The sequence below is a fragment of the Nelumbo nucifera genome, chromosome 7 (genome assembly GCF_055504915.1).
Source record: "Nelumbo nucifera cultivar China Antique chromosome 7, China Antique-T2T, whole genome shotgun sequence".
NCBI lineage: Eukaryota > Viridiplantae > Streptophyta > Magnoliopsida > Proteales > Nelumbonaceae > Nelumbo > Nelumbo nucifera.
The window spans coordinates 47,595,584-47,739,762 of record NC_142655.1 but is presented as its reverse complement, the minus strand read 5'-3'; the positions used below and the strand labels follow the sequence as shown (position 1 = coordinate 47,739,762).

At 37.3% G+C, this 144,179-nt stretch overlaps 3 protein-coding genes, 1 long non-coding RNA gene and 1 pseudogene across 11 annotated transcripts; 2 read left to right on the top strand and 3 right to left on the bottom strand.

Moving 5' to 3' along the window:
* Nucleotides 1–32,710: 32,710 nt before the first annotated feature.
* Nucleotides 32,711–88,818, top strand: LOC104608078 (ARM repeat superfamily protein). 6 transcript variants are annotated; one of them, XM_010273943.3, is made up of 19 exons: nt 32,711–32,887; nt 33,059–33,145; nt 33,496–33,788; nt 34,334–34,452; nt 43,084–43,129; nt 50,115–50,187; nt 50,271–50,328; nt 57,109–57,204; nt 58,634–58,751; nt 58,825–59,091; nt 65,681–65,782; nt 66,243–66,600; nt 66,676–66,789; nt 74,341–74,975; nt 75,066–75,256; nt 83,165–83,387; nt 84,104–84,223; nt 84,515–85,288; nt 85,477–88,818. In XM_010273943.3, exons 3-19 carry the CDS (start codon nt 33,693–33,695, stop codon nt 88,549–88,551), a joined length of 6,465 nt encoding a protein of 2,154 aa, XP_010272245.1. In that variant the 5' UTR covers nt 32,711–32,887; nt 33,059–33,145; nt 33,496–33,692; the 3' UTR covers nt 88,552–88,818. The 6 variants fall into 6 exon arrangements, with proteins under 6 accessions (XP_010272245.1, XP_010272248.1, XP_088747358.1 ...); XM_010273946.3 differs by having other exon boundaries at nt 32,755–32,887; nt 33,088–33,145; XM_088891232.1 differs by having other exon boundaries at nt 32,759–32,887; nt 43,065–43,129.
* A 4,710-nt stretch (nt 88,819–93,528) lies between these two features.
* On the bottom strand, nt 93,529–95,617 carry LOC104608129 (putative UDP-glucuronate:xylan alpha-glucuronosyltransferase 4 pseudogene; annotated as a pseudogene).
* A 4,671-nt stretch (nt 95,618–100,288) lies between these two features.
* On the bottom strand, nt 100,289–127,523 carry LOC104608077 (mitochondrial import inner membrane translocase subunit TIM14-3-like). Of its 3 annotated transcripts, none has more exons than XM_088891230.1 (4): nt 127,418–127,523; nt 114,120–114,155; nt 100,998–101,176; nt 100,289–100,743 (listed from the first exon to the last, which is right to left on the bottom strand). In XM_088891230.1, the coding sequence occupies exons 2-4, from the start codon at nt 114,120–114,122 to the stop codon at nt 100,587–100,589; spliced, it is 339 nt and encodes a 112-aa protein (XP_088747356.1). In that variant the 5' UTR covers nt 114,123–114,155; nt 127,418–127,523; the 3' UTR covers nt 100,289–100,586. The 3 variants fall into 3 exon arrangements, with proteins under 3 accessions (XP_088747356.1, XP_010272243.1, XP_010272242.1); XM_010273941.3 differs by lacking the exon at nt 127,418–127,523 and adding an exon at nt 114,571–114,741 and having other exon boundaries at nt 114,120–114,177; XM_010273940.3 differs by lacking the exon at nt 127,418–127,523 and adding an exon at nt 114,532–114,738 and having other exon boundaries at nt 114,120–114,177.
* On the top strand, nt 101,183–112,401 carry LOC148790465 (uncharacterized). The gene is made up of 2 exons (XR_016078487.1): nt 101,183–104,528; nt 104,566–112,401. It is a non-coding gene; the product is annotated as an uncharacterized LOC148790465 (long non-coding RNA).
* A 4,861-nt stretch (nt 127,524–132,384) lies between the features above and the next one.
* Nucleotides 132,385–134,921, bottom strand: LOC104608075 (large ribosomal subunit protein eL14y-like). The gene is made up of 5 exons (XM_010273939.3): nt 134,764–134,921; nt 134,566–134,667; nt 133,041–133,170; nt 132,833–132,945; nt 132,385–132,661 (listed from the first exon to the last, which is right to left on the bottom strand). The coding sequence occupies exons 1-5, from the start codon at nt 134,764–134,766 to the stop codon at nt 132,608–132,610; spliced, it is 402 nt and encodes a 133-aa protein (XP_010272241.1). The 5' UTR covers nt 134,767–134,921; the 3' UTR covers nt 132,385–132,607.
* Between the last annotated feature and the right edge of the window lie 9,258 nt (nt 134,922–144,179).

Below are 144,179 nucleotides of genomic sequence, written 5' to 3'. Positions count from 1 at the left end.
TTTATTTAATACTAGATTTCAATTTTTAATGATATTAATGATCTTTTATTTTGAATGGATATGACAAACATATAGGTGGATATAAGATTTTGTTGAAAATGAATGTATATAATTGATTTCAAAGAGGTTACCATTAGCTCTATACTAGGTATGACAAATATACAGGTGGAGTTGGTTCCAGCCACCAAGGTTTCTGGTGACGTTTAAACAGGTTTTTGTGATGTTTTAGAAAATAGGTGGATGTGTCACCAAAACAGGTTTTGTGACGTTTTAGAAAATGTCACTAAAATAAATATTTTTTGTGACGTTTGGAAAATGTCACCAAAATTAAACATGGGTGACTCTTGGAATCTTTTAGTGACACCTGCCAAACGTCACTAAAATTTATTTTCCGTGACGTTTCCTAAACGTCACAAAAATAACAAATAAATGTCACCAAAGTTATGCATGGGCGACTCTTGAAATCGTTTAGTGACGTTTTGCAAAACGTCACAAAAACTTTTGTCAACACTACATTTAGTGACGAGGGAGCAAACGTCACAAAAAAGTGTTTGTGACGTTTGTGCCATTTTTGGTGGTGTTTGGATAACGTCACAAATATAAATTTTTTTCGTAGTGCGGAAAGATTTCGATGACATGCACAAACGTCGCAATCATTGTGATGCGGAAACTTTCTGTGACGTTTACAAAAAATTGGCAACGTTTGATAAATGTCGTGAATCAAATGTTTAGATGTAGAAGGATGAAGATTCAGCGACACAAGCAATGAGTTTTCACGACATTTAGCAAACGTCACCAAAAGAAAAACATTTGGTGACATTTGGCGATGTTTATAAACGTCACCAAAAGCAATACATTTGGTGACATTTAGCAAACGTTGCCAAAACTCACTTTCGGTGACATTTGTATGAAATGTTAGTATATTGTGAATTTTGATTTCGGTGATGTTTAATTAAACGTCGTGAAAAGTTTTATAGATGGTTTAATAACCATCCATCACCTATTTGTGCAATTTTCACAATAAGGCTTTTATCAACCTGTAAGCCTAATAAGACTTTTATTAACCTATAATTTGAATAAAGTCATACGTAAAGCAAAATTTAAAAAAAAAAAAACTTAAATATTAAATCTTCAATAATCTTTAAGTCCAATAATCTTATTTACAAGAAAATATTTGATAGTTGTATGTTCAAAACCAAAAAAGAAAGATACATAATCTAAAAGGAACTTTCTTCTTCCCCTTCACATTCCCCTCTCCCTCTCTCGACTTGTTTGATGTGCAAAAAATGCTCCTTCCCTCTCCCAAATTCTTTCACATGCATGAGATACTCCTAATCCAAGTAGTTGGGTCTTCTGTAAAAGACAATAAAAATAGAATATTATTTTCATGTCAAAAATTATAAATGCATGAAAAATAAAAATAAAGTTGAGATGGCTTATAAGGTTTGCTGGCAAAGCATCAAGAGAGGTATGGAGATAATCTCCACCTAAAGTAGGACGTTTGTACTAAACATTGTATTAGTCATGAATATATTATCATTTAATGATGTTTATATTAAATGTTGTTAATCAAATGTCACCAAAAAAACATTTTTTTTGTAGTGAGGGTTTTGGGTAGTAAAAATGATTCTAGGCATTAATGTTTTGGTATAGTGCTTTTGAATTTGGGGCGCATGAGCATTAGAGATGTCAGAAGCATTGAAACTTGGAAGAGAAAGTAGAAAATGGGTTAATAAGTCTATAGTCAAAGTGGTCAATTGTCATTTGTGACTTGGCTAGGTTAGGTTAACTTATGTGTAATAAAAGTTTATTTTCAAAATTTATTTGATTTGTAATTTAGGTTTTAACTTTAACCACGGTTTGGAAGGAGTACAAATACAATGTATTGTACATATCCATACAAAATACAAAGTTTTCCACTCTACAAATTTACATTTGTACTCCTTCCAAACTGAGCCTTAAGGTTAAATTACATGAACCTATATAAGAAATAAAAGTAATCAATAGGCATAAGTGTCTATATAAATATGATATATAAAATATATAAGTAAAAACTAATGAATCGGATTGGATTTTTTTTTCGCATTGAACCAAGGGATATTCAAATTTAATCCAATTCCAATAAGCAAATAGATCACATTTTCCAATCTAGTTTGAAAATCTGCTACAGAATATCCAAATTTAGAAATATTGGATTGGATTTGAATTTAAATCAGATCAGGATCCAACTTATTTGCACCCTACCCCTAGATGGGATGGGTATGTGTAATTCAAGAGGATCATATACTAAATTTATATAGAAAAAAAATAAATGGAATTTCAATGTGATGCTACCTTAGGGCAAAGAAGCAATTATAGGAGTAAGTTGGAGAAATATGATAAAAGGTTCCTAGAAATAAGAGAAAATCATTCCAACATAAGAGCATCCTTCTATAGTGGTTCATGTTTTCTACAAAAAATATAAATTCTAACTACTAGTAAATTTACAAAGTTATTAGCGGGGACCCATGCGATACATGGATTTTGTTAAAAGAAAGCTAAACAATAGAAACATATAAGAGTAGAAAATTGTTTTATATTTAAAATTTTAAATAATTAATAATTATTTATATTTTATATATTATTTTTAATAAATTTTTTATAATACAAAAATAACAATAATTATTTTCATCTAGGATTATTCATCAAAACAATGAAACCAACCAACCAAATGAATTACTAGTATTTCTAGTCGGCTTCAGTTTAGCAATTTCCCAACCCGACCAAGTTGGGTTAGTTTTGGTTTGGCCATTTGTAAACCAACCTGACTATAGATATTATATTAATATTTTATATTTTAAATATAACTTTTTAATACAAGAAAATAGGAAAATTCTAATATTTCTTAGTCTAAAATATTTATATTATATATTTAAACTTTTTAAATATATTGTCATAATTTTTTGATTTGTAAGTTTAAATCTTTTGAATCGACCAACCAAGATGAAAACCGACCCAAATCAGTACCAGTGTTTTCAACCCGGCATTGACCCAGCCGGTTGAACCATTCGAACTATCACTCGACCTTGATTTTGGGTCCAGATCTATTGAAACCTGCCCTTTGCTCAAACACCATTAACTTGGGCAAAAATTGTTTAACCTGGATGGTTCAACCATTGACCCATTCGACCTAGTCACCGGGTTGCGGTTGCACATATAATGTATTTGCAAACTTTCGTGGGTAGCTTGCCCCACTATTTTCCTAAAAAAGCCTTTTTTGGCCTTAAATTGCAATTTTTAATATTTCTATAAATAAAAAAATAAAAACTGAATTAAAATATAAATTAAATATATAATAATATATAATATATGTAAAACATAATTATACATTATTTATTGATAAAATATGTATTTGCACACTTATATACATATATACACATTTATATATGTATATAAATATATGTTTACTTAAATATATAGAGTGATGACATGGAATTGTTTGACCCGTTCGACCTAAATGGTCAAACCGATGACATGTGACCCAGAGGCAAAAGTGGTTCAGCCATTGGATTGGTTTTTAAAACATTAACTGATACAAATCAAGTTGGTCGATTTTCACAAATAGTCGATTAATTTCATGTGACAAACTCCCCAACCTGACCAAATCAGTTTTGTTTGTCAAACAATCTGCAACATAATTGAACTGAACTAACCATTGAACACTCCTAATTATAACTATTTTAATTTTTAACAAATAGCAATACTTTAATCTCCAATAATTATTGAAATTTTATACCGAAAATACACAATTATTAAAAAAAATTATAATGAAAATACAATAATTATAAAAAAATGCAATAAATATTAAAAATATAATGCATGAGACAATAAATAGTGTAATCTCGAATAGTAGTTTAATCTCTAATAAACATTAATCAATAAATTATAACAAAAATACATAATTACTAAAAATAAATTCATAACAAAAACACAATAAATCCAACAAGTATAGTAAATGAAATTTAAAAAATAAATAAATAACAATAGTTTAATCTCCCATAGTTATCGAAAACTTTCTGCAAAATAACAAAAAAACAGGTTTGTACATAATTATTAAAAATATACTTTTAATAAAAATACAATAAACCTAATAAGTAGAATAAATTAAACTTAAAAAGTTAAATAAGAATAGTTTAATGTCCAATAATTATTCAAAACTCTTTGTTAAATAACAAAACAAAAATAAATTTATATATAATTATTGAAAATATATTTTTCACTAAAATACAATAATTATAAATCTTAGGGTATATAAATAAATAATAAATATAGATAAAGATTTTACAATTATTATTAATAAACATGGATTTTTCTAAAAGTTATTTTCTAGAATTATTAATTGATATAAGTGACATAATATTTTATTTACTACAATAATATATAATTTTTTTAATTACTTATATCTTATATTATTATTATTGAATATTATTAAATATATTGTCACTAATTTTGTGTTTTTCATAAATTTCTTAAAGTTATTACAAAATTTTGTTACTTAATCTATTTTTTGTTTTTAAATCATATATAAAATATGATTTAGTCATTAAATTTTTTATATTTAAAATACTTACAAATTAATTACTTACAATTTTAATTATTTATAATTATATTCTTATAATTAAATATTATTAGATTTATTATAACTATTTACTGTTTTTGATCATTTTTAAAGTTATTAAATAATTTCGTTATTGAATCTATTTTTTTTCTAAATAATATTTAAAATATGATTTAGTTATTAAATTTTTTTATATTTCAAATATTTAAGAACTATTTATTTAAAATATTGCTTAGTTATTTAAATAATATCATTAATTAAATTATTATAATATTTATTATTTATTAAATTTAATAACCATAAAACATAAAATGATTATTAATTTGCATATTATGAAATCTATTATAATTATTTTTATACTTATAAGAAATATTTTAAATTTACTACACAATTTTGATATTTTTAACAATTTAAATTTTTGTTACATTAAATACTTTATTTTTTAAAATATTGAATTATTTAAATGTTTAAATAATATGTAAAATATTTAAATTTTTTTGTTTAAATTTTATTTAATTCATAGTTATTACATAATATTAAATATTTTGTTATATAATTATTTAGCTAGTTTTAATATTTTGTTATTTAAATATTCTAAAGGGAATTTTGCATCCCGTCTAGAATTGCTCAGTTGGGGTAAGGGAGCAAGGAGAGGCTACCTAATGTTGCCAACCTTGTTTTAATATATAGTAATAGATTCTACTAATTCACCATACCATAAACTAGATTAAAATGATCATTGAAATTATTAATGAATGCAATGCTTTTTTCTCTCCTTTTTCCTTTCTCTATGTTTTTTCCCTTCTCCTCTTGAACTAGGAACAAGGATCAAAATATTGATACACCTACCCAAAGTAATCAGTGAGTATCACTACAACTAATGCTCATATTTTATTTATTTTTCTTTTTCTTATAAGAATTTGCTAGGTTGATGTTATCATGTCCTGGGCTCAACCAACGACTTCGCACCATGTCAGCAAATTTGCACACAACACACTAGGGTCGGCGGACCAACAAGCGAAAACCTCAAAAGAGGATGTAATGCATGATCCACTTCATCGATAAGCATCCCCACTGGGGATGTGTCCAAATACACCACAACACTTGATTATTAAAAGGCATCTCCTATCAAGGTATACTATCTATAATTTCTCGAACTCTCTCCCACTCTCTATCCTTCTTGCTTCCTTACCTTCCTTGGCCCAGACTAGTTTGTCTTCAACAGCTTGGCCCATCTACACTTTGCTTACACCTTACTGACTTGAGCATTAGAGTGTTTTTCCCGAGGACCTCATCCTTGGAACCTCTCACCACACTTTGATTATAGGTCTGCTTGTTGCATCACATCATCCTTTCACCTCAGCTCATCCAAGTTGTAGGGATTTATTTGTTGCACATCCACCACAGTTTGGACAACAACAAATTGACATTGTCTATTAGAACTGAAACAAAAATCCTCTAGTTGGCGCTCAATTCCCATCCCAAGGATCCCATCCCAAATGTCCCCTCTACAAGGTTCTGTAGCCGAAGCCTATGACCCACGAAGAATCCAATGCCCTATAGAGAATTGTCAATCAATTTGTCACAATGATTGAAGCGATGGGGCAGCCTAAGCGTGCCCCAGCAACTGTCCCACCCATTCACCAAGTGCCCCTTCAGGCTGATCCTCCAGTCGAGGATCCAAAGGGTACCTAGAAGACCCCGCCAAGGCAAAAGTCAAATGTGAGCGACCTCATCCATCTCGGAGGTCCAGCTCTCAAACCTAGAGTTGAGCCCTCAATGCTCACTCACGGGGATCTGAACACTCCGGCACACACATCTCCACCAAAGAATGCCTTGGACCCTAGGTGCAGTAACAACAATACTAGTGCTCACATGTCGAATCAAGCTCGGTCAAGGACTACCATGCACCACCAAAGTCGCCCAAGCGTGTTGATATAGGTAGTGAGATCAAAGACATGCTTGAACACATGAAGGAGCTCAAGAGCAATCACCTTGACTGCCATGTAATATCCCCTAGAACTTACCCTAGTAAGGAGCCAGTCTTTACTTTCACCTAGAACTTACCCTAGTAAGGAGCCGGTCTTCACACAAGAAATCATGGACGAGCTCCCCCCTGCAGGACGGTGACCATGTCAGTTTGAGATGTACAATGGCACTTCAAACCCTACAGATCACTTGGAAGGATTCAAGGCCACAATTCTCTTACCTGGTATCTCAAAAGTCTTAATTTGTAAAGCCTTTGCGTCCACCCGATAAGAAGATGCCTAACAATGGTATTCAACACTACCACCGCACTCCATAGCTACATGGGACCAGTTTAAAGAAAGGTTTCTAGCAAAATTCACCAACAACTAGCAACACTAGAAGACAATGGCCAACCTTATGTCAATCAAGCAAAAAGATAGGGAATCACTAAGAAAGTACTTGACGAGGTTCAACGCCAAGTCGAATCAGATACAAAACCTAAATTAGTTCATAGCAGTAGTTGCCCCGATGAACAACCTGCACTCCTCACGCTTTAGCTTTTCGCTATAGAATAAGGCCCCTATCAACATGACTAAACTCTTGGCATGGGCACAAAATTACATCAATGCTAAAGAGGCACAAACACAATGTAAATAAGATGAGGAAGTCTGACATGACCTGAAATGCAAAGACAAAGATGATAGCCTATTAGATAGTGTATGCCCTTAGCTCCAATCAGATTGATGTACATATACATTTATTGTAAAGGAATAAAAGTACATTATTGTTTCATATTGACTTTGGTATGTTTCTGTGAAATTACCCCTTAAACTGGACACTTATGAGACTTGTGTTAGTTTAGAATGTTCTCAGCCATTGGATAGACTTGGGGAGTTTATCCTGCCAAGGTTGACAGTAATGTGCTACCAAAGAAGTTGGAGCAACTTTTCTCAGCTGCTAGGGTTAGACCCGATGCACATGTAGTGTGTGTTTGATTGAAACGCTGAACCCGGACCATTTTCCAGTTATGCCCTGGACCATGGAGACTGGTAGGAAAAACTGGAAAGTTACACATAATCCCTAGACTTGATTATGGTACTACACTAGGTGTCGGATCGGGCTATCTTTTGATATGCCAATCAATGAGATCCTTTAGGGGTCAAAACCTGGGTATGTTGGGGCAGTCTGAGAATTCACTTGAGTGGGTGATCATAGTGATAGGATCAGCCCCTTTTTCAGACAAAGTGAATGATCAGGACTGCACTCTCTTTGATGGAAACCTAAACTGCCGGTAATGGATTTCAACCGTGTTTGAGATTTGTTTTGCAATATATATATTATGTTTCAAGAAAAATGTTTACAAAAAGGTTTTAATTCCCGAGACTCATCCCAGCAGAGAGTGTGACACTGCATCTTGCAATCGAGGGAGAGGTCCTTCCCTGTCGAGTAGTGTTTACTTATTGTGGGCTGAGAGGTTAAGTATAAGAGACCATTAAGGGCTAATTACCTAATGGGATATATCTTCCTTAAGTCCATTATCTTTGGATCTTCATATAATGGCTGCCTTCAAGATCATTTAACTATAAATGTTGGGCCCATTTTGAGCCCATAGTGATGAGCTTAGGGGTTCACTTCATTTCGTAGTGAATTTGACCGGGCCTTTTCACAAAGATTGGGCCGAACACATGTGGACTTAAGTGAGGTCATTGTTGGGGTCCCATGCCATACAAATCAAACCTAAATGAGCTAGCAACATTCTTGGGTCGTGAACCACTTAAATAATGGGCCTAAAGCCCATGATTAATATGATTAATCAAGATGTCACATGATTACTTAAGCTGTCATTTGACCTGGGCGAATATGGTTATGGAGCACCCATTCTATTAAGAGGATAAGACCTATCTTATCATAGAGTCAAGATCCAAATAAAGATTTGGATAAAACCTCCTAATTCGATTAGGAGAGGTGATCATTAAAGGTTAAAAAGAAGAAGAAATCAAATTGCTCCAGATCACTCTGCATTTCAGCTCTCTTTCTTCTCCTCTTGCTGCCCAAGAAACCCTAGTTAGATCTCGGTATTTGGGACTGATCTTGATCAGTTCTATCTCAGATTTTTGCAAGAAAAATACAGAGAAAAATTGTGTTCACCTCCCCAGTTCGACCCAAGGTGTTTGATTGCAGTTTTACTAAAAACTGCGTTGTTGAACCAACTTCACTTTAAGCTACGCTATCTTCAGTGGAACCTAGTTTTGGGATCTGATTTGGGCGTAAACTACCACCTTGGGAGCTACATTTGTGGATCCGTATCAGGTATACATCTCCCTCTTGTTTGGTTTCAAATCTAGTCCAGTTTTAGTCAAAGTTGATACTAGAAAAATGTTGTTTTTTCTAAAATAAGAAATGTGATTCCCGAAAGGTTAAAGAAAAATTTTTGAAATTTTGCCCAGCCATCTAGAATGGTTCGGCCATCCATTTGATGGATTCTCACCTTCCTTCAAGCCAAACTGACCTTTAGAAATTCCACACCCGTCAATGCTACATGGACCAAAGTGTTAATGCAAATCCGTAACTAACACATTGTCCAATGGCTAACGAATATGAAGTCCCAAGGCAATAAGAGGAAATGAGGCAAATACTAAAAATTCCATAAATACCATGGCCACAACACAGAGAGTTGTAGAGATCTCTACAACCACATAGAAGACCTTGTATGATGAGGATACCTCAGCAAGTTTGTAGTTGACCCCCTAATACCCTATAAAGATAACCCTAGCCGCGCTGATGTGCTCGATGACCGAGACCCTCCTTTGGCTAGAGTCATCTCTTTCATCTCTAACAGAACAACATCGGGGGGGGAGCACTCCTCGGCATGGAAGGCCTATGCTCACGTCAACTAGGTAGAAGATCATATGCTGAAGAATCCCAAGGTCGACATGCCCATATCATTCATCGAGGATGATCTCAAAGGAATTCAAACCCCCACATGATGATGCCCTGGTGATAATAACAAACATTGCTAACTTTAAAGTGCATTAAGTGTTCGCCGACATAGGAAGCTCAGCCAATATCATCTTTGAACATGGCTTCTTAAAAATGAAAATTGGATATAACCAGTTATGGGCAATGAACACCCCCCTAGTCGGATCATCCAGGGACTCATTGATACTAGAGGGAAAGATTACCCTACCAAAGATGTTAGGAAATGGTCTCCAGAAGAGCACACTTATGGTAGACTTCCTAGAGGTAAAGGTTTGATCACTATACAATTTCATCCTCAGTGACCTACACTAAACGCACTTTGTGCCTCGGTCTCCACCTACCACCTACCAATAAAGTTCCCTATCGACTACAGCACTGGAGTCACCCAAGGAGATCAATACACTGTGCTACAAAGAAAATCCGCCTCTTGAGAAGCTCTTGATGCTGATGACCTAGACCTCCAGGCCGGACAAGCTCCAAATACAATGTGGTCAACCCAATGAGGGTTAAACTTAGGTACCTCTCTTCGATGGTGACTCAGAGAAGACTATACAAGTGGGCTCCCTAGTTGAGGAAGGTCTCTAAGATAACATCATCCAGTTTCTAGAAGCTAATGTCAATGTCTATGCCTACTTCATAGTAGACATGTTGGGATTAACCCCCAGGTCATAACTGTTTGGCTCAACACTGACCCCTGTTACTAACCTGTATGGAAAAAGAAGAAGAGCTTCACCCCTGAATGGTGGAAGGCGATAAGCAAGGAGGTGAACAAACTCCTCAACGCGGGCTTCATCAGAGAAGTAACCTACCTGAACTAGCTCAAGAACGTTGTGATGGTAAAGAAGACCAATGTGAAATGGAGGGTTTGCATCGATTTCATTGACCTTAACCTAGCCTACCCTAAGGATAGTTTCTCCCTGCTGAGGATAGATCAGCTCATCAACGCAACAGCAACCATGAATTCCTTAGGTTCATAGACACCTTTTACAGGCTATAACCAAATAAAGATGTACCTTGACAATGAAGAAAAGATTACTTTCATCAGTAAGGTTGTGTTTTGAATCGGTGTAAAAGTACACCAATGATGTTTTACACTGAACCGTGAGAAGAAGTGGCCATTGCATTTTGAAAAGCTTATGTGAAAAGTGTAAAGTTTTGCATCGATTTTATCGATGTATACATCGATAATTGATGTAAAACTTTACGTTTGGTAAGATTGTACATCAATTCACGACATAAAACCCACTCCATCCAAATGTACACAAAACTGAACCGGAGTAGAGTTTTACGTCGATCATGATTACACACTCCTTCCAAACGTTGACAAAATTGAACCAACATAAACTTTTACATCGTTCTTGATTTACATTGATTCCAAATGCAGCCTAACTAAGGCCTTCATTGATATAAGGTCATACCCTTCAGCCTCAACAACGCTGGCACAACCTACCAAAGGCTGTTGAATCAGATCTTTTGAGAGCATCTTAGCCAGAATATGGATGTAGATAACATGCTGGTAAAGAGAAAAAAAAATCCAAATAGTACCTGGCTGACCTTGAAGAAGTCTTTGGTCTCCGTTTATAGTACAAGATGAAATTGAATCCAACCAAATGTGCCTATAGCATCAATTTGATCAAGTTCCTAGGATTTATGGTAACCTAAATTGGGATTAAGTCCAATTTAGAGAAAATCTAGGCCATCCTGGTTATGCAATCTCAACGAATGCACAATGAAGTGCAATGCCTTACAGAATGGATTATTATGCTCAATATATTAATGTCAAAGTTTGTAGACCGCTGCCTTCCCTTTTTCAAGGTGCTAAAGCAAGTGAAAGACTTCTAATTGACTAAGGAATGTGAATAGGGCTTCTAGTAGTTTAAGCAGCACTTAAGCTCGCCTCCCTTGTTGACAAAGCCAAACCCAACAAACAAACTACTACTGTACCTATCCACCAATGACGTGGTGATCAACTCAGCCCTTATGAAAGAAGATGGAATTCAGAGGCCCATCTACTATACCAATAAGGTGCTCACCAACATGGAAACCAAATACCTGAACCTAGAGAAGGTTGCCTTAGCTCTAGGATTACAACATCTACATCCTCATAGATCAGCCCCTCAAGTAGTTGTTTCACCCTCGACCCTACTCCTTGGACCACCATCAAATCTCAAGCCTTAGCTGGCCTCATCATCAAGTTTGCCTTCTTAGCTATCAAGCCAGGCGAAGAGCGTCTAGCATGGACACTTCACATCGATAAATCTCCCAACCAGTAGGAGAGCAACACTAGTCTCCTACTCCTCGAACCAATGACAATGTTCTCGAATACGCTCTCATATTCAATTTCAAGGCCTCCAACAATGAAACTAAGTATGAAGCCCCAATAGTCAGACTATGCAATGCGCAGGAGTATAGTGCGAGATGCATTAAAGCTTTTAATGACTCCTAGCTGGTCGAAAATCAATTCAATAGTATATTTGAAGCTCAAGAACCTAGCATGTTCAACTACCTAAAGAAGGTCCAATAACTTGTCACCCTATTTGAGAACTTCTCGATATAGTAAATACCATGAGCCAAGAACCTCCAAGTTAACACCTTATCTAAACTTGCCAATTCATCCCAGATCGACCTCGAAGAGACTATATGAGTTGACACCTTAGTTTACCTAAGCAACACCGAAGTAACTCTAGCCACCTTTCTAATACAGCCACAGTCATCCTAGAAGTGTCTTCCACAATACCTATAGGATGGCACTCTCCCACAAGACCAAAACTAGGCCAAGAAGCTAGCAAACAAGGCAGCTTAGTATTGCATCACCAGGGGACACCTTTATCGTAGATCTCACCTTGCCCTATCAAAAGTGTCTCTCCTCAAATAAAGCCAACTATGTACTCAAGGAGATACACGGAGGAATCTGTAGTGATTGTCCTAACACCTTGACCCTAGCTCACAAAACTCTTTGGCAAGGGTACTTTAGGCTAACCATGAAGCAAGATGCTGCATATCTAGTACAAAAGTGTAAACGCTGTCAAAAACACTCCAACCTACTCCACTAGCCTACAGTCCCCTTAACATTGGTCACCAGTACTTGGCCTTTTGCTTAGTGGGGCATGGATATCCTCGATGCCTTCCCTTTAGTGATTAAGCAAAAGAAATTCCTCCATGTGGCCATTGACTACTTCACAAAGTGGGTCAAAACTGAATCCCTGTCACTTATTACAATTCAAAACGCCCAAGACTTCTTGTGGAGAACCATTACCCATCACTTCGGAATTCCCCAAGTGTTGATCACCAACAACACATAGTTTATAGATAAGAGGTTCGAAGAGTGCTATGTTAAGCTCAGAATAAAACATCGCACCACCATAGTGCATTGACCACAGAGCGATGGCCAGACTGAGGTCACTAACTATACTCTGTTGTACAGCTTGAAGACAAAACTTGATAGAGCCAAAGGCAGGTGGGTGGAAGAGCTTCTGAGCATCCTCTGGGCTTATTGGACTACACCAAGGACAACAACTAGAGAAACCCCGTTCAACATGGCATTTAGAGTAGAAGCAATGGTCCTTGCAGAAATTGGATCCCTTATACTCCATATCGAGCTCTACAATGAGGAACCAACAATGTAGACCTCTACACTGAACTAGACCTCCTAGACAAACTAGAGATTGAGCATAGATAAGGATGGCTACATATCAATAAAGAATGGCCAAGTACTATAACGTTTGAGTCCACCATAGAAAATTAAAAGTAGGTGACCCCGTACTCTACAAGGTTATTGTACCGGAACCTATGTAGGGAAGCTCAGACCAAATTGGGAAGGACCATACAAAGTGAGCAAAGTGTTGGGACTGAGCTCCTACAAACTAGAAGACCTCGACAGCAATCCTATATTGAGGAGTTGAAACTCTAGTAATTTGAGAATGTACTATCAATGAACGATGTCAAGTAGAATGGCAATCGAGCTCTCTATAACTCCTTGACCAAGTAATGAAGTTATTTTTACATAAGAAAGCGAGAAACTGCAGAACTACACACACATACACACAGTACAGCATAGTACGCCCAGACCTGGCCAACCACCAATGGTCAAGGCCTAGCACTTAGCCTAGCTTGGATTAGTCATGGTGGGAACGATATCATTGCTACCCATGGCAAGAGAATGGTAACTGAACACCACCCCATGGTATCCTCATGACCCCACAGGACCAAGGACTCATGATGATTTCTCTGACTTGGCGCTGGGGCAAAGACGGCAAAGGACTATAGGAGATCTATTAAGGAACCCCTGGTTCTTATGTGACCAAGTGTCACCGAGCTCCCCAAGAATAAAATTTCAATGAACTAAGTTGAAGGCCTCAGTCATCCAAAGCACACTCTAAAATTAATCATAACAACAAAAGTTGTTAACCTTGGCCATCCAAAGGTTGAGGCCACATTGGAAGCATATAGCTAAAGCAAGTCATGGAAAAGGCCAAAGTATTAAAACAAAGTAACTTTCATTACAAAAGGTGGATTTATACAAGTATTTGAGCTTGGCATACCGAGTTGTACAAGAAGAACAAAAGGTAGAGAACAAGGAAGCCAATGCAAAGATGGACAAAGCAATCGCCCGAAGACTCTAGTCAATGTCACTCCTTGACAGGGGGATCATCAGAGGGCTCTTGGGTATCTACCCAATCACTGACCTCAGTCCTTCCTCCCTCCTCAGCTCGCTCCTCTAGGTCCCAAGGGTCAAACTCTTCTACCACGGGGGCAATCTCTGGGAACAGGTGTATGACCTTCCTCGTACAGCATGCAAAGCCCATTTGCCAAGAGTCAGTGGGATAGTCATCCAACTCAGTCTAGGAGTCATCAAAGTGCTTGTACTTGGTCATAGCCTCTTGCCTCGCCCAATCAACCCTCGCCTTAGCCTCCTCCTTTTCCTTCTTCTCCTTCTCTTTTACATCATAAAGGTGATTCTTCAATTTCTTTAGGCCGTCCTTCTTCGCCCCTACGGCCTTCTACGCCTTGGCCAGCTCGGCCTTTAATAAGGTGTTCTCTATCCTTCTCTACTTGGTGAGCCTTCGAAGACCACACATGGTTGACTAGACTAACGACTGCATAAATAACCTACAAAGCACAGAAAGGCGTAGCTCTGGGTTCTTTAAGTTAGGAAAAAGGAGTGCACAAATAAAAAGACATTGGGCTTATTACCATGGTCTCATGGATGGCCGAGCTCTCTAGTGCCCTACTTGTGTGACTCATGAGTCACGGCATCCCTCCAAATCATGGGAAATAAAATGGCCTAGACAAGCTATTGGTTAAGCCTTTGGTCTCCAGCGTGTCCCAAGGCAACACACCCATTTGGCTGGTAAACTTTGGCCTCCTCCCCCTCTTCGGAAGCCGAGGTCTACCCTTTAAGACTCCTCTAGAGAGTTTCCTGTGAGAGGTCGCATGATGAAAGTGCCTCCTCAGCATCTACTTCAATTACCTCATCTTCTGAAGTCCTCAGCCTCTTTAATGGTCGAGGAGTAACCTCCTCAAGTCAACGTTGCAGAGGGGTTGCACCCGACGACGAAGTTGTAACCTTCTTCTTTGTCATAGCCTAGAGATGATGCATGAGTGCCTCTTTGTTGGAGCTCATCTTTGTGTCTACACAATACAGAAAGATAGTCAGTACTTGGAAAAATCAAGGGTAAAGGGACTACTACAAACTCATAAGGAATAAGAACCGACCAGCTAAGGGCTATATCAACCTAGCTCAGATCAACATGGCGAATAATGTGTACTATTTAATATGCACCCTCAAGATTTGCCTTAAAACCACTATCTCTTCCTTCATTACCTCAGACTTCGTTAGGGTCTTCACCTTCGTCCTCGAGACAGCCAGGTCGGGAGCGAAGGGCCACCCATCATTGTGCTTTACAAAGAAAAACCCCTCCTTCTAGTGCTTAATCAAGGAAGGGGCTCCAATGAGCACCTTGGCATTTGGTCAGGTTGAGAAATAATAAAAACCTTATTGGAGCTTCTTCAAATGGAGGAAGTACTTAAACATAAGCAGGGTGACTAGGATGTCATGGATGGTGCAAAAGCAAAGGAGCCCGACTAGGTATTAGAAGGAGTTAGGCATTAATTGAACAAGCAAAATGTGATGCCACCTCAACATGGTTACCAAGCTACTATCTAGGGGGAACGTCAAGCCCGCGACCATTCTTTCTTCATACACACAAAGCTTGTTGGGTCAAGCTGAGTCTGCCCTCTTGCCTATTCGATGGTACCTTAGCATGAACCCAAGAGGGATGCTATATGCTTCCCTTGAGGGAACTTCGGATTCCTCACCCAATATTTCCACTTTGGCCTCCTCTGTCTCCTCGGCCTCAGCCCCCTCAACCTTCTCCTCAACATTGAACATAACATGCTGACTTCTAGAATCCTCTTCGACCTCAGCCACATTCAGTCTCAAAGACAACTATATTCAGGCTAAGGTCTTGACTCATGCTCACCTTCGAGCTAGAGCTACCCTAACCGGAAGAAGAAGGGAAGAAAAAGAAGTAATTGAAGAAGATGAGGATGAGGAGATCTTATCAAAGAGGAGAAAGGAAGAAACACCAGATGAGGACAAACACCAATTGAACTCAACATTGCTGTTGTGAGCTCTAGAAAACTCATAGTTAACTCAAAAAGATGGACTCGCCACCCATTTTTGGAGGAAATGGACCCTCTTTCAGATTTGAAAATTGATCTATCTTCTTTAATAGTGACTCCCTTCTCCACTTGGAAAGGCACCTAACCAAGAGATTTCGGGTTCCCAAGGATTTGGAGAGGAAAGGTGTTATAGCAGACCAATAAGAGAATGGTATAGGCTCAATTTCTAATGAAAATTTAGTAAAATAGTTACAAGATTTTTTGAAATCAAAAGAAAAATGCTTTCAACTTGTCCTAAGACTGATTTTGAGGTGATGTTATCAGCCTTAGGTACTAATTTCCCTAAGATCCTCGCCTCTCTACCTCTATTCTCAATTTAAAAAAAGTTGAGAACATCCTCCAAGGTTTCAAAACTTCAAGCAACCTAGAATTGAACTAAAAAAGTAGAGATTTTGAATATAAGAAAATGAGAGAGTAAGGCAAAACTCTTGTGTGTGTGACCTTAACAAAGATTTTCAATAGCTAGAATGAGTTAGAATGAAGCTTGAATGGGTTCTTGAGCTGAGGAGTGTTTCTGGTTAAAAAATATTGAATCTGAAAAAGAGGTAGATTTGAAGTCTAAGGTTCAAAATGTTTGGGGATTTCTCACAAATAGGAACCTTATAAAGGTTCGAAATGCTTCTGAGGTCTCTCATCTATTTCTCTTCTTTCTAACCTCTATCTATAAGGTCAGCCATAGAGATTGAGTTAAGCCTCTATTTATAGAGAAAATAAGGGAAAAATCTTTGAATCTCATCCAATCAAAGATTTTGGGCTTTAAACCAACTTTTTTCGAAAAAATAGGTTAAGATTTTCAAAGAGAAGAGGTATCCAATCAAGTTTCCCCTTTTAGTAAAAGATTTTTCTCAATTTTGGGTTGATTTTCAGGGGTTTTGTGCATCCAATAGGAGCTTGGGGCATGCTTGTAATTGCAGTCTTGTATTTGATATTGTTAATGGCATAAAATGTAAATTTGACTTAACTATAAATGTCATTTTGTCTTTTCATGACTTCAAGATGGGTACCATTGGGTTTTTGGGCTTTTTAAGTCTAGTAGGCCTAATTTTATTAGTTTAAGTGTTTTGACAGGTCAAGTAAGGGGATGATGTTAGCTCTCATCCTTTTAAGGTCCCAACTAATGTGGAAATTTAATATGGTGCATCGAAATTGAATTTCTCTAGCTTAACAATCAAACAGGTGAATTAGACTAAGAAATTTGGTGAATAGGGGTTTTTTGGGTCTCTAAACATGGTAGTGGTATCTGAATGGTCAAATAAGGCTTGGATTGTAAAGTTCTATGGCTGGCAAGTTCAGATTAACGAGATATACTAAAGTAGAATCTTTGCTTGATGAATGGTCAAACAGAGGGATTTTGGGATGAAATTTGGTGGATAGGAATTTTTGAAAACCCCAAATCTAATGAAAATGATGGATTTGTGATCAAAGTGGTGGATTGAAGGATTTGGTTCAGATCAAGGTTTAGGCTTATGAACCACTAGTTAATCAAAAGGTCCAAAATGAAATCTTACTTTGTTTAGGAGAAAATTGAGGAATTTAAGGCTAAATTTGATGGGTAGTTTGTTTTGAGGATTTTGGACTTGGGATATGACCTTTTGTGTAGTTTAATCGTAAATGTCAAATTGAAATCTTTGTTGATCAAACCATTAAATAAGGGAATTTTAAGATGAAATTTGGCATGTGGGCACGGATTAAGGGGACAGTCAAGTAAATGGTTCCAATCTAAGAAAGAAGTGGTTGATCTTGGTTTCTTTTATCTCTAGTCATTTAGGGCCGTCAAAATGGAATTTTGGTATTTTCGAGGCTAATAGTCAAGGATTCGAGGTAAGACTTGGGGGTGAGCGCATTTTAGTGTCCTTGGGGCATTAAATGTATTAGATTTATATTTATGGAGTCGATGTTTGAACATCACATAGATCGGGACCGTTAGAGGGAAGGTTAACGTGATGAAGTGCAACTAAGATTTAGTTTCCTAAGTCTAGGAGTAATGTCTAACTGGATGTTCGATGTTAAGTTCAATGTGTAGATTGCCTCAAAAGAGGGAATTTTGGGTTTTATCAAGTGTTAAGTTGGTTTGATTTTGTTTTCAAGTTTTGGGTCCGACAAGGAGGGGCTGAGCAAAAATTGGGTGTTGATAGCTGCTAATCTTTGTTGAAGGTAGCAAGCTACTAAATTACAAAGAAAAAAAAGCACATGGAGATTTTTGTGGGGGATAAGAGGTTAAAGGAAGAAATTTTGCTATTGGAATTTCAATAAAGGATGAAGTTGGTGTAGTGTAATGCCTTTTCTTGGAAAGTGTAGTATGATTCCAAGTCTTTTGACAAAAAAAAATGCAACTATTAGGCAATCATGCAAAAAAACAAAGTGGTGTCATCCCAAAAATAGCTAGTATTAATTGATGTTTGATTTTGCCTTTTGATTAATGCTTGGATTACTGATTAATCTGTCGATTTGAAAGATTTGATACTTTAATGGGGTTGGCTACTTGATAAAGCTTTTAATGTTTAATGAAAGTTGATGTTAAAAGAAATTTTATGGGTGTTTGATTTAAAAACCTTTTAGAAACCATTTTTGAAAACTTGACAGAGGTCATGTGATTGCTATAGTGCATGTCACCATTCTAGTAGGTAACAAGAGTCCTTCAAATGAGAGTAGCTTGCACATTAAAACCTCGATGAATCGAATGATGAAAATTGTGTTGTGCAAAGCGTCATAGTGTGGAAATAAGTCTAATACACCTAATGATGATCTAGGCTTCATAAGGATGGTCTAATTATCAAGCTTTTTGTGCTTTTGGACAGCAGCTATGTATTGAGATTGAATTTAATGCCCAAAGGTGACTTTTGAATTTTATGATTATGCATGAATGGAAAAACTTTTGAAAGATTTTTTTTTTGCATTTCTATATTAGAATGCAAAGTAATTGATTTTTCTTCTTTTTTTATCGGCTTTAGGATTATGCCCGAAGGTGAGTCACTCAAAGCAAAGGATTTTGATTGATTTTGTGCTATGCCCAAAGACGAGTCATACAAAAAAAGATTTTGATGGATTTTGCATTATGCTTGAAGGCGGGTTGCATAAAACGAGAGATTCCAATGGATTTTGCATTATACCCAAAGACAGGTCACATGAAGCAAGAAATTTTTATGGATTTCTTTGAATTTTGCATTATGCTCGAAGGCGGATTGAACAAAGCAAGAGATTTTGATGGATTTTGCATTATACCTAAAGGTGTGTTATACGGAGCAAGAGATTTTGATGATTTTGCATTATGCCCAAAGGCGGGTCGTACGAAGTGAGAGATTTCAATGATTTTGAATTATACCCGAAGGTGGATCGTATAAAGCGAAAGATTTCAATGGTTTTTACATTATACCCGAAGATGAGTCATACAAAGTGAGAGATTTTTGTGGATTTTGCATTATTCCCAAAGGTAGGTCATAGAAAGTGAATGATTTTGGATGTATTTTGCATTATGTCTAAAGGTAGGTCACTCAAAGTGAGAAATTTTGATGGATTTTGCATTATGCCCGAAGGTGGGTAACACTAAGTGAGATATCTCAATGGATTTTGCATTATGCCCAAAGGCAGGTCAAATAAAGCAAGAGATTTCAATGGATTTTGATGGACTTTGCATTACGCCCGAAGGCAGGTTGCACGAAGCAAGAGATCTCAATGGATTTTGGTGGACTTTTTTGTATTTAAGATTTAAATGATTTTTGTATTTTGATGACTTGCATAATTTTTGGATGAATTTTGATCATTAAAGATTTTTATATTTAAACAAATTAGATGAAAATAATTTAATGAATTTGTATGGCAGAAAACTTGATGAAAAGATTTTTAGATAATTTTGGATTTGGACGAAAGAATTTTAGATGGATGATGTATAGAACTTTGGATGAGGTGTATGCTAAAATTTTGGATGAAAAACTTTTGAATAATTTTAGATTCGGATGAAAGAAACTTATATGAAAACATTTTAAATGATTTGGGTGAAAGACTTTTGGATGATTTTGGATTTAAATGATGGGACTTGTATGAATACATTTTAGATGATTTGGATGAAAGACTTTTGGGTAATTTTAGATGTGATTGAGCTTTAAATGAGCTTTTATGTTTTTTTTCTCTTTTTTGAATTTAGTAAACAAAGATTAATTAAATGATCAAAGTTGAATCCCGACAAAACAATGGCATTCAAAAGGGGCCCATCTATCCTTGATGGGGTGTGAGATCTAACAATTAAAACACTAATGGTACTTCCTTTCCTTGTAATAAGGCAATCAATTTGAACGTTGAGTCAAACTTATTGTGCTTTGAGATGCTTGCTCCAAGTTTGGAATTATTTTTTTATTTTCCTCTTTTGCCCCTAATTTACTGCTTCTAAGTTCGACTTCTTTTTCTTTTTTTTTAAACCTTTAGGGTGTCTACACTTAATTCCACTATTGCTAGAGAAAAAAGTCTATCCAAGGTCAACTTATGTTTTAAAGATCAATGAGGTCCTATTAGACATGACAAAATATGGCTTAGGACAAGGTTTAGAATGGAAGTATATCAAGCTTAAACACTTTTTTTATATTAGTTTTGCATGCTTGAGTTGTCAAATAGGGCGATTAGCACATTCTTCCTTTTCTTCCCTTTTTTTCTTTTTTTTTTTTACTTCCCTTTGAATGTATGGATTAAGAAATGCTTTCCATGTCTTTTGATGCCAAGAGTCATACATCTTTCTTGCTACACGAGGACTTTATGTTGGGATGAATAATGATGTGGGCTTAAAGTGAAATCAGAGAACGGATGTTCAACCATACTAGCTTAATTGCCCCAAATTTTTCTTTTTTACTTTTGTTTTTTTGTTTTTTTTTTTGCTTTCAAAATCGTACTTTGTTGCCCCAATTTTTTTCCTTTTGACTTTATATCCTTTTTTATTTAGGTGAGGGCATTCGAACATCATCAATCTCTTTAGCAAAGGGGTGTGATTGAAGAAAGTGGTTAGAATAAAGTCTCAAAAGTTAGTTGATAGATCAAATAAAAGAGATTGGAGTGGACAAGGTAAAGCAATTGATAGATGGCCTCCTTTCATCTCTTGATTGTATGCATACATGATTCATGAAATGAAATAAATGTTAAAATTGTCCCCAATTAACCACTCAAGGGGGGAATTATTACACTTGAAAATGTTGGGGTCTTTAATGAACTTCTTAGTTTCTCTTTGCTTTTTCACTCTCTTTTTCAAGCCTTTCTTCTCTTTTCCTTTTTTTCTTTTGCCCTTTGATATATGCATCCTTAGAAACTTGTGGGTTTTGTCAACGGAAGGTTTTGACAAAAGGCTTAAATTAGCTAACTATTGTCTGAATGAATGATGAGGGACCAAGGGGAAGTGATCAGCTAAAAATAGCTTCCAATCCTTTCTTTGATTTATCAACAATTGACACTAGTACTATAAAGATGCCTATATTCTATGTTGACTCAAGAGGAGTTGTTGTAAGTAGATTTCGCCTTGTATCTTTAGTGCCTATGCTACTTGAATTGTCCCCTTATTCGAATAATTCATTCTTTAAATTTCTAATCAACAACCAACTTTTCTCAAGAACACATCCATGGGACTTGTCGAGAATATTGGAAGGGTAAATAAGAACCAGTTGAATTTATTGTTTTGTCGAGAATAAGCAGTGGAACACAAAAATAAATTAATAAAAGATACAAAGAAAAAATAACTTTTATTAAATAAAAACTTAGTATAATGAGCTTTAAGGTGCAAAGACTAACAAAACAAAGTTTAATACAAAGGTGCTTTAGGGGACAACATATCTACAAGCTCGAGCTCAGGGTTATGCCAGCCATCATTAATGAGGGATTAGATAGCATACTTCAATTGATAGCATTCATTAGTCCCATGTCCCGGTCCTTGATGGCAGGTACATTAAGCCTTTCAAATAAAATTCTTTAGATCTGTAAGAGGTTTCTAAGACAACAAATGAAGGTATTCTTTCTTAACCAAGATGGGCAAAAGTTGGGAAGGTCGACAAGGTAACAAGGTAAAATTTCTCACTTCTTTCTTGGACAGTTGAGGTGGTGGTGTAAGATTTGAGACAAAGGATGGTGTAAAAACTAGTGGTGTTGCTCTTGTTTGAGAGATTAGTTAATCAACTTTGAAGGTTAATAAATTCACTACTTTTTAAAGTTCTTCGATTTCTTATTGGATTTTAAATTGATTTCTAGTAGGTGTGGCCATCTTTCCTATTAAGAGCATTAGACTTTAGATGGAATGCAAACATGTATGGAATGAATGTTGGTGAATTTTGTGTATAATGCAAAGATGATACAAGCAATGCCTAGACTATATAGGTTGGTACCTAGAGGGTGTTTAGATAGAAAGACCAAGGTTTTAGGAGAGGATACTAAAAGGTGTTTATTTAAGAGTCCTAAGGTTTAATTTTTATTTGATTATCTGAGTCACACCTAGGTGTTATTGCCTAAGTTGCCTATGGACCTTTTGTAGGGGATCAGACAGGTCAAAATTTTTGAAAGGATTACAAATTTGATTACATATTTTAGTGATGCTTTAAGGGATACTATTTGATGTCAATAAGATCTTGGATGTCAACTTTAAGAACTGTGCAATCGTCCATTGAGTGCTCCAATCCTAGGTGGTATGCACAATACTCATCTAACTTGAAGCTCTTTGGTAGAGGATTTGGAATTGGTTTTGGTGACAAAGGTATTAGATATCCTTTCTCGTTAGTTGAGGAAGTAATTGAGACTGATGAGGAAAGGAAGTGAATCGTCTCTTGACTCTTCTTTTGAAAGGATCATTTAGAATTCGACATTTTAATGTTGAAGAGGAAGGTTAATGTACAATGGAAATGATAATAGGTTCTTTGATTTCGTTTAATGGATTTGTGGATGCCAAGTGGATTTTCTCATGCTTGATTCCCCATTTGATGTGAACACCATTCTCTGGCAATTGATGAAAATTTTGGCATTCTCGTCTTATCATTAAGGAGTAGAAGGGTTCTCTAAGTGACTTGATAAAAATCCTAATCACTTCTTCTTGTGGCAAGGGTTCCTTTATTTTGACATACATAATCTTCCATTGTTTCAAATACTTAGCAAAGCTTTCATCTAATCCTTAAGTAAGGTGTTCTAGATCACTCAATGTTGACAATGGGTGAAAATTAAAGCTCTTAATAAATTGTTTTGTCGATTTACTCCACATCTTCCTGATGTATAGGTTGAGCTGGGTATACTAATTCAAAGCCACTCCTTTTAGGCTCTTGGAGAATAGTTGGGCTAATAATCTTTTATAAAATTCAAGTTGAAACATATCTATGCAATAAATGAGGGTGTGTGCTCTAGGATTACTAGATCCATCATACTTGTGAAAGTTTGGGATTTTAATTTTTTTAGGAAGGTTAAGGTTGGAGTGAGGGCACAAAGTATTAAACTCGTTATCCCTCGTGGTTGGGATCCTTGTAAATCCTTCATGTCTTCCTTCAAGAATACCTAGCAAAGATGTACAAGATCTAAGAGAAACTAGACTAGCTTATGCAATGGGAACACCTTAGATTAGTGGACCCTTGTCAAAAATCGAGTAAAGCATTTAGAAAGTGGAAACCAAGGTTAAGCTTTGAAGTTGGAAAACAAGTCTATTATTCAAAGAAACTTTGATAAATCTTTTGATCAAACTTGATTAACTTTGTTGATTTTAATAAGATTAAAAGTGTATTCATAGATTTTAATGTTTTTTCTTTGATAAATTTTAATGGAAGGTTGATTTTAGGGAATTTTGAGATAGGTGACTATACACGACTTAAGATTTTCACTATCCTAGCTATAAGTTGAGGATTGATTATTTTTCTTGGTAAAGAGGTTTTATTTAATTATCTTTACAACATAGCTTGATGGTGGCTTGGTGGACTCATTAAATATTGGTATTTGATTATCGATGATTTCTTTATTGTGCTTTTATTGATATATTTTGATATTGGACCATATATTTTTTTACTGTTTGGGTTTGATGTTGTTTTCTTTTTTACAAATTCTAAATCCAAACAACTAGTGGTGTAATTAGAAAAGGAGGGATGCTCTTGGCTCCAAGAAGATCATGGTTCTGGGTTAAGAAGGGAGTGTCATTTAATACTGGTTGAGGGTGATTATCCCTTCACCGTGTCTATTTACTAGACACCCTTAGATGATGGAATGCCAACCTTTTGATGTTGCTTCCTAAGAGTAAATTCATTGGGTAAGCATCTACTCAACATGGACTGGGGAAGAGAAAGAAAGATATCTAAGTTTGGAAGTTTATAAAGCGACATATGAATGTCATTTTGATACTGGCCAAGGGAGTATTAACCCCTACATCATATATGTATCTACTTGACATCCTAGAGTTTGGAATGTATTAATGTCAAAGTGGTCTCTTGATGTTGCTTCTTAAGAGTGAGCTCATAAAGCTAGGCATCTACTTGGCCTAAGTTCAACTTAAGGAATAAAGTATCCTTTGATATTTGTTAAGGGACAATTAGACCCTTTATCATATATATCTACTAGACATTCTAAAGGTTTATAAACTTAGAATGGGTTAAGATGGACTTTTAATGTTGTTTTTCAAAAGCTAACGTAACTCATAGAGTCATGCATCCACTTAGCCTCAAGTCTAACTAAATGATCAAAGGAGGAAGTACCTTTTGGTACTGGTTAAGAGAGGGTTAGACCCTTGCCATACATGTACCTACTAGAAACTCCAGGCAAGTAAGGGATCAAGATGACCTTTTTTATGTTACCTCTCAAGAGATAAACGCATAAAGTCACACATCTACGTAGCCAAGGTAGGGGATGATAACCTTGAGTAAAAAGATGGGCTCTTTAAACATTTTAGACGAGAATATTAAATTTTGAGAGTTTTAGGCTTGATTTTGATCTTGATTCTTAAATTGAATTTATTATTATTATTATTATTATATTCTTTTTGCATTTTGATTTTAGATGAAGGTTATATAATCAATTTGGATTTTAAATTTGATTAGAAATCCCTTTTTATCTTAGATTATTATTGTTTGACTTTGATTTAGGAGTTTGATGTTTTGAAGCTTACTTGAAAAACCTAGCTTAAATGTATGTTAATATTAATATTTGGTAATTTGGGCTTGAATGTAGCCTTTGTCAACTTTTAATGGAAAACCAAATTTCTTTCTCTTTTTTATGGATTAATAAAAATATTTGAAACTTATTTTAATCCTACTTCTAAGGATGGCAACCACTTTGTGTCTTAGTCCTAAATATGCTATAGTTCTTCTATTTAACTTCCATCTAAGGTTGCTATATATGGGTATTGTAAATGCAATGCATAAGGTAGTTATAAGAGTTCTAGACTCAAAAGTTCCATGAAGGTTGTTAGCCTTCAAACCTCTACCAATGGACAAATGGGCTTTTTTGGTTGATAGCTAGTTTGAAGGGTTTTTGTGAAGCTTTTAAGGACTAAAGTCTAGAGGCACACACATACTATCATTCCTATAATAGGTATAATGTGATTCTAATTCTATTTCTATGAGAGTGTGTGGTTACGAGTGTTCAAGCATTCATGAGAAAAAAAAATGAAATAAAAAGAAAAATAGAAAATTTGGGAGAATGTAGCCACATGTTGAAATTTACAAACAATCCTACAAGTTTCTAAGTGACCATTTTTGGGGAGCTAAGAGAAGTTAAGTTCTTTTATGCTTACTAGAGGAAATTAAAGATGTAAAAGAGATAAAAACAAATATCTACAAATTAAAACTACTCAAAGAGAAGGTTAATCAAAGCTATTCACTTAGTAAAAAAAAAAGAATATTGCAATTTTTCTCAAAGGAAACACTATACTATGTTTGGTTTGAAGGAAAAGGTAGGGAAAGGAAGGGAAAGGTAGGGAAACATATACAAGGTTTATAAAGGTTTCCCTACCTTTCCTTTCCTTTCTCTACTTTTTCCTTCAAACCAAATACAACCTAAAGGGAAAAGGGGGGAGGAACCTAAAAAAAACAAAAAAAGAAAAAAAACAAGGTGCAATGGGTGATATTTTGAGGTGCGATTGATATGCTCTAAGGTATGGTTTAGCTAACTGAGGTGTGGAGTAGGAATGAGGTGTAATTACAGGTGCAATTTCTGGGTTGTGATGGTGATGGAGAATGTGATTTTGATAATTGGGGTGCAATGAGACTAAATGGCGTGCTGTCGTAGGCACCCAAAAATAAAACCTATACTCGTAAGAATAAAATGCAGTAGTGCAAGTAAGGATCGTTCCCACAGGGAGTATCTAATCTAAATTATGTGCTACGTGGATCAAAGATGGAGGGGGGTTGTACGTAACAAAACCAGAATTGAAAGAAAAAAAATCAGAATTAAAAAGAACAAAATTTAAATGGAAAGCAAGGCAATTTAGAGTGCTGAAATTAACCAAAAGAACAAATCTTGATCTAGGATAGCATCCACCATCATAATTTCACTACTGCTCATCGATGCAAAGATAAATCAATTCAGACTTTGAATATTCATCGTAGGAATTATTTTCCTACATCTTCCTAATATCAATTAATCGGAAAACAAGCGATCATCTTAACCCTTACTACTGAACAACCCCTAAACAAGCATTAAAAATTTAATCCAACAATAGCATTAAGCATTAGAGATCGATGAAGCTAAACAATACAAGCACAAGCGATTGCATTTAATTCAGTCGAATGTTCTTCCTAAGATCTAACAATTTTTGACGCAGCAAATCATTAAACCCTAGTTGCTTCGTAGATTAGAATGATCAAACAATTACGGATTTAATATCTAATCCAGCAATAGATTGTAACAAATAATAAACTACTAGGCCTTTCTAGCAATCAAGCGAAACAATCATAGACATAAACATAGAAGAACATTCGATATCCAAAGCATGAATCAACAATAAAAATCAAATTAGATCTCACAGTTTGGTAGATTCTGAGGCTTCTGCTTCCTTTGACCAAGTACAAGAGTTTAGCCACGCATGGTCATGGTGAAAACTCCAAGAAAATCAGAGAATAGAGAAGAGGGGCGGAGAGAAGAGAAGAGAAGAGAAGAGAAGAGATTTGGCTGCTCCCAATCTGCTTCCTTCTCTCTAGGTTTTTCTCCTCTTATCTACTTCCCCCAAGAGAAGCCTACAAAATCTCCTAAAATTTCTCTAGATAATACTCTACAAGTCTGAATTATCAAGAAAAGACTCAAAAATAAGATAAAACAAAGTTCTTATGTGAGTGGGAGAGTGGTGAAATCGCAGATAAAAGCTTCAAGGCTAAGGAATGTCTTCAACACGTCACCAATGCAGTGCAGAGAATTCGGGCCCGATTGTGACGTCGATGCAGTCTGAATCTATCAAAACTCAAAATAGAAAAGTTGTAGAAATTTTCCTTATCTTTCCAACACATCTTGAATTATCTCAATCGGAGTCCGGATGAGAGAGTTATGCTCAATCTACCACACAGTGCCGAAATTGTGTAAAATGACCCGATTAGCCTTGTTTCTCATTTAACGCCTCCATTCGTGCCTTAAACCAAAATATAAGAATAATGAGTACATTTGGGCATAAAATAAATATAAAAGACTAAATATTAAGGGAGAAAATTATGATATTTTTCATTCTCATCACTAAACAACAGTGTGATAAGGCTAAGTAAATGTGTGATTTCGACAACTAGGGTGCAATGAAAGTATTCTAAGGTGTGGCCTTGAACTTCTGGACAATGAAGGAACTGAACCAAGTTGTGGTTTAAACTTCAGGGCTACAATGGGATTGAACCAAGTTATGATTTAAACTTCTAGGTTGTGATAGGACTAAACTAGGTTGTGATTTAAACTTTTGGGTTGTAATGGGACTAAACCAAGTCACAATTTGACCTTTTGGGTTGTAATGAGACTAAACCAAGTTACAATTTTGAACAATGTCAGGAAGGTCTATCATGCCAAGCCTCTCTGAGATGCAATTTCGAATTATTTGGAGGATTTGAGATGCAATTTCAAATTGTACTCAAGCAACTTTTAACCTTTTAAGCATACAATAAAAAGGTGCGGAATTGAGCCCAAATGACTCCCGATAAAGGTCCCAATATCCCTAGTAGAATCGCCAATTGTGTGCTCTAGGAAGCTTGTGGTTAGCTCAAAAAGATGGAGTCATCACCCATTTTTAGAAAAAAATGGGCCCTCTTTTTTAGCTTAAAAAATTGATCTATTTTCTTTGATAATGACTCCCTTTTCCACCTAAAAAGGCACCTAACCAAGAGATTTTGGGTTCCCAAGGATTGGGAGAGGGAAGGTGTTAAACAACCCTATTTACAAGTTGCTTTAGTAGGCCAATATGAGAATGATCTAGGCTCAATTTCTAACAAAAATCTAGTAAAATGGTTGTGAAAATTTCTAAAATCTGGAGAAAAATGCTTTCAACTTTTCTTGAGAACAATTTTGGAGTGATGTTATTGAACCTTAAGTACTAATTTCCCTAAGACCCTTGCCTCTCTACCTCTATTTTCAATTTAGAAGAAGTTGAGAACGTTCTCCAAGGTTTCAAAACTTCAAGCAACCCAAAGCTAAACAAAAATAACAATGATTTCAAATCTAGGCAAATGAGAGAGTGAGGCATACCTCTCGTGTGCGTGTATGTGTGTATGTGACCTTAACAAAGGATTTTCAATAACTAAAATGAGTTAGAGTGAAGCTTGAATAGGTCCTCGAGCTGGGGAGTGTTTTTGGTTGCAAAATCTTCGGTCTAAGAACAAAAGGAGTGGATTTGGAGTCTAAGGTTTGAAATGCTTGGGGATTTCTCATGAATAGGTCCACGGGGCATGCCTATTATTTTAATCTTGTATTTGTGGTTGTCAGTGGAATAAAATGTAAATTTAACCATAAAGTCATTTTGTCTTTTCATGACTTTAAGTGGGGTACTTTTGGGTTTTGGGGCTTTTAAGTCTACTAGGCCTAATTTTCTTAGTTTAAGTGTTTGATAGGTCAAGTAAGGGGCTGATGTTAGATCTCACCCTTTTGAGGTATGAGTTAATGTGCAATTTAATCTGATAAATCGAGATTGAATCTCTCTAGTTTAACGATCAAATGAGTGAATTAAACTAAGAAATTTGATGTGCAAGGGTTTTTTGGGTCTCTAAACATGGTAGTGGTATCTAAATGGTCGAATAATGCTTGGATGATGGAGATCTATGGTTGGAAAATTTGGATTAATGAGATTTACTAAAATAGAATCTTTTCTTGATGAAGGGTCAATCAAGAGAATTTTGGGATGAAATTTGGTGGATAAGCATTTTTAAACACCGTAAATCTAATGGAAATGATAAATTTGTGATCAAAGTTGTGGATTGAAGGATTTGGTTCAGATCAAGGTTTAGGCTTTTGAATAATTAAACAATGAGAAGGTCCAAAATGAAATCTTACTTTGTTTGGGAGGAAATGGAGGAATTTAAGGCTAAATCCGATGGGTGGTTTGTTTTGAGGATTTCGTACTTGGGATATGACCTTTTATGTAGTTTAATTGTAAATGTTAAATTGAAATTTTTGTTGATCAAACGATTAAATAAGGGAATTTTGAGATGAAATTTGGTCTGTGGGAATGGATTAATGTGAGAAGTCAAGTAGATGGTTCCGATATAAGAAAGAAGTGGTTGATCATGGTTTTTTTAGCTCTAGTCATTTAAGGCCATCAAAATGGGATCTTGGTATTTTCAAAGTTAATCATCATGGATTTGAGGTGGGACTTGAGGGGTGAGCATATTTTAGTGTCTTTAGGCGGTGGATGTGCCAAATTTGGATTTGTGGAGTGTAAGTTTGAACACCGCATAAATCAGGGTTGTGTTTAATCAGATGTTTGATATTGATTTCAATGTGTGGATTGCATCAAAAGAGGGCATTTTGGGTTTTTTCAAGTCTTCGATTGGTTTGATTTTGTTTTCAAATTTTGGATCTTAGAAGATGGGTTTAAGGAGGTAAAGGGAAGGGGTAGATAAAAAATTTGGTGCTAATAGTCATGTCCCAGTCTCAGCCAACCTCTTTGGGCCATGTTAGTGGACTAGTACACCGCACACTAGAGTCAGTGGACTAACAAGCGAGAACCTCAGAAGAGGACATGACATGTGATCCACTTCACCAAAAGCATGTCTGCTGGGGTACACGGAGATATCTAAAGACCTCAACGGGTGGTCTCCTCCCTTAGACCCTACAAGGGTTGTGCCCGAGTTACACTCAGCTATTTAAAGGCATCTCCCCTCAAGGTATACTTTCTATAATCTCTTGAACTCTCTCCCCTCTCTAGCTTTGTTGTTTCCTTACCTTCCTCGACTCGGACTAGCTTATCTTCAACAGCTTAGCCTTGTCACCCTTTGCTTACACCTTACTAACTTGAGCATCGGAGTGCCTTCCCCGGGGACCTCATCCTTAGGACCTTTGGCCTTGCTTTGATTACCAATCTATTTAGTTTATCACATCATCCTTCCACCTCAACTCATTCAAGTTGGTTGGATTTATCTGTTGCATGTCCACCTCGGTTTAGGATCTATCATTCCAAAAATTTAAAACTTTTAAAACATGTGTATATCAATGTATCCATGCATATCTATATACATTGATATGGATACAATATAGGTGTATTGATATTTTATTCCTTGCCTAGGAAAATTTTGGTTGTTTGGAAAAAAAAATTGTTGGGATACTTTGAAGCTTCATGCACATGATGCATTACCCCACTTAGGGCCCATTTGGTTCATGGAAAGAGGGGTCTAGAATTTGGTTGGGAGGAATGGGAATCCCATTTCCATTCTTGGTGGAATGGCATTCCTCCATCTAAGGGAATGACCATTCCCTCTTGTCCCTTGGAAATGGAATCTCGTTTCATCTAATTCAAATTCCCATTCTGATTCTTGTCTAACCTAAACAAACTATGGGAGTGGACCATTCCTATTCTAATTCGGAAGGATTCTGACTACGAACCAAAAAGACCCTTATTTATTTATCTTTTTAATTAAATGAATATTGATTTCAAATTAAAGGTTGCTTAAATAGATAATGTTGATGGCTTATATAAGCTTTTACTTAATTAACATGAAAGCTATTCATAAAGGGCAAGTTATTGATTCCCCCATCTTACAAATTTGTCATTGTTTGTAACACAGGTGGGGGAATTTGACACAATTTAAGGGGGGCATGTGCGCCATGGGTGGGGGGTTTTGCAAAATAAAATAAAAATTTATGAGATGGGGTAAACCATAATTTTTACTTGTGTATTAGAAATAATTTTCATATGAAGCTTAAACTAATTTATAATTGTTTTGTAGATATAGGCCACCCATATGGACTCAACTTACTTGAACACTGTATTTACCAAAAAGAAAAAAAAAAAAGCTCACTAAACATTGTTGGTCTACAATAAATTCGTAGGGGTTGTGCCTACCAAACTTCAGCTGTTATGTGGTAATTGGAAATAGTATATATCCTATCACTTTCCAGCATTTACTAAACAAATCTTTAAATCTACTTTTTTCCACTTATTATTTCTCCTTTGCTCAACTTGTTCACTTTATGTGCATAAACAAGCAAAGTCATCAACAAAATTACAAATAAATAAGTTCATACTCCAAAAAGGCAATAGAGGAATCCAAGGATTAACAGCTCAGAGGACAAACAATTAAGAGCCTTCCATTGTTTCTACACCCTTAGGGCTCTCATTTAACGGTTTTGTGTTTGGTTAGGGGCAATCATGATAGATTACCCAAGTCTCATTATGGCATGCCTATGCCTTTCATAGTTGTTCTTCCCTCATTAACCCTAATATTACATTATTATGAACCCCATTTTCTTTTGTGCATAAAATAAGAGAAAAATAAAACAAATATAAAATTATGATACAAAATATTTCAAAGTTCAAAGTTGGGAATCGTAATCATGGTTTTGAGTTCATTAAAAGAAAGGGTAAATTAGAGATTATGATCTTGTATATTGAGTATTAATACTTAGCCCCCAAATTTTTATTTGTGACAAAGATCTCCCTAAAATATAAATATTTAGATTCAAACACTTTGGTCCCTGTTAATTCGATTGAATGAGGAAAGTTAATTTATCAAACGCTTTGCCCTTATAGAGTTACAAGATTCATTTGAGTGAGAGAGAATGGCATTTCAAAATAACGAAAATTGTCTACTTTGCTTCTTAAATCCTATTTGAACAAATGGATAAAGAAGAAGAAAGAGACATAACTAGGAAGTTTATTCAAATATATATGTAAGAAAAACAGCAGAAGTGTCCAACTAGTTAAAGAAATGATAGTTTGGAAATTTAAAAATGCTTATCTAGTACATGACAGGGAGGAGAATCTTATGGAGGGGCCAAGTATTAAAGTATAAAAAATTAAGGGTCTTCGCTATAAATAAAAGTTCGGGGGTAAGTGTCACTACACCAAATTACTGGGTGGTAATCTGTAATTTACGTTAGAAATAATCACAATTTGTTTTTGGTAAATGGTAAAGTCATGATTTACTTAAAAGGAAGGAAAAACACTGCATTAGAATTATTATTTTGCAGACCGAAAGTTAGGGCTCGAATCTGCTACTGCTACTGCAACCAGCCTCCAAAGTCGAGTTTGAAGTCTCTCGGTCGAGCTGCTTACGGGTATGTTATTATTAGTTTCTTCATGTTTCCATCTTCTTTTTATTCTATTCAATCTCGAGCCTTGTTACTGTTCTTTTTTTCTTCTTCTTGGTAGTCTATACTGGTTCTATTCTTGGACTGATGGCATAGCTTGAACAGCAGCTCGTCTGATCTTCTTCTTATTCTTCTTAGTTCTTCCTGCCCCTGTTCTATTTTGCAAGACTGAAGACCCTGTTATACCTTGGAAGACCAAATACAGCGCAGCAGCTTCAACTTCAAGTAACTTCATTTATTCCCTGTATTTTTAACATTTTTTTCCCTTCTTTCCTCGATTTTGGCTGAAGAATTCTTTCTTGTGGAACACTGCACACGCAACTTAAAAGAGGAAACATTAATTTGGTTTAAGGTGGAATTTAAACATTTGCAAATTGCTGAACCTTAGACGTTGACGTGTCAATAAACATTTTGGTCTTTTCTGTTAATTATTGATATAATTGCTATTTTTTTAAAAAAATCTAGCGACTGTTTGATTTTTCTTCTTGAGGTTAAGATTTAACTTATTTCAGTTTAATTTATGTTATGATGCTTTCAATATCTGATTTTGTTTGAATTTGATGTTTTATTATTAGAAATTCCAACAATAACTATAAAAAACACATGGTCGAGGCTTGTGTCTCCTTGTGCTCCGGAGGCCGACGCCTCTTGTGTTCTGAACTTCGCCTCATGCCTCTGGGTAGTGGAACACTTCACATCACGACTCCATGTTTTAAAACACAATAGAGCCACTTCAATCGAATTGAAGAGTGTAGAGATTTGACTTAAAGAAATGAAGCCCGGTGGTGCTGCAAAGTTGATCGTTGATGCACTGCTCCAGCGGTTTCTTCCTCTTGCCAGGCGCCGCATTGAAACAGCCCAAGCACAGGTACCTACCTACCACACTATCAATTTGCATTGGTATTTATATCAGTGAATTGGTGTTTTGGTAATGTTTATCTTTGCTGTTAGAGGGGAGATGGAATGGAGAAAGGGTTTTATTGTATTTGCGTGATTGTGAAGCTTATCAATTTTATGCATTTCATTGGACAAAGAAAAAGTTATGAAATGAGAGGACGAATGACCTCTCTTTGGCAATGGACAGCATTTGGGTAGGAACGCAAAACTATTGTTGGGCTCATCATACCCTTCAGTGGGCAGAAGAATATGATAAATTGGTAAGGGTAAATGCTGCTCTAACGGCTGCAATGTTACACATGACATGGACAAAATGTTGCATGGGGAATTGACATTAAAAGTGATGTGTCAGACATGGGCACAGTACCCATTTCCATAGTGGGTGAAATTTCTTGATATTATTCTTATAAATAGATAATTGCTCACAGGCTGTAAGTGCTGAATATTTGTTGGTATAAATGGGTACTCATAAGTTGTTTCTTTTTCATAACTCTGCATTGTATGGAAAATATTCAGGATGGACAGTATCTTCGGCCATCGGACCCAGCTTATGAGCAAGTGTTAGATTCATTAGCAATGGTGGCTCGGCATACACCTATTCCTCTCCTAGAAGCTCTTCTCAGGTGGAGAGAAAGGTGAGCTTATTTTATAATCTTTCAACTTTATCAGAGTCATTTCATTTATGGAAACCTTTGTAATTCATTGTGGAGAACTTCTTATAGGATGATAAGTTCCTCCGCATATCAGTGATTTAATTAAAAGGTGTGCCTAGTGCACAGGTGAGGCACATTTCAAGGTATGCACCTTGCCTAGGCAGCACCTGGTGCACCTCAGCCCAGGTGTGTGCCTTAGTTAAGTGTTGCACTTTTTTTTTCTTTTTTTTTTTTTAAAGTTTGGTGACTGGGTAAGGGGCTCTGAGAATCCCATTTTTGTTAATATTGTACATTCATCCTTATACAAATCAGTTTTAGAAGATAAGGAATTATAATTAAAATCACAAAAGCAAACTTTTGTGCAGGAATTACGGATTTAGGACTCTAACATGGATTTGTTTGGCCATGCCTCAAGGGGATTGGTATAAAGTGGCTCCTAGAATATACTATATCTTCAAAAAAAAAGAATAAACTATATGTTACATTTTCACTTTGAATATGCACCATATGTTACACTTATATAGTTAAATTTGAGCTAATATGCTTTTTAAATATGTATTTTTTAAAATAATACTATTTTTAATATATATATATATACACGTTATTTCTTTACAGTTTTTTTTCTGATTTTTTGCATTTTTGGTTTTTTTACAAATTTTGAGCCTTGTTTCAAAAAGGCGTGTGCCTTGCCTTGCGCTTTTAAAACACTGTCATATATAGGAAATTTCATCTATTATATGCTTTGCATTAACAATAAGAATTATAAAAAAGACAACATTATTAAGAATAGTAATTTACTAATTTTTTTCTCATTTAGATGCCTACATATAAACATGGATACAGGGAGCAGGGATATGACTCATTATTACATGGATTAGAATACAAGCTTCTCATTCAATACACTGATTTTCTTTTTCTATTTTTATAAGCCAAGCATCCAGTCCATCCCTCCCGAAAACCCTCGTAGTTGGTACCGACATTAGTAATGGTCCTTCTATTTTTTAACAAGTGTAACCTGGCAAACCTGGTGAAACTTACGTCACTTAAGACATTTCTTATGGTGTGATCTCTTAATATATGCTATGCGTATAATTTAGATGTATCCATGCAATAAAGCTTATTCCACAAGGCTTTCATTTTTGTGTTGTGTTTCATTATTGGGATCATAGTGTTTAGACCATGGTTCACAATTTTGATCGTAGTGGATATTAGTGGACATTTTTCCATGTAGTGATGGGAAAAATTTAAGGATATTTTGCTAATTTCACTGAGATATTTAGAAAATTTAAAAAATAGTGAAATTTTCTGTAAACATGGACTTAGTTAATAAACCTTCAAGGAATTGTTAGAAGTTTAATCGCACATATGGGGTTGACTACATGAATCCCAACATAGTCTATCAATATTGGCAAGATTTGGGGAAACATTGGTAAAATATCGGAGATTTTGGAAAATAAAGATTCTTGTAAATTTTCAGATCACCACTTAGCAAAAGGGAAAATTTTGCCAAATCTTGTCGATATTTCAAACCATGGTTTAGACATGTACAAACATGTTAAGGTACCTTGGTGTTTTTAGTTGTATAGAACAATGTTTACAACCCGCCATTGACCTGGCTGGTTGAACTGTTGAAACCATCACCTGGTCAAGATTCTGGGTCCGGTTTACATGAAACCCGACATTTGGTTAAAAGCCGTTGGCCTGGTCAAAAACTGTCTGATCCAGGTGGTTGAACCATTCACTTGTTGACCTGTTCAACCTGGTCACTGGGCCACGGGTTGCACACTCAATGTATATGCAAACTTCTAGAGGCTATAACTTTGCACTTAGATGTCCGATTGTGGTGATTTTTCTTTTTTGATTGTGGGTAACTTTTTGAGATCTATGCATCCCAAGGCGCTGAAGGCGTGTTGCCCCACTATTTTTGCGAAAAAGCCCTTTTTTGGGTTAGTTGCTTTGGTGTTGTCAATTTACTCAACCACAAAAACGAGATAAAAGCATGGGATGACAAGTATGAAAATGGAGCTTTAAGTTAATGTTTTCAACCCATGGTTGACATGGAGGGGGAAGGGCAGGTTCAAATGATGGTAGATTGGTGGAGTGGTCTAGCTTTGTCTACCTTAAAGACTGAGCCTTTAGCTTTATGGTAGTGTGGTTCAATGAGAGAAAGGAGGACAAAGGATAGAGTCAAGTTTTGTTAATGGAAGAAAGGCTGTTAAATTTGAAAAACATTTCTTCAGGAAGCATGAAGGTTTGGGTAAGAAGAGTTGTGAAGTTTGGAATTGGGTGACAACAAGTTTCTTTCACAAGGATGGATTGAGCTTCTTGAGTAACATCTTGAAGATTAAGAGCTCAAGGGATAAGACCTCAGGTCTTATTCAGACTCAGGTTGGAGTGGAGAAAGTTTGTTTGAAGTTTAGGGGGGATGTTGTCTTTCTTTGATTGTGCAGCCTTTTCAAGATTGTTTTCAGATGCTTGGGTTTTTGTTGTTGTAATTTTGGTTTCTTATCTTGGGTTTTCGGTTTTGATGGTGTGTTGAGGTTGTCTGGTCTAGGGGTTGTTCTGTTTCTCTTTTCCCTCTTGAGTGACTCCTGGTCACTCTCCCTTGTATTCTATTTTTTTTTTGTTTTAATAAATTCTAATTTTATTACAAAAAAAAAGAGTAGATTATAGAAGAAGTTTTGCAGGGCTCAGTAGTGGATGATAATGATGCTTCAACCCCATGGGGACTGTTTTCTAGAAGAATGGGTGTTTTTAGATAATGGAAAAAAGGATGGAAAGGGTGATGCACTTTTAGATAGGGAGAAGGTTGAAGAGTCTGGTTCTGAGAAGGAGTTTTTACATTCAGGAATGGAGGAAAGAAGGAATGAACAACTGGGGGAAGAAGCAATTGAGCTTCTGAAGGGTTCTGAAAGCTCTTGTTGTTTTTGAGGAGGGGAACAACTGATCTTTTTCAAATGTTTTTATTGGAAAGTTGGGGTGGAACTAGGGAGGAAAAAGGTTATTAGCATGGGTGAAGAAATACAAAAAAGATGGTGATTCTTTGGTCAACTTGAAAAAGCCCAAGGAATCTAATGTTGGTCAGTTGATTCATGTCACAAAAGTGTTTCATCGTTTGAAGGAAGGACTAATTGGAATTGGTCCTTGTAGCAACTAGCAAGTATAAGTAAGTTTACAGAAGGAAAAGGATGAAGGATAGAACTAGAACACAAAGCAATGCAGTAAATAAAACTGGTATGAAGCCGTTGTAGAAAGTGATGGAAAAGAAGAAAAATTAGATCCATGTTCAGGTGGTCAAAAGGAAGATGCTTCTTTAGAGGAAGAGGAAAATATAGGAGAGGAGGGAAATGAGAAGAAGGAGGAGGTAGCTTTTGATTGAGTGCGGAAAACAGCTCAAAAGGTGGACTTGGAAAATAGTGGAAACTGAAGTCCAAGTAAGCAATATATTAGGGCTATCTTTCATACGTGGGGAAGAATTTGCGAGAAATTTTTTTTTTTTGAAATTGGAACACAGACAAAATCCAAATGGAGAAAATCCTTAAGGGAAATCTGAGTGGTGAGGTTTGGTAGGGTTAGTTTTGGTTTGGAGATATTAAGGGGAGTTGTTTTGGGATGTTTTATAAGGCTTGGGAAGGTTTTTTTTTTTGTGTGTAATTTTTTGGGGCGGTGGGTTTGGTGGTTTATGTTTGGGTTTTGGCTTTTTGTGGGTGATTGCTTTATTACTCTGTTGTTCTCTCTTGCTCATTAGTAAATTTTCATTTTTATTTATTTTCAAAAAAGTTCATGGTTGACCTGGCAGTTGGATCAATTGTGTTGTAAGATGGGGTTGGGGTCATACAAATTTCAGACCTGGCAGTGGGCTTTGTGGGGTGATAAATGGGCTTTGGGTGATTAAGGATGAAGAATAGGGATGGAAAAGCAAGTAGACAGCTTACTGTCCACCAAAGAATGAATAAGAAATTAAGAAGAGAGATAATAGCTTTTGCTGTTACGGTAAACAGGAAAGATATTGATCATTTAGAAGAAGAAATAAGTGAGAAAAAAGGAAAAAGGACAAAAGTTTCCTGGCAATAACCATATTTCACCAAACCAAATTTTATTTGATCTAATAAACTCTTCTTATATTGCAATCACCATCTCTATTGACAGCATATGAACTTGGATGTCCCCTTATAGGCTCCAATTTGGATTTGGAAATTGACCCAAATCAACTTCCATTTGCTATAAGGAAACTTGAATAACGCCTCCTACCAAACTAACTTAATGTAAAGACACCAGAAATCACCAAAAGTATAAATCATAATTTTGTTATCAATAGTAATTTAGAATTTCTATGTCAAAAAGTTATCATTAATAGTAATTTTGAAATACCAGAAAATTTTGAGAAAAATTAAACCATATTTCTAAGACACCTATAGCTAGAAAATAATTTTTTAAATCTCAAATCATAGCAATATTCTACCATCCACTTTCCAAATGGTTTAATCATTAAGCTGTTTGTCCCGGTATGTGGGTCGTGGGCTGGACATTAATCATCATTTTTCCTTTTTTTTTTATTTTCAACCATTTCCATCATTTATTACAACAATTCTCATTTATCATACTTATTTTTGTTTAATATAATGAACATATTATTATTAGACAAATGCTCTTATTTTGCAAATTTTCTGATTTTTTATCTGTTTTCTATATTCTTATTCATGGGTTGACCCATTTGACCCAGACGGCTGAGCTGCTGGCCCACGACCTGGAGTGAAAAGCAGTTCTTTTTCCTGATCCTTTCTTTCCTTTTTTTTTTTTATATTGGTTTAAGTTCGAGAGCCAGCTGCTCTGAGCATCATTGGCTCCCCAGCCATTGTTCTTCAAGTTCAAGCATATGGTTCAATGTGGAATTTGTGTCACTTTTGGTTTATTCTTACAATAAAATGTTCCTCTGAGGTACTTATGTTGAGATAGCTTGATGCACAACTGCTATTGTGTATTGGGTATCCTTTTTACTGCAAAGAGTCCTTTAGTAATGCTAAACAGTTAAGAAATGTCAGTCTTCAATCCCCAATTCATCTAGTGTAATTGGGGATTGCAAGGTTATGGATTCATGTATAATGTTCTATAATCTGTTCCATTTCGGAGCATATTAGTTTATTATTTTTTGGTAATAAATAAAAAATAAATTTCATTAAAATTAGAAAGAGAGATTTACAAAAGGGGTGATAAGGACTCACCCACAAAACAGAACATAAAAAATGAGCCCCAAAAGCTTATGATATGGTGGATTGGTCATTCCTATTTGTGGATCAAATTTTAGTGGCAAATGAGTGTGTGACAGCTAAGAGAAAACAAGGTGACAAAGGTTTGATTTGTAAATTGGACCTTGAAAAAGCTTATGATATGGTGGATTGGTCCTTACTGTTGAATTTAATGGAAAAGATGAGGCTAGGTGAAAGATTGAGGATGTGGATTAAAGAATGTATTAGCTCAACACATTTTTCTATTCTGATGAATGGGGTTGCAAAGGATTTCTTCCAGGCTAAAAGAGGACTAAGACAGAGGGTGACCCCTTATCTCCATTCTTATTCACCTTTGTGGCTGAGATTTTGATTAGACAAATCACCAAAACTGATCAAGAAAACCAGTTTAAAGGTTGGAGAATGGGTAGATTAGAAGTTGTGGTGTCTCATTTGCAATTTGTTGATGACATAATTTTTTTCTGTGAAAGCTGTGATGAAACCAGTTTAAGGAATCTAAAAAGATTGGTGGATGAATTTCAGCAGACCTCCAAATTGAAAGTCAATTGGGGAAAAAGCTGTGTAGCCGGAATCAACATTGAAGGGGGGGGGGATATCCAAGCCATGGCAAATCTGCTAGGTTGTGAAGTGAAAAATTGGCCTCTGGAATACTTAGGAATGCCCTTGGGTGGGAATCCGAAAGCTGAAAGCTTTTGGAAACTGGTGGTAGAGAGGTTCATGAAGAAGTTGGCAATGTGGAAGAGAAATTATATTTCCTTGGGGGGAAGAATCACCTTGATAAAATCAACCCTTGCAAACTTTCCCACTAACTTCCTTTCCACCTTTAAGATCCCAATGAAAATAGCTAGGAAATTGGAGAAGATTATGAGGGACTTTTTGTGGGAGCCAGGTGAAGAAAAGAAAGATCATTTCGTGAAATGGTAGAAAGTTTGTTACCCCAAGGACCAGGGTGGGTTAGGTATAAGGAACCTAATAAAGAAAAACAAGGCCCTCCTAGGGAAATGGCTATGGAGATTCCCTTGTGAGGAAGAAAAGGTTGTGGCACAGGGTCATTAAAAGCTTACATGGTGATGCAGATAACGGCTGGGATGCAAAATTAGCCCCCAATGCAGCTCCTTCCTCTCCTTGGAAGGCAATCTTTGAGGTATATCCAACTTTTCTTCAATTTATCAGGTTTGATGTTGGTTGTGGCAACAAAGTTTTATTCTGGGAAGACCTTTGGGTTGGGGATGTGCCTCTTATGTTCAATTTCCCAGACCTCTACTCTTTATCAAACTATAAAAACAAACCTGTTGCTAGGTTTGGTGTGCTTTTAGAATTAGGGATCTCTTGGGATTTTGTCTTTAGAAGAGGGTTGAGGGAAAATGAGTGTGAGTCTCTAGTGCTGTTGATTTCAACACTTGAGAGGGTCTACTTGGACCAATCTATAGCTGATTGTAGAGTGTGATCCCCAACTTCTGATGGTTTATTTTCCTGTGCATCTTTCTTTGATTTTCTCAGTCATATTAACCCTATGGGGGTCAACTTCCCAGTGAGAGAAATTTGGACTAAACCGATCCCTCCAAAAGTACAAGCTTTTTGTTGCGAAGTGTTCCTAGGGAAGGTAAACACTTGTGATGTGCTACAGAAAAGGAGGCCAAACAATTGCCTCTCTCCTCATGTGTGTGTCCTTTGTTTGGGATGTGGTGAAACTCTAACCCACTTACTATTATCTTGCTCTTTTGCTTCTAGTATTTGGAATGTTGTTTGTTCTCTCTTTGGATGCAGATGGGCTCCCCCATAGGATGTGGTAAATCTATTCAGCCCCTCTTTCCTGTATCAATGGAAGAAATGGGGAAAATGTATATGGAAGGCAGTGAGAGCAGCTACAGTATGGACTATTTGGGAGGAAAGAAACCTAAGAATCTTTTCAGGAAAAAGCAAAACAATGGAGGAAGTTATTGAAGCCATAAAAATCAGAACTGCACATTGGGTGAAGACCATGGAGATTTTTAGAAACTACTCCACGAATGAGATACTAAGGAATTGGGCTGAAATAGCACAAACAGATGTACCCATCAGCACAGAACAAACTAAAACTGAATTTCGATGGGAGTTCTCTTGGCAACCCTGGAAGGGCAGGCATAGGGGGTGTGTTTAGAAATTATCTGGGTGTGGTGGTGGCACTCTACTCTGGACCAATAGGTTATGGTGACTCAATGCAGGCTGAATCTCTAGCCCTACTTCAAGGTCTAAAGATGGCTGAGCAGATAGGAACAACAGACTTAGAAATTGAAGGAGACTCTCTATTGGTCATCTCTTGGGCCAAAAACATCACATCAGCACCTTGGAAGCTCAAGTTTATTTTCAGAGAAATTGACACACTTGCAAGGAAGTTCAACTCTCAGTTTGGGTGGGTTAAAAGGGATGCAAATGGGATGGTGGATACCCTAGCAAAACAAGGGGCAAATAGATCTTCATTGTATTGGGCAGAATTGTAACTGATTGCTGGAGATTGCATTTTCCTATGCAATCTTTAGCTATTGTATCTTAATCTCTCTGTTATTAATGAAAGATTTTTACTGCTCAAAAAAAAAAAAAAAAAACAGCCCCAAAAGCCTGCCTTACCCTTTTAAGTTTTAATTTCCCAATATTATCTCCCCAAAGCCAAAATAGAACAGAATCCCCCAATCCCGAACAGCATATAACCCAAAATTACAAGCAAATGAATCTCAACCCCTAATCAACCTGAAAAAAAATCTAACAGACTGACCCAGAAGAATCAATCCTCTGTCCAACGACAACAGCCCTACACTCAACAAGCAAAAAACCCTTCAAAGAGTTGCCCAATCAATTGCCCAGCTATTCACCAGCTTCATAGCTACAGCCTAGAGCAAGAGCCTCTTTGCTTCTTTTAATCATCCTCTCTGTCTTCTTTACCCTCTTATTGGGTCCAACCCCAAATAATCCCCCTTTCAATCTAGTGGATACTTTTGATATGTGAATAGTCTGAGTACTTTTCTGACTTCTGAACCTTCTAACTGCATAGGGAAATAACTTATAGCCATTATTATTATGGCTTAGCATGAGTTAAATTTTTGGCACTTCTGTTTCACACATACATTCTTGTTACAGTTAAGTTGCTTTCATTCTGTTCTAAGCACATTGCCTCTTGTAGGTGTAATTGGGAATCTCCTAAAAACACCCACTTATATTATTTTAAAAAGATACCTTCAAGTATGTCATTTTCTAGATATATTATAAATAAGGTACTTCCATTATAAAAGGTTTAAAGTAGATAAAGGTATTATTGCTAATTGAAAATTTGGAATGGCTCAACTTGTGACATGTTTCTAATTTTTTGTGGAGTTTATTGGATGTGTTGCAGTGAATCTCCAAAGGGTGCAAATGATGCCTCTACATTTCAGCGTAAGGTACTGGATCATGGTCAAGTAATACTCACCTTGATAAAACTGAAAAACTTTGCACAATATAACATGGATTTATCTGGAAAGGCATATGTTTGTAAAAAAAATGGTTAGTGGATCTTTTTTTACAGTTTTGGATTACTATGTTTCACTGCATGTTATTGTTAACATTTCTCCAAAATTCTAGGGGAAAATGCTTGGTGAGTGTTGGTTGAAAATTTTATGGATTGGAGAATGGACATGACTCTAGATTCTTTATACATATTAGGCTAATTTTGTTTTTTGAAACAGGTGAAGTAAGAATTTCATTAGGACAAAAACATGTACAACAAGGAGCTGTACACAGGGATTTACAAAAACTGCACCAGAAAAGCTACAAAAAGACTCCCAACCGCAAAAAAGGAATTAAAACTTCTTTCCTTGAAAACATCGTTTACTGCCAACCAGGAAAACATTTTTCCCAAAACTTTCTGAAATACTGTATCTGAGGAGCTATGTGGGTTCTTGAAAATCCTTGTGTTCCTCTCCTGCCATATGCACCAGAAAACTGCAGCAGGAGTCAGATTCCAAACCATGCCCTCTTTAGTTAGACCTTTGACTCTCCAACTCTTCACAAGATCTGTCACTGATTCAGGGCAGCAACTGTTCACCTCATATAAATTCTCAACTTTGTTCCAGACCTCACAGGAGAAAACACGGTGGAGTAGCAGGTGGTTTACTGACTCGGTATGATTCTGACAAAGCACACAGACAGTTTGTTTAACAGCATACCCTTCTTTTCCAGATTATCCCTAGTTAAAATCCTGTTAAAGTAGGCTGTCCATACAAAAAACGCCACCTTTGTGGGCACACCCTTACACCATACAGACTTAACTGGGATTGGCTCATCCTCTGATCTGGAAAAATAGTTGTAAAAGGACCTAACTGAGAATTCCCGACTTCTCTCACTCCCAAACTTTTCTATCCTCTCTCCCTAATTCCACTGGGGTGCTATACAACAAATGCAGCAATTCCACTAGACACTCCACTTCCCAATCATTCAGATTTCGCCTGAAGATAGGAGCCCAAACAATATTTCCACTCATTCATAAAAAAAAACAATATTTCCACTCTGCACCTGCAAATAGTCTGAAACCAGAGCATCTTTGTCCACTGCTACTTCAAAGAGGGTAGGGTAAGAGGCCCTCAAGGGTCTATTATCACACCACAAGTCTTTCCAGAAAAGAACTTGCCTCCCATTCCCAACCCTAAATTTAATTCCATTTGAGAATGGACCATAAGTTTTCCCAATCCCTTTCCAGACAGAGCATCCATAGAATTGTTTCAGCTCACCCGGGACCCAATCAGAGATCCCATAACCATACTTGGCTGCTATCACCCTTCTCCACAAACCACCTTGATTCTCCTCAAATCTCCAAAGCCACTTCCCCAGTAAAGCGGAATTGAGATCCTTTATTCTTCTCACACCCAGGCCCCCCTGAGATTTGGGTTTTGCAGATCTTGGACCAGCTAACCAACATGAATTTTTTCTTCTCATCCCTCCATCCGTTCCACAAAAACTCCTGCATCTTCCTCTCCAAAGACTTAGCCACCCCACTAGGAATTGGATATAAAGAGAGCAAATACAAGGAAAGGGAAGATAGAACACTTTTCAGCATAGTTAATTTACCTCCATAAGTAAGTACTTGTACTTCCAAGAAGCCAAACACTTGTCTAATCTCTCTACAATGGGCTCCCATATTGATTTGGAGTTGCACCTAGTGCCTAGAGGCATCTCCAGATATTCAAAGGAAGTTTACCTCTTTTACATCCCCACTCCTCCGCCCACCTCTCTATTTCTGGTACATCTCCCACTGCAACCAGTTCAGTTTTATGCCTGTTTACATAGATGCCTGACACAATCTCAAACCACTGCAGCACGGCCATTACATAACCAAGCTGATGAACTGAAGCTTCACAAAATATGAGAGTGCCATCTGCAAACTGCAACAAAGAAATCTCCACCCTTTTATCTCCCACCTGAAAACCTTCTATGAACCCCCCTGCTGTGGCCCTTTTCATCATTCTGCTTAGAGCTTCAGTCACACATAAAAAGGAAGGGGGAAAAAGGATCCCCTTGCCTTAGGCCCCTAGAACTCCTAAAGTGACCACAGGACACCCCATTTACTAGGACTGAGAATGAGGGAGTAGTCACACATACTTTCATCCAATCCCACCATTTAGAGCCAAAATCCATTCTTCTTAGGATGTAGTCTAAGAATTGCCAGTTGATATGATCATAAGCCTTCTCAAAATCGATTTTACAGAGCAGCCCAGCCCTCCCACTTCTCAGTCTTGTATCTATCATCTCATTTGCTACTAACACTCCATCTACCATGAGTCTACCCTCCACAAAGCACCTTGACTTTCTGAGATTAGGGTTCCCATGACTAGTTTGAGCCTCTTAGAAAGAACCTTGGAAATTAATTTGTATATACTACCAACCAGACTAATTGGTCTGAAGTCTCCCACTTCCTCTACCCCTTTTTTCTTTGGAGCTAGAGTTATAAAAGTGGAATTTAAACTCCTTTCCTGAGCTGCTGAGTTACGGAATTCTTTCAACACCCTTTAAACATCATTCTTTAGAAAACCCCAACAGTGTTTGTAGAATGCCATGGTAAACCCATCCGGACCCGGAGCCTTATCTCCTTCCATCTCTTTTAAAGCCTCCCAAATCTCCCTTTCTTCAAATTCTCTCTCCAAATCTGCAGCTTGCTCCTCTGAGAGGCCATCAAACTCCAGGCGATCAAGTTTTGGCCTGTTATCCCACTCTTCCTTGTAAAGATTCTCATAAAACTCCACAATATGGCTTTTCATTCTGTCTACCTCCAACAACACACCGTCCACAACCTACTTTTTCAGAATATTTTCCCTTCTCCTAGCACTAGCTAATTTATGAAAAAACTTTGTGTTGTTATCACCCTTTTTTAACCAGAAATATTTGGAACACTGCATTTTGTCTCCTCTTGATAGGCTGTTCTGTCGAAATCCAGCTTGGCTCCTTGTCTCTTCCTTTTTTCTTCCTGAGTTAACTGCCTCTCCTCTTTAGCTCTGTTGATTTCGACTATTGTATCTAAACAACTTTTCAGTTTCTGTTCCACCCCTTTAAAAGAATCCTTCCAGATTTTAATTTGCTCCTTTAAGGCCTTCAACTTCTTGCCAAACACATGACTAGCTGTTCCTTCCACAGAAACACCTTCCCACCAATTTCTCAACTGCTCCACAAAACCTTCCTCTTCAAGCCACAAGTTATCGAATCTGAAAAGCACTGGCTTGAATTGAATGCCACCGCAATCCAGGCAAATGGGAATATGATCTGTTAAAGGTTTAGGAAGGGCCTCTTGGGACAGATTAGGGAACTTCTCTTCCCACTCAGTAGACACCACAAAACGGTCTACTTCATAAGAGTTGCATCCTCCTGATTGTTTGTCCAAGTGAATTTGTCTCCAATCAAAGGAAGATCCACTAACTCCCATCTCTCCATAAAGCTGGCAAAACCCCTCATGGCTCTCCTGGATCTCACTTCCCCTTTTTTCTCATTCTCAAAACGAGTAGTGTTGAAATCCCCCCCTACCACCCAAGGCATATTCCACTCTTCTCTTACTTCAACAAGTTCCTGCCAGAAAAAATCACTTTAGGAGTTCACATTTGGACCATATATTGCAGTTAAAACAAAATCCCAACCATCTTTGAGCAACTGGAACCAAATTGAAATAGAAAAAAGACCCACCTTCCTACCCTTTACTTCTACCACATTTGAATCCCAGATAACTATTATCCCACCTGCAGTCCCCACTGCATGGGAAGCTTCCCAATTACAATCACGTTCTCCCCAAACGCTTCTTATTTTCTGGGCATCCAAAGTATCCATTTTGGTTTCCTGGAGACAAAGGATATCCGCCTTCCACTTGCTTATATGTGCCCCTGCCACCACCATTCTCCTGCCTGAGTTCAGACCTCTGATATTCCAAGAGACAATCTTCATTTGAAAGAAGAGACAGTTTAGTTTGGTGGTCCATTCCCATCCCCGCCCTCCCCTTAAGCCTTACCCCTTAATCCCTCCTTTCCTCCCCTCGCTACACCCCTAGCAACTTCGTTAAGGCCCCAAGACAATCTAAACAGCTCCCTTTCTGTCCTCCTCCCTTTCTTCCCTTTTTCTTCGAGCACTCTTCTCTCCACCACTACAAGATACGACTTCGTCAGCTCCTCCATGTCCTTAAGAGACACCCCCAAGAAGGCACCAAACTCCATGAACTTGGATAACACCCAAGTGGAAGGTTCTTGAATCATATTAGGTTAATTATTTTTTTTTTTGAAGAATAAAGATAAATTCATTAAAAGAAAAAGAGAATACAAGAGAAAGGTGATAAGAAATCACCCAAGAGAAAGCAATAGACGCAAACACAAACTCACTACCTTTGACACCGGATTACAGCCAAACAAGACAAAAACAAAAAGCACATGTCCGACTCCGATCACCTTCACCCAGCTCCTTGAATCGCATAACCCTGACATCATCTCCCTACTCACCTTTGAACACTCCATCCTGCCTATTGACATCCTCATCCTACTTCTTTCTTCCCTCCCCAATTACTGCTATCTTCAAACTCTCTTCCTTCCTATTTCTCTCGAACTCCTCAAAGGCCTTCATAGCAAATTCCTAACCTCCCCAAAAAAATAAGCCAAGGCTTTTGCCAATCTCAACTTCTTTCTCCACTAACTTCTAAAGAGGCAAAGCTTCATTCTTTTTCGCCATTGAATTCTTGTCAACTTTAGAACCTTCAAAACTCTCTTTCTCATCTTGATGCACCTTACCCAGATGGGGATCCAGTGGTTGGGATTAAATCATTGCTCCACAAAGACCAGATTCTGATGGAGAAACGCCTCTCAATCCTTTTCTTTTGTAAATCCATTTAAAACCTTTTGTAGGTCCTGCCCCCACTAGACCAAGCTTCAACTAGGAAAAATTTTGGTCACAAACAACATGAGGATTTCTTGAAACCCGTGCTTTCTTGCTAGTTAACCCATTATACTTCACTCTTCTCATCAACCTTGCTCCTCCGACCAAGATCGATGCCCAATCTTCCAACCTTCACCTCTTCAAAACACAAGTTGTCACCGGTTAGATTCTTGTCCTAGAAACCATTGCAGCCGTGAGCTGCCTGCCTTGACAGCCCTCCCTTCTACAACTTCATCTTTGATCTTGTTTTTAGCACCGACAGAGACACTTTCTACCTCGATCTCCTCCTCCCCCTCTCCCAACTTTATCAGCTTGGCTGAAGGAACCTCTCGAGGTGCAATAAGATCAGGCTTTTCTGGAACATCCGTGTTTTCCTAAGGCTTTGTTGCATTTTCCTCGACCCGAACAGGGGCCAAGGAATCTCCAACATCTTTAGAACTGAGGCCTGAAGCACTATCAACTGGAGGAAGACAACGATCGTCATGCTCCATCCCAACTCCTTTAACTAACCTCTTTGCACCATTCCTATTGTACTTGGTGATCGCCCAGACCCAAGCTTCTCCCTTTTCCCTTGGAAAACTTTTACCGAAAGTTCTGAACCATTTAAACTTTGGCTGCTTGAAACCCAAAGACCAATTTTTGTTCACTTTATCTTTTGTACGCCAATTGGCCTTCCTTCATAACAATCAACTTTTAGGATCTAGGTCCGACTCGGCCCTCCACTTGACCTAGTGGTCCTAAGTGTCTCTTCGGAATCCACCGCTTTCTTCTCAATTAAACCTTCCTCATACCCCTCGACCTTTTCCACATCAGAACCACAACCCACTAAAGTAAGCAGGCCTGAATTAGCAGTTAAGTTGGCCAGGTTCAGCTGGGCCCCACTTACTTCACAACTCTTCAATTTCCTCCAACCTCGATCTTCACAATGACTCCTTGGGCCAGCCTCACTCAACTTTCCTAAAATACCAAAATTGCTCTCATCGTCAACCTCAGTTCTTCCTTCCACCTCCTGACTGTTCGGCTTCTTACCTACAACAACAAAGGTCTGATCACTTTCGCTGGTAGGTCCCTTGCATTGAAGAAAATCATCCACCCACCTTGGTAGGAACCTTTAACTACTAGTCTCAGTTCATAACTTTTCCCCACAAAATGAAGGGAAAGCAGAGAAGGCACCAACTGAATTTCTGACACCTCCATCAATATGCGCACAGCATTTAAATTCCGCAAAAAGTTCGTCTTTGCATTGCCTCCTTGGGCCAGAGCCTCACTCAACCTTAATTATGCTTGTGTATACTTATCAAGTAGTCCATATATTAATTTTCAGGCATTTTCTTTTCCCATTTTAATGTTTTTCTGCTAAATAAACCTAACCTAATACATAATGCACATGCATGTGTCTATGGATACATAATTCACAATGTTGAATAAAATTTTAAGAGAAATATATCTTGATTTATATCTTATAAATGGCTGGAGTTATATCTGCAGTGGCAGATAAATATGTATACATTTGTGTACATATATGAACAGTACAAGTATGTTTGTCTATCTATCTACCTACCTACCTATATATATATATATATATATATATATATATGTACCAGCATTTTTGCATTTTTTAATCATTAACAAGATTAAAAGAGCTCAAAAGCTGGAAGAAAAATACAATCACCTAGGTTACAACGAAGGCACTAGATATCTAGCATCTTGAAATGAAAAGGTCAAACTGAAATGTACATATCATATCAAAAGAAAAAGAAATAGCTAACATGGGATGGAGTGTCTCCTATATAACTTCACCTTTCCAACTCCTTCCACTATCAGCTAGGGAGTAGGGAGGGTATAGGATTTCTAGCATTAACTTTCTGTCCTATGTTGAATGTGACTTAATCCTATGACAAGTTGCCTTCTTTTAATACATATCATATCTTTGTTAAGAAATGTTTACCTTATTTATATTCAAGTTCAATGATGTATCTTTGTTTGCTTCAGCTGGCAGTGGAGTGCATATTTTGCTCGGCATGTATTCGCTTCGTTGAGTGTTGCCCACAAGAGGGGCTTACAGGTTTGTTTGTTTTATTGATATTAGCCTCTTTGACCATATCTGGACACCTTAGTCAAAAAATCATGGTTTTCTCCTCATTGCAGAGAAGCTTTGGTCTGGACTTGAAAACTTCGTTTTCGACTGGCTAATCAATGCTGACAGGTGGGGCTGTTTGAGATGGGTTTATTATTTTATGTGTATAATTTGCATGTTTATTCTACACATTCAACTCTTTTTCCTTCATTTGCACATTATCTTTCAATGGTACTTGTTGATAAAAAAAATTAGGTTATCTTTGTACAGTGGCTTATGAATTACTTGGGGATGCCTTTAGGGGATAATTCGAGGAATGACAGTTTTTGGAGCCCGGTAATTGATAGGTTCATGAAAAGTTTAGCCTCTTGGAAGAAGAATTATTTTTCTCTGGGTGGCAGAATCACTTTGATCAAGTCTACATTTTCTAGCTTGCTAGCATATTATCTATTTGTTTTTAGGATCCCAAAAAGAATAAGTAGAGTGTTTGAAAAACCAATGAGAGATTTCTTGTGGGAGCTAGGGGAGGATAGGAAAGATCATAGGGTGAATTGGGGAAATGGCTGTGGAGGTTTGGAGGGAATAATGATAAGTTGTGGACTAAGGTAATTTTGAGTATTCATGGATAGGCAGATGATGGTTGGGACTCTGGGGTTGTGGCAAGGACTACTATAGCTTCTCCTTGGAAATTCATACATGCCATTATTCCATCATTTTTGCAATACATCAGGTTGACCTTTGTTTTGGAAATCAGGTAAAATTTTGGGAACACCTTTGGGTGGGGGATGTACCTTTGAAAGTTTGATTTCCTCTTTACTTTCCCTCTCCTGGTGTAATGGGAAGTTTGTGTATGATTTTTTTGGTTTTCTCTGACTCAAACTTTGGGCTTGATTGGGATTTGGGTCTTAGAAGAGGCCTTAGGGAGTCAAAATTTGGAAATGTTCTGGAACTAATTCAGATTTTGAATGGGGTGGTGTTGGATCCTTCAAAGAGGGATAATAGAATTTGGACCTTATCCCCTTCTGGGGCATTCTCCTGTGCTTCTTTCTTTAAGTCCCTGGTGCAACCTACCAACAACTTCATACAAACTTTTCCAGTAAAGGAAGTTTGGGGTGAGCCGATCCCTCCAAGGATTGGAACATTTTGCTGGGAAGCGTTCCTGAAAAGATGTAACACTTGTGACTTACTCCAGAGGAAAAAGGCCTAATTGATGCTTCCCCCCCAAGTTGGTGCATCCTTTTGCAAGGTTAATGGTAAAAACTCCTACCACTTATTAATTTCTTGCCCTTTTGTTTTTGATATACGGGACTGGTTTTTTTTTCTTTATTTGGTTATAGGTGGATCCCTTCACCGGATATACAAAGCTTGTTTGCTACTTCTTTCCTTAGATAGCCGAAGAAAAGGGGTAGGATTATGTGGAGGTGTGTGAGGGCTGCCATTTGCTAGACTTTATGGAAAGAAACTCAAGGTCATTTTCTGATAAGGAAAGGAATAAAGGTGTCATTGAGGTAATAATGGTTAGGATGGTGCATTGGTTAAAATCCTTGGAAATGTTTGCTGATGTATTTACGGATATGCTGCTGAATAGTTGGTTGGAGGTTGTAAACTTTGCTCCTATTACATTAACTGCATTTCCTCTGTGGTCACCACCAGCCTCTGGGTTTATAACGTTAACTTTTGATGGTAGTAGTGAGGGCAATCCAGGGCCCTCAAGAGCTGGTGGTGTGTTCTGAGATGAGAATGGGAAGGTGATTGCATTGTATTTAGGTCCCCTTGAGAGTGGTGACTCTCTTAGAAATGAGGTATATGCTTTAATGGAAGGTCTGAGGAAGATAAAGGAGCTGAATATCCAAAGGCTAGTTGTTGAAGGAGACTCAAAGTTGGTTACAGAAGGACAATGGACTTTGGAAATATGCCAATGAGAAGGGAGGTTAAGTGGCTAACTAGGGGGTTGGAAGTTCAGATTCATTGGGTGAAGAGGACTGCAAATGCTTTTGCAGATACTTTGGCAAAGCAGGGGGTGGAAAGGGATCAAATGTTTAGGGCTATATTATATTCATATTTCTGTTCTTTTGGGGAGAGTTAAGCCATTTTATCTCTTCCCGGAGTGCTGTAATTATCTTTTTTCATTAATAAATTGAATTTTTCTGTCATTGATTAAAAAATATCTTTGTACAGGAGAGGATAACCACGTTCACCAATGATTGTCATTTAGGTGTATATCCACTTATTTGACCTTCCTTGCTAATAAAAAGTTTCATTTTTATATTGGAACATCTTTTACAACTAATTATTATGGACTGGATATTCAGCAACTATGTGAAGTTCTGGTCTGTATACTGATAAATTAACATTCCACCATTGTTAATGGGAACAAATAAAATTGTCACAGTGGTATTACTCTTGTTTTGGCCTTGGGTACTTGTGAAATATTATGATTCAGAGCATGGAATCATCTGTTTTTTATTGTTTTGTTCATTCATTTTTTACCTCTAAATGCTATCTATCTGCTCATTTCGAGTGAATCTGTTTGGACCTATATTGCACTAATACTGAAATCACATATAGTTCTTTAATTGAAAATCCACTGGATCTTTGGATTGCAAAACCCTGTCTTATTAACTGAAGACTATGATCCAGGTTTTCCATGGTTAAAAAGGTAGTTATAACTCTATTTCTTTGAATGTCAACCTAGAGACAAATTTTTTCAGCGGCATATCATATGGGTATGTATGCAAATACTTATCAAGTCAGCCCTTATTTAAATGATATTACGAAATGTTTTTCTGACTGGTAAATGTTTCAGAGGCTTGTGCCACAGAAAAGAGAAACACTCAGTCTTCTCGGGTGGAACATATTATCATCACCCTGTGCTGATGGAAACTCTTTTGTCTTTAAAGATATCTGTCAGAATTTTGGGTGGATAACACCTTTAGTAAAAAAATATAGAACTTAGCCAGTTATTGAGAGCTTAGAAAATTTTTAAAAGAGGATGTAATGGGGGGGATAAATTCCTCCTAGTAATCTCCTGTTTTATCATGATTAGCATTGGGAACTTTTGTTTTGCTATATTTGATGTTAGGTGGAATCTCGCTACAGATATTGATGCCTTAATTAGTACAAACTTCTTCTCTCCTAGAATAAAGGAGGGTAAAATCCTATGTATTTGCACAAGAGCTGCTATTCTTTGGGCTGTATGGGAAGAATGGATGCTAAATTCTATTTTGACAAATATTAGTCCAGACTCATTAATATACTTGATTGAAATTAGACTCGTTTATCAGGTGGAAACTAGGGAAGAGTATTGTATTTTCCCACTGATGATATGGAGGATGGTCAGCATTGTTAGTCTCATCTATGTGTAGAGTGAGCTTGAATATGGCATCGATACACCCTCCACTAGATGGAATCAAATTGAATTTTGATGGCTGCAGCCCTAGGAAGGGAAATCAAAGTGGCAATATCTGGATTATTAGGTTTTGGTAACTCTATATGAGCAGAACTACAAGTTGTGGTTCAAGGTTTGAAAGCGGCTACTTCAGTTGGTTTGTGGGCCTAATAGTTGAAGGGGACTCAAAGACGTATTCAATCTCTGGTTAAAAGTTGAAGTGGAAGGAACTTGGAAGCTTGGTTATCATATCAGGAAGCAAGGCATTTGGCACTTCCTTCTGGATACCTAGATCTGCTCACTCAGAGGGGAAGCAGTATGGACTGCTCCAAGACATCCTGTACACCATTATTAGTGTACCTTGTATATAATATTGTACTTTTTTGATCAGCGAGGAAGAAATTTGCAGCAGTAAATTGAATTAAGTTTGGCAGTTCTGTCTTAGTACAAACATATCAGAAATTCAACAGCCCATGCTTTACAGCAGGAAATTGAATTACACTGTAGCTGAAAACAATTGCTGTTTGTTAACCTCTTGTTTAGCCAATGAATCCACCATCCCATTTGCAGTTCTCCTGACCCAATTGAATATGACATCCATCTCCCTTGCTAAGCATTAAAATAGTTGGACAAGGAGTAAAGCAAAGGGAATTGAATTTTGAGAGGAGACTCATCTAAACAAAGATTCCCCCAAAAATGAACTTGTTCTCCATCCCCCACATCATATCTAAACAAAGTACCTCTTGTATTGATTTCCATGGAGAAGTTGAAGAGGAACGAGAAGCTACCTTTGCATCCTGGCCATTGTCCTAAGTACCCTGTATGCTTACAATGACCCTGTGCCATAGCCTCCTCCTGTCCCTTTCGGTTGGCAACGACCACAACAAATTTCCTAGCAGAGACATAATTCTGTGAATCACATTCCTAGTTCCTAGCCCATGGCCATCCTTCTCCTTCAATTTTCTCACCAACTCCTACTTTACCAGATAATCCTCTCTTCTCCTGGTTCCCAAAGGAAATCCCTCATATATTTCTCTAGCATCCTGGTCACTTTTATTGAAATACGAAAAGTGGCCAGAAAGTAAATGGGTAAGTTGGCCATAATAGATTTCATTAGAGTTACCCTCCCACCCAGAGAGAAATAATTCCATCTCTCAATTATTGATCAAAAAAGAAAAAAATAATGGAGGGAAATATTTGGAGGAATCAACAGAACATCAAAATGTTGAAGGTGTTTAGTTGATGAAGTTGTTCAGATTGATAACAGGATAGATATAAGAAGGTTTATTGATAAAGAAGTTGAAGTGGGACGTAAGGGGGTGGAATTTGCTAGAAAGGTATTCTTGGAACTGGGAGTTATAGAGTCTAAAAGGTCTTTTGAGAAATCAAATTAGCATATTGGAGTTGGTGTTAATTTGGTTTCAGATGAATTAGAAATCACATTTCTGAAATTATTGGGGGCTAGGGTGTTTGGGATAATAGGATGGTTTTATCAATTAGAAATGGAACATGGATGTATTTTTTTTTATCAGTAAAGTAGAATACACATAATTCAAACTATGGCCCAAATCAAATGAAGTCTTTTAACCCCTTGTTTTGCTAAGTGTATCTACCATCCTATTTGTAATTCTTCTAACCCAAATTGTAGGAGATGTTTAACTCCCCTTGATAGAACTTCTATTTCCCTGAAAATATGCCTGTACATCCAAGGGACTTTGCAAATGCCTTTCACCCAAATGATGATCAGTTTTGAGTCCCCTCTACTTCCAGAAGGCAGAATTCAGATTGCTTTGCTAATCTAAGACCTTGCAATAAGGCCACCAATTCAGCTTTTAGAGAATCATCCACACCAATAAGTCTTCAGTCCATAGCGCCCACCCTTCTGAGGAATCTCTGAAAACACCCCCTATATCTGCTGGCCCTGGATTTACCCATAGAGCTCCCATCAAAATTCATCTTTATTGTGTTGCTTGTTGGAGGTTTCCACTCCATAACCAACTTGTTTCTCACCTTAGATTATTGTGTTGCTCATCCCAAGTTCTTAAAATATCATTCACAGAGAAGTCTTGAAAAAGTTCCTTTGTTTTTACCCAGTGTGCCACTTTGATTTTTAAAATTGTCATAACTGATCTGTTTTTTGCCTTTGATGATTGTACATTTCAGCCCAAGTTCTTATAACATCATTGATCGTGTTTCTTGGTAGAGGTTTCCACCCCACAACTGACCTGTTTTTCACCTTAGATGATTGTGCCACTTCAGCCCAAATTCTTATTAATATTCACTAAGAAGTCTTGAAAAATTTACTTTGATCTTTATAGAGTCTACTAGTTTCTCCTTGGATCTTTCTTCCCAAATTGTCCACACCAAAGCTGCCCTAGGGCCTCTAACTGCCTTCTATGTAACTCTCCCTCTTTTCTTTGGCTTCTTCAAAAAACTCGAGCTAAAATGATTTATCACATCTTGGGGGGGACCCACCTTCACCCAAAGAGAGAACAAAAGTACTCCCAAACAAAGTGAATGAAAGGATAGGAGATTAGTAAATGGAAGATAGTTTCACTGGTTGGTTTACAAAGGAAACAGATAGGAGGAGAAAGACATTTATTTGGCCTTCTTTGCAGCATGTCACAAGTATTTATCTTTCCAATAAAAACTTCCCAACAAAAGTTTGAGCTTTGGGTGGGATGGGTTTACTCCAAATCTCTTTCACTAGAAAATTCTACTCCAAAGGATTGGAAAGTAAGAGTTTATTAAAGAAGGAAGCACAAGTAAAGAAAGCCATTAGGAGAGGCAAATCAAACTCTTGTATCCTCCAGATTTTGAACCAAAAACACCAAGTCTAATTTAAGCCCAAAGTCCCAATTTAACCCCACAAGGAAAAACTTTGGTATGGGTTCAAGTTTGTAGTTGAAGAGAGTATAAAGCAAAGGGAGCTGTACTTTAAGAGGAGACTCACCCAACCGGAGGTCCTCCCAAAGATGGACTCTATTCCCACCCCAACATCAAAATGGGTAAAATTAAGGAAAATTGGGCAAGGGTAAACCTCATGGATTGCTTTCCAAGGAGAAAAAGGATGAGGAAGAAGCTACCTTTCCACTCCAGCCATTGTCCTGTTATGGAAAGGGTAGATTGGTGTTAAAGATTTTGTTATGCAGGGATAGAAGACTTTCAGGGGATATTTTGCAAGTGTTATTCTTAGGGTGTACCGTGTGTTGGGATTGACTTGAAAAGCTATCTTTTTGTTGATTTTGCATGGAACTGTTTGGAGTTGTCTTTTATTTGTTTCTCTCGTGTCTGGTGGTTTCTTATGACCTGATCTTGTAACTTCTTTTTATTTTAATTCTATTTCCCTGGACTGAAGCATGTAATATAGAAGCCCAACCTTGAATACTGAACCTTTCTGAACAATTGTCTTTTTGTTGGTCTTAGGGAAAAATATGCAATTCATAGTATCCTCAAGGTTAAACATTAGGATTTCCATTTACTTTATTCCTTGGTATTGATGAAATGCTTACTAATTGCAGGGTTGTAAGCCAGGTTGAATATCCCTCATTGGTTGATTTGCGAGGACTCCTTCTGGACCTAGTTGCACAGCTACTAGGGGCATTGTCACGGATCAGGTAGCCAAAAAATCTCCAGTTTATTCATTGGTACTAGTTATTACATGCTTAATAAAATTTTAAGGATAGTTAAATGCCCTAATCTGTGACTATTTTCTCTTTTGGAGCAGTCAGGTATGCTCTACAATTAATACCTAATCATAATTCTCTTAAGTCAATTAAACTATTTCTTTCTTTTTTTGAAGAACGGTCATAATTTCATTATGTATAATCAAAACAAGGGAAGGATGTATATAAGAGGATGTATTAAAAAGGCCTTGGCAACACAAAAAAGAAAAGCCCAGTTACCCATAAGGCATCATATTTGCATTGTACAAAAAGTCCCTCCAAACTCAGATTTATCTCTTTACCAAAAAAAAAAAAAACAAAACAGACCATCTGCCACCTGATTTAATTCTATGGGGATCCATCTGAAACTGAAACTCATATTACAGATCTCTTGAATTTCATGAAGAAAGTGGGAGAGCTTCTACTGGCCAGAAACACGAACATTGGCCCAATTTATGGCATTCCTAGAGTCCTCTTCAGCTACTAGGGATCTAAACTGCTGAGATTTGGCAAATTTAAGTCCCTCTAAAGGGCAAAGAACTCAGCACCTGCTGCACCTGCTGCTGAGGTAGGGCCACTATACACCCATATTAGACCACTGTTGGAGCTAAGCAATAAACCCCCAGTTCCATCTGCTGAAGGAGATTCTTGGAGAAGTTATATGCATCATAATTACTTCATATCCAATATCTCAAGTCCTTTCAGAAATCCTGTAAATGGGTGTTTCTTTTTAATCAAGGAATTGTTAGCCATGCAGATGTCGGAGATGCTCCAGGTTACTTGATTGAGGGGCTGAAAGAAACAAAGCACTTGGCAACTTCAATTGGACTTTTGCTTTTATTGGGCTGTGATATTTAAGCACTTGAATAAGGTGCCTGAAACTGCATCTGAAGATGCATTATATAGAATTATAGATATGTTCTTTAATCCTTGGTTTGAAGTGAAAGATTCTGCCAGTATGGCAGTACCTACTGGAGAACTTTGCTCTAGGTATTTAAAGGGTCAATAAGCATGTTTCCTTAAAGAAACAGCTCATTTTATGGGACTAAAAATCTAAGATTCTCCAAGAGTATGTGATCTTTGTCTGAAGGAAGGTAAATTGCGCCACTGACTGAATTGGCAGTGTATTGACAAAAATTCTTGTTTCTAGGACTGACTTCTCATTTTTCCAATCAAATGGTACATAAAGAAAATTTTAACTGAACGTTGAACTAATTCATGAAGATTTGTTAGCTTAAATTGGAAAGTTTTGTTTATAAATCAGTGGGTCAACAATAATTGATTGCATGGAATTTGTTTTTTGAGCAGCAGTATTATTAGATATCTGAGTCAAGAATAGAGTTGTATATCGAGTTTAATTGTTTTTGCTATTTTTCTATAGATTTAGTTCTGTCACGGAGCGCTTTTTCATGGAACTCAATGCTCGCCGTATTGATAGCAATATTGCCAGAAGTGAAACACTAAGTATAATTAATGGGATGCGCTACCTTAAGCTGGGGGTAGGTATGTGGACCATGAGTTTTCTAGTAATTGTCCACAAAGCTGAGGAAATAACCATTAGTTAAATGCCAGGTTAAGACAGAAGGTGGACTGAATGCGTCAGCTTCCTTCGTGGCAAAAGCAAACCCCCTGAATCGTGCTCCACATAAAAGGAAAAGTGAATTACATCATGCACTGTGCAATATGCTCTCAAGCATTCTAGCACCACTTGCAGATGGTGGAAAAAGCCAGTGGCCCCCATCAGGGGTGGACCCTGCACTTACTCTATGGTACGAAGCTGTTGCTCGTATAAGGGTGCAACTTTTGCATTGGATGGAGAAACAGAGCAAACATATCGCTGTAAGTAAATCTTAGATGATTAATCTCATTTTCTGATTTTGAAAATCTCAATGATTCTGTATCTGAGTATTTATGAGAAGCAGCCTCTGCTGTTTTAGTGATTTCTTTACCAAATGAAATTTCTTGGTTTAAATTTCCAGATCATTTTTATTTTAGTTCCCTGTTAGCTTTAGACTTTGCTACTTGGTTGGAGAAAGAATATCAGTTAAATACCACTCTTGGGATAAGAAACATGTTACATGCTCTCTCTTTCTTTTTGATCAGCAACACAGAAGTGATTTCTTTAATAAAAAGAAAGCATGGTTACAACAAGAGATTGTGAGAAAAAGAAAAAACACAGCTTTAAAAAAGACCCAAGCTAAGAATTACAATTGAGTCCAATGCAGATGTGTTCTTTGTACCCCTTGCTTAGCTAGACCATCTGCCAAGCTGTTGGTAGTTCTGCTCACCCATTTAACTTGGATTGTCATGTCCTTTGAGAACAATTTAAATTACCTGAATTCATTCCTCAGATGCCATGTCACCCCTCCCCCTTCAGCCAATTCACAACAGTTCTCGGGTGACCCTCAATGATCTGTCTATCAATACCCAACTCTTTAGCCTTCTCAACTCTATATGCTGCAGCCAATATTTCTTATCTTGGCACACCACCTTGTTCGGAAGGTCCCGTTGTGATCGTGGCACATCACCATGTTACATGATCTCTCCTCTGTTCACCTGTATGGACTGTGTTTTGGATGATTATTTGGTTTTCACATTTCAGACTTTCTTTTTTCTTTTTTGATAACATAAGTTTCAGACTTACATTCTCAAATTATTCCATTATTAGTTAGTCAAGACTTAAAAGGTTTCTATCTCCATCTTTAAAAAGGAGCTTGTCTTTAGGTTCCTTTCCTCCCAATCCTCCCTTTGTTGTTGAATTGGGACTTTGGCTTTCGTAGAGGGTCGAGGGAAGAGGAATTTGCTTGTGTTGCTGAGCTTTTAGTTCTACTTGATTTTGTTTATTTCGACCCACTTAAACCTGACAGAAGAATTTGGACCTTGACTCCAAGTGGCTCTTTTACTTGTGCCCCGTTCTTCAAGTTCCTCTGCTCTAACCCCTCCCCTTTGGTGTTTCTAGTTTAAGAAATTTGGTCTAGGCTCGTTCTCCCTAAATTAGCTCTTTTGTTTTTTTTGTTGGGAGGTTTACCATGGTAAGATTAATACTTTGGATAATTTGCAAAAGAAGAAATCTTTGGTGTTTGTCCCCAAATTGTTGTACTCTTTGTAAAGTGTGGAGTGAGGATTGTTAGCTTCTGCTGATGTCTAGGGGTGCTCACAGTTTGGTTAATCGAACTGTGAGCCTTTTTTTGTAACCGAACCAGTACTACCGGTTTTTGGAAAACTGGTAACCAAAACCGAATCGAAGCCAATCGGCTAACCGGTTGACCAATTCGATTAACCGTCAATTCAGTTCATTGGTTTTTCGGTTTTTTAATTTTTCTAATATATATTATAAAAATATATAATAAAAAATTATAAATATATATAACATATTATATTTTAAATAACAAATAATAAATCATATATTATAAATATATATATTTATAGATAATGTATATTTATTAATTTATAATATATAAAAATATATAAATTATATAAAATATATATAATATGCATAAATATATATAAAATCTATACTACTTTAGAAAGCACGAATGGCCTCAAAACTATTTCTGGATTTTTCTAAGGACAAAATTTACCCCTCTATATTTAAATTTATTGATAAAAAATGATGGCAAATAGGGTAATCGGTTCTTGATATTAAATGAGTTGAAAAGAGGTAATTTAAAGATATTCAATGCATTCAATTCTCATTCATTAAATCCAACATTTAATTTATTAATTTGCATTCATGTTCATTGAATCATATATTTAAGTCATTTTTGTTTCTTCTCATCATTAAGTTCTATTAATTAAATCCATACTTAATACATTAATAATTCTAATAACATAAAAGATTATATTTTTAAAATCTACTTAGCAAAAATAGTGTTTTCATCTAGGTGGTAGTAAGAAATTAAATCATTTTGGGTCAAATGGGTTAATCCATGTTGCCACGATTAAATAATAAAATTAAAAAATAGATAAAATGAAAAAATAGAAATTAAAAAAAATTGGGAACATTTTAAACACACATATTAAACAATAATAAGTATGATAGATAAGAAATATTTTTATTAATGATGTAAATGGAATTTAAAACCAGTTGAAATAAAAATATTTTCCTATTCTCTCTCTTTAAATCCTATATTTAAGATATATTTTTCTCATCATAAAATTCTTGTAATTAAATGCACAATATTAATTTTCATAGTATAAAAATAAATATTTTGAAAAGTAATTTGAAAACAAAACCATTTTCTTCTCTCCCGGTGGCAGGTAAGCAATCCAACCATTTGGGTCAAATGGATTAATAAATAATACCATAATTAAATAATAAAAATTAAAATAAATAACTATGACTGTAAGAAGTATTTTTATTAATGATGAAAATGGAAAGCCAAATTCAAAATCTACCTAGAAATGAAATGATGTCATAGCCAAATAATAAAATTTTTAATAATAAAAAATACATAGAGTCACAAAAATAAAATAAAGATAGAGAAAATTTTGGGCACATATCTAATGTTATATATTTATAAAAAATAAAATATTGGGTACATCTCTAATATTGCGCATTCATTATATTGAACAAAATTAACTTTTATACATACGAAGTAATTTTATTAATGATGGAAATGTAATGTCAACCTAGAAAGCAAACAATTTTTATTTTTAGATGGTGGGCTAGTGGTTTGAGTCAAATGATACCATAGACAAACAAAAATTAAGTGTGATAAGTAAAAAATATTTTATATAATGTAAATGAAATATATAATTTAAAGGGAAAATTATAGTCAAAGTCAGTTGTACATTTAAAATTAGGTTGCAGGTTGGTCTATAAACCAACAAAACTCTGACAATCGACTCTACATTTCAAGTTATAAAAATCCCTGCCATGTCATTGGAGGCTTATGTGGCTGTTGTCAACATGGGACCCAATCCATGTTGGACACAACAAAAAACCTATACTGAAAATAGGTTTTCAGTTTCTCTCCCACTCCCTCTGTCTCTCGATCTCCATCCCTTCTCTCTCACTCTCATAGTCATCTCTTGATCTCCCGCTCCCTTTGTCTCTCCCACTCTCAACTTCGGTCTATAGTCAAATCAAAACCTCTCTCTCTCTATTGTTCTCCCTCAATCTTTCTCATTCTTATCCCTCATTCTCCCTCTCGGTCAATATCTCCTCCCTCAATCTCTATTGTTCTCCAATTGGTGAGGTGTAAATTTCATAGCCAAGAGCTTCTTGTGAATTTTTATCAAATTGGTGTAATGATTTTTGAACCATACCAAGTTGGTCTCATGTTCTTTTATACAATCTGATTAATACCATATAAGTGTGTAAGAAAAAAAAAAAACGAGAGAGGGAGCGGGAGAGAAACTGAGGGAGAACAATAGAAATTAAGGGAAAATGAGAGATCGATCAAGAAAGAGAATGAGAGAAATTGAGGGAGAACGATAAGTAGAGAGAGAATGAGAGTAATTGATATAGAGAACGCAAATGCAGAAACCATAAACCATTTTTATTTATTTTCAAATTACATAGTTGTTGAGTAGATAAAGATGAGAGAGAGAGAGAAACTAAATTTATTTTCCAATCACCCAACATTAAAGGGCAATTTCAGTGTAAGCGTTTTGTTGTGTCCAACATGGATTAAGAGTCCCATGTTGGCAACAACCACATAAGCCTCCGATGACATGGCAAAGGTTTTTATAATTTGAAATGTAGAACTGGGTCAAAGTTTTGTTATCTGGACGGTGGGTCAGTGATCCAACTTTTCAAAGAAGCCCATGATGTCATAATTGAATAATAAATATTTAAGTTTATTTTGTCATATTGTTACTTTTGTTAATTTTCAATTTCTATCATAATTATGATATATCTAAAATTCAAGTAATTAATGTGAAGAAAAATTTCTCACGTGCAACGCATGTGCTTAATTACTAGTATATAGAAATATATATATACTGGTCGGTTCGGTTAACCACCGGTTTTCTATATTGGTTAAACGAAGCTGAGCCGGTACCTGTGGTTTTTTAAAACATCGAACCAAAATCGAACCGACCGGTTTGGTTAACCGATTTTTCGGTTTGGTTTTGGTCGGTTTTTTGGTTTTTTTTGCTTACCCCTACTAATATCTTGCTCTTTTGCTGTGGCTATTTGGAATTGGATTTTCTTGTTGTTTGGGTGTAGGTGGAACTTGCCATCCAATGTAAATATGCTTTTTGGTCCGTCTACTTTTGGATGGCCCTCTGGGGGGAAATTAATGTGTAAGTGTATTAGAGCAGCTCTGTTATGGACTATTTGGGAGTAAAGAAATGCCAGAATTTTTGAAGAAAAGGAAAGGAGTCTCTTTGAAGTAAAGGGATGTATTTTGACAAGGGAAACCCTTTGGTTGAAAACCTCAGTTCTATTTGAGAATTATTCCCTTGATGATTTCAAGAGAAATTGGGCAGTGGTGGCTTCCACTTCTTTTAAAGAGTAGAATACAAGCTAGTTGGCTGCCCCCTCTAGAGGGTGTTGTGAAAGTGAAACTAAACTTCAATGGGAGTAGTCAAGGCAATCCAGGACCCTCGGGCATAGGAGGGATTTTGAGAGAGAAGGACGGTAGCATTCTTTTCTTATTCTTTGGACTGGTGGGAGTTGGAGACTCTACAAGGGCTGAGATACTAGCAGCTGTACAAGGAATACAGTTTGCTAACCAACTTGGAGTGGAGAATTTGTTAATTGAGAGGGACTCTAAGGTGGTTGTGGGTTGGTTGTCGAATCCGGATATTGTTAATTGGGGTTATAGGGGTCTCCTAAAAAGAATTAAATAGCTTACATGAAACATGTCAGTTACTTTTCAGTGGGTTAGAAGGTCAGCAAATGCTTTGGATGATTCTATTGCTAAACAAGGGGTTTCAAGGGTTTCTTTGTATTGGGCTACTTTGTAAACTGATTTCTGTTTAGTGTGGGTTTTTGCTTTCATCCTTAAAGAGGAGGTCACATCTCGTGCCTCTTCTTAGGTTGTTTGTATGCTCACTTACTTTTTATTAATGATAATTTCATTCATCTATAAAATAAAAAACTTAAAAGGTTTTTATATGCACATTTAGGTCCATATGCTGGAAGTGCTTTTACTTTCAGCATTGTCTTAAACCTTTCGTAATCTTCCTGAACATTTTTGCCTTCTGCTAATATGTTTTATTTTCTACTTTTTTTTTTGAAAACTGATAAAGTATATATTGCATTAATCAGAAAAAAGCAGCACTCATGTACAACAACAACGGAATGTACATTGGGGAATATACAAAAAGATCACAAAGCAGCAGCTAATTACAAAATAAATATCTGTTATTTGTGTTGTCTTCCCATAAGGGCGCCTTGTTGCCTAGGCATTGCTTTGACAACTTAAGTTTGAGCCATTGCGCATGAAGCTGGATTTGAACACTTTTTATCTTTATAAATCCTCTCAGCCTTTTTCTTTTCAAGTGCACCAACAGATGGCAAATGCAGCTAAGTTCCTTAGGAGTTACACTTGCTGCTATTACTGTGAGCTGTCTGTGTATCAATAAGAGAGCAAAGGTTGCTCGGAATAACCACTGATGTCCAAAAAGTTTGACTATTTACTGCCATATTTTGGAGCTAGGGACTTGTTTGGAATTCTATATGCATGAAGTGTTGGTCTGTGCCTCTTGGCTGATGGCTATGGGTTTTTATTAATAAGAAAAAGGTGCATAAAAAGGAATTCAATAGAATCCTTCAAAAAATATTGTCTTGACCCTGAGCACATCTTGAAATGGACTGGTTGAACAGGCCTTTGTAGTTAGCCCACATTTATTTAATGCTTTGGTGATGTTTGATGGTCATTTTTTAGATTATAACATTCTTGGTTGTGACTAGGACATCAAATCATGTCTCTCTTCTACCCCACCAAGAAAGAGTTGCTAGGTCTGATTCTTAACTTTTTATTTGGTAATGTGCTATGATCGTTCTTTTATGGTTTCTATGTTTTTCTCCTTTTTCTTATTCATATTCTCTTTATTATTTTGATCTTTATCATGCATATGCTGCTTTGTTAACCTTCATGATATTGTTACTAATGCAACTCATTAATTTACTTCTTCGCTATTTTCTAAACATAGTGTCTACTTTGGTCATCCATATATTTTAGGAAGCTTTGGTATATCATGTGCTACTCTCCTGTGATACTGTTGGTTCTTTTATATCTAATCAATTCTAGCTTGTGCAAATTAAAAGCAAATTTGCAAATTATGGGACACATTGCTACTACATGGAAATTCTGTTGGCATGTGCATGCCACAGGGATTGTTGATAATTACATTCTTTTACTATTATGATCTAAAGGCACTTCATTTTTTGGAGTTCCTTTTACTTGGCTCTTTCCTGTTTAGTTTTGTTTTGCAATTGTGATTTTTGTCTTAGCAATGATTTTTTTCCTAGGTTGGCTACCCTTTGGTGACTCTTCTTCTCTGTCTTGGCGATCCTCAAACTTTCAACAGTAACTTTGGTCCTCACATGGAGCATCTGTACAAGCATCTTAGAGTAAGCTTCTTATACTGGATGTATGAACCTGAGGGCAAAGCAGGTGGTAGATATGGTCTTTCAGAGTGTTTTCTTTATGGATAATGAAAGACAATTGAAAGCAAAGATGAAATATATACAAGAGGTGCACAAATGCTGGAATTTTACATACCTCTCCCCCCAATAAAAGGAAAAAAAATCCCTGAAAAACTCCTGTATGACAAGCTTCAGATGTTGCCTCCACAAATCCAAAACCAGTAGCTAATATATATCAGTCCTCAAAGAAAAACAACTGCAGCATCACACAATTTGGGAAAAAGAGAGCACCCTCCAACAACAACCCACAAAATTGGTTTCTTTCACTCTTCCATGCTTTCATGTGCCTTTTTCATGTCAGTTTGTCAAGGGGTGGATCTGTTTCTTAATCTTTTTGTCCTGTATGCAATTTGCAAAACTAATGCAACCCACTTCTTTTATGCAGGACAAGAACCAACGCTTCATGGCCTTGGACTGCCTTCATCGAGTTGTGAGATTTTATTTAAGCGTTTATGCAGATTATCAACCCAGAAATCGTGTGTGGGACTACCTAGATAGTGTCACCTCCCAACTACTGACATTTCTAAGGAAAGGAATGCTAACTCAGGATGTCCAACATGATAAACTTGTAGAGTTCTGTGTGACTATAGCAGAAAGTAACCTAGATTTTGCCATGAATCATATGATACTGGAATTGTTAAAGCCAGATAGCTTGAGTGAAGCAAAGGTTATTGGCTTACGTGCTTTGCTTGTGATCGTCATGTCTCCTTCTGGCCAGCATACTGGCTTAGAGGTTTTCCGAGGTAATGGATCACTTATTTTGACTTTAATTCATCTGTCTGACATTCTTGTTTTGCTTAACCTTTATTCACTTACAGATCATCATATTGGGCATTACATTCCAAAAGTGAAATCTGCAATTGAGTCAATCTTAAGGTCTTGCCACAGAACGTATAGTCAGGCTCTTCTTACTTCTTCAAAGACAACTATAGGTAATGCTTTCTTTTTTCATTTTATGTTGTCCAGTTGCTCAACCAAGAAAGGGCAATGACGTGATTTTTTAATATCTTCTATGTGCATGAAGTAACAATAAGTCTTTTTTTAAGTAATAGAATGATTAGTTTTTGAATTGATCAGATGATTATGGTTACTTCAGCATATAGATTTTTCATTTCCTTGTATGCTAATCTTGTATTTCATTTTTCTCTTTCTATCTAACTGGAGCTGTTGGTAGTAGTAAGAAATTCAACTGGAGCATATAGATTTTTGAATTTCTTTCTCTTCTAACTGGAGCCGTTGGTCTTCTATCACGTGAGCATACCATCTTAGTCTACTCTCTCTCATTATTTTATCACCGATTGGAGCTACTCCTAGGTTCCTATTGGATGACTTCATTTGTGATCCTATCCTTTATAGTTTTTCCACTCATCCATCTTAGCATTTACATTTTTTCCACTCATTTTCTGGACATGTTTTTTCTTGATTGTCCAACAATTTGCTCCATACAACATAGCTGGCCTTACAATTGTTTTATGGAATTTTCCTTTTAATCTAAGTGGTATTCGTCTATCACACAAAAGTCCAGATGCACCCCTCCATTGTGCCCAACATTCTCTATTTCTTTAGGTGGCATCCTCCTCAATCTCTCCTTTGTTATGAATTATTGAACCAAGGTACTTGAAGTGGTCACATTGGTTATCTCTTGGTTCCAATCCTAAGTGTCCTAATTTACACTCTTATTATTACTACGCTTACATGTCAAATACTCTATTTTAGTCCTACTTACTTCAAAACCTCTTGTTTCTAAGGCATTTGTCCATTAGTTTATTTTTGCATTTAATGGTCACATTGGGTTATCTCTTGGTACATGTCACATGCACCATGGAACTTTTTCCTTAATATGTTTAGTCAATTCATCTATGATTTGTGTAAATAGATAAAGGCTAAGTGTTGAACCTTGGTGAAGACCCATCATAACCATAAAATCTGAAGTCTCTCTCACTAGTATTCTAATATTGGTTATTGCCCTTCATACATATCCTTAATTAGGTCTATATACCTATTTTAAACCCCTTTATTCTCCAAGACCCACCATATTATCTCTCTAGGAACTCTATCATAAGCCTTTTCTAGATCAATGAGAATAGGCACCATAAGAACTTTTTTCTTCTCTCTGAACTTTTCTATCAATCATCTCTCTCTTTAATGGTTGATCTCCTTGGCATGAAGCCAAATTGATTCTCTAATACACTTATTTCAAGTCATAATTTCTGTTCAATTACTCTCTCCCAAAGTTTCATAGTGTGCTCATCAGTTTAATCTCTCGATAGTTATTACAACTTTGTATATCACCTTTGTTCTTAAATATAGGGACCATACTGCTTTTTCTCCAATCATTAGAAATTTTCTTTTCTTTCGCTATCTTATTTAATAGTTTAGTTTTTTTTTTCCTTGATGAATGAATAAATAGTTTTATTAAAGAGAACAAAAGAGAGTACAATCAGCCCTGGAGGAAGAATGAGGTGCTACCTCCCCTTGGAGGAGGAACGAGGGTGAGTACAAACCCAAAGTCTTAACAAAATGAGAACAGAACTGTAGATTAGCTCTATACAAAGAAGCTCAAGAAACCCCTTGTTTGGCCAGAGAGTCTGCCAAAGCATTTGCTGATCTACTAATCCACTGGAAATTGACTGATATATTCCTTGTGATCCACTTTACTTTTTTAAGGAGATCTTTCTAGCCTCCAAACAGCACTGATTGGATTCAACAGCCAACCCGCTACCACCTTGGAGTTACCTTCTACTAGTAGGTTCTGCACCACAAGTTGGTTAGCAATTTGTAGGCCTTGTACAGCTGCAAGTATTTCAGCCCTTGTTGAGTCTCCAACTCCCATTGAACGTGAGAATAAAGAGATAAGGTTAACGTTCTTGTCCCTCAAAACCCCTCCAATAAATGAGGGCCCTGAGTCGCCTTGGCTGCTACCATCAAAGTTCAGCTTTACAACCCCTTCTAGAGGAGGTGTCTACCTTATTTGTGTCCTAATCTTCTTAGAGTCTACAGATGCCACCATTATCCAACCCCTCCAAATGTCATCATAGGAATAATCTACAAACAAATCAGAAGTCTTTAGCCAAAAGATGGTCCTTGTTAAAATACTCTCTTTAACTTCTTCAAGGGTCCTTTCTTTTCCTTGGAATACCCTAGCATTCTATTCTTCTCAAATAGTCGATACCGTAGTTGCTCATATGCATTTCCACATCAGTTTTCCTCTCTTCGTTGGCCACTGAAAAGTTGACGGACCAAAGAGCATTTTTACTTCAGAAAGCAAGTTCCATCTGCACCTAAATAAAGAGAATGCCCAAGTCCAAATATCTACAGCGAAGGAACAAGGTAGTAGCAAATGGTAACATCATTTTGCACTTTACACATTGTGCACCAATTTGGGGATAGACACAAATAAGGTCTCTTCTTTTGTAGGCTATCCAAAGTTCCATCTGCAACCAAATAAAGAGAATGCCCAAGTCCAAATATCTACAGTGATGGAACAAGGTAGTAGCAAATGGTAATAGTCCTCATTTTGCACTTTACACATTGTGCACCAATTTGGGGATAGACACAAATTAGGTCTCTTCTTTTGTAGGTTATCCAAAGTATTAATCTTACCATTCTAAATCTCCCAACAAAAGGCAGTTAGTTTGGGGGGGATAGGCTTAGACCAAATTTCTTGCACTAGGAAAACCCAAGGGGAGGGAGAAGAGCCAAGGGACTTAAAAAAGTAAGTACAAGTAAAGGAGCCATTCGACACCAAGGTCCAAACTCTTTTATTTGGATTGAGGGGTTCCAAGCAAGTAGAATCTAACAATAATAAAAGCTCAGAGACACAAGTAGATTCCTCATCATTTAGGCCTCTACAAAACCTGAGATCCTAGGTAGGAGATAGAGGGAGAGCTGGGGGATGAAGAAACCTTGAAACAGGCTCCTTAAAGAGGGAGATAGAATAAAGAGAGGGAAAAAGATCTTTTAAAGGTTGATTTGCCACCCAAACATCTTCCCAGAAAAGAACATAGTTACCTAAGTAAATAATATACCTTACGAACTTAAGGAATTTAGGGAGAATGCTAGAAATTGCCTTCCAACGAGTACAGCCATGGATACTAGCCACCACTTCATGCCAAAGCCCTCTCTATTTCCACATGCCACCTCCAGAGTCATTTGCCTAAAAGAGCTTTATTTCTGTTAACTATACTCCCTAATCCTAACCCCCCTTCTTCCTTACAATGGCTAACTACCTCCCATCTGATCAAGTGTCCTTTTTCTCTTCTCCTATCTCCCATAAGAAGTCTTTCATCAGTTTTTCTTACCTCTTAGCTACCTAGAGATTATCCTAGAAACGGATAGAAAGCAAATAGGGAGATTGGCGAGAGTAGCTATGATTAAGGTGACTCTTCCCCCAACAAGATGTAATTCTTTTTCCCAGCCATTAGCCTTTTTTGGAACTTTTCCACCACAGGGTCCTAGAAACGACTCTCCTTTGGGTTAGCACCTAGGGGAAGTCCTAAATAGGTCAAGGGGCACTCAGAAATGGAACACTCTAAGCATACAACAATAGACTCCAGCTCCCTCTGATCTAACTTTAGCCCCACCACACAGCTCTTTTCAAGGTATGAAACACTTTGATCTAAGGTATGGAACATTCTCCCATACCTTTCCATGCTTCTATTTGGAATTCCATTAGGTCTTAGCGTCTTTCCTTTTTTCATCTTATTTAGTGCTTTTTTTACTTCAATAAGCATAATTCTATGAAGGTATGTATTATTTTTAACACTACTAGTGTTGTTAGCTTTTCCTCCATTAGCACCCTCTCCTTACTGTTCATTCAATAATTTTTCAAAATAGTTTTCCATTTTTGTTTGTTTTCCTTACTTTTTTCTATCAGCAAAGAAGAATTTTATTTGAAATTAGAGTTAAAAAGTGTTACAACTGTGTATGGGGTTAGAGTTCCCTCACTATTACATATTTCTGTCCCTCTTTACATTGCAGCCCAAAACAGTTGTTGCCTCAGAGCCCCTTGTTTAGCAAGGTAATCAGCTAGCCCATTTGCACTCCTTCTAACCCATTTAAATTCAGCCTCTACCTCCCTTGCGATCTTCTCCACTTCCCTTATCACTTGTTTGAAAGTCCACGAAGTAGTTCTATTGTTTTTAGCCCAAGAGATGATCACCTTGGAGTCCCCTTCAACCTCAACGTGCCTCATTCCTAGTTGCTTAGCTATCTTCAATCCTTGTAGCAATGCCATTAACTCAGCTTTTAGAGCGTTGCCCATGCTGATAGGTCTAGAGAACAATGCTATTATTTTTTTTTGATAAATGAGTGAAATTTTAATAAACCAGCAAATAAGAGAACAATGCTATTTTTCTCCTTTCAGAATTTTTTATTACTCCCTTGATACCTGACAGTCCCGGATTTCCAAAGGAGCTTCCATCAAAGTTCAGTTTAATCTTGTTACCTTCTGGAGGTATCCATTCCATTCTTACTCTCTCTTTCAACTCTCGAACATTGCGCTACTTCTATCCGGGATCTTATAATGTCTGTGATTGAGAACTCTTGAAAGATATGTAAGGATCTTATCCAATAAGCTACTTTAACTTTAATTGTGTCGATTACCTCCTCCCTTGTTCTACTCTTATCCAAAAATATTCTATTATTCCTTTCTTCCCATATTACCCAACAAATAGCTGCCTTTGTAGTTTTTCACATAACCTTCACTCTTTTCTTTGATTGCCTCAAAAAGTCTCGGTTAAAGTCCTACCACATCTTGAGGGGGAACCCACCTACAACCAAAGAGAAAACAAAAAGAATCCCAAATGTGATGCACAAAGGAACAAGATAAAAATAGATGTGTCAAGGTCTCACCACTTTCCTTACAAAGGAAGCACATGTGAGGAGAAAGGCAAGCAAAAGGCCTTCTTCTCTGCAGCATATCGCAAGTATTAACCTTGCCAAGGAAAATTTCCTAACAGAATGCTTGAATTTTTGGGGGAATAGGCTTACTCCAAATTTCTTTAACAGGAAAGTCCCCAACCGGGTTGCTAGGTGTGGCAAGAACACTAAAGAAGGACGTACAAGAGAAGAGACCATTTGAGGAATCTTTCCAAATTCTAGAGTCTTCCAAGGATGGGTCCAAATGAACTTGTCCTAGCAGATCCAACAATTGGACTAAAGAGGCACATTCATTTTCCCTGAGGCCCCTCCTGAATCCCAGATTCAAATTGACCCCAATTTGGGCCAAGATTACCCAAAATGCTTACTGTTTCCCCTTTGAAGTTTGACAAAGTGTATAGGTCAGGGAAGAGATCTTTGAGTGGACTATCTCCCACCCAAAGGTCTTCCCAGAAACGAACTTTATTACCCTGGCCCACATCAAACCGAATGGAATTAATGAATATTGGATAAATTTCAAAAATTGTTTTCCAAGGAGAAGATGAGGAAACATGAGGGGCAGCTTTTGTAGAAATTGCTCTCCACAACCATTTTCCTAGCAAAGCTACGTTCCTAAGTGAAATATTTCCTATTCCCAGACCCCCTTTATCCTTGGGCATTCTAACTTGATCCCAATTTATCAGGTGAGCCTTCCTCTCCTCCCCTGGGTCCCAAAAGAAATCTCTCATGTATTTTTCTAGCCTCTTTGCTACTCTACATGGTATTCTAAAGGTTGAGAGGAAGTAAATAGGGAGGTTTGCCAATGTGGCTCTAATCAATGTTATCCTTTCCTTGTTTTCCTTATCTTTTACCAAGACTCTTTGATCTTTATCTTTACTGCACCTAATATGGTTTGAATCTTTGCCTTTCCTTTCTCTCAACTTTGCTAGTTTATACATTTATTTTCTCCTTTAGTGCCTAATTTATGGAAAAGCTCATATTCATCAAAAAAATTTATGGAAAAGCTCATCATAAGCCCTACATTTAACTTCATTCACTTTTGTTGAACTTTTTTTCTTATTGTTTTAAATATTTTGTGTTTTTTTTTTTTGCATTTTTAACTTTTTTTCCATTCTTTGTAACATGTATTTTGAACCTCTTCGTTCCACCACCAAATTTCTTTAGTACATTCCATTTCTCTTTATATTCTCCCAAGACATCCTTTGCTACTTTCTTTATGTTGTTTGCCATTTCAAGCCAAATATCATTTTAATCTTTCCACTAGATTCCAATTCCTTTCTATTATCAACCTGTTTCTAAATTGAGCTAACTTTTTTCCTTTTAGGTTTTTCCACTTATATTCTCGGAGACTTATTTTCTTCCCTATTTCTCTTCCATTACCTAATGTGCACATCTATCACCACTAATTTATGTTCTGTTGTTAAGCTTTCTTCTAGAATAATGTTGCAATCTTTACACATCATTCATTCTATTTTCCTAGTAAATTGAGCTAACTTTTTTCCTTTTAGGTTTTTCCACTTGAATTCTCAGAGACCTATTTTCTTCCCTATTTCTCTTCCATTACCTTATGTGTACATCTATCACCACTAATTTATGTTCTATTGTTAAGCTTTCTTCTAGAATAATGTTGCAATCTTTACACATCATTCACTCTATTTTCCTAGTAAAGGAAAAAAAATCTATTTGACTTATGTTTGATCCACTTTTAAATGTTATTAAGTGTTCATCATTCTTTTGAAAAAAAGGTGTTTCAAATTGTCATATCATAAGCTATTCCAAAATCTAATATTGTACCTCCTGATTCATTCTTTTCCCCAAACCCAAATCCTCCATATACCATATCATATCCTATACTTTTTCCCCACAGCCCATTTATGTCTTTTCCTTCAAAAGTATTTTCTTCATTTGGAATTTCTTGGATTAATCCTTTTAAGTTTTCCCTATATTGTTTTTTAATGGTTTCTTCTAAACCCACTTGAGGTGCATAACACACTAATTATATGAATGATTTTCTCACCTAAAACAAGTCTAATTAAAATTATTCTATCCCCAATTCTTTTAACATTCACAATTTCACTTTTTAAATTCTTATCTACTATTATCACATACACCATTTCTATTATTCACCTCTCATGTACACAATGTTGATGGCAACGTCCTTTTTCTGTGATAGATAATGTTGAAAGCAATATCTTGTACCCAAGAAACAAGTTGTTTTGGTTTTTGCACTTGACTTTCATGGTTTTTCTTTTGTCGATCAAGTACTTGTGCTAGATTCCGGTTGACACATCCTACATATGTCAATTTAACAATATCTTCCATTCATCACACTATTAATCAAAATTAATGAAACATTGGGTATAATTTTGCTGCGAAACTGAGTAACTGGGGCACAGGATACTGATGACTCATAACTTTAGATTGCCTAAGTTTTCAGTTTCTTTCTGATGCTCTTCAATTTCTGTTTCTGTGTGCCAGTGTTTTGTTGTAGCTTTCCTGTAATCGTTTTTATGTTTGACTGAAAATTTTATGTATATGCTTTTTGAAATTCATGATACTTTGTTTGAGGATAGAAATACAAAATGAGGTTTAAACTTTTCCAGATGCTGTCACCAAGGAAAAATCTCAAGGATATCTCTTCCGGTCAGTGCTGAAGTGTATACCTTATTTGATTGAAGAGGTTGGCCGAAGTGACAAAATCACCGAAATAATTCCTCAACATGGTATAAGTATTGATCCTGGTGTCCGTGAAGAAGCAGTTCAGGTGCTGAACCGAATTGTAAGATATCTTCCACATCGTCGCTTTGCAGTTATGAGAGGGATGGCCAACTTCATCCTACGGCTTCCAGATGAATTTCCTCTTCTCATTCAAACATCACTGGGACGCCTGGTGGAACTTATGCGTTTCTGGAGGGCTTGTTTATCTGAGGAGAGACTAGATTATGATGTTCAGGATGCAAAGCGAGTGGGCCTTGGAAACGACAAAGTTCAAAAATTTTCTTTCCATCAGTCAGGAGAAGCAATAAATGAGTTTCGTGCTTCTGAGATAGATGCAGTTGGCCTTATCTTTCTCAGTTCTGTGGATATTCAGATCAGGCATACAGCATTAGAGTTGTTACGCTGTGTTCGGGCATTAAGAAATGATATAAGAGACCTTTCAATAAATGAACTATCTGATCATAAAATGAAAAATGAAGCTGAGCCAATATTTATTATTGATGTCCTTGAAGAAAATGGGGTTTGTTATTACCATATTTGTTTACTTTTCTGCGAATCCTTTTTATTCTCTGTAAGGTTAGCCTTGAACTTAGTCCTTTAAAATTTACAGGATGACATTGTTCAGAGCTGTTATTGGGATTCTGGCCGCCCCTATGATGTACGGAGGGAATTTGATGCAGTTCCTCCTGATGTGACACTTCAATCTATTCTTGACACTGACAAGAACAGATGGGCCCGCTGTCTTAGTGAGCTTGTGAAATATGCTGATGAGATTTGCCCAAACTCAGTGCAAGAGGCAAAGTAAGTACTCTCTCTCTCAAATTTAGATAACAATAAAACTTTACAGTAACATGTATTCAGTTAATATCCTTTATGTGCTGTAGGATTATTCATCATTATACAATGACCAATTTTTACATATAGTCTACAGAAGTCTTTTTCTTTGAAAAATTTTTAACATCCATTTGAAATTTAGCCTGTAGTTTTTTTTTTTTTTTTGGCTTTTTTCCTTCGTATAGAAGCTTTCACACTATTTATCCTTTCACTTGTAGTTTTGCTAAAATGTGATTATGAATCTGTTCTATTGCAAGCTAGAAAGCATTTATTTCCATATTGCTGGAGTTAATAAAGTGGACAGCTATGTGATAAAGGATTCCATTTTCTTAAATCTTGCTCCATCTGGTATCATATGCCTTTCTGTCTAATGTCCAGACTTTTATTCAGAAGAATCTTGCTTAATCTATCATACTTTTCTTGTTTTCAACTATTACTTGTATATCATTTGTATAGGTTTAATGTCATAAGATTACCTGAATAAACTAGTTTTATATTGCAGTTTGTAGACATACTTAAAGAATATTATTATTGCCTTGATATATTGATATGGGAACCGAATAGTCAAAATGGGAATCTTTTAGATTTTTATTTTTGTATTTTTGGACAATAAGAGTATTTTAGTCATTTTACATGTCTGTAGGGTCCAACCTAAGAGATTGATTTGTTTTGTCATTGTTTAGTGGTATCTAAAATTTGTGTAATCGGTTTAGTAGTTTAGAAGTTATTTCTTGGAATCAAAATATGACAGTGACAGTTGTGTATAAATGTCCTTGGTGCAAAAGATGGTGAATGATACTGAGTGAGTTTTGGTTTATTATTTCTGTAATGAGTGATACCCATGAATGCTATAGTGATTCTGGGTACCTTGAGTGATTCTGTGCATTCTCTCTTTTCATTCTGTCTTTTCTGTATTTTTACAAACATCTATTACAACCATCAACAGCCCACACATCATCTATTACAACCATCAACAGTTCTTGATGTACATTTTTACATACATCAAGAACTGAACCTTTTTCCATTTTAGCCATTTCGTCCTTTTGTTCCAAACCATCTCCGTTGCTTTTCATATTTTGTTGTTTCCCATGTCTATTCATGACCTTTTCATATTTCATTAAGAGATATTAAGAGAAAAATATACAAGAGGGAGGGGTAAAATCTCTGAACCCTCCCTAAAGGTACATTTCAAGTTACAATTATTGCCCAGAATAGATCGACTCTTCCCACCCCTTGTTTGGCCAGTGAATCTGCCAAGGAATTGGCACTCCTCTTAGCCCACTGAAATTTGATTTCCATGTTTTGAGTAAACTGTTCAACTTTCTTTTTCTCATTTAGGTATTTCCACAAACTGAACTCTTCCTTCTGTAGCCAACTGATAGCCAGCTTAGAATCACCTTCCACCATCAGTTTTCTGATATTCAGCTCCTGGGCTCTTTTTACCCCTTCCAGAACAGCCAATATTTCAGCTCTTAGAGAATGCCCCCATCCAATAGAACCAGAATACATGGCAATAATTTAACCTATTTCATCCCTGAAAATACCTCCTATACCTGACGGGTTAGATGCAGTCTTTAATGCTACCATCAAACTGGGTTAGATGCAGTCTTTAATGGAGCTGACCAAGCCACTTCTTTCCAATTACTGATAATGTCTCCTGCTGAATTGTTTTCAAAAAGCTTTTATAGTCTTAGTCCAATGAGCCACCCTAATAGAAATTAATTTGATGATGACATCCTTATTTCTTTCTTTCTCATGGAAGGTCCTTTAATTCCTTTCCTCCCAAACTGTCCAACAGATAGCTGCTCTTATGCATCTCCATAGAATTTTACCTCTCCTCTTTAATCCCCTAACTGAAGTAGAATTGGACAAACTTTGCACATTTGGAGGGGAGGTCCACCTGCAACCAAAAAGAGAGAAAAACCAACACCAGATCTCTGAAACAAAGGGGCAGGAAATCAATAAGTGGCGACACCTTTCATCATGTAACATATCATCCCAAAACTCTACTTCTTGATAAATAACTTCAAATATCAAAGAAACATCGAAGTATATATACAATAGAAGCACTCTTGCAAAGGAGCAAGCATAGTTTTCAAGGCGCCAAGGCGAGGCTAGGCAACTGGGGGGCGCCTTGTCGCTTAGCCTCCTAGGTGATGGATTCTTTATGTTAAAAACATAGATCCTAGGGTAGTTCCCTAGGTACCATAACCATATTTCTTTAATAATTATTCTTGATTTTGATAAGAAAAGTATAAATTTCATATTAAACTATAGAAAATCAACATATTCATGAGAAGAAAAGGAAACAGGAATATAAAATTCAAAAAATATAGGGGCTGAACCCTTATTTTTGTTATAGGAAAAGAAGAAAATAAAATGTGCTGATTAGATAAAATTTTGAGTTCTTCCTTACTTATTGGTTCAGGTTTTTAAGTCTTTGAGGGTTCAATACAGCATTTAGCAATGTTTGTGTTGATTAAACCCTAATAAATAAGAAAATAATAAAAAGAAATTAGTATATAAACACAAAATGATTATTTTAGTTTAATAATGTCTATTTTATAATTATAATCTCAGAAAAGAATGAATAAAAAAGTATTTTATAGTAGGAAGTAGAAAACTGCTAGGTGATTAGGTGAGGCGAGCCTCAAAGGGCGCCTTGTCGCCTAAGCATCACCTTGGCAACTATGGGAGCAAGGTGTAACCTCTCACAATGACCTAAAATCAGATTACAATTTATCCCAATTCAAATTCCCTATTAACCCCTTGTTTTGGTAAGGTATTAGTCATCCCATTTGCCAATCTTCGAACCTATTGTGTCCTTAATGTCATGTTGCTAGTTAACCAGTTCCTGGGTTCTTCAACCATCAGACCACCACCTTAGAGTCCCCTTCAATAATCAACTGCTCCATGTTCAACTCTTTTTAAATCTGCACTCATGGAAGAACAGCCATGAATTCTTCTCTAATAGAATCCCCAACACCTTCTCCTCCCTAGAATAAAGCAACAACACTCTACTCTAGAAGAGCCTAGATTTCCTTGACTACTCCCCTCAATTTTGTTTAATAAAATCTCCAACAGGATGCAACCAAAGAGAAAAAGCTGATTCTTTTCTTGAAGAACTTCGTGCCACCTCTCCCCATTTCCTCCAGATATCATCGTCGGAGAATTGTGAGAAGATGTCTATTGCTTTAGCCCAAATGTATCACACTAGTCATAACATGTTCTTTTATCACTTACTTCTTTCCTAACTAAAAAAATTCTTTGATTTTGTTCTTTCCAAATAGTCCAAATCAATGCAGCTCTGGTACACCTCCATAGAATCTACCTCATTTTTTAGGTTATCCGTTCCTCGATCAAATAACCTTTTCACTTCCAATGCCAAAATTCACTTGCACCCAAATAAGGAAAAGAGTCGTTCCCAAATGCGTGTGACAAATACATAGAGAAATGATCATTTTTGTAAATTGTCTGTAGCATGGTTTGCAATATAGACGATATTTGGCAAAATATCCCCATTTGTAATATCATTCCCAAAATCTATTTTCATTAAAATCATTATTTTTTTAAATATTTTCCAGAAAAGAACCAACAGGGAATTGGTGATTGGATAATTGGCTTACTACTTTGATATGTTTCACTTACTATGTCACAATAATTCAAAAGAAAATGAAAAATTCATATAACTACAGAAGAGTTTTTTGAATCCAACCAAAGCATATAGTAACAATAAAGACAAGTTAAAATGGCAAGTAATCGACACATAAAGAAGGGAAGATGGCTAAAGACCAAAAGGAAGACAAATACCTATTACAGTCTCTTAATTTTTTCCTATTTGATTTATTCAGTTCTTTGCTATGGTTTTTTGAGCCTTAAATGTGCAATTATGTTTCTTCTAATGATCTCTTGAAGGTTTAGCAATCTCCTCTTGACTATAGATCTCTTCACGATTCACATCCATTGTCACAAAGTTCTTCCATTTTCAATTGTATGAAAAAATTGTGTTCCCATTTTGCTCTTCTATAATCAAAACTTCTTCCAACTTCTTTAATCTTCATTTTAAGTCTTTATACACACTGATAAAATCTAGTTTGTGATTGATTAATGAAAGGATTTGTGTCACTGTCAATTTCATAAATTTTGGGTTATGATCAACTACTTTGATATACTATGAGGACGGTTGCTAAAGATCTGCAGATAGACCTGTTCATGGGTCAGGCTTCATGCCCAGTTTACACTATTTTGGGTTCGGGCTTCAGGCTAGGCCCATTTAAATTTTGGCAAAAGCCAAGACCGAGCCTAGTCCATGAACAAGACTCTCTGAAGCTATGAGACTCCTTATGTTGGGTGCTTGTGAATGATTCTATGATTCTGGCAGTGCCCAACAACACAGTTGTCAAGGCGATGCCTAGGTGACAAGGCGCCCTTTGAGGCTGGCCTCGCCTAATCGCCGAACAGTTTTATTCTTTATTTTTTGACATTATAATTATATAATAGGCACTATTAAACTAAAATATTCATTTTGTGTGTTTATATACTAATTTCTTTTTATTATTTTCTTATTTGTTAGGGTTTAATCAATATAAACATTGCTAAATGCTGTATTGAACCTCCAAAGACTTTAAAACCTGAACCAATAAGTAAGGAAGAACTTAAAATTGTCTAATCAACACATTTTCTTTTCTTCTTTTCCTATAACAAAAATAAGGGTTCAGCCCCTATATTTTTTGAATTTTCTTTTTCTTTTTCTTTTTCTTCTCATGAATATGTTGATTTTCTATACTTTAACATGAACTCTATACTTTTCTTATGAAAATTATGAATAATTATTAAGGAAATATGGTTATGGTACCTAGGGAACTACCCTAGGATCTATGTTTTCTACATAAAAAAATCCATCGCCTAGGCGACTAGGTGACAAGGCACCCCCCCTGTCGCCTAGCCTCGCCTTGGTGCCTTAAAAACTATGCCCAACAAGGGATTCACACCCTCAAACAAGAGGAGAGTGTCACTGCCAAGAACTTGAGTTGGGCGAAGTGTCTTAGTTGAATTAGGACTCTGTAGAGGAATCCTAATGAGGCTAGGATTCTTGTACAAGCTCCTTGCTAACACCCAGATGAATGTGGAAAGAATTCTGGTTGAACTAGGACTCTGAGGAGGAATCCTAATTACACTAGGGTTGTACGTTTTAGTTCCAAAGGAGTGAACTCAAAGGAAAGTTTCTAGGGCTTATCCTGCAGCAGTGTCTAATCCCTAATAACCTAGGTGATTATATGCTAGGAGCTTCCTTGAAAGAGTTTCAAAACAAGAAATTGAGTTTTATGAGGCTTTTATATCAGACTCTTGGTTAAATACCATGAAATGGTGATTGGTTGTGGCAACGGCTATGGACGTGGTATCACAATCAGATTTGGCCATTGTAGTGTAGAAGGATTGAATTATAATTTACTATGCATGAACAAGCCATTGTGATAATTTCCAAGACTTAAGGACTTGAGTGCAAATGTGTTGTTGGACTCTTTGCAGTTTTAGAGGTTTTTTTTTAATCCTGACCACAGATTAGAGAATAGTTGGAAGATTCCAATTAGAGTAAAGAGACAAGGTATCTCTTTAGAAGCCCTAATCCTTAAGGATGAAAGCTCTAATAGGATCTCACACTTCCTTAGAAATCTGCATTTCTTAATATATAAAATATTTGGAGAGCTTAGAACGTGTAATACGATCAGCTCTAAAGGAGAGTTTGACCTACACTTCCTGGTGCCCAACAAATCTAGCTTTGAGTGCTCAAAAGTTGCAGAAAGGGAACAATATGGCTTCCATTGGAGGAGACAACTTGGCTAGTTGGACCAATCAAATTAGTTGATTTTTGCATCAAAGAATTATGATCTGGACGCATGATTGAAGCTTCTAAAGTATGACGTAATTAAAAATTAAAAATAGTGATGCATCCTATGGAGATCTTGGATTTACAATGAAATTGTTTCTTGTTTTTTCCCCACTATTTCATTTTCATACTCCTGTATGGATATTTACATAGTAATTACAAATTCTAAGATTGCATCTCCTATTTCATTCCTCTCCCCAAACCCAAATCCTCCATGCTCCATAACATAACCTGCACTTACTTTCTCCACACATCCATTTAGATCTCCTCTTTTTAAGATCTTTTTTCTTCACTTGGAATTTCTTGGATTAGTTCTAGGTTTTTCCAAAATTCTCTTTTAATGTTTTCTTCTAAACTTGTGGTGCATGGGCACTAATTACATTACTGACTTTCTCTCCTAAAATAAGTTTGATTAAAATTATTTTATTATCAACTCTTTGCCCTTCCATTTAGTATCTTGTAAGTATGCAATATTCCTCCTCTTCATTGTGTTTATTAATTCCATAATCTTTCTTGTTAATATTCCTACATTCTAAGTGATTAAATGAGATCATGTTTCTTGGACTAGCTTCTTTACCTACTCCCATCCAAAAGGGTGCAGGAACCCTTGCCTATTTAACACCATAACCAGACATTGTTGTGACAAGTTGCTCCTAGAAACCACCCTAGTATATCCTTTGCCTATTTGACACCATATCAAGGCACCAAGGCGAGGCTAGACCATGAGGGGTGCCTTGTTGCCTAGTCACCTAGGTGATGGATTTTAGATTTTTTTTTGTTTTTTTTAAGTAAAAATCGTGAATCCTAGGCTAATTCCTTAGGTTCCATAGCAACTAGCAACCATCTTTCATTTGTAATTTTCCATAATCTTCATAGAAAAAGTATTAACTTGTATGAAAACATAGAAAATCAACATACTGATCAAAAAAGAAGACATAGAAAATCAACCTATTCATGAGAAGAAAAAGAAGAAAGAAAAGAAAATTCAGAAAATATTTTCAAGGGTTCAAGACATTATACAATAACATATATGTTGATTGAATCCTAACAAACAAGAAAATAATAAAAGAAACTAGTGCATAAACCCACAAAATGAACAATCCAGTCTAATAATATATACTTTATTATTATAATCTCAAAAAATAAAGAATATGAAAAATCATTCATTGTGCCATGTACAAAATAGATTGGCATTTAAGTGAGATGGCCCTTCATAGGTGCAAAATCAGGATCCATGATCAAGAAAGTTTGGTAAAAGTTTTAGTGCTAGCTGCCAACCTGACACAACCCTCCTTTATCCAGGCTTGGGACTGGCAGTGGAAGACAAGCTGTCTTGATTCTTTATAGCCTCAAAGAGGCTAGGGTCTCGTCTAACAGTTTGTTCCGATGCATCAGAAGATAACCTGAGTTGATAGCTGATACTGTGGCCACGATTATTAGGATAGGAGTGACCTATATATTTAGGACCTGCTTTTTCCAGATAAGGTATTGCTTTTATTTATTTTTATTTTTTTTCTTTTTCTCCATAAATACATGTCTGGTTTGGCATATACTCTCTGTTAAAGGAGTTCTGTTGTTTTGTGTTTCTGTTCACACTGCTATGATTTTTTTTTTGTCAATAATAGGAAAAAAAAAAGAAAAAGAAACATGAGTTTGATCTAGTTGAACTCCTGTTGGACTAAAGTGTTTTCTGAACCTTGTAGATCTAAATCTAAACATTTAATTTGAGGAAACATTCATTTATGAAAATAGTCTTTAAAATAGAACAGCAAAACATGTTTCCATGTATATCTCAGCACAGAAAATCTCCATGTGGTTCACAGAAGTTAACATTTAGGAATTTTGCTCATCTCTTAAGAAATTGATTGATATGTGTTATGGTGCTTCTAATATCTCATGCTATTCAAGTTTTGTTTCTAACTCAAAATTGATCATTTTCAACTAGAAACCACTAAGGTTGCATTTGTGACTTATTGTTGAGTTTGCAGGCTGGAAGTTGTGCAACGCCTGGCTCATATAACACCTATAGAGTTAGGTGGGAAGGCTCATCAGTCACAGGAAGCTGAAAATAAGCTAGATCAGTGGCTCATGTATGCAATGTTTGCATGCTCTTGTCCACCTGATAGTAGAGAAGTTGGTGGTGTAGCAGCAACCAAAGAACTCTACCATCTTATTTTTCCTTCACTCAAATCTGGATCTGAAGCTCACATAGTAAGTTAATTCTAATTCAACCTTTTTATGTTTTAGAATCACTAATTTGGCAATATCTTTGTGGATTGGTATTGCTCCTGCATCTTTTGAAGGACCAACTCTATGATGGTGGTAGGAATGCAAATTGGGTTGGTTGGTCTGGGTATTTGTTACATTTTCAATGGGCCCAAACTTGATGTAGTTGAAATTCTTCAAATCGGCAATTTGATTTGCACTCCTAGATAGTTGTATCTGTTGGATTAATGATAGGGGTAGAGTAGCAACAGTATTTGGTATGTATGGGGGAGGGGGGTGATTGGACCTACAGATAACTTATTTTGAATATGATGTCCAATATTTTCTGTCTTTTGAACAGTATTAAAAGCTACATTTGTTTGTCTGGAGAAAAGTCCATTTGGTAGTTGGTAAAAATCATTTTGATTGATTGTTTGAAGGACCATTTGATAATGGGTAAACTGGATTACATATTGCTTTGTCTTTTAGGCTCTATTTGGGAACAGTGCAGATACAAATATCATGAATGCGATATAGTTGTTTATGTTATTTGGTAATTGATTCCTAGGGTTCACTGTTGGTTATTTAGGTATCCTTTTCCAAATTCTGAACATAATCATTTCTATGCCACAAAAACTATCATGTTAAAAAAATTGGTATTTAGATTGAAAAGTATAATGGATCTTCTTCATTTTCTTTTTTATTCATTTTCTGCTTTTCAGACTGCAGCTACAATGGCTTTGGGTCACTCACATTTGGAAATCTGTGAAATCATGTTTGGTGAGCTTGCATCTTTTGTTGAGGAGGTCTCACTGGAAACAGAGGGAAAACCAAAATGGAAGGTATGATAAATGATGGATGCCTAAGATATCCCGTACTTTAACCAAAGAGATCTTTATTCCTAAGAAGAGAAAACTTAATAGTTTTTTTTTTCAATTATAATATATTTCAGTTCTGGTCACATAGGCAATGCCTGCATATATTGTAGGAAATGACTTGATATGAAAGATTAAATACATGTGCTTGCTTAGACACCTCAGTTAGGGAGATTATTTTAATGCATATTGACATTTCTCAGATTTTTCAATGTCTAACCAAAGCCTTGGTAAATATATTCCTTGTAATGGATGCAGAGTCAAAAAGCCCGCCGTGACGAACTCCGTGTTCACATTGCAAATATATATCGTACTGTTGCTGAGAATATCTGGCCTGGAATGCTGAGTCGGAAACCGGTTTTTCGTCTACATTTTTTGAAATTCATTGAAGAAACAACCAAACAGATTGTAACTGCACCCCCTGAGAGCTTTCAAGAAATGCAACCTCTCCGTTTTGCATTAGCCTCTGTTCTAAGATCACTGGCCCCAGAATTTGTGGAGTCAAGGTCAGAGAAATTTGATGTCAGAACCCGAAAGCGATTGTTTGATCTTCTTCTCTCTTGGTGTGATGACACAGGTAGTATGTGGAGTCAGGATGCTGTCAGTGATTACCGTCGTGAAATTGAGCGATACAAGTCAGCTCAGCACAGTCGTTCAAAGGATTCAATAGACAAAATCTCATTTGATAAAGAAATAAATGAGCAAGTTGAGGCAATTCAATGGGCCTCTATGAATGCCATGGCTTCACTACTGTATGGGCCATGCTTTGATGACAACGCAAGAAAGATGAGTGGCAGGGTGATTTCATGGATTAACAGTTTGTTCATTGAGCCAGCACCTAGGGCACCTTTTGGGTATTCACCTGCTGATCCAAGGACCCCATCTTATTCAAAATATACAGGAGATGGAGGCCGTGCTTCTGCTGGACGAGATAGACATAGGACTGGCCACCTCCGCGTTTCCCTAGCAAAAACAGCTCTGAAGAATCTTCTGCAGACAAATTTGGACCTGTTTCCTGCCTGCATTGACCAGGTAATTGTCTTAACTTAGTTTACAAGGATGTCCAACTATAGAGTCAATTCCCTTGCTTGAATGATTCTTGGAGGAGGTATAGATCCTCGCTATATTTCATGTTGCATCTCTCCCTATTGTTATTTTTTGTTACAACAATACCTTATTAATATCTTCAGAAAGGAGTATAACATTGTATTTCTCTTTAGTGCTACTACTCAGATGCTGCCATAGCTGATGGCTATTTCAGTGTGCTTGCTGAAGTCTACATGCGCCAAGAGATCCCAAAATGTGAAATTCAAAGACTTCTGAGTTTGATCCTCTACAAGGTGGTAGATCCATCCAGACAAATCCGTGATGACGCACTTCAGATGCTTGAGACACTCTCTGTCCGTGAATGGGCTGAGGAAGGCACTGAGGGTTCAGGTCGCTATCGAGCTGCAGTTGTTGGCAATCTCCCCGACTCCTACCAGCAGTTCCAATACAAACTTTCATGCAAGCTTGCCAAAGATCATCCAGAGCTGAGCCAGCACCTCTGTGAGGAAATCATGCAGCGACAACTTGATGCTGTGGACATAATTGCACAGCATCAGGTCTTAACATGCATGGCTCCCTGGATTGAGAACCTAAACTTCTGGAAACTTAAAGATTCAGGGTGGAGTGAAAGATTATTAAAAAGTCTTTACTATGTTACATGGCGACATGGAGACCAGTTTCCTGATGAAATTGAAAAGCTATGGAGCACAATTGCTAGCAAGCCCAAGAATATCAGTCCTGTTCTTGATTTCTTGATCACCAAGGGAATAGAAGATTGTGATTCCAATGCTTCTGCTGAAATAAGCGGAGCTTTTGCAACTTACTTTTCAGTTGCCAAACGTGTTAGCTTGTACCTGGCTCGGATATGCCCACAGCGCACAATTGATCACTTGGTTTACCAGTTAGCTCAGCGGATGCTGGAGGATTGTGTGGAACCAGTCAGACCAAGTGCAAACAAGGGTGATGCTGGTGGAAATTTTGTCTTGGAGTTCTCTCAGGGACCTACAGTAACTCAAGTTGCATCAGTTATGGACAGTCAACCACACATGTCACCATTGCTAGTACGAGGTTCACTTGATGGTCCACTTAGGAACACAAGTGGGAGTCTGAGTTGGCGAACTGCAGCCGTGACAGGCCGTAGCATTTCAGGGCCACTAAGTCCAATTCCTCCAGAGATGAACATTGTTCCTGTCACTGCTGGTCGGTCAGGACAGCTCCTTCCAGCATTGGTAAACATGTCAGGGCCATTGATGGGGGTCCGAAGCTCAACTGGGAGCTTGAGGAGTCGCCATGTTTCCCGAGACAGTGGAGACTATCTCATTGATACACCGAACTCTGGGGAAGATGGGTTGCTTTCTGGCATTGGGTTGCATGGGGTCAATGCTGGAGAACTCCAGTCAGCTCTGCAGGGGCACCAACAGCACTCACTCACTCATGCTGATATAGCATTGATTCTACTTGCAGAGATTGCTTATGAGAATGATGAAGATTTTAGAGAGCACCTACCTTTGCTCTTTCATGTCACATTTGTCTCAATGGATAGCTCTGAAGATATTGTGCTAGAGCACTGCCAGCACTTGCTTGTTAATCTGCTATACTCGCTTGCAGGTAGGCACTTGGAGCTATATGGGGTTGAAAATTGTGATGGGGAGAACAAACAGCAAGTTGTAAGCCTGATCAAGTATGTCCAGTCGAAGCGAGGGAGCATGATGTGGGAGAATGAAGACCCAACTGTCACACGGACTGAACTCCCTAGTGCTGCCCTTCTGTCGGCCCTAGTGCAGAGCATGGTTGATGCAATCTTTTTTCAAGGGGATCTCCGGGAGACATGGGGTGCAGAGGCTCTTAAATGGGCCATGGAGTGCACATCCAGGCACCTTGCATGCCGCTCTCACCAAATTTACCGTGCATTACGGCCCAATGTGACAAGTGACACATGTGTTTCCCTCCTACGGTGTCTCCACAGGTGCCTTGGGAACCCCGTGCCAGCGGTTCTGGGCTTCATCATGGAGATTCTGTTGACTTTGCAAGTGATGGTGGAGAACATGGAACCTGAGAAGGTGATACTCTATCCACAGCTCTTCTGGGGCTGTGTAGCAATAATGCACACAGATTTTGTGCATGTTTACTGTCAAGTGCTTGAGCTTTTTGCCCGTGTGATTGATCGACTATCATTCCGAGACAGAACGACAGAGAATGTACTCCTTTCAAGCATGCCCCGTGATGAGCTTGACACCACTGGCTGTGGCCCAGAAGAACTTCAACGAATGGAATCTAGAATTGGCAGTGAACCTCCACCAGTGAATGGCAAGGTTCCAGCCTTTGAAGGAGTGCAACCTCTTGTTCTTAAAGGGCTTATTTCAACAGTAAGTCATGGGTCTTCTATTGAAGTCCTCTCACGGATTACAGTGCACTCGTGTGACTCCATATTTGGGGATGCTGAGACACGGCTTCTGATGCATATTACTGGGTTGCTTCCCTGGCTCTGCTTACAGCTCAGTAAGGACTCGGCAGTTGGACCTGCTTCCCCGCTACAACAACAGTACCAAAAAGCTTGTTCCGTCGCTTCCAACATTGCAATTTGGTGCAGGGCAAAATCACTGGACGATCTGGCAACTGTATTTCTTGCTTACTCCCGTGGTGAAATCACTTCCATTGATAACCTACTTGCTTGTGTGTCACCACTTTTGTGTGCTGTGTGGTTTCCAAAGCATTCAGCATTGGCATTTGGGCACTTGTTACGACTCCTGGAGAAGGGGCCAGTTGAATATCAACGAGTGATACTGCTCATGCTCAAGGCTTTGCTCCAGCACACACCCATGGATGCTGCCCAGAGCCCACATGTGTATGCAATTGTGTCACAGCTGGTGGAGAGCACATTGTGTTGGGAGGCATTGAGTGTGTTGGAAGCCCTTCTGCAAAGCTGTAGTTCATTTACTGGCTCCCACCCTCACGAGCCTGGATATTTGGAGAATGGATTTAGTGGGGCTGAGGATAAGATTCTTGCTCCTCAGAGCTCGTTTAAGGCTCGGAGTGGACCGTTGCAATTCAGCATGGGGTCAGGCTTTGGTACTGGCTCGACACCAGCAGTACCGGGAGGTGTGGTTGAATCAGGTCCATCAGCAAGAGAGGTAGCTTTGCAAAATACACGCCTGATTTTGGGACGGGTGCTTGACACTTGTCCTCTTGGGAGGAGGAGAGACTACAGAAGGCTCGTCCCATTTGTGACCAATATGGGAAACCGGTAACCTGCATGTTTAATTTTTTCCTCGGTGTTGTTCCAATGTCTGTTGTTTGAGTATGTTTTTTTTTTTTTTTGTTTATCAGTTTTATGTAATCTAATCTGTGCTGGTATATCTGTAAATAGCGTGTTAATTGCAGTATATCAAGTAGTTGTATTTTTTTGCTTCCAATGAAAGAAAAAGTGTAAGAAACTAAGTCTTCCCTCATTAACTCAGAATATTATCTGATCCTCTTTACAAATCAGAAGTGGGATCTAACATTTGAACCTCTAATTTTCTTTCTTACCCTTTGTTTCCTTTCGATCCTTGCTTCATCAAAAACTCAAGTGTTGAGGACAAATAAAAGTAGGTTATATTCAACATTAAATTAACATTAAGGAAAAGAAGAAAATTAGCTAGCTAATTACCATAAGGAAAAAAAAAAGGTGAAAAGATAAAGTATGATGCAAGTAATTTAAAAAATGAAGCCTACGCAAAAGATGTGCTAGATGAGAAAACCAAAAGTTGAGCATATGGAGAATTTCCTCCATTGTGAGTGGTTTCAGATATCTCTTTGTGAACACTTCCATCTCCCTAAGATTTGTACCTAGAGAATGTAATCGTGTAGCTCACAAGCTAGCCAAGCTTGCGGTCAAAATTTGTAGGAGTGATTGGTGGGAGAGGATCATCCTGATGAAGTTTAGGGGAAAAAGTTAAAGAAAAAAAAAAACACACATCCACCACCTAGGCACCTACGTTGAAGTTGCTTTCTTGGATAAAAGATGAAATTAGTATTTATTGAATGGTAATTGATGCCAAGGTTTAAAGTATGGGAAACATGGGGTGTGTCAGAAAGTCAATTTTAATAGATGTATTGGGATATGTTTTGAATCCGGACGAAAAATCAAGATATGCATAGATATGTTAGGAAATTCAAATAAATTTTAAGAAATATATATTAATAACAATAATTACAAGTTTTATATGATTCTAAATAAATTATTTAAATGTAAAAGAAAACCATAATTTAATGGTTTATATAAAATGTGAGATATTGGGACATAGTAACCATTGTAAAATGATGGAATAATTAAAAAGTATATTTACTTTAATTTTTAAATAATCAATATATTTATCTTAATAGTTATTAATATATAAATTTTAATAATTAATTCTAGCATTTATGGACAAACATCCACTAAGAATTATTTTATCACTAAGGTAGTTTTTATACTAACAATTATAAGAGGTAAAATCGATGGCTATGTAATTAATGAGTAACAAAAGGAAGAGAGAGGATCATTAATTAATGAGTGAGGATTCGAATTAGGCGCTAGAATTTAAATTCAAATTGGAACAATTAACTAATCAATGAGGGAGAGAATTTGACATTAAATGTAGATTAAAGAATTTTTTATGATAAATAAGGAACCCCGAGAATGAATTAAGTGTAGGCTATAATCATACAGCCCATATTGAGGTATGTTTGTGAAATTTTAAACCTTGAAGGTGTGATTTTAGGGGCAAAGATCCCGATAGTTAAGTTAACCGAGTCAATGTCTCAACTCTCAAGGTGAGACAAGAGCAAGAGCAAATGTGGGCTTGAGTTCATCTTCAGGCGAAGAAGGTGACCATTGCTTTGGTATGAACTTCTGCGTGCCTTGTCCGTCAATGAAGGTGACAATTTGGGATAAATGAAGGTTGTGGTTTGAGGAATAGAGCATCAGCGCTGTTTCAATTTCGGAGGGTGCAGAAAGCTGGAAGTGCATGATCATAATCGTTGAATCAGACTAATCCTGGTCGTTGAATTTCCTATAAAAAGAGTAGTTGAGAGGCCGAGGGTCTACCATTCGCTGTTAAACTCACTTTGGAAGATATTCCCAATATATGGCGACAATGTACTGTGGGGCATTGTGGGGCGGGCAGAGATGTGAACTCTTTGGCCTACTCCCCGCGCTTTCACTTTCCGTGTTCATGGATACATATAACCATGTAACACATTATGCATATCCTCCCAAACAGTCAAGCACAATGGGTTTAGGGTTAGCCTCCTCTGCAATGTAATCATGTTGATTTCCTGGGTCATATGTGTCATTTAGTAAAGAATTAAATAAGTTAACCGTATTAATTCATGTTACGCAGGTCATGTGGTGTTACACGTGTAAATTTGTAATCAATAAATCATGTTTGTGTTTAAAATTTTGATACGATCAATTTAATGATGTTGTATTCATGTCAACCATGAATGCTCTTGCCTGGTCAAAAATACGAGTATGACACAAAAATATGAATTGCCACAATGGATCAAATTATTATCGAAGAATTCAAATACGTATAGATATGGATACGTTTTAAAAATGCGTGAATATGGATGAAAGATATTGAAACACTTGGATACATTACGAAATGCATGCATACAAATTACATAAGTACAATAATAATACTAAATGCATGGATATGTATAAGGCATAAACACATGAGAAATGCAACTTTAATAGATTATATGAATAGAAACATTGCAATAAATAGTACTAGGACTCTAAAACGTGCATGCGTCGTATAATAATTATCACATATAATTTTTAATTTTTTAAAATTATTGGGAAAATTTATTTAATTAGTATTTTTTATATAAATAATAACTATATTTTTTTAAATAATAAATATATTTTCATTTTTAACATATGATTGTTTTATATAATTGCAAAATAAATCACATAATTTATTTAAGGTATACAAATAAATTACTTTTATAATTTTCAATTTCTATTAATTTTTGTTAAGAAAAAACATTTTTTAGCATTTATATAAATAATAACTCTACTTTTTCAAATAAAAAACCAGTTTTCATTTTTAATGTATAATTTACATGTAAAATAAAACATATAAATCATTTGAAATAGATAAAATAAATTATTTTTATAACTTTAATTTTTTATTAAATTATTTATTTCCATTTTTTAAATTATAATTTTCATTTTTTATTAAAAGTTCAAAAACAGTCCAAAAGTCTCAATATATAGTTTCGCCAAACTACGCACCGATACACTTCTATATCCATGAGTATCGAATTGTATCCGCTGATGCAATGCGATACAACCCAATACAGAAAGCGTATCATGTCGATACATGATGTGTGAGATACATGCCTAGTTGTGGTGTATCCCATATCCATGGCCATGGATGTGAATTTTATACACTATGGGTGTAATCGAACCTAGTCAAGTCGAGTTTTGGGTGGCTTGAGCTTGAGCCAACTCAAAAACTCAAAGCTCAAAATTCGACTCCAAGTAAATCAAATTTTGAATTTCATATTCAAACTTGACTCAAATTGATACTCGCAAGCTACTCAAGCTCAACGCAGATTGAGCCAATTATAAATAAATTACTATTAAAATTTTATAAATAAATTAATATTTAAAATACTATAAATAAAAAATATATTGAAATTTATAAATAAATAAATATTATGAAATATTGAAATATAAAAACATCCCTTGGGTTTTCTAACAATTGTATAAACCTCCCTTATATTTTAACTTTAACAAAAACCTCCCCTTGCTTTTTAAAAATAAAAGTACAAATACCTCCCTTCCGTTAACGGAAAATGCCGACTAATGGATTAATTTTTATAAAATACCATATCTACCCTTGACCTCCCATTGTTCCCAAAGTTCAAAATATTGATATAGGTCAATACGTTGGTAGGGGCATATCGGCCTGTATCAAGGGTTGTTTCTCCATTTTTTTTAGTTTTTTTTTTTTTTCAATCTGGTTCAGAGGGGTCGATTTAAGGCCCGTCTACCCCCTAAACCATGGTCTGACTCAAAACACCCACTGAAGGGGCGTATCGAGAAGCCCCCGATATATGAATCAAAACTTTGAAACTTGTTTGTTCCTCATTTATTTGAATTCCAACTTTCCATGCCAAGGTGCACTTCCAATCACAACATTGCACGCCACATTTCACATACCCCGGCATACATGTGTGTCTTGTTAATGGAAACTTTCTCTCTTGTTTTATTTTTTAAACTTTAAATTTTGAAACAATAAAGAAAATTTGAAATCAGTCTTCGAGAGAACTGAATATGGATTGGACGGACCAATAAGACATATTGGATTGGACCTGGTCCGCCCATAATGAATTTATATTGGATTAAACCGATATCTGGTCCATTGATAGAAGATAAGAACATGGGTGTCAATGGACCAGGTTTGAGTTGAAACCAATCTAAACTAACAGGAATTTGAACAGATTGGACAGTCTCTGGACCGGTTCAAAATATTCATCGGACTACATTGGACCAGGTCCATTTGTAATGGATTCACATTGGACTGGATCAGATTGAACCAAATCCAGTGCAATTGACACCCCTATGATGGGGTGCACTTCTAATCAGATTTGAACACGTTTTATTTTGCATGGTCACCCTGGTTAAATATGTGAGAAAATTAACGGGAAGTTTTCCCCGTCATGTATTTTTAAAACATATTTTAAATTAAGAAAGGAAAAAAGGGGAAGAAGTATTCAACAATCTTTTGGGGCTTCGATAATCAAAGAGCGACGACAGTTTCACCGACACCCCTATTCCTCTCTTCCTCTCCTCTCATGTGAATAACATAAATCAGAACTCAAAAAATCATCTTTTCTCTGTTCTTTAGAGGGTCACCTCTGCTGGGTTATAACTACTATTTTAATAGTATGAACTTCGGATATGCCACTACGCCTTCCAATTACTTTTCATGGGTTCAGAGAAAATGAGAAATATGTTGATGCAATCTAAAAAATCATGTGAAATATTTGATATTTCACTAGAATTTTCAGCTTGTATGATAGGATCTCACTAGAATATTTTATCAACTTGTATGATACAATTTTCAGCTTTGGATGTAATGCATTCCGTCTATCTGATTTAATGGCTAGGCTAGGGTTCTACTTGTTAGCTGTTAGTTTAAAAATGAAGGGAAAAGTGAGCTTCTTCAATCTATCAATCTATCAATCTATCAATGGTGTTGCCTGAGATCCTTAACCTTGATCTTCCAGTGCCTGTCGGGCAAACTGGCATTCTTCGCCCGTTCTCTCCACTTGTTTATCCTTGCATCCATTTTCTTAGTGAGGCTGTAGTAAGGTCGCAATGTCTTCGGCATTGCGTCGAACACTTGCCACCACTTTCTGTGAGCCGAGTCACTCGCAAATATATGACGTTTCCCCATATCCCAGTTACAGTCGTAGTCCCTGTAACACATCCATGGCTTCAACCCCAAATAATGAATCGTGTACAGAGACTCCGGCAGCTTCTCTCTTTCACTACTTTTGGTCTCTTCGAAAACTTTTAGATAATTCAGAGTCGACGGCCATCGGTTCCACCACGTCAACTTTTGCTTCCTATCCATCAGCTTCCTAAACGTACACTTCGACGGCTCAATCAAAATGATCCCAGAATTGAAGAGAACCTGGTCGTTTCCTACGGCCGATAACTGGGGGTACTGGAAAAATTCATCGATGTTCCTGAGTGTGACCAAATCAGAGTCTACGAAGATGATCTTGTCATACTCGGTAAGCTGCCATATCCGCAGCTTACTGTAGTTCCACTCGTTGTAGGCGTTTCTCCTGGCAGCATTGGGGCTTCGGCTGCGCTTGATTTGCTTGTCTTGGTTATGGATTCATCGGCAAGTAGAACCAAATCTTTGGTGGAGTTGGACTGAATTATGCTCTGGGCCAAGACTATGGCATCACAGACGTAAGCTTCTGAAGAGTGGAGGATTGTCACGTAAGCTTCTGAGTTTGGGTTTTAAAAACATGGGCTTGTTACTTCATTTATTTTGGGTTGTTGAGAGCTTGGACTCTGTTTCATTTTCTTGAGAAAGAAGATGATGAACAGTGTGTTTTATTTTCAAGGGTAATTTTGACATTTTCAAAAGTCTTAAATCGCATATTATTTCACGTGACATACATAATTGACGGTACATTAACGGTAGGTACTAGATTGTCACATTTCGAAAGTTCGGGTACTAGATTGTCAGGCTTTAAAGTTCGGGTACTATCGGGAATTGTCCCTATATTTTATAAATACAGGGTACCTATCGGGAATTGTCCCTATATTTTATAAATACATGATCGGGCAAACTTCCAATTAGACCTGTTCATGGGCCAGGCCGGGCTGGGCTTTCATTTTGTATTAACAGATTTTTCTAAGGCCCAAGCCCGGCCCGACCATCGGGCCTACAACTTGGGCCCGAGCCCGGCCCTCATAAAAAGCCCGAAGCCTGGGCCTGGGCCCGAGCCCGAAATTTAGCCCATGCTGTTACTACTGCTGAAGCGGGTGAATAGAGAGAGAGAGAGAGAGAAATTATAAAGAAAAAAATAATAAATGTATATATTAAATTATAAATATATATATATATATATTTAATAAATATTATATTATTTATATATTTTATATAATATATAAAATACACATTATGTATTTTATAAAATATATAATGTTGAATCGGGTCGGTCGGGCTCGGGCTCGGGCCGGGCTTTTTTGATAAATCCTGAGCCCGGTCCGAAACACAGTCGGGCTTACTGTGTTAGGCCCGAGGTCAGGCCCGCGGGCCTAATTACATGACCAAGCCTGACCAGGTATACTTCCAATTAAAGTTTCTCACACATAATGTTTTCGAACAGTTGTTGACCCGGATGGTCAGACCGTTCGGACTGGAACCCATTCAAGCGACTGGTTCCATTTTACCCCAAACCCGGTTATTGGTTAAAAACTGTTGAATTAGTCAACGAAGCATTGACCTGAACGATTTGACCGTTGAAACGTTCGACCCGAAGAACGGTTTGCGGTTTATTAAGTTAGAGCAATAATGAAAAGAGAAGATCTCTCAAATATGAGATCTACTGGAAAGAGAGATCAATTGAGGGATGTGTGAGACACTGAGAGAGATCTGGGAGAGCAGGTCTAGATGATAGATCTGAGAGAGAGAGAGAGAGAGAGAGATCTGAGATAGAGAAATCTCAAATCTGCTTTCACCGCTGCCACTGTAGTTCACTATCGCCGTCGCCGTCGCCATCACTATTGCTATTGTAAATCGTCGTCGCCATCGCCACTGCAGCCTGCAAGTGACCTCCTCCTCCTCTTCCTTCTTTCTTCTTCTTCTTCTTCTTCTTCTTCTTCTTCTTCTTCTCTCTCTTCCAAACTCTCTCAGCCATCAACAGTTTCTCACATTTCTCTCATTCTCAAATAGTCAACCCCTTTTTCTCTTGTATATATATGCGTCTTATCCTAATATTCCAATCTAATAGGTAAGATGACATATCACCAATTATAATATTTAAATGTTTAACCCAAATAGCAGAACCACTGACCCAAAAACCAATGGCAAGAATGATTCCATTTCCGGATCGATTTTTAAACTTTGCTCACACATCTAATGGGAGTAAACATGCGAAGTAAAACATGTTCGAATCTTATTAGAAGTGCACCCCAACACCACCAAACCCAAATGCAGGAAATCCAGATTCCTCCGATCCACGCAGCCACGCACATCTTGCCTTCTCGATAATTTCTCCCCTCCTCTATTCCTCTTTTCATGAAACCTCAATGGGAAATTGGGAATGAGAAGACAAAAGCAAAGACCGATGGCTGTTTAAAATATGGCAGCAAGTACCACCTCCATCTGTTGATGGAGTGACGTTCATTTACTCAATTTCATTGTTTTAATGGAAGTACTTTACCAAAACAACAATCAACATCTTATTCCCCAACATTAGGGGTGTTCACGGGTCGGGTTGGGTCGGTTTTTTGGGATTTTCCCAACCGACCCGACCTGGTCGGGTTAGCTAAGGTGGGAATCGAAACCGACTCACTGACAGGCCAAATCGACCTGGTTGGTTTGAGTCAGGTTGGATTGGTTTCGGTTTTGCTCCTGTACAAAGCCAAATAAAATCTGAATTAGTTGATAATTTGATATTCAAGAGTCCAAGATAAATCTAAATTTAATTCAGGTAAAGAATAAAATCAATAAATTCTTCATGTAAAAACAAGTGTCAATAATGGGCCTTCTAGAGTAAAAAACTAGGTAAATCTAGGTAGGTAAATCAATAAAATAAAAATTTAGAAACCTTTTAAATTCTAATCTAGGTAAAAAACTAAAAAATGACACTTAATTGAATTCTAATTGTAATTGCCTAATGGGCCTTCTAGAGTTCTAGTTCTAGTAGAAGACTAGTAGGAATTAGGAAACTACTCAAACTATGAAGTATGAACTACCAAACTAGTAGAATACTAGTTCGGTTCGGGTCGGGTTGGTTTCGGTTTTCACGCAAAAAAACCGAAACCGACCCAAGATTTCGGTTTATGTATGTGCCCAACCCGAAACCGACCGGTACGGATGAAAACCCGGCCGACTCGGGTTGGGTCGGTCCGGGTTGGGCATTCTTATGAACAGCCCTATCCAACATTGCATGGGTGCAAATGGATCCAATCTCGATCTTATTTTGTTAGATTTGGATTTTCTCTGTTCAGGTCTTTGGATCAGAAAATAGAATCCAATCAGAAATCGGATCGTATTCAAATCCCTTATATATATATATATATATATATTGCATTTTTATTAGTTTGTTATATTAATTATTTTTTTATAAAAGCATGTATATATGATGAGAATAGTTGAAAAAATATTTATATTTTTTTAAAATTATTATATATTATTTTTTTAATAATTTATTAAATTTTTAAGAAATTTAAATCAGATCCGAAAATTTGACTTCTTCATCCAATTCGAATTTGAATCCAGATCCATTTGTATTTGATCGAATCGGATTCGAATATACCCTGATTCGAATCCGATCTCATCCTTGCATTCCCAATTCATTGTCGAATGCTAGCTGAATGTAGCCAAGGCCCAAAATGAAAAGCGATGGGTTCTTGGATATAAGAGAGGGGAGTAGGCGAAAGCAAAGAGCCTTGATATATATTTTCCAACTTTATTACCTTCTACTTGGGCCAAGGAGAGACAAGCGGAAATTCATTACCGTCTTCGGGGAAATCTTTACGATGCAGAGGTCTCCTTTCTTTGTGTATAAATCTAACATTGCAGTTTGTAGAAGTGCAGGAGAACCCTTGGTAAAAAGATGAGATTTTGAGGTAGCCCCTCCCACAGCTTTTGAACTTCTAAGCAAAGTAGTTTGTATTTTGTACAACTCTATATCGCAGTGATCTTAACCGTTTGGAGCTTTTCAAAGATTTAACCTTTTGGAAGATGAAGGTAGACAAACTTTCCCCACCTTTTTATTGTTTAAAGTGTTCATCATATCACCATCATCAAGTTATCTTTCATATCCATTTTCCTAGGAGAAAGCCACCTGGGCAGTGTTGTGGAGAGTGTGGGAGAGAATGCTGAGGAGGTTGAAACAAAAAAGAGACGTGGTGTTTCTACCAGTGCCCAGGCAAACTATGAGAGGAATGCAATGTAGAGATTATAAATGAAAGATGTGCAATATGTGCTTCAAGTTCGGGGATTGTTGGGTATTAGGGTCATGAAACTTGGAAGAGAAGTGCTCTGAGGCGTGTTTGAAGATATTATCTTTAAAACGTTATTTGCCCCCATTCAGTTTTATTGAGTTTGTTGTTGGGTTACAGATAAATTTGTACCCAGGATACAATAGAGCCTTGGACAAGAATCCGCAACCAGCAAAGTTGAAGAGTTTTCGAAGAAACCTTCTAAGAGACAGTAACAAATCAAACTAAGAGAGACAATAGTGGTTTTCAAAAACCTATGTTCAATTGATTGATTCACATTCCTTAAATATTTTTTGAAGAGTCATGGAGAAGATGAGGGTGTTGATTCAGAAAAGGCTCTTTGAATAGTCACAATTTCAAACATTGTGATTGTTAAAAGTTAATTAACAATTAATGAATGTTAACTTTGAATAGGAATGAAAATTTTCCCCATTTCCCCAATCCCCATGGGGATCCACCCCGAATAGGGATGAATTTCTCCCCGTGGGGATGGAGATGGGGAAATTTTCATCCCCGTTAACGAGGACGGGGAGAGCACGCCCTACGGGGACCCCGATCCCCCCCCCCTGCCGTGGAATGTATATATGCATGCATACATTATATATGTATATATGTACATATACATCTATATATTAATATTTTTAAAAATATGATTAAATATGTTTAAATATTTTCTAATAGGATTGTAAATTCTAATTATTTTATTTTTATTTCTAAATAAAATAAAAAACAAAAACAAAATGGTTTAACATTATAAAAAATCATGGGGAATGGGGATCCCTGTGGAATAGAAATGGACGCTCGATTGTCATTCCTAACTTTGAATAGTTCCTCTTGATCACACCCAATCAGATCATGACCATTAAAATCATCAACGGTCAGCCTCACACCAAAAATTAAAGTTGTCTTATGCGCACACACATACACATACATTGTATAGTAAGAAGCCTCCATACTCTATTATTATATATTTGCAAGGAGTATAAATAAGCTCTTATTTAAAAACTTAAAACAAGTTTAATAATTTTTCAATGTGGGACAAGTTGAAAACTAATTTTAATAGGAGAAAAAATTATTTTCAACACATATGTGCAGGTGTATTTTTCATGTAATTGATCAATCAAACCCCATTGATTTTAATCTGTAATGAGATTAAAATCCAACAGGGATAAAAAATCCAAAGAAGAAACCAGCCAGTTCACCGATTCCAAGGGAGAGGGAGAGGGAGAGGGAGAGATTGTTAATGCTAACGTACACGGGAACGAGCAGAAAGGCAATGGGTGGTGGCTAGTATAAGAAATGGTGGCAAGCACCACTACCAGGCTCTTACCTAACTTGTTTGTTTCAATAGACGCATTAATTCTAACAAACTAAAACGACAATTAAGAATCTACTCCCCCACTATAACCCATTCTGAATTCTGACCGATTGAATTGAATGAAAGACGAAAAGAGAGGAGAAAAGAGTATCGCTTGTTGAGATATCCTTCTAACAAGTCGATGTGGGACGTGGAGTGCAAGAGAGTGTGACCAACTGTGTAATCATGGGTGCGTGCTTGTGACAATGGAACGCCACTATAACGCCCAGAGGAGCTCCGTCTATCTTCGTCCTGTCTGTAGTTGAGACAATGGAACGTCGAAGGACAAAAGAGTATTGCAGAAGCCTAAAAAGATTTGAAGGAACGAAAACGAAAGGTACCCCTGAAAACGGAAGAACCTCAGCCTCGGTCAGTAACCCCCAACCGATGATAATTGAAAAATAATATAGACAGAAAAGAGGAGAGTAAGGGGACTGAGAGAGAGAAAAGACGGGGACATGAGATCACAGCTGAGGTCTTGGGTTTTCGTTTTCCTACCTCTTCCCTCATTTTGCCTGTAATTGTGTTTTATTGTAGTGGTTTTCCTACCTATTCCCTCACAGAGAACGCCTCACATTGACCTTACAGCTCGTTTGAGCCGTGGATTACGAACATCTTCTCATGCATCAATACTTTAAACCGTGCCCCAAAAGCCAGGGAATATATCTGTCAGCAGACTGTCTTAGATAGTACCATAACCATTTCCTTTGTTTTTTTTTTTTTCTTTTGAATGTCTACACAACAGGGGTAGTCCGCTCCCCAACCAGTGCAGGCGGGATAAAGTAGTTGATTTACAGTCCGATAGAGCCTACCCTCCTTTTAAAAAACTTTTCTTAAGAAAACTATCATAGAAAATTACACCATGGTTTCAGCAAAATGGAGTCAACAAAGCAAGTTTAAGAACTTGTTGGACAAAGATAACACTCTCCATGAAGGGAGTGAATTAATTACTAGGATTAAGAACATCAAAGTTATGACTGAAAATACAATCATTCAAATATAATCCAAAAACAAATCCACCTTTAGTCTTCACTGAATTACAATAAATTAGTATAAATCGAAGGAAATGTAAGTTAAATTTCTGATGACAAATAAGAACATGTCAAAATTTGCATATTTATAAAAGACAAAAACTGTGTAGAATTACAGTGAAAAATCAGTTGAGTGAACCAATCAGTCTCTTCTACGTTGTTCTAAAATGCAGAACCACCGCCCTTTGTCTTCCCCAGCAAGACATCCTTTGCCTCGTTGATCTTAGAAGCAAGATAATGGCTCCCGCCACTATCAGGGTGGTTTGCCACCATAACTCTTCTATGAGCCTCCTTTATCTTGTCCATAGCAACATGTTCCCTGAGACCCACACAAACATTTATGGTTGAAGATTTAAAATAGAGGAAGTGAATATAATGCACAACAACATTCATTGAAAATCAATGAAAAATCATGCTACGAGCCAGGGAAATTTCACTAGACCACATTGTCCAAAGTGCGACCAAGCATGGGATTTGTCTAAAGCAAAGCACACAAGGGAGATAGGGGGCCTTTTAGTTTACTATTCTCTGGTTCTGATGTAAATGGAATGACTCTTGGAAACAGACTCGTACCTGATACCAAGTATTAATGCAGCTTCTCTTCTTGTCATGACCTGCTGAAATCCACCCTCGTAAAATCTCCGTGTACGGGGCACAACAGGGCGAGCCTTGAATGCTTGCCATGCCTGGATTAAATATCTACCTCCCAAGGCAGCAGCAGCAACTACAATACCTGCTTCAAGAGGAGCTGCCTGGAACAGGGAAATAGTGAGAAGAAAACAGAACTTAAAATATTAAGTACAATGTACCATCTTTCATAACCTAAAACTCAACCAACAGCAATCTTAAAAATTTTTATCCGCTAGAAAATTTTGATCCACAAGGTAGTAACTACAACTATTTAGTTTAAAGTATTTTTAGTGAATGATTAGAAGATATCTATTAAACATGCTTCACTATTATTGATGTAATATATATACTTTTTTAAGAGGACAATGTTTTCTCTCTATGGCTGCAAACTAGTCAAATTGAACACAGGTATTTCCATATTAACTCCATGGGACAGATCAACTATCCAAATTTGATTTGACATTATGCATGATCTGGTGAGTGGTGAGTGGTGACTCAAATTCAAAACCACAAGATGATCAGATGATTCTATTCAGTTACTTAAAAAATAAAAATAATAATAAGAGATAATAATAATAATAATAATAATAATAATAATAATAATAATAATAAAGTGCTCTCCTACATGCCAGAGATAAGAGAACATCATAAGGGAACTAGGAAAAAAATTCAAAAGTTGACTTAATAATTCAAATAAAAACAAAAATCAGTCCAGATATCCACAAGAACAAATGGTCTACTTAACCATCATCCATGCAAAAATATCCCATAAATAAGAAATTCATCAAACAACAATGCGTCAACTAAAAATCTTAGTATAAAACTGAATTGGTCCGAACTTGAAGGTTAACCTAATATCCATGGTTTTAAAAAGCTTAAGCCTTAAGCCTTGGAAAGTTAACCTAATATCCATGGTTTTAAAAAGCTTAAGCCTTGGAACAGAAACTTAAAACTTGTGCCCTTGTCAGACTGAGGCATGTGCCTCAAGCCTCGAGGTGTGAGATGTAGAAAGGCATATGCCTTGGTAAAGTGCAAATTTGTCATTAAAATGTAAGAAAAATAAATATTATTTTGAAACGCCAAAGGTGTAGGGCCTTCTTGTCATTATATGACAACTAAGACGAGACAAAAGAAAGAGAACACCCAAATTGTGTTTACCCCCTCTTATCTAGGTTTCATATTTGAAATTCTTCAAAGGGTTTGGGAGAGAACCTCTTGGTTCTCCCTTCATTCTCCACCAAATGGAGTCCTGTTTTTTTTTTCATAGATTATATGCACTTGGGCAACCATAGATCTGGCTTCTGAGGTTTGATTTTTTTTCTCTTTTTTTCTATTTAAAAATACTGTCTTAGCATCTTCTACTTCCCTAATTGATTTTGCTTGTTCTTAATTTTTTTTCTTTTTGCATAGAATTGACCTTTGGACTTGGTTTACCTATTCTAGAGTGTTGGGCGAACAAAAAACTTTCAAAACAGGTAATGATTTTGTTTTTCTTTTTTTTTCCACAAAATCAAGTAAAAAAACAAGTTGTGACCCATTTTAATTTATTTTTCTATATAAAATAATCTTCTGTTTGATTCTTTCTACTTTCTAAACTGATTTTGCATTGCTAATTTAATGATTTATGTCCATGTGATGTGGCAAGATGTTCATGGATATTTGTTTGGTACTTTGGTTGAAACTGTTGAATCTAGCATATATTTTAACTTCCAACCTTTTAAGTTTAATAATTTTATTTGTAAATCTATTTATTGTTATTTGTTTATCTGTAATGTGCCAATTTGTATTTTTATATTTAATATACTGATTTGGTTCTTAGAATTGAGTGTGCTATTTTATAGAGTATTATATAAAAGATTTAGAAATATATTGTAAGGTTTAAGAATTAGGAATGTCATTTTCATAATATACTAATTGTAATCTGAAGAGCTATACTCGAAGTAGCAAGGAGGAGAAGAGAACCACAGAACTGAAGAGAATGTCGAACTGTACTAGGCAGTCGACCAGTCTTTTATTTATAGATGAATATAGTACAAGGTACAAGAAATTACTGGGATGCCCCTGATTAGTGATGGGACACCCAGATGACTTAAATCACTAAACAGGATTAGGCCCATTAACACAGGCCCAATTACAAGATAAGTTAAACATAAGACTGGGCTAATAAGAACTCTTATCAGCCGAACATCACTCTAACATTCTAACACTAATAAACAAATAAGTGTTTAAATGTATTAATTTATATTAGTTTATTCTTATTTACTTGAACCCTCATTTTTTTCTTGAAAAAATCCTAAGAGTTTAAGACTAATTTTATATTATGCATCTTGTCTATTATTTATGTTTATTGGAATTGAAATTGAACTATTTCTCTTATTTAAAATTTATAGTATTTTTTTTTATGAATGAGTGAAGAAATATATTAATCATAGATGGCAAGATATACAAGCATCCCAAGGAGAGGCATGAGATGCGAATAAAGACAGTCCCGAGAAGTTACAAAGACAGTCTCAAAAAGCCCAATAAAGACGATCCCGAGAAGCCCCTTGTTTGGCTAATGAATTGGCTACAGCATTTGTCAATCTACTTGCCCGCTGAACACTAACTATCATATTGCTAGTTAGCCCTTTCACTTTTTTAAGAAGATCTCTATAACCCCAATGACAGAATCCGGGTTCAAAAGCCACCCCACAACCGCCTAAGAATCACCTTCAATTAGTAAATGCTCCACCCCAAGCTGGTTCGTAATCAAGATCCCTTATACAGCAGCTAGTATCTCTGCCCTAGTAGAGTCACCCACTCCCACTGGTCCTGAAAATAAGGAAATAATGTTGCTATCCTTATTTCTTAGAACTCCTATATTTTTTTTTATCAAACTTAGAACTCATATATTTGAAGATCCCAAATTACCATGGCTACTCCAAAGTTCAGCTTAATGGCACCCTCTAGAGGAGGTGTCAATTCTACCAGACTTCATTCTTCCTAATAGAGGTATTAGTCACAGCTAGGCAATTTCTCCACCCCAAGCTGGTTCGTAATCAAGATCCCTTATACAGCAGCTAGTATCTCTGCCCTAGTAGAGTCACCCACTCCCATTGGTCCTGAAAATAAGGAAATAATGTTGCTATCCTTATTTCTTAGAACTCCTATATTTGAAGATCCCGAATTACCACGGCTACTCCAAAGTTCAGCTTAATGGCACCCTCTAGAGGAGGTGTCAATTCTACCAGACTTCATTCTTCCTAATAGAGGTATTAGTCACAGCTAGGCAATTTCTCCACCCCAAGCTGGTTCGTAATCAAGATCCCTTATACAGCAGCTAGTATCTCTGCCCTAGTAGAGTCACCCACTCCCATTGGTCCTGAAAATAAGGAAATAATGTTGCTATCCTTATTTCTTAGAACTCCTATATTTGAAGATCCCGAATTACCACGGCTACTCCAAAGTTCAGCTTAATGGCACCCTCTAGAGGAGGTGTCAATTCTACCAGACTTCATTCTTCCTAATGGAGGTATTAGTCACAGCTAGGCAATTTCTCCAAAGATCATCAAAGGAAAAGTCAGCAAAGAAGTTTAATATTTTCAGCCAATGGATTGCCCTTGTCAAAGTACATTCCTCCACCGTAGAGAGACTTCTTTCCTTTTCTAGGGAAATTTTGGCATTCCTTTCTTCCCAAATAGTCTACAAGAGAGCTGTTCTGATACATTTCCACATAATTCTCTCTCTCCACGTGGATCACGTGTGCCACCCAAAAGTAGACGGATTAAACAACATACATCAGATGACAAGTTCCACCTACATCCAAACAAAACAAAGATCCAATTCCATAAAGCTGCAATAAAAGGACAAGATATTAGTAAGTGGTAACAATCCACATTCTAAACTTTACAAAGAAAACACCAATTAAGGGATAGACATAAGGTTTCTTCTTTTGCAAGTTTTCTGAAGTACTAATCTTACCATAGTAAACTTCCTAGCAGAAAACAACAATTTTGGGGAGGGGGGATAGGTCTAACCCAAACTTCTATAACAGGAAACACCCAAGGAACAGAGATGGAACTGAGGGATTTGAAAAAAGAAGCACAAGTAAAGGTGCATTTTGGGATAGGGGTCCAAATTCTTCTATCAATTTTGGTAGGATCCAAGAAGACAAAATCAAGCAAAAGTAAACTCAGAAGCACAAGCAGACTCATCATCCCTTAACTCCCTACGAAAGTCAAAGTCCCAATTTGAAGACAAAGGAAGAACTGAAGTAGAGAGAAAATTAGAGATTGGCTCTTTTTTATTACATGAAAGAGAGTAAAGAGAGGGGAAAAGATCTTTGAGGGGTTGGTTACCCACCCAAACATCTTCCCAAAACTAAACAGAAAAACCAGAGCAAGTTTCATACTTGACTAAACTGAGGAAATGAGGGAATACCGTGTATAGCCTTCCAAGGTGTTGTGAGAGTAGCCCAACAAGATATCTTGGCATCCCAACCATCCTTTGAACAGCCATGAATGCTAGCCACCACCTCATGCCATAACTTCTCTCTCTCTCTCTCTCCAAAGGCCATCTCCACAACCACTTTTCCAGTAGAGCTCCATTCTTATGAACTAAATTCCCTATCCCAAAAACCCTTCTTCCTTGCTTCAACCAACTACCTCCCATCTAATCAAGTGATCATTTTTCACTTCCCCTAGTTCCCACAAAAAATCCCTCATTACCTTTTCTAATTTCTTAACCCCCATTAGAGGAATCGTAAAGACTGAAAGGAAGTAAATTGGAAGGTTGGCAAGTGTGACCCTAATCAAAGTCACTCTACCCGTTATGGAGACAACTCTTTTCCAAGTTGCCAATAGTTTTTCAAATTTTTCCACAATAGGAATCTTGAACCAACTCTCTTTAGGATTGGCACCTAGGGAAAGACCTAAGTAGGTCAAAGACCAAGAGGTGGAACAATCTAAACAACCTGCAATAGACCCTACCTCCTGATCCTCCAAATTTATTCCAACCACACAGATTTTTTCAAAATTGATCTTCAAGTTGGATGCACTCTAAAAGAATTTTATTGGATTCTTAAGATTTCTCACCCTTTTCAGGTCACTCCCTTCACAAGAAATAATTAATATCAGCAGCATACTGAAGGTGAGTCCTCGCCTCACTGAAACACTTCTCCTACCTAACCTCCAACCCCTTAGTAACTCTTCCCCATCTGCTTTTGAAACCATTCTACTCAGCATAGCAACAAGTATGAATAGGAAAGGTGAGAGTGGGTCACCTTGTCGTAAACCTCTACAAGGTAGAAAGAAGTCCTTTACCACTCATTGACTAAAACCGAGTAGTGACAAGATGATAAGCAACCAATTACCCAATTACACCATCTATCCCCAAACCCAACTTCTTTAATACCTCTAGTAGGAAATTCCAAATCACTAATCATATGCCTTCTCTAGGTCTAATTAGTTTGCAGATAAACCTTGATTGCTCGATCTCCTCATTTCCTCTACACATTCATTTGCAATAAGGATCTGATTTGTAATTTGTCTACCTTGTACAAAAGCTCCTTGATCTTGACTAATGAGAGAAGGAAGGACTGATTTGATCCTTAGGGAGAGTACTTTTGCTAAAACCTTGTAAATTCTAGTCACCAAACTAATTGACCTAAATTCTTTGAAATGTTTAGCATCAATCTTTTTGGGAATAAGATCTAGAAAAGTGGCACTGACTTCAGGACTAATGCCATATTTATCCTCAAATTGTCTAAAAACCTCCTTGATCTTGACAAATGAGAGAAGGAAGAACTGATTTGATCCTTAGGGAGAGTACTTTTGCTAAAACCTTATAAATTCTAGTCACCAAACTAATCGGCCTAAATTCTTTGAAATGTTTAGCATCAATCTTTTTGGGAACAAGATCTAGGAAAGTGGCATTGATTTCAGGACCAACACCATATTTATCCTTAAATTGACTAGAAACCTCTATTAACTCTTGTTTAACTACATCCCAACAATTTTGAAAAAAGCCATAATGAAACCAGTGATGCGAGGCGCATTTTAGGGTATGCGCCTAGCCTAGGTCCTAGGCATAGCCCTTTCAAAAGGCGTAGGCCTAGTACACCTAGGTGCGCACCTGATATGCCTTGCACATTAGCCCAGGCGTGCACCTTTTGAAAATTTGACGCTTTTTTGTTTTCTTTAAACCTAGCGACTAGGCCGGAAGCTCCACCGCCGGACCCCTGTGCCACACCCCTCGAGGCAAGCACAAACAAGTCCATGTTAGGGTCTTAAATTCTTAGTTCTCACACAAAAAATAATGATTTTATAATTTTAATTGCTTTTTAAGAAGATATCTTAGTAGGATGAATGAATGAACAACATTAGCAAATAAGGGGTTCTCGGAGCTTTGATGAGCGAGCCCCCTAATTGCTAATGTTGTTCATTCATTCATCTTTCTAAAATATCATCTTAAAAAGCAATTAAAATTACAATCATTAATTTTTGTGTGACAACTAAGAATTTAAGACCCTAACATGGACTTGTTTGGGCTTGCCTCAAGGGACGTGGCACAAAGGCGGCTCGTAGAATTAGGAATGTAATATGTTTTACATCACATTAGCTACTTGAAATAATGCAATTGAGGAAAAAAAGGGATTGTGGGTTTTACATGCTTGAAAATGTTTTATATGTTTGATTTTATTTTTAAATTCTCATTTGAATACGCTTTACATGTTATGTTTATGTATTTTAATTTTAGATAATAGGGTTTTTAAAACATTTGTTTTAAAATTTAGGTTTATATTTTTTATTAATATTATGTTTTATACTTTTTTATTTTTTTAGCATTTTGTTGAATTTTCCGACTTTTTAATTTTTAGGTTTTTTTGTATTTTTGCGCCTTGCTTCAAAAAGGTGTGTGCCCCACCTTGCGCCTTGGACGTGAATTGGCCCATGTGTCGTTTTTGCGCCTTGCGCTTTTAAAACACTAAGTAAAAACCATCTAGTCTTGGAGCCTTAGATCTATCCATAGAAAAGACAACTTGCTTGATCTCCTCTTCCTCAAAATTTCTTTCTAGCCATCCCATATCTATTCCATCAAACTTGACCATTAGAGGTATGTTGGTTGATCTTGATATCCATGATCTTAGTGTTGCTAGAATTAGAATTACGGGGGTGAATCCAAAAGTCTTCCCCAGATCTGTAAGTTGTAGGTGAATGGCCTTTGATACAGGGTATGGGTGGCGTTAGAAGCTGAAGTGATGCTATGGAGGAGCAACATAGAGTCTGAGGAAGATGATGACATTGTCGGGTTGGAAGCTAGGTGGAAGAAGAGAGAGAGTGGGAGGAGCTCGAGATAAGGGAAGAGAAATCAACCTAGAACGTGGGAAAACGATAAATGAGGTTGGGTTGTATCAAAGTTGTTATAACTTAAAAGGAAGATGAAGGGGTAGGGGCAATCAAGGACAATCTAGTAATTTTGGAAGGAGAGGGTACAAATGAAGGAGGTGTTAAAATTGATATATTAGGTGAGGCAAAGATGTTAATGGATGGGTAGTGTGGGCCTTGCTGCTTGGGCACCAGATTGGGCCAAATGGGGCACGTGGTCCAATAGGAGTCAAGCATAGGTCAACTAATGCAAATAACTCGTCTTATGATCACATGACTTCTAAGGAATTGTAGCTTATGGATGGTAACCCTTGTCCATCTTCTTCCTCTTCGAGGTCTGTTTAAAGGAAGGAAAATGGGGTTTAGTCGTTTAGAGGATGACTAGTGAAGACAGATGTGGCTAAGAAACTAAGGGCAAAAAAGGTAATAGGATTAAAGCATAGCACCTCAAGCTCTCTTGACGTTTTAGGTAAGAGGATGGAGATTTGGCAATGGGTGACTACAAAGTTCACGTGCATTGATGACTTGAGTTACTCCAAGTGTCTAATGGTCAAATCAAACTCAAAGAAGTTTGTTTCCCAAGCACTTTTATTGGCTACCGAAGAAGGTGATCCACAACGATGGGCTACTATCAAGGACAAACCTTTGCACTATAAGAACGATTTTTCATTGCATCAAACAGGATAAAGGATGGTAGTTAAATTGTTCCAGTTGAAGAGGTGATGGATCAACATCATATGATAAGTAACAATGAGGAAAGGATGGAAAGAGCTGAGATGAAAAAAAATTCTAACAAGGAAGGCCATCCAAGGAAGAATGTGTATTTCACTACTTCAAAGAGTAAGGTCCTTTCCTATGAGTCTAGCAGTAGGGTGCTGAATCAAGACTTGGGAGAGTTGCAAGAGGCATCAACCTTAAGATGTTGTGCAAGGAAAAAGTCTTGATGACATCAGTCTTAATAGGAAAATTTTGGGGGATGGATTTAGGTAGGAAAAGAAGTGAAGACGTTTTGAAGATGCCTAATGCTGAGAATTTCACTATAGGAGAGTTAAGAAAATCAAGAGGATCTAGCAATGGACAGCTTGTTCACATATGACATAACCAAAGAGAAGTGAAGACGTTTTGAAGATGCCTAATGCTGAGAATTTCACTATAGGAGAGTTAAGAAAATCAAGAGGATCTAGCAATGGACAGCTTGTTCACATATGACATAACCAAAGCTTTTTCATTGTCTCAAGGAAGGACTTGTCGGGGACAGACTTTGTTGTAGATTTAAGAGAATCTACAAGAGGAAGGGGTCTAAAGTCAAAGCTAGAGGTCAGAATTTTTTGAAGGATAGAGGCAGAGCAATTTGTCTAGAAGTAGACTCAACCAAGAAGGCTCCAGGATTAGACTCAATAAATCAAAATTGTGAAGTATCATCAGGGGAGAGGAAGTAAAGGAATAGGATAAAGTTCAATAAAAGGAATGAAGAGGAAGAGATTGAAGATGGAAAGGAGGATGCGGAGAAGATGGGAAGATGAAAGGGAGGGATTTTAAAAAAAAAAAATTAATGGATATTGAAGTTCAAGTTGAGGTTGAAGAGGAAAGGAGGGGGGAGGAAGATACTAGGGAATAGAGTTGAACAGCTCCCCAAGGAAATATCACTGAGAAAGGAAAAGTGGGCATTGATCAACTAGTGAACATACATGTGGCAATTGGGAAGTCTCTTGGCCTTTTCTTTTCTTTTTTTTTGTGGGGTGGGGTGGGGGGCGGAGAAGTGATGGTGAGGAAGGCAATTGAACATTTTGAACAAAACAAGAGGAAGGAAAGCAGTTGCAGAAGGGGGGTGAGATTTGGGAGGAAGGTGAAGGGAGGGAAATAGAATTTGTTGATAATGAGTGAGAGGAGGTTGGCTGTAGTGGTGTGGGTGAGAGGGAGAGGGTTGAGAGCTTGGATGTAGTTTTTCTATGTTGGCAGCCTATTTTCTCCAAGAAGTTGTTTCAAGTTATGGTTTTTTGTTTCTTTTTGGTTTTTCAGGGGAGTTTAGGGTTGTAAGTTGTTTTTGGGTCAGCTTTGTTTGAGCTTTGGGCACCTAGTTTCTCCTTAGTTTTGATTGGAGGTGTTGCCTAAACATGTGTCTAGGTTGTAATTGTTTTTTTTTTCATTTTAATGAATTTTTTAACTTTACGAAAAAAAAAACAGCCACTCACACTCAACACTCAAGTGCTCATTGCATAATTGATTTAAAGTGAGCAACAAACCAACTAGCTATCTCCTCTTGAGAATTTATTTTAACTCATATGCTGTTTTAATCTTATCAATAAATAAATTGTGTTGCTGATCCAAAAAAAAATTATTTCAACTCCATCAACCTCAAGATTAGCTAGAAAATTCTTCTTCCTCCTCCCACTGGCCACACCATGAAAGTATTTTAGTGTTTCCAACCCGTTCCTTGATCCATTTGTGCTCAGACTTTTGTCTCCAAGAACTCTCCTCCCACAAAAGGACCTCTTCTTATTCCTTCTTCAATTTCCATCTTAATTCTCATTCCTATATACTCATTATCCTTTGAGATTCCTTTAAATCTAGATCCTCAACTTTGGTCATCAAGGTGGCTTTTAGTTAATCCAATAGGGGTGTAAATGGATTGAATTCGAATCGAATCATGCAATATCCAAATTTGAATTAGATTCGGTATCCAATAGATATTAAAAATTAATATTCGAATTCGAATCTGATTAAATATTCAAAAATTCTATCCGGATCCAACCAATTAATTATTTTAGGTAATTAATAAATATATAAAATAAATATTTTATTTATATAAAGTATAAATATAAAAATTATTTATATAATTTAATTATTATAAATATTAATTATATAAAACATTTAAATATTTTATATATTATATATGAGAATTAAATAATTAGTCAAATTCAAATATTTATTGAACCGAATCAGGCCATATCCGAATCGAATTCGATAAACTATTCAATATGAATAGGATATCCAAATTTGACCGATTAGATATTCGAATTTATCCAAATTCGATTCGATTATGTCGAATCTCAAATTCAAAATTGGATTTTCGAATTCTATTGACACCCCTACCTCCAATCTTCCAAATTGATCCATGTTCCACTCTCTTATTTTGGATCTCAATCTTTTTAAATTTTTGTGGAGTTAACTCCCTTCCATTTCACCCCCCTCATTACTTTTTTTTATAAATGAGAGTAATTTTATTAAATCAAATAACAACAATACAATCAGCCTAAGAGGAGGCACGAGATGCTACCCCCCCTAGGACTGAACCATATACACCAAAATTGCCCAAGCCTGAGACACAATTACAAAGTAAACCAAAATAGATCTCCCCTTGACACCCCCTACTTGGCCAGAGAATCAGCCATTGCATTTGCTGATCTTCTAACCCACTGAAACCTGACAGTCATATTCCTTGTCATCCATTTAACTTTCTTTAACAGATCCCTGTAGCCCCAACAAGTTGTTTTGGGGCTAATTAGCCAGCTTACTACCACCTTAGAATCCCCTTCTAGTAGCAAATTTGTCACTCCACTTTGACAGTTTGACTAGCCATTTGTATGCCTTGTACCGCTGCTAGTAGCTCTGCCCTTATTGAATCACCTTCACCCACTGGTCCTGAAAATAGAGACAACATATTGTTGTCTTTGTCTCTTAGAATCCCACCAATTCCCAATGGCCCTGGGTTACCTTGGCAGATTCCATCAAAATTCAATTTTATCACACCATCCAATGGGGGAATCCATTCAGCTTGTGATTTGCTCTTGGTGGAAATTGTAACTGCAGCCCAATTTCTCAAGTCATCAAAGGAGTAATCTGCCAACAAGTGTGAAGATTTTAACCATGAAATGGTCCTTGTCAATATGCATTCCTTGATTTTAGCAAGGCTTCTTTTATGTCTTGAAATATTCTAGCATTTCTCTCCTCCCATACAGTCCACAACGTAGCAGCTCTGATACATTTCCACATTAGCTTCCCTCTTTTCGTCAGTCTCCCAAAAGCAACCTTAGTGAACAGCAACTTTACTTCAGAGGGCAAATTCCACCTACACCCAAATAATGAAACAACCTAGTTCCAAATATTGGTAGAAAAGGAGCATGATATCAGCAAATGGTTACAGTCCTCACCCTTCACTTTACACAGAGAGCACCAATTAAGGGACAAACACATAAAAGGTTTCTTCTTTTGCAAGTTTTCCACAGTATTGATCTTACCATAATAGGCTTCCCAACAGAACACTACTATTTTGGGGGGAATTGGTCATCATCCCCCTCATTACTTCACTCCACCACTCCTCAACTTTATGCACAAAATCCAGGTGTTAAACACACATTCCCAAATCTGAATGGTTCAATTCCATTTCAAATAAAGAGGTTGTCCATTCATTTATTCATCTTAATAAAATATCTTCTTAAAAGGCAATTAAAATTATTAAATCATTTTTCTAGTGTAAGGATTAAGAATCTAAGACCCTAACATGGACTTGTTTAGGCTTGCCTCGAGGAGTTTGGTACATTAGCTATTTGAAATAATGCAATTAAGGGAAAAAAAAAGAGATTGTGGGTTTTATATGCTTGAAAATGTTTTATATGTTTGATTTTATTTTTAAATTTTCATTTGAATACGCTTTACACGTTATGTTTATATATTTTAATTTTTCATAATAGGTTTTAAAAGATTTATTTTAACATTTAAGTTTATATTTTTCTTAATATTATGTTTAATATTCTTTTTCTGCATTTTTTTGGTTTTTTTTGTGCCTTGCTTCAAAAAGGCGTGCACGACCTTGGGTGCAGATTGCCTCTTGCGCTTTTTTTGTGCCTTGTGGTTTTAAAACATTGTTTTTAAGCCATCCCACCCTCACCCCCATTTAGATAAGGAGAGTTGTGGTTTATCTCTAAACAAAAACAGGTATCTCTACTAGATGGCCCTTAAACAGGAGCATTGTTGCGGTTTATCAAACAAGAAGGGATTGAATGGCCATTTATTAATATGTTTTGTGTAAACCATATGTTATTAGAGTAAATAGCTGTTTTAGTAATAACCTAATAGGTTGAGAACCATATTTTATCTTATTGGCACTAACTAAATGATGTTTTCTTTTTTTTCGTAGAGAGAGAGAGAGAAAAGCATTGACAAAACAAAGAATATGCTCTAAGTGCACAGGTCACCCATTGGCATGCCTATCTATCTTGTGAACTGGTGTATTTGAGATGAACAACAAAGCAAAACTACTAATAACAGTTTACATAAAACCGACTTAGAGGTACAGTAGTCTCACTTTTAACAAGCATGCAATATATAAGTTGTAGTTAATTTAACTACAGATATTAAAATTAATATTTATTGTTAGAACTAATAATAATCCATCGAAATTATAAAAAAAAAAAATCCATAATTTATAGTTCAATTTGAATTTTATCAACCAAAATAGAAAAGGATAATGCATGAGATTTTTCGCAAAGATCATAAATTTCTTGATATCATTTCCCAAGTTATGAAAATATCATCATCATCATCCAAGTCTTATCCCAACTAATGAAAATAGAATACCTCGTCAATCTATTTTATTGTGCTGAGTTTGTTAAAAAAGAAAATAAGCTAAGAGAATGGATTACTGACAAATAAAAAATAATATAATAAACAGAAAGAGATTCAAAAAACAAAATAACCTTACCATCTTGGCAAATCAAGAATTGACAAGATTAAATGCCTGAATATCAACAGACGAGTATCTGCACAGGACGAATATGCACAAATAAGGACGCTAACAACAGTAAAACCAATATCTTTATCCAAAAAAGAGGAAAAGAAAAAAAAAAAAATTGTTTATACTGGAACAAAGATCGATTTCCAGAACAGCATAGACAGTGGAAACAAAATAGGAGCAAATGACAACAACACTAATTTATCAAGTAAAGACAAGAAAGATTTATCTTCTTCACATAAACCCTAATTCAAAGAACCATAAAACCGAAACAGCTCGTCAAAATACCCAGAAACCCTAAACAAGATCGAAACTTGCAGCAGCATAACAAGATAATCGACTCGAATAAACAAAATACGAAGTTAGTCATGAGAAATTTCACCTTTCTTTTTTCTATTTTCCCGTGGAGGTAGATGATCACCTTTTTTTTTCCTTATGGTGGAAGACAAATGAACAATTTAATTCGCCAAAAAAGCCCAGAGTCACTGGGAGATGTCCCAATACACGATTATGATATGATGTGAGACGTTTCTGCGACGCATTCTGTGGGGGCTGATTTGAACTCTAGTTTCTTTTTGTCCAAGAAATCTAGAAAAGTTAGGGGTCGGCGTCTTCAGCTGTATATCGTATCGTGTTGGGTCGGCATGACATGGCCCGTGGGCGGCCTGTGATTTTGGCGGGCCGAGCCGGGCCATGCTTCCCTCCCCGGGATATTTTGCTAGCTTGGTCCCCCAGCCTATGCGGGCCTGTGTAAACCTTGGGTTAGACCAGGTCGGGTTAAGTTATGAGAGGTATATTTTTTAAATAAATAATAAAATAATAATAAAGTTAAAATAAATAAATAAAATAGACAAAAAAATTAAAAAATCTTAAAATTTTATTTTATATGATTTTTGATATATACAATTGCTTATATATACAATAATAAAATAAAATAGTATAATAAAATTATATATATTAATATATAATGCACGGCTAATTAAAGGAAACAAATCAATAAAAAATAATGCATTGCTAATTCAAGTTAATAGGAAAAACTATGGAAACTCAAATTCTACCTCTACTTTCTATTTGGTAGTTTCTTACTTAGAGGTATCAATGGACCAGTTTTGGGTTGGACCCATCCAAATCAAAATCAATTTGGATGGATTGAATGAACCGATAAAATATATTGAATTGGACGAGTCCAGACTTAATGGTCCAAAATATTTATTGAGTTGGATTGGACCTGGCCCGTCTGTAATAGATTTATATTGGATTGGATTGAACCAATTTTTGGTCCATTGATAGAAGAAAAGAATATAGGTGTCAATGGACCATGTTTGGATTAGAACCAATCTCAATTAAAATCAATTTGAACATATTGGAGGTTCAAACATTGAATTGGATTGATGCAAAATAGTCCAAAATATTCATTACATTGGATTGGACCTAGTCCATCTGTAATGGACTCATATTGAACAGGATCGAATTGGACCAAATCCAGTTCAATTGACACCAACAAACGTTGGTAGGACCCAACCAGTGATGTAATTAATGCTTTCAAAGACGGTTAATATGAAGTAATAAATTGTTTACGAGAGATTTAAAAAATGTTCACCTTACCTTAGAGTTGGAAAAATATATGATGTCAAAAAGAAAAACTAGGTATTTTTGATAAATATTCAGGATGGAAAAGTTATGGCCGATTTTTTCAAAATATGATCCATAATGACCCATCTTGATTGTCTTCTTCGCCCGCTTGTTAAAAATGGGTCACGCGGAATCGATGACATTTTTACTCCGTTTTTTTACCATCGATTTCCTGTAAATGGTAGGGACCATCTAGAACCATCCCAGTATTGTATTCTTTCTTATTTCCTTCCAAAATTTCATGGAAAATGTTGAAACAGCGTACCTGGGTTGCAGGAGTAGAGCCAGAGGAGGACCCAGGGGATCATGGCCCCCCTATGGTTTAGAAATTCTCCACCGAAAAACAATTTTTCATGTAAATTTTCTCCTCTCTCCACTCTCCATCTTAATGGTTGGCCTCTCCTGTGGGTTTATCCATACTTCATTTATGTTTTGATTCCCCTTATAACAATTTCCTGGTTCTGCCCCTGCTGGGTTGAGGATGTTCGTGACTTCCACTTACAGGCTCCAAACAAGTTATTTCTGCAACAAAAAAAAAAAAAAAAATTTACAGGGGTTTGTAATGACTAACTTGAATCGGTAGTAACTTGCAGTGACTAACTTGCAAGTTGTCAAGAAACTCGAACCCTATTAGCTTCACGATGAGAAATGAAGCAGGGGACTGATGAGATACTTGTGAAGCTAAAACTTAATTGTATAGCCGCAGTGTTACGTTTTTGCAACTTCACAAAACAGAATTATTAAAACTTTAAAACTAAAATTAAATTGAAACATAAAATGTCTCAATCACTTCTCTCAATGTGAAATGGTTTTTCCAATCATGTAGAAGCAGTTTAGGAAAAATGATTTGAAAAAACAAAAACATTATGTTGAATGAAATGATTGGAAAATAATAAAAATTGAAAAGCAAAATTTTGGTAAGTAAAATAAATGAGGTAAACTCCGATACTAATAGAGGTAGTTAGGGATAAAAGGAAAAGTAAGCATCCTTGATTAGGGAAGACATAGAGTTGCCTATAATCAAGGGGATTAAATCTGTTTTAAAAGAGGAAATTAGATGCGGGGTCTTGGTTGGATGAGATAAATAAAGAATGGTTTGGGGAGTGATAATTTTTGGGCAAAAATAGGGAGATTGCCATGTTGAGGCGGCAATTCCTTGGGCATTTATAAGGAATCTTGCACGCCTTCTACAAATGAAAGATTGGGATAATGAAGCAAGGAAGGGCCATCTAACGTGGTTTGCTTTACTTTAATATATATACTAGTAGGGACCCGTGCAATGCGCGGGCTTTGTTAAAACAATTTCAGGCAATAGAGCTAGGGGTGCAAGTTAAGAGTAACCAATTCAAACCTAACCCGATTCAATCAAAGTTTTTGCATAGGTTGGGTTTGCGTTTTAGAAAATTAAAGTGGGCTTGAGCCAAAAATACTCAGGCTTAAACTAAACTTAGATATTGGGCTTACGTTGAGGCCTCGGGTACTAATCCAATGCAATTTAAGTTTGCCCAACATTTTATGATATATATCTATATATATTACCAACCTATTCTAACTGGAAATTGAGGTACAAAGCTCAATATGCCCAAGCCTAAGCCTAGCCCGAGCAGGGATGGCAATAGAGTGGGTTCAATGAGGGTTTTGTAAATTCTAGACTTGATTTTGAGAATCCAAACCCTCCCTGCACATGAAAATTCAACCCCCCCACGTATACAAGGGTAGGGGAAGGGTAGGGTGGGTTTGGTTTAAAACCCGCATCTAATTTCCTATTATTTCTTATTATATAAAAGCAATAAATAAGTAAATTAACATAAATAAACAACAAAATTTCCAATTATTTGATTAAGATGTAAAAGAACACATAAACTATCAATTATCCTTTACATCTAATTTAAAATATTATTAAATTCAACACCTAGTACATAAAGTTTATATACTTTCCAACAATATGTAGGTTGAGGGGGTTGGGTTTAGCCTAATACCATATCCTACCTGTAATGTACGGATTGTAGAATTCCAAAACCCGATTTGCCCCAAACCCATCCTTCAAACAAAAAAACCCACCCCGTTGAGGTGAGTAGAGGTGGATACCCACTAGGTAGGGTAGAAATTGCCATCCCTAAGCTTGAGATGCTTAGTTAAGGTTGAGTTGGGCCTAGGTTGGTAAACTCAGGCTTAACCTTGAATTAGACCAATCTTGAGCTTGAGGTTTGAGACTTAGGATTGAATTGACCATCAACTTGACTCAACCCACTCAAGTTGCACCTAGTAGAGACCCGTGTGATGCACGGGCTTTGTTAAGCGAAATCTAAACAATCAAAGCACATAAGGGGCAATTTGATTGCACTTTTTAGTCTGAATCTGAAAACGTTGCTTTTCAGACCTCATACTCATTTGGTTTCTCCTCTTAAAATTGATCTGAATTTTGTTTTCAGATCTGAAAACTTTAGAGCGCGGATTGACTCTTAATGCACTCAGACACGTTTCAAATCCGGTGCATAGTTGAAGCTACCCTTCCAATCTTTTGGAAATGACGCGCGCTACCCCTGATTAAGCCCAAACCCAAAAAACCTAGTCACTATTGTGTTTTCTCGAGGAAGAAGCGCCGCTCATGAATCCAAGCTCCAGAAAGAACCTCTCTCTCTCTCTCTCTCGCTTACCATGTACCCTTGTCTAGATTAGCATGTGCACAAGGGATAATAGTGGACTTAGGGGGGAACTCAAAAAAAAAGGGGAGCTATTGAATAAAGAGAAAAAGGCAAGAAGAATATGGGGTTTTTTTGTATATTGCATTCCCTTTATCTCTCTCTCTCTCTCTTTATATCTATCTTACTCTCTCTCTCTCCCCCTATAAGGGATGATAATGGGCTTATGTGGGAATTCAAGAAAAAGTAAGGGGCTGAGAGAATTAAAAAATACAGGAGGTTGTTTCACAACATAGGAGGTTCTTTGTATATTGTATCCCATTTACCTCTTTCTCTCTCCCTCTCTCTCTCCCTACTCCCTTCATATATCTAACTGTCTATCTCAATCACCTTCTATCTATACCTATCCTTGTGAAATATCTTAACTATTCCAACTCTCTCTCTCTCTCTCTCTCTCACTCTCATTCTATTTATCTATCTCTCTATTAAAGTTTGGATATATGTGAATCAATGTGAAATCTATTAAGTTGGCAATACTTTATTAAAGTCTGAACATTGTGAAATGAATGTTATTAAATTGGACAATGTTTTATTTAAGTTCCAAGTGATCTAAATTTTGGATATGGTCCTAACATTGCTAGATTTATTTGGTATTTGGTTTAGATGTCATGTACGATATACACCATCAAAATACATCATGGTGGGTTCTTTATGAATATGCCACCAACGATTTATACTGGTGGTGATGTGTTTGTGAACCACAATGTTGATGGTGACCTCTTATCATTCATTGAGATACAACTATTGATAAAAGATCTTGGTACAGTAAAATAGGTGACTTGTTCTATAAGAAGTCCAAAGCAAACTTGGATGATGGGCTAGTATGGTTGAAATTTGTTGCTGATGTAGTGGAGATGTGCAAAGTGCATGAGAGGCACAAACACATCAATATTTATGTTACTGGATGTGAGAGTACAAAGACGAATATGTCACAGGCTAGACTGTCACAAGCTATGGGGTCACATGATTTGCATTCAAATCATGACTTTCCACAACCATCATCAACATGTCATGATCTATCCCCAATTGAACTTGGTAATCTAGATGATCTGAATTATGGTGCTAATTTTGGCACTAAGTGTAAAGGTGATTATGGGTCTAATGTGGAAAAAGACCCTAATTATGAGCTGGAAAGTGATCATGAAGATAATGTTGAAGAGTGAATGTGATGAGGCTAGTGATGATGTCAGGAGACCTACAACCCGTTGATGATGTTGTTGTTGGGTCAGACATACTATCTAACTATGAGCAGCCAGTTGACTTAGAGAATTTGTATGGGTCTCATGAAGAAGGTAGGCCTAGATATGAATCTTTCTTAGAGAGACAAATGGATAACCCATAGTTGGTTGTGGGTGTGGTATTCTCCAATCCAACAACCTTCTGGAAGGCACTAGTTAATTATGCTATTCTGAATGGTTTCGACTTTAAGTATGTCAAGAACGAGGGCACTAGGGTTACAACTATTTGTAAGAATGAGAAGTGTGATTGGTGAGTTCATGCTTCTTGGTTGCAAAATAGAGAGGCATTCCAAATAAAGTCTTATAGGGTGAGCATACATGTGCACGTGTGTATGCAAATGCAATAGTGACTTCTACATGGTTGGCAAACAAGTACAAGGACCAATTTAGGGATGAACCTGATTGGAAGGCTAGTGCAATACAAAATGAAACCCTCTGAGAATTCAGGGTTGAAGTTTCTAGGTTAGGGGCTTATTGTGCAAAGTAGAGGGTAGTTGTTGATATTGAAGGTGTTCATGCTGAACAATATGGTAGGTTGAGGGACTATTGTGAAGCCATCTTACAAACGAATCCCGATAGTGTGATAAAGATCGGGTTTTGTAAGAATTGTATAGGACAAAGTTGTACAAGAGAGTTTCAGAGACTTTTCGTTTGTTTAGCTGCTATGAGGAGTGGTTTCAGAGATGGATGTCAACCTATAATAGGGCTTGATGGGTGGCATTTGAAGGAACCCCATGCATGGATTTGGTGCTTGAGGTTGTTAAATGATTGCATTGGAAATCCAAAAGAGTGTGGTTGGACTTACATATCTGGTAGGTAAAAGGTAAATGGAATATTACATATTTGCTACTTGTAGTGATTTGCATTTATTACATGCTATCAACTATTAACTTAATGCTCATTTCCATGTAGGGGGGCTGGTGGAATGTTTTCAAACGTTAATGTCGAGGGCTGATCATGGGTTCTATGTTAGGAATATGTATGCCAACTTCAAGGACCATTTCAAAGGAAAGGACCTAAGGGACTATCTTTGGGGAGCTATAATGGCATACACTATCCCCAAATTCCAGTGGCATATGGACAAGTTGAAAAGCTTGAACAAGGATGCATATGAGTGGTTAAAGGCTATGCCTTCTAATCTATGGTCCAAGTCTTCATTTGGTTCTAGGACTAGAAGTGATGATATCTGCAATAATTTTTTAGAGTCATTCAACAAGTGGATTCTAGACTGCAGAGACAAACTAATAATCATTCTAGTAGATACCATTTGAAGGCAAATGATGAAAATGATTCAGACAAGACAAGAAAAGCTTAGAAGGGATAGGGGGCCAATATGTCCTAATGTCTAGAAGAAGTTGGATATTGCTCAAGGACAGGCCAGGAATCGCTTCTCTGTTTATGTTGATAATGGAAATTTTGAAGTTGAGCATTCCTGAAGGACGGTGGTTAATTTGCATGCTAAGACTTGTTCTTGTAGGGCCTAGGCACTAACGGGGACTATGTTGTCATGCAATCTCGTGCATTCAATCACAATAAGGCAACATATATGATTATGTTGATCCACTGTATACCAATGAGAGATGCCTAAAGGGATAGAGTCATTATGTGCTACCAGTGCTTGATGTATCTCAATGGCCAAGAACATAACGTATTACTACCAAACCACCCCCTTTTAGAAAGCAACTTGGTAGGCCAAAGAAGGCTAGGTGGAAGGGTCCTGATGAAGTTACACATGAGGTACATGTGTCAAGGAACTGTATGAAGATGAGATGAACACTTTGTGGGGCTGAAGATCACAATCACAAGAGATGTAAGGGTCAGGGTAGAGGCACTCATCAACAAAATGTCAATACACCACAGGTAATCCATTTCATAGATAAACTAATACAACTAAAGTTAGTCCAAACTACAAAGTACAAACAACTTTACATGTGGTGGTTTAATCCTTTTAGGCTAGTATGTTTGAATGATAGTCAACTAAACTAGTTGATGTTGTTTATAATGCAGGTGGGGCACTCCAGAAACAACTTGCCAGCAATCAGTTATCAAATGCCATCTAAGACATCTCACCATGTATCATATGGTGGAGATATTGGTTTGCATATGTGCCAGGCACAGCAATTTCCTTCACAAGCTCCTTCAGAACAAGTTTATCTAGGACCTTCTCAACAGTATTATCCTCCCTCACAGATGAGTGAAAAAATGTTATTATTATGATTTGATAATTTCATTACCCAAACTAATTATCTATCCTCTCTTTTGCACAAGCTTGTCAAAATTTCCCCCAAAGTGGGGCATATCATGGTGGACCACAACAAGATGGAACCCATTCAAGAGGAAGAGGCATGGGCAGTGGTGGAGGTCAACATTATGGAAGGGGAATGTGTATGGGGAGGGATGTGGCAACTAGTGGGGTAATATTACCTTCCTCACCTCTATAGTAGAGAAGTCAGCCAAGCACCAATGATTTTTGGATGAGTGGGGGTAGTACTTCAATGGCATCATTTAGACCGCCAAATATCCCACATCAAGTATTATGTATAACACCATATAACACATTTTATTTGTTTGTTTGATACCCTGTAGAAACCCATTTTGTTTTATGTTCATTGTAGGCAAATCGGGTATGGATGAAGATGGTTGCTAAGGGGAGGGGAATGGTTACCTCACCACCACAGGTATCCTGTTTAGACCTAGATACATTTTTTTTTTGAAATGAAAACACCTACCCATTGAATTCACTCCATCGAAAACACTCAACCAGATAGTAGAAGTGGGAGATGGATATGGATGGGGAGAGATGTGAGGAGAGGGACTAAAATAGATGTCATTTGACAATCATGTGTTTTAGTGTGAGAGAGAGAGGCCATTGACATCAATAACTTTGCTAATTTTTGGTCTTTCGTGTTCCAATTATGCAAGGGTAGGGGGCATACTTTGGAGATGAAGATGGAATGAGGAGCCATTGACATCAATAATCACTGTTGTCAATGAGATTCTAATATTAACTTTGAGTCTTCCTACATATGGACTTGTTAATTTGTATACATGTCTTATTGTTGAGCATATTTTTTTGGGCTTATATATATTGAAAGGGCATCACGAGGGGACCATTATAAACAAATGTGGATTTTTGTAAGGGTAAATCTCTTAAATTACCCTACTGTTTAGCGTAATGACATGCGGTACCCCTACTGTTTAACTATTGTCTTGCGGTACCCTTAAGTTTTTTGACAATTGTCTAAGTCCTCCCCTGTTGTTAATATCCGTTAATGTTCCATCAAAATTCATACATGTGACACCACGTACATCCCTCTCCCTTCTTCTTCACCATCCCTCCCCGATGGCAGCTAAAATTTGCAACCTCCCTTGATGGTACCCATAAGTTGCAGCGGTGGCGGTGATTTTGGTATTGTCGTCGCAAGTAATGGTGACTACACGGTTGCTGGTGCTAGAGTCGACCCTCTTTCCCTCTCTTTGCAATGGACATTCTTGGAAGACGATGATGCCAGTGGTTGTTCTCTGTTCACCGAAGATGGAGGAAGGAGAAGCAGAGGAAGAAGGAGAAAGAGAAGAAAACTTGGTCGTCTGTATCCGAGTGCGTGGAGGGGTCCGCCACTGCTACAACTTGCAGCGACCTAGCTCCTTAATCTTCGAGGAGAACCAACAAGATGGTGATAACAACAGAAAGGTCGAAAACCAATGGGCAAAGCAGATACCGTCGCACAGAGAGCGGCGGAGTGGGGGCTAGTACTGAAGACCAACTCGGAGACGGGGAAGCCGCAAGGGGTCACAATGTGGACATCCGGAGGTGGCGACGCGAATAACAGGGGAAGTACGACATACCAGAGGGACTCAGGCACCTCGATGCGAACCTCGGACGAGCTATCCGACGACAGGGTGGGCAAAGAGAGGGTTCCCGAGAGTATCTGAGGACCTGAAAGATGCTCTATCCACCTTTCAGCAAACGTTTGTCGTGTCCGACGCGACCAAGCCCAATCATCCCATCATGTATGTAAGTGTTGGTTTCTTTAAGATGACCGGTCACACCTCCAAAGAAGTCATAGTCCGGAACTGGTACCACATCATCTACTTTCTCACCTAGTTTTCATTAACCCTTGTTTTTTTATTGTTTTCAACTGCGTTTATTAATTTATTGTGAAATGTGAAATTGGTCCACAATTCACTATCGATCGTTTTCTTTAAACTTCAACTAATCAAAAGCTTGGTTTTGTCTAGGTTGGGTGGGAGTGCAGCCGATTTCTTCAAGGAGCTGATACTGATCCTGAAGAAATATCGAAGATCAAAGAAGCATTGAAGGAGGGGACAAATTACTATGGACGGTTACTGAATTACAAGAAGGATGGAACCCCCTTCTGGAACCTCCTCACCATTGCTCCCATCAAGGATGGGTTTCTCCCTTACCTGTTCCCCATCCCCATCTCCTTCACCTGCAAATGCAAAGGAATGAAGACCTCCAGCTTTTGCAGTGGCAAAGAAGGTGGCAGCTTTCTTTGATTTTTGCAAGTGAACAAGAATAGACTCCGAGCAGCAGAGAATAGAGGTAAAGTCTGATCTCAACACCATCGCCATGGATTCCAATATATAAGGTCAAGTCCGATCTTAAATTATTCCTTACATCAAAGCTACACAGATCGAAGCAGAAGCTTGCTTAACTTCTCCTATTGTCTTATTTCTTGAAAGATAAGAGCATTAAGATTCATACACCCAAGGTAACTCTTCTTGCTATCGGGACCGCTGCAACTTCCAACAAAAAACCGGGGCCTCATTGAATAGCCCTGATGACAATTGATTTATAAGGTTAAGTCCGATCTTGAATTATTCCTTACATCAAAGCTACACAAATCGAAGCAAAAGCCTGCTTAACTTCTCCTATTGTCTTATTTCTTGAAAGATAAGAGCATTAAGATTCATATACCCAAGGTAACTCTTCTTGCTATCGGGACCGCTGCAACTTCCAACAAAAAACCGAGGCCTCATTGAATAGCCCTGATGACAATTGGTATCAAGTAAAGCTTTGAAAAAACTTGGAAATCAGGGGTTTTTTATCAGTTGGGTTTTATTTTAAAAATTTGATAAATAATAAAGGGCAAATTCGACATTTCGTTTCCTTCTGTTAACACTTAACGATGATGACAATTGTCAGAAAACTTAAGGGTACCGCAAGACAATAGCTAAACAGTAGGGGTACCACGTGTCATTATGCTAAACAGTAGGGGTAGTTTAAGAGATTTACCCTTTTTGTAAAGACATGGGGGAGGGGGCATTTTTTTGTTCTTTTTTTGTTAATGCTCAGTTTGGAAGGAGTACAAAATACAAATATATAGAGTGCAAATCCTTGTATTTTGTATTATTTTATATGTATCTGTACTGTACAAATTTGTATTTGTACTCCTTTCAAACTAAGCCTAAGGGTACTAGTTAGGATTCAAAAAATCATTACGCATCAGCCCGTATTGGCTGATATGTATCATATCGGGCCCTTCCTAATACACCCCTACAAGGGTTGTATCGGGTCAGGGCCTAGTTGAGAGGGTAGCCGGGACTTAAATCGGTCCCTCTGAACCAAAACCAGAAAAAATAAGTAAAAGTTAAAAAAAAAGGACAGATACAGACTGGTATCGATACTTTGAACCTTCGTACTAGTACGTAGGGTATATATGCAGATGAGGAGGATATGATATCAACAGGTTATTGGATAATTTGGATCTGAATATAAAGGAACATATTTGAATGCATGGTTTGCTTTTATTCTTGTGAAAATTTGGACTGATGTCATCAGGTTCCTATGGCTTGTCTTACGGATAGGTTTTTATTCTACATCAGGTTCTTATGTCATTAGGTTTTAATTCTAGTCTCAAATGAGACTAGACACATTGATAGAAAGAGGGGTATCATCAAATGCATGGTTTGCTTTGATATATCATATTGAACCAATAACATGCTATGACAACTGATGTCATTGAATGCATGGTTTCCTTCAAAACGAATTATTTTGTCAACTTTCTTGTTGTTTGATTTAACATGGATAATTCTTCCTTATGTTGCATATGTTAACTTCTCTTGAACCGTGCAGTTAAGATGTTAAAGATGATCAGCAATGGAGTAATGTGATTGTACAAGTTCTTTGATTTATGCCTGATGTAGCCCACAAACCATGGAACCATGGTTCATGACTTGATCTACTGTAGTAATATCTTATTTGAGATTTAATGTTCATGTTACTAGTTCCTCACAAGCATATGCCTGCAGATTTTTTTGTTTTGTAGATCCAAATGCCACAAAAATTTCAAGATGAAGAGGAATCCCCGCAAAGTAAAATGGACAAAATTATTAGTCATTGTGTTAACCATAACTAGGCAATTTACTTCTTTTCATTTGTCCTGTGTTTTCAAGAATTCAACATTTGAGTTTGAAAGAAAGCGAAACAGGCCAGAGAGATATGGCATAAATCTCACAAAGAACACCCTGAAGGCAAAACAAATTATTCAGTGGACAAGGAGGCCAGACATCATGCATTGAGGTGTAACATTTAGTGGCAAAACAAATTATTCAGTGGTGTTGTTGCCAAATATATACGAGGACAAGGGCAACAAGGAGATTTCACAGGTATTTGAGGTCTACAAGTCCGATCTGAACACAAGAGAAGAGCACACGTCAGAGGCCCTAGGTATTATCCTAGGGGTGAAGACTCTGACGGTCAAGTTAGCTAAGTGCTTAAGAGGGGTCAAACTAACGAGGGTTCAGAGCTTAGTCTTTAATAACCAAGAATGATTCTCTTGGGATTCTAAATATGTGTTCTTACCTTGAGATGAGCACCCCCTTTTTATAACTACCCTTGCCTTAGGAGTAATTGGAAGCAGTTGAAGATGTGTGGACAGGATGTGATCAGGCCGATGCTGCATGGCACGATCTATGGCCTGCCAAGTATCCCTACATCAAGTGGCATTGAGGTATAACAATAGGACCACCACACCATGATCTTAGTTTCTACACATCCTCAATCCCTTATCAAACCATATGGTGGAGGTGTAAATGACAGAGAACATATGATAAATTAACTTGTACACCCTGGATCATATCATAGGATAAAACTAAAAACTGAAAGAGTGTCATGATGGTTCTGTAATTGTATAGTATAAAATTGATCATATCATATATTGTTTGATTCATGAGTTTCTGAACATCCTAACTTAACCAAAAGAGTGTCATGATGGTTCCCTAATTGGGATTACACAAAACAAAAAAGAGTCTATCCTGATTCCTGCCAGGAGGGTTCCCTACTTCCTAAATGTAAACAACAAAACGAAACCAAACACAAACATAAGCTTCAAAAGGCACATGAATCCCAACCTCTTAGCAATTATCATTTGCCCAGACTTCCATAAACATCACTTGTAGAGACGCATATAGCAAGCAAACCCTTTCAACTCTACTGTTTTAGTTCATGAACCATGAACCCTAATAGCAAACCCAAGAATACCATATAGCAAGCAACCTTTACATTTTCATGTAGACAAGCACCAAAGAATATCAGATATTACATGAAGGCAAACCCTAATATACCCATAAACTTTCATCGACATAAAATCAAACAAGCAATCTTCAGCATTAGGGCTTGTCTTCAAGTATACTTCATGACAAATGGGGATACCAACGATGGATTAGAACTCACTGGAATGGGAAGACTTGTCGGCAGCCAACCTTCGCTAAGAAGAAAATACCTTTGCTGTGAAAAACCTCTGCAGACTTGAACACAACGGAGAAATGAGATAACTTGCCAAATGCAAGTCTTAAAATGAATTGAGGGGTAGAATGGTCCAACAAAATGTCAAAAGGGTGTTTTGGGTATTTAAAAGTGTTGTAATAGTGAAATGTAAACCTTTTGTCCACGGTAACTGACGGATCACTAACAGAGGGGGGCGGTCTTTGTCTAACAGTCAAAGTACAGGAGGTCTTTGTAGCAAAAAATAGTAAGGGAGTATTTGTCACAGACCCCATAGTACAGGGGGTCCATGTAATTTACCCTAAATTTAAATTTGAAGGGTAAATGTGTGATGTTTCATTAAATAACAAGGGGTTTTGATTGATTGAAGCTCTTTTGGTGTTGTGTCTTTCTAGTAGTTTAGATTTTTCCTAAAGTATTATTAACTTATTTGTGTACATATTAAATTGTTCTATGGTTTTGAGTGTTTAGTTTAGGGTCATTAACTAAAACACCCCTATAGTTTTTGTTTTACTAAAACATCTCTTACAATTTGCAATCAATTTATTTATTGACCTTCAATTAGTTGAAAATAAAAAAGGATAGTTTTAACCCTAATATCCATTCAAATAAATTTAATCAAAAGAAACTAAAAATAAAATATCATTTTTTCCCCTAGTAAAACATGGACAATCACTATATTTTTCTTTATTTGGTCAATTTTGTTTTCTATAAAAAAAGTGTTATCGATACTTTTGGAATAACCAACCATGGATCCACACCCTTCAGCATTTTCCACTCAATTTAGGGGTACTTTTGGAATAAACAACGATGGGTCCATGCCCTTGAACATTTTCCAGTTACTTTAGGTGATCATGTTACGATTTTTAGATGGCAAAGCAAATAGTTCTTAATGAAAGGTCGGTTAAGTAAATAGGTTGCAAACTATAAGGGGTGTTTTACTAAAATGGAAAATATAGGGTAGGTTTAAGTAAATCTATGAAACTATAGGGGGTGTTCTAGTAAATGACCCTTTAGTTTATAATATTTTATAATCTAGGTATCTTATTATTGATTGCAATGTATTACTTCATACAATACAAATCATTATAATAGAATTTTTATTTAAAATTCCTTGAGCCTCTAGTAACTATGTAGGCCTTGTTTGGGGCAAGCTGCATTAACTAAGTCCCTTTGGTTGAGCACCTATGTTTTCGATAAGCAATTTAGAATAGTTATGTTACAATCATGATTTTGGTATTGAGAACTCTAATGTTGCCTTTCCAAATTTTCATCAAACATAGCTTCGGACATTTCCATTTGGCCTAGCTCAAAATGCCAAAAACCGCATCTCGAAAGCCCTCCCAAATGGGCACATAGTATTTAGGGCAAAAAAATTTAAACCCCAGTGAGGTTTACCATAAATACTTATACCTCCCCTCTATTTTTAACTAGACTTGACTAGGGGTGGCCACGAGTTGAGCTCTTCACGAGCTACTCGAACTTAACTCGTGGAAAGCTCGACTCGGCTTGGTTTCAACCGAGCTCGAGCCCAATTTATAGGCTTGACTAATAAACGAGTCGAGCTTGAATATATATAAGCTTAATTTTTAAAATATCAAATAAAAAATATTTTCATATATAATTTTTTTTAGACATTTTTTTCTCAAATCAAGATCGAGCTTACGAGCTTTTGACTCGAGCCGAGCTCGAGCTCAAGGTTCTAGCTCGGACCTTGTACTACCTTGGCGAGCCAAGCTCGAGCCTCATACTATTCGGGTCGAGTCGACTCAAATCCACCCCTAGACTTGACCTTCCCTGTCAAAATAAGATATCATTATATTTTGGAGTGATAAAAAGGCTTGTTTGCCCTTCAATATTCTTTAAATTTTTAAATAAAACCACCAAAAAATGTAACCAATGAAAAAATGAGGCAGGATGGCTCAATCAATGAATAAAGTATTATAATTGCACAAAAAAGATTCGCTTCATCTTTTTTCATCAAAGCCTTGTATTTGAAGTTGAAATAAATAAAATAAACTAAAGCCAAGGTTTAAAGTATGGGAAATGTTAAATGTATCGGAAAGACAAATTTAAAAGGCGTATTAGGATACGCCTTGGATACGCATGGATATGGACGAAAAATTAAGATACGCATGGAAACACATGAAAACATTGTAGATACTCCAATAAATCATAAATATACATCCATAGACCTATGAATTAAAAATTGGAAAAATATTTTAAAATCCCAAAATGTTTAAAAAATAAATATTTTTTATACTAAAATTGAAAAATAAATATTTTTATTCAAAGTGTATATATATATATATATATATCTAAAGCGGGCCCCCATGTGATGCATGGAACTGGACTTAAAACTCATTGTTCTATGGAGCTACACAATCTGAGGGTAGGGATGGCAATTTTCTCCATCCCCGCCAAGTACCTGACTAGGATGGGATGGAGATTGCCTCAGCGAGGATAGGGGATGGAGATTACCCCAACCCCGATTATATATATATATTAAATATATGTGTATATATTATATTAAATTTATAATATTTTTTATGTTATTTATATTATTTTTATGTTATATATATATATCAAAATATATTTAAAATATTATTTGTATTTTAATTTTTCCTTTACTCTAAATAAATACCTTTCTAAAAACAAACTTTTAATTAAAAAGTTCGAGGATTCATGTCCTTAATGGAGAAGCCCTCTTTGTCGAGGACCAGAGATGTGGGCTAAAATTTTTAATAGGGATTAATTTAAAACTCAAGGTTGGGATGGGGATATGATTCCCGCCCCGAACCTACCCATTACCTTTCCTACCTAGGGGGTCATCTTTATAACACCTGCCAAACCCATAAATAATATAGTTCCATTAATTATGATAATTATAAGTGTAGTATCCAATACTTATGGAAACTATTAAAATTTTCCAATTCTTCATTTGAAAAATTGGAAGTTTTATAATTTAAGTTTCACTAAATTAAAAAAATCACTAATTATTGCTCAAAAAAAATTATAGTAAATATCAAAATTACTGAAAATATAAAAAAATAAATTTATATTTTGTTGAAATTAATTTTCCACTAAAAATTAGTAAAAATGTTTAATTGTCGTTTATAATATCATTAAATATTAATAAATTAACCAAAATTACTAAAAATATCATTAACTACTTATTGCTAAAAATTACTAATAAATTTTAATTATTAAATTTGAATTTTTTAACATTTTAATTAACTATAAATTTTTTAGTAATTATTGATTTCAATAATTAATTTTCAAAAAATTCTGAAATTAAATTACCAAAATCAGTAATTTTCAGCAAGTAATGCTTAGTAATTAAAATTTTCAATTTACTAAAATTACGAAAAATTATAGTTTAGGTGTTGATATTTACCAGATAATATTCAATAATATCAGTAATTATTGAAAATATAAAAATATAGTTTAGGCGTTGATTTCCCAAATTAATTTAAATAATTAATATACCCATGTTTTTGGTTTTTAGATGGTTTATAATATAGATTGAGAGGTGTTTTAGGAGGAATTTTAGACGGGAGAGATTGTTTAGGAGGCAATTGAGCTTATTGGTAACATGAGAGAGAGAGAGAGAGAGAGAGAGAGAGAGAGAGAGTTGGAGTGGAACTCTAGTGAAGAAAGAGCTGTCACTTAGCAAGGTGTTTTAGGAAGAATTTTAGGTGAAAGAGATAGCTTAGGAGAAATTTTAGTTGGCTAAGTGATTGAGAACATGAGAGAGAGATTTGGAGTGGTACTTTGATATAAAAGAGAGGGCTGCCACCTGGCTACATGGATGGGTTAGGAAGGGGTAAGGGAGAAGGGAGAGGTTTAAAGAGAGAAGAGAGAAGAGGGAATGGGAGAAGGAGAGGGCTGCTGATGTGGGACCTAACCGCTTTATATATATATATATATAAGAATTTCCAAGCATTAAAGAATACAAAATATTGTAATATACCATCAAATAAATTAAAAAAACACTTATTTTTGCAATTTCTGAGGAGTTATAAGCTTTTTTTTTTCTCAAAAAATTTTAATTCAATTTTTGCCTACAAGAAATCATATTATATCAACCAATACGATTACAATGCAATCCCGACACACCCCAATATGCCCCGATACTAGACCACAATACGATAACTATATGGACCAACATGACAAAAAGACCACAAACGATTTTATAGCATTTCCTATGGCCACCCCTTAGATACGATACATATTATACGATATGCTGCAAAATTTTGAACTTGACTAGAGCTTCATCTTGAAGTGCTTTAAAAGTTCATTTCATAATAAAAAAAGATAAGAAAAATAGAGAATGCACATGAGGCTTAAAGGCAAGATATGTGTTCAATAAAATGACGACACTGTTCTGTTATAATTTTATAAGCAATAAAATGACTTTGTTAATGCTTCACTTTATCTCGACCAGTTCTAGAAAGGGATTTTATATTTTTCTTAGATTGATAAAAAGAGATTTACATTCACTCTTATGTTAACCTAGGAACAACAGGATGTTGGTTTTATAGCAGGCAAAGGGGCAACGAAGAGAAAAAAAAAGAAATTAATCAACATATGATGTGAAATGCAAACGGACCTTCAAGAGGTTTTAGGCTGATGACATTACCCGAGACAGGCTTTTGGGTAAAAAAATACAATTCAACTGATAGATAATATATTGAATTTCTAAATAAAAGCTCAAAATAAATAAATGAAAAGGGCTAAAGCACGTGATTGGACTCCGATCTCCAACTTATACTGAATCTTGGCTTTCAAAAAACTGATCTCAGCTTACCCAGACAGTACCCAAACTTTCTTATCAAATTATAATTAACAAGGCCAATTAATGTCCCTTAAAATTGCCTTTTTCAATGCTCTCTACGATACTGATGCTCTGAACCTTACTGAAAATAACTAGATTAAAGTCAGTTCACATGTATTGATTTCTACATCGTTAGTGCAATAGATAAAAACCGAAGGATGAATTAACCAAGGTAACTTCAAATATTAACATCCCAGATAGCAAAGACAAACACGAGATAAAGAAAACTACTTAAAAAATCTTTTAACAAAATTGAGATTTCAAATAAGAAGTTGGAAGTTGGAAGTTGGAACATTCTAAATCTAAGCAGCCTGCTTCTTCAACTTTGCAAGCTCCTGCCTGATCAAACCACCTCTCTGCAAAGGCAGAAGACAACCCATTAGAACAGAGAATGCTTCAAAAGATTTAAGAATTTAGCACTTGGGAACCAGGGACATGGAAATTAGGCCCGAGTAAATCGTCTCTTCATGGTTTTATTTGTCCACAAATGTCACTGGGAAGAGTGTAACAGAACATTTCTTACAAACCTTGATCTTTGCGAGCATGAGCTTAAACCTGTCAAAGTCATTCAAGGAGGCTCTTCGCTTCTGCACAATCAACTTCCTTCCCCAGGAGCTATTCTCCCACTTGCTCTTGACATCTAACACCATAATGAGATTCATATAATTAAATTTAGAGTATTATATAAAAACACAAGACCAACCATTGCATCAGAAACAATGAATTGGTTCTTACCTGCAGCCTCCATGGCAGCAATGAGAGTCTTCTTTTTGGGTACCCTCTTGATATCAATCTTTATATCTGTCAATGACAGCCTCTTGAAATTCATCTGGCTTCTTACCATGTCAGGAGCATCTACAAGGGCCTGTCCAAGTTTGATATGAAATAGTGCATTTAGATAGAGAAAGAAGTATTCTGCAATGTATATTAAAACACCACAATCCAGATTGCACAACACTGGCTTCAGATTTAATAACTAGATGCATGAAAATAAAAGGTCAAAACTAGGGTTCAACTATGATACCGGAAAGACATCATATCTGAAAAACTAGTGACCAATCAACCATGGGTGGATTTTGATTGGTCAAAGCTCTTCCAATACCATGTGTTTCCAACATCATAGATTTTCACACACGCACGCACACAATATGCATGTATGTATCTATGTATTTTTTGATGAATATATATGTATTTACACCAATTAACCAATTGATTTGGTTTGATTTCAGTTCAGAACTTTTCAAAAATCAAAGGGACCGAGTTAGTTTCAATTATGTACCCATGGTTTGATGCACATGAAAAGCCAAAGGATGCACTTGAATCCCAAGAATCTTCTAAACATTCTGTTGGGATAAATAGCTTCAAGAGCATATCAGAATAAAGACGACATCCACATATTCTTGGTTCAGATGCCATGAGCTTTAGACACACGAATGGTTTGGTTTAATTTCAGTTCAGAACTTCTTAAAAACCAAAGGGACCAAGTCGGTTTCAATTATGTGCCCATGGTTTGATGATGCACATGAAAAGCCATAGGATGCACTTGAATCCCAAGAATCTTCTAAACATTCTGTTGGGATAAATAGCTTCAAGAGCATATCAGAATAAAGACGGCATCCACATATTCTTAGTTCAGATGCCATGAGCTTTAGACACACGAATGGTTTACCCGTTCAATGATAGGTTATGAATTCTTCCATGTAAGCAGTTAAAACACAAAAGGTAAACACACTAAAAAGAAAGCAGCTAGACTCAAATCTCTGAACTATCAGAAGAAATGCAAGCTATCAGGAAAAGATTAAAAATGTAGAAACAGGCAACATACTGAAGAAGTATATCCAACGGATCTTTGTTATATTCATTTCACATTTCATTCACCATTCACCAGAGCAAGACAAATAACCCAAAAGAATAAAAAAGAACACACACACACACACATCCCATTTGCGACTATATTCTTCTCAACCTGCTAATAAAATTTCGGCTCTTTTTAAGTTTAACTTTTTTAAATACGAATGTAGAGAAAAAATAAACCAACAAAAACCCTTGATATCATTTTCGATACCCCGACGAAGACCAATAGGCAAGCAGACAACGAAGAAGATACCCAAATGAAGTTTCACATCATTCAAAATTTTCCCTCCCAGAGATTTGATGGGAAAAGAACATCTTAAACGATAAATAATTGAACTAATCAAAAAGTTTGCAGAGCAGTAGGAGAGAGATCCAAACAAAACGGCAACTGGATCGAAGTACATACCCGATTCTGATCGATTACGTCGACTATCACGACGAGCTTCCCATAATCTTTGCCATAGTTCACGAGAGCTACCCTCCCGATCTCCACGTACCGCTTGAAAGGCTACAGAGAAGCAGAAAAGAAAGAAGAAAAAAGGCTCAATCACTATTGTGACGATTAGATTAGATAATAATGACTGAAAATGCAGATGGAACTCACCATTTTCAGGAATTGCGATTAAAGCAACCGCGACGACGAGCGGTGTAGTGTAGGAGAAATGTGTTTCGATTAGGTTTTTCTCCTTCCGAGGGTTTTAGGGTTTCTTTCTTCCACGGATATATACAGAGTTGTGTATTCTTAATTATCATTTTACCCCTTCTCTAATTTGTATTGACTTCCGAGTCCACGAATACCAAATAGGGTTATGTTACTATATCTTGTATCCTGTCTCGTATCTTTTTCGAAGGCCATCCTGTCTACTTATAAAAAATCTTGTTTCTATATTTTCTATAATCTTTTATATATTTTATAAAAAATATTATTATTTGTGACATTTATTTTTATTTAATATAGTAAATATATTATATTATAGATGTATCTAAATGTTCTGTATAATTTTTATATTTTTATGTATTTTTACCTTTTGTAATTTTTATTATTAATTAATTATGACATTAAGGGTTGATACAATATTTGACCCAAAAGATTCAATTGTTGATTTTTCACCAATTAAGAAAACAATTCTATTTTTGAGTTGGTTTTAAATTTGTATTTTGTTTTTATCATCAATAAAAATAATTATTCTTTATCACACTTAATTTTCTTTAATATGGTTAATTAATATAAAATATTAAAGATATATCCAAATATTTTTTACAAGGTTTCTATATTTTTATTTTTATATTTTATGCCTTTTAAATTTATTATTTAATTAGGAGGTCAAGGGTTGATCAATGTTTTAGAAACTGATCTAGAGGTTGAACCTGTTTGTTTATTTTACGTTTAATTTAGTTTTAATTTTTTTATTTGTAAAAATGCTTAAAACTATGATTTGATGCAAAAAGGTTTTTTTTTTCGAAAATAGTGGAGCTTGGAATGCATATAGATCTCAAAAGACTACCAAAAGAAAAAAAACAAAAGATCACCCTACTTGGACATTGGAGAACAAAGTTATGACTCCCAAAACTTTGCATGCACATTCAGTATGCAACTGATCACTAGGTCAAACAGATCAATGGTCCAACCTTTTGGGTAAGATGAGTTTTTTACTATACCAACGATTTTGACCAAAGGTCAGGTTTTAAAAGAGTCGGACCAAAATCATAGTCAGGGGATGGTTCGAATGCTTCAACGAATTGAGTTAATGACACGTTGAAAACATTGGGGTTGACACTTAACACATAAGACCCAAAAGGTTGAACTATTGACCCACCATTAGGAAAACGATTTCATTTTTAGAATCAGTTATAAATTTTATACTTTATTGCTAACATAAATAAAAATAACTATTATTTATCACACTTACTTTCTTTGATATGATTAATATAAAATAGGTCATTTACTAAAATACCCCTTGTAATTTTATGAATTTACTATATTTTACTAAAATACTCCTTATACCTTCTGTTAGGTGAATATAAAATGACATTTTTCCCTTCATGTTTGCTAGACCACATTAATCAAAACAAAATAAAAACAAAATGTCAATTCTTTTGTTCTTCCTCTCTTCCTTTTTTTTTCTCCCTTCATCTCCTTCCCCCTTCTTCCGCACCTCCTCTCCTTCCATTGTTTTCACCGTCAATAACCGAGTGAGAGTAGCAACCACTAGCCATCTTTTACAAGACAAGTAAGATCCACATATTCCCCTCCATTGGGTAGCTCCCTTCTTCCCTGTTTTTTCCTTATCACAGCTTTTCCTTCTTTTACCATAGCAAGTGAAAATGCAAGGACAATGAAACTCATAGATTATGCTCTTTGGTTGCAAATTCAAAGCATTCTTTTGGCCTAGGCAAATGAGGAAGACACCTTCACAAAATCAAGCAAAGTCCAAACAAGTACTTCACTTCTCTAATGGCATGATTCAAGCTATTAAGATAAGGGATAGTGACGAGAAGTAGAGAGTTGAGAGTTTTAGACTTGATCCGCTGGGGTTCCAAAATATTTTTTTTTGTGGTGAGTAGAAATGCTGATCAAGGTTCTAAATATCAATATGCCTGATACGTCGGTAGGGGCATATCGGGTAGTATCGGTACTTTTTTTCAAATCCGGTTCAGGTGGCGGTTTAAGGTTCCTCCACCCCCTGAACCAGTCAGAACCCCGATACACCCTCTGTAGGGGCATATCGGGGTACTCCTAACATGATACGTATTAGTCAATATGGGCCGATACATGTTAATTTTTTAAACGTTGATGCTGATTACCATCAAATTTTGGCATTGCTTAGGAATTTGCAAGGAAGATCTATAATAAATAATTTAAGTTATAATCTCTACCAGATCTTTAAAGGAGAAAGAACCTTTTTTATCTTCTCTTGTTCTTGGTGCTTTCTATGGGAATAAATTGTATTGGTGTTGTTTAACAATGTTCACTCATTATGAATATCCAATCATCAGAAGAGCAGGACTATCAATTGAACAGTTAGAATTGATGGGGATCACAATAAAAATAACAAAAATAATCCTTTTGTTTGTTCTTTTTCAAACAAACAAAGGAAGTAAATAAAGGAAGTGGCAAAAGTAAATTCACTATGAGATGATATCATATAACCACTTCCTAGAACCATGATTGCACTCAAACCTTGCAAGAATCATTTTTAGTCTTTTTTTTTTCTAATAAATCCTTCAAAATTTTGGAAATAAACACAGGCATTCCATCAAGGTAGAAGTAGCTAGAACTAAGCTCACAAAGATTTCCTTATTTTTGTTTTGTTTATCATTAAATTCAGACAATAATTATGCATTTTGCAGCAACGAAAGTTATTAGGAGAAAGCTAGCTAATGAAGAGATGATGTTGGGAAGAAAAGAAGAACGAAAAGCGAAGTCTCTTTACCATAGAAGAAGTAGAGACAAAGTTTCGACTAGAAAGAAATTGATGATTTGCAGCTTTTGGCAAGAGTTGAGAATAAGAAGAGAGCAACTAGGGAATGAATGAGATTAACAACCATGGGCATTGCCACGCCATCCATTGTATCATAGAATGATTAATAATTGGTGACATGGCTTTATTAAGGGTGGTTCTTTTCTAATAATCAACCATTTTAAGAGGTCACCTAGCTATTTTTTGATAGATACACAAGTAGTTCATAACGATAGGTAGATTGCAAATAATGGGTGTGTCTTAGTAAAATGCAAACTAAAGGGTAGGTCATAGTAAATGTGTGAAACTATATGGCAGTGTTTGAGTAAATTACCCTATAAAATGTTAGATAAGTGCTTAAATGTTTTTTTTTTTACAAAATTCCCGTATTATTTACAAAATGTTTTTATTTTATGTTTTTTATCTTTTTATTTAATTATGATAACAAGCTGGAAATATTTGACTCAAATAGTCAAATTTTTTATATGTAACCATGAAAACGAATTTAATTTATTTTTGATTGGTTTGAAATTTATATTTCATTCCAACATCAATAAGAATAAGTGATGGAGGGTGATTCGGCCCGACCTCGTAGCACAGGTACACGTGGGCATGACCTTGCTCAAACAGTGACTCAGCATAACAGCGCAACAAGCGTGAGTACAACTCGGAGGGAAAGTCCCACCAAGTTCAGTGCGGCAATTCGGCAGGTAAACTACTCGCCGGAAGCTGCCTTACCCGCACCTCCTCCCCGGGGTTAAGGCACTTCGGGGGGTCACAAGTTCGGGACGCCCTAACCCCCTTTTAAGACCCGAGCTCCTCCCAATGGACCTCGGGCTACTCCCAGGCAAGAACACACCCGGACACCCCGAGGCACGGACACCTCGGGTCAGCTAGCTCGGCATAACTGGCTACAGGCGACCCGTCACTCAAAGGACAACCCAGCTCAGGGTAATTCGCGGGAGAGCAGTTCGGCATACCACAGGAGGGCTTCTTGCTCGACCGCCGTACCCGACAAATCTGTGGACAGTAGGCATGTCCCCCTCGCCGCGCCTGCCACCTTTAGAAAGGTGTCTCGCACCTGACAGACACGTACCCTGCAACAACGGCCCCGTACGTGCCACCTCAGCCCTGCCTGTAACAGCTGTGGCAGATTGACAGTGGCGGTTATACCTACCCTGTTAGAAGTCAGAGGGTCTGAAGCAACGAAATTTAGTTATAAGAAGCTTATTCTCAAGGAACAAGGTATCTTGAAATCATCTGCGTAACCGACACTCTTAGCCTTCATTTTCCTTTTGTTTATCGCACACAATACTAACTTAAGCATCGGAGCGTTCCCGCTGGGAAACCCCCCGGGAGTTCTTCCTCTTTCCTCTCGTCTCAGGTACCTCTCAGGAGCCACGCGAGTGCCAGCTAGGAGTGACCGGATTGTGCTACATCATTTGGTGCCGTCTGTGGGAAACACTTCAAAAGGTCTTTCTCCCTAAACTCTTTCAGTTCTTTCCCTTGTTGAAACAATCCAACGCTCATGGCTTCCTCTAGCAACGTCAAACGAAGCACGGAAATGGATAACACCAGGGAACAACCCCAACTTCCTACTGTCTGTATCGGACAGTTCACCGTCCTCCTCTCAGCGGACGGAATCCCCAGCTTGAATGTGCCTCTCACAGTGGCACTTGTCATCGCCCCACTCCCTGCTACAGTCGGAGCAATGTTCGCCGAACCTTCAGTCGTGCCTCCAGAGGCCAGCCCGAACCGACTAGAAGATTTGAAGCAGTGCATGCGGCCATGCAGGCCCAAATGCAACAGTTCCAACAACTTCAACTCTATCAATAGCATGTACTGCACTAGGTCTCCCAGTATCAATATCAGCAGCAATTCCCCCAGCTGCTTCAACCTTAGCTTCAGCAGCCTTAGCTCCCGCCTCAGCGCCCAGCTTCGCAGGCCAAGGAGAGGCCCCCCAAAATCTCCCAAAAAATCAGGCCTCCCCCCGCGGCAGACGGGAGAGACCGACTACCCCGATTTCGCTGCGGGCAGACAGGTCAGAAGGACCCCAGCTCGATAGTCGAAGTTTGGAACCTCGATCCTTGAAAACCGGTTCAAGATCCTGGCAACAGACTCCAAGCAGGACCCCTTTGTCCATATCCATCGCCAGCAGACCGGGCTACTTCCTGCGTAAACCATTTCGGACAGCGCAGAGGTGAGCAGCACGAACGCTGAGCCCACCAAGAGGCAGAGATGCCACCGCCGAGCTCGCTGATCCGTCACCCGCGATTTTCCTGAGCTCATGGGCGAAGAAGAGGTAAGCTCAGCTGAGGTCAAAGCTCCCCTCCTTTCAGTTCCATCCTCTCTGTCTTCTGAACTCCTAGCAGTCCCGATGCCCAAAGACTTCAAGCTCCCCCCTCTTGACAAGTACGATGGGTCGTTTGACCCGAATGATCATGTAGATGTCTTTCAGTCACAAATGCACCTGGCGAGAGCCAGTGAGTCATGCATATGCGTGGCCTTTTCCACCACTTTTAGAGGAGCCGCCTGCACGTGGTACCAGAATTTGGCACCTGGGTCGATAAGAAGTTGGGCGCAGTTTGCACAAACCTTTACGTCCCACTTCGTCACTAGCAAACGGTGCCCGCGAACTAAAGAAAGCCTCCTCAGCATAGTGCAGAGAGAAGGAGAGTCCATCCGGGGCTATATCAAACGGTTCAACAATGCCTGTATGCAGATACCGCGCCTGGACCCCGCCGTATGCCTTGCAGCAGCCAAGAAGGGCGTGACACACAAAGAGTTTAAATGGCACATGGTCGTCAACCAGCCTGCGACCATAACCGAGTTTCTGAAGCTCGCAGACAAGTTCATAGCCACCGAAGAGGAGATCAACCAGAAGGGCGAGGGCGCACCCGAAAAAAGAAAGAGAGAAGTAGAGCCTTCCAGTCAAGGGGACAGCCGAAAGAAAAAGGAAACAATTCGGGGGGCAAAGCCGGGTCAATTGTTCCGAGCTCCTGTAGTGGACCGAGCTGATTACACCCTACTGAATGCGAAGTGGGCCGGAATCCTGATGGCGATCAAGGACACCCCGTACGTGAAGTGGCCATCCCGTCTGAGAGGGAACCCCAATGAAAGAAATAAGAGTCTGTATTGCAGTTTTCACAAAGATCACGGTCACAGTATCGAGAGTTGTAAAAACCTCCGCGACGAGATAGAGGAGCTCATCTGTCACAGATATCTGAGAAACTTTGTACAAAATAATAATAACAATAGTAATAGAGCGGGTCGGCAAGGGGAGCACGGTAAAGATGCTCTTGAGTCTAGCAGTAGGCCGGCCGAACAACCACAGAGGCAACCTCCGGAGGAGAGGCCAATTCGGGGGACCATCCACATGATAGTGGGAGGTTCAATCGTTGCAAGTTGCAATTCAGCAGCAGCTCGGACGTCAGTTCGTGAGGCCACCCGGGAAGAGCAGAACCCCCTAAAGCGGCCGAAGATGAGAGACCCAATTTTCTTCACAGAAGACGATGCGTGAGGGGTCCACTACCCCCACGATGATGCGCTCGTAATAAAGCTAAGAATCAACGACTTCGAGGTCAGGCGTGTACTCGTTGACTCAGGCAGCTCAGCCGACATCCTTTTCAAAGCTGCGTTCGACCAGCTTCAGTTGTAGAGAAGTGACCTAAAGCCTACAGACACCCCTTTAGTGGGCTTCAGTGGAGAAGAAGTCCATCCCCTTGGGAAAGTAACAGTACCTGTAGAGGTCGACACATGGCCTTGTATGGTCAGATTCAAACACGACTTCCTGGTGGTCGCGACCCTCTCCCCCTACAACGCCATAATAGGTCGACCAATCACCCATCTCCTACGGGCGATGGTCTCCACTTACCATTTGGCTATGAAGTTCCCAACATACTTCGGTGTGGGGGTAGCGCGGGGCGACCAGCTCGAGTCCCGCAAGTGCTATGTTGCTGCCCTGAAAGGGAAAACCAAGGTGGCCGACGACCTCGAACTGGAGCGGCCCACGGAGCAAGGCGAAGAGCGAGCCGCGCCCATGGAAGAAACAGTCGCGTCTCGACCTCAGCAGTAGACCCAGCTCAGACGCTTTAGATCAGCGCTTCCGTCCAGGAGCCCCTACGATCCGAACTGGTAAGCTTCTTACTTTAAAATTTAGATATTTTTGCATGGTCCGCGGCAGAGATGCCCGGTATAGACCTCGAACTCATAGTTCACAAGCTGAATACTGATCCTGTAGTTAGGCCCGTTAGACATAAGAAACGCAACCTAGCCCCGGAGCGGTGGAAAGCGGTCGACAAGGAGGTCGAAAAGCTCCTCACAACTGACTTCATAAGAGAATTCCACTACCCGAGCTGGGTAGCCAATCCCGTCCTGGTAAAGAAGGCCAACGACAAGTGGCGCATGTGCGTCGACTACACCGACCTAAACCGGGCTTGCCCAAAAGACTACTTCCCGCTCCCCAGAATTGACCGCTTGGTGGATGCAACCTCAGGGCATGAGTTGCTAAGCTTCTTGGATGCCTATTCGAGCTATAACCAGATCAAGATGGACCCGACGGACGAAGAAAAGACTACCTTCATCACAGAATTCGGCCTATACTGTTACAAGGTTATGCCCTTCGGGTTGAAAAACACAGGGGCAACCTTTCAAAGGCTTGTAAATAAATTGTTTGTGCCAATAATCGACAGAAAAGTAGAATGCTATGTAGACGACATGGTCGTCAAAACTCGATTCTCACATGAATTAATACAAGACTTGCATTCTGTTTTTGAAATTTTGCGTAAGTTTAATATGAGATTGAACCCAAACAAGTGTGTGTTCGGTGTGACCTCGGGCAAATTCCTGGGATACATCGTTAACCAGCACGGCATTGAAGCCAACCCGGATAAGATTAAGGCCATTTTAGATATGAGACCTCCCTGTAAGTTGAAGGAGGTTCAGAGGTTGAATGGCCGCATAGCCGCCCTGAGCCGTTTCATGTCCAAATCCACAGACCGCTGCCTACCGTTCTTTAAGGCAATCAAGAGCAAAGGATTTGATTGGACCAAGACTGTCAGATCGCATTTGATGAGCTCAAGAAATACCTCGCTAGTGTGCCAATCTTAACCCGACCCAAGAAAGGCGATGTTTTAGGACTATACCTCTCGGCAAGCGATGAAGTGGTCAGTTCGGTACTAATAAAAGAGGTAGATCGGGTTCAACGACCCATCTATTATGTCAGTAAAGTATTGTAGGGAGCAGAGACGAGATACCTAGAGATAGAAAAGTTAGCATATGCATTGGTAATTGCAGCTCGAAAGCTCCGCCCGTACTTCCAGGCTCACATTGTTATCGTTCTCACCAACAAACCTCTGAGGCAAGTCTTACTTAAGCATGAGGTATGTGGTCGGCTGACGAAGTGGGCCGTTGAGCTCAGCGAGTACGACCTCTAGTACAAGCCGCGAACTGCCATTAAGGCCCAAGCCTTAGCAGATTTCATCGCCGAGTGCACATTCAACTCTGAAGCCCCCAGGCCGGTTGAGCGTGAGGCTCCCAACTCGGGTGAGCCCGAAGCTCCCATGCCAGTCGAGTCCGAGCCCCGTGAGGTAGCGACCAGTGCGGCATCGCTCCTAGTTCGGCCAAGTCTGAGCTGTGATGAGGAGACCTGGATCCCTCACGTAGATGGCTCCTCGAACCAGTAGGGCAGCGGAGCCGGAATAATTCTATACGACCCAAGTGGCACGAAACTGGAGTATGCACTACGCTTCGAGTTCGCGGCATCTAACAATGAAGCGGAGTACGAGGCGTTGATAACTGGACTGGCTCTAGCCAGAGAAGTAAAAGCCAAGCACATCGTTATTTGCTGTGACTCCCAGCTTGTGGTCAACCAGGTCACCGGCGAGTACGAAGTTCGCGAGCCAACCATGATCGCCTACTTAGCCAAAGTCAGAGAGGCCCTGCTCAACTTCCAGTCACACTTTATCAGACAAATCCCTAGGTCAGAGAACGCTGAGGCCGATGCCCTGTCCATGTTAGCCAGCACCAGTGACATCACCATGAGAACCGTGTACATAGAGGACCTATCTCGGCCTAGCATTCTCAGGGGGGCAGAGGAGGTCACTCCCGTTGTTCAAGCAGAGCCAAGCTGGATTGACCCGCTCGTGAGCTTCTTGCTACACGTGACCCTCCCTGCAGACCGTAATGCAGCTAGAAGGGTGCAGCGCCAGGCAGCCAAATATGTCATGATAGATGAACAACTGTGCCGGAGATCTTACACGCTCCCCTACTTGCGTTGCTTGCGACCTACCGAAGCCAAGCTCGTACTTCACGACACCCATGAGGGTCTGTGCGGCGAGCACTTGGGGGGCAGGGCCGTCGCCCAAAAGACACTTTGACAAGGGTATTATTGGCCAACAATGAAGGCAGACGCCATTGAACTCGTCAGAAAATGTGACAAATGTTAGAGATATGCCAATATTCACCACCAACCCGCTGCTGACCTCAAGTATCTCACCAGCCCGTGGCCCTTTGCGCAGTGGGGCATCGATCTACTCGGGTCATTCCCGCCAGCAACGGG

What these genes read in the sequence shown, in the direction of transcription:
- LOC104608077 (XM_088891230.1), bottom strand. An exon ending in GCATTAATACTTGGTATCAG is followed by an intron (nt 100,744 to 100,997) that starts GTACGAGTCTGT and finishes TGTGGGTCTCAG; the next exon opens with GGAACATGTTGCTATGGACA.
- LOC104608075 (XM_010273939.3), bottom strand. An exon ending in ACGTAATCGATCAGAATCGG is followed by an intron (nt 133,171 to 134,565) that starts GTATGTACTTCG and finishes AAACTTGGACAG; the next exon opens with GCCCTTGTAGATGCTCCTGA. An exon ending in TGCTGCCATGGAGGCTGCAG is followed by an intron (nt 132,946 to 133,040) that starts GTAAGAACCAAT and finishes TTATGGTGTTAG; the next exon opens with ATGTCAAGAGCAAGTGGGAG.
- LOC104608078 (XM_010273943.3), top strand. Translation starts at nt 33,693, where the DNA reads ATGAAGCCCGGTGGTGCTGCAAAGTTGATCGTTGATGCACTGCTCCAG. An exon ending in TTCTTCAAAGACAACTATAG is followed by an intron (nt 66,790 to 74,340) that starts GTAATGCTTTCT and finishes AAACTTTTCCAG; the next exon opens with ATGCTGTCACCAAGGAAAAA. An exon ending in TTCCTGCCTGCATTGACCAG is followed by an intron (nt 85,289 to 85,476) that starts GTAATTGTCTTA and finishes ATTTCTCTTTAG; the next exon opens with TGCTACTACTCAGATGCTGC.